The sequence below is a fragment of the Carassius gibelio genome, chromosome A17, assembly GCF_023724105.1.
Source record: "Carassius gibelio isolate Cgi1373 ecotype wild population from Czech Republic chromosome A17, carGib1.2-hapl.c, whole genome shotgun sequence".
In the NCBI taxonomy this organism is placed as follows: Eukaryota; Metazoa; Chordata; class Actinopteri; order Cypriniformes; family Cyprinidae; genus Carassius; species Carassius gibelio.
In genome coordinates, this window is record NC_068387.1 from 19,953,561 (window position 1) to 20,097,739 (window position 144,179).

Genomic DNA, 144,179 nt, shown 5'->3' on the forward strand with positions numbered 1-144,179 from the left:
ACTCTAAATTATTTCCTGCTTAATATTCGGTTTCACTCAGAAATACACTAATCACTTTATGCAAATTAAATGCATTAACAAATGTAGATTCATCTTTAACTCATAATTTGCCACTTTATTCTAGCCATGCATCCCTAACTGCCTTCACACACTAACAAAAAAATTAAAAATAATCATATATCAGTGAGGGAAATTGAAATAAAATAAAAATGACATGGAATTTGAGATATAATCACACATTTTCTAAGAGTTCAGGGTCAGGTCATTTAGCATTTAGTTATTTGGCAGCTTGTTAAAATAAAGGAAATGAATGTTGGGGCCCGTTTAAGCGTTCACCTACATCCCATGACAGTCCCACTAAACTTTGAGAGCAGAAAATAAAGGCAGACTTAAATTTAATCATCTCAGCGGCCACACACGAGGCGCCTCACTCTAGTTCAGCATGTCCTGTCTTTAAAACCACCCAACTCTTGATAAACATCCATATTTGAGGCCGAGACCCAACAGCAAGGCTCTGTTATTAATATACAGTACAGTACTTGTGAATTTGAGAATGAGACTGCCAGACCTGAAAACAGAAAGTCTGAAGAGAGAAGAAAGAAAAAAAAGCAAGAAGCAAGGAGGGAGGGCTCCGCTTTTGGCTGTAAGAGGTATTTGCACAGCCATGAGAGAAGAGGCCCTGAAAGATCTTCTGGTTGATTCTGTCACCTAGATAAACAGCGCGGAGCAGCGGGTCCTCAAACCACAGAGTATGCTGGACAACCTCCGTCCATCTGCCTCCATTTTGAAATTACAGCTTCACCTTTCAGCACGCGGCCACAATCGGCCCTTTGTAGCCCAACGCAGAGTACAAGAGGACTTATATCAAAGACAGTAGAGGCCCTTGACAAAGCCCCCTCGGGACCCCCTGACAGACAGCTCTGTTGATGTTACATTTGACAGCTTATCCTTGCGCCATACTAATCATAAAATCTAGACAAAACACCTCTCTGACTGCCACTTTAAACTCTTCAGCTTCCTGTCACTGCTTTCATGCTCTTTCTACTCAACACGCTGCATGATTTGGGTGAAAACAGGAAAAAAAAAAGAAGAAAAACACTACCATAGCAACACTTAGAGCCACACACTGAGCAGGTGTGGATTTTTGAAGTGCACATAAATCTGGAAGGAGAATGAAGGGAGGAATTCTCAAATTTTCAGAGCCTAAAGGACAAATGTGGGATGTTTTTAAAGAAACAACTACCCTGTTGAACAACCCATGGAAGCACAAATGAAAATTAATTAAAGCTTGGCCTGTGCATTTTACATGCTTTTTATCAATATCAGGTCTAAAAGCCTCTTTGAGAAATGCAATGAGAAGAGGCAGCCGGCGATAGTGACAAAGATGGAGGAACAGACCACACTGCTCACACAACACAGGTAGTCCTGTTTACATCTCCCAGAGGAACCAGCTAACCACTAATTTTCGATGATAAATTACAAGCAGTCTGCACATCCATCTGCAATTTGTCAACGGTCCAAATTATGAATGCAGATTTTTAATGTCAAGCTCAGAATGCAGCTTTGAAAACGAAACCACTAAAACCCCTCTTATCTTTATTTCAGACGATACGTACTACATTAGAGCAACTTTAGATGTGCATCCTGTTAAACAACAGCATCTAAAGACTTTGAAATCACATTGAGAATGCATTTCAATTGAATAAAGCTTTGCAAATAATATATATATATATATATATATATATATATATATATATATATATATATATATATATATATATATATATATATATATATATATATATATATACCCCAACTAAAACATATAGGAGCACACACACCCTTCAGGCAATATAAGGCCATCTGTGCATTAGTCTGAATGTAAATAAAGAGAAAGGCCTGCACAGAGACTCATCAACCTATGCAATACACTGCATAAAAAAGTCTGTGGCTACATTGTAGGTACTTAATATTAATAAATAATTTTGTTATTTACATTTTAATATTTATTTATTTTGAATCACAGACACACACACACACACACACACTTTTTATTTATTTATTTATTTTTATTTTTGAAGTGAGAAGCTTTTGTGAGAAAATGTCATTTTACATAATAATGTTCCTTTATTTTAAATGTTATGCTTAAAATTAAATTATTCTTTAAATAATTTTAAATGTGAGGACTCTGTAAATAATTATCTCTGGGGAACAAAAACTGTTTTACATATATCTGTAACTGTACTTGCACCTGTGAGCACATGCAAAAAAAAATAATCATATGCAATTGGACCAATAAATGAAGATTGCTTGCAGCCGTTTACATGAGCAATATGCGTGCATGTTTTTATGTCACGCATTTGTGCATCCTGGGAAGCTGCACCAGCAGAGACGCGTGCGCGCAAACATGCACAAACACACACACACATACACACACACAAATACACAAACAAACACTACTACAGGAAGATGTATTAAAAAGACAACATGAAACACAGAGCATACTTTGACATTTGTAATAGATAAACAGCTATAATTCAGCAAACAGGTAATAAGTTGTACAATAAAATAAAAAAAAATAAGTTATAAGCCGTTATTAGCTCTTAAACTGCGTAACAGGAGGTAACGGTGAGATTGCAGCCTCTCTATAGCCTGGGAGAGAATTTGAGGTGCGCTAGTGGAAAGCGTTAGTTTAATGTGTCATAGGTCTAGCACAGACCTGAATCAAAGTGACAGCTTGTAGAAAAAAACCCAGAGTGGTAAAAAAAAATGTGCACAGCTGAAATTTTCTCTTTCCCTCTGTCCCCTTCTTTGCTCTGTCTGTGCCAACCACAGGAAACACGCTGCTTGCAAGCAATGCCACTAGTACGCACTTCAAAAGAAGGGACCCCCGTACACACATACACACATACACACACATACACACACAAACCAGGTGTTGTAATCATGTAAACATACGCAGAGTCTTAGACTTTCCCATAAAGTCTTAACTTATCCTTACGTGAGTTAAACATTTTAAGATGTTTATTATTCAATCTCTTGTCATTTAAAACCCTTATGAAGTTTTTCCATTTAAGCATCTTTAAATATATATCTTTTATATATATATATATATATATATATAGAGAGAGAGAGAGAGAGAGAGAGAGAGAGAAAGAGAGAGAGACACACACATAAATACATACATATTTATATATATATATATATATATATATATATATATATATATATATATATATATATATATATATACATAGAGAGAGAGAAAGAGGATACGAGAGAGAGAGAGAGAATACGAGAGAACTGTGATTGTAAAGCAAAATTTCAGTGATTAATGACTTAAATTCAGTAGACGACTGAATACATGGACAACTTTCATGGTGTTTCTATGGAAAATAACAGCTCAGACATTCTTCTAAATGTCTACTTTTTGCTTTCCACAGGAAAAAAGAAAGTCATACAGGTTTGGAAAGACTAGATGATAAATACATGACAGAATTTTCATTTTTAGGAGATCTTTTCATTTAAATAACTCTCTGGAAGGTATGAGATTGAACTACGCAGGCCCGATCCGATGGTGTACGTTTCCTGCTCTAGGCAAACAGGTGAGAGTCTGCAATTCCTCACAGTCACACACACTCACACTCTCACACACACTCTCATCCACCAGCGATAACAATGCTGTCACCAAGGTAACATTACAGCTCATGATTTCCTCTGATCCCTCAACAAATACTCCATATAATTCTATCAGGGCCACCGAAATGTCAAATGTTATTTGTCTTTATCAAGCACTCTCTGGCAGCCAGAGAGAAAGACAGTGAGGGACAGGGGAAGTAAGAAAGCCTGAATAATATTTATAGCTTGCTAAAAAATGATTATATGAAATGAAATCTCGACTGAAATGCTACATTGAAAAAAGTGCAAAAAATAGATGTTATTTTTCATGCACATGCTACCATAACATCCTGAAATCAGTAAAACATGGTAATGTTCAAAATAAGCCTCATTAACCTAAGAAATCTACATGTATATGACTCAGAGTGAAGTCTAAATGGGACTTCAGTAAAACATAAAACTAAAAAAAGACTTGGCTTCCAAAAACGAATGCACCACAAGGCATGTCTTAACACAGTTTTGGATTTATCCTTTTCCATTCTGGATTTACGCACCATTGTTCAGGGGCCCTCTGACTCATTCTTAACAGAGTCTTTTTGTTTGTGAGGAACCAAATTGCTGTTGACAGGTATTTGGCTGATCATGGTACAGTCTGTCTTTCCCTCCAAAAACACACAAAGGTCTGCGAGTGATGTAACAGCGCTTCAGCAGCCCCGCGTTAACAAACCTTTCATCCTCGGACTGTCACCCTGCAAACCCCACCATTAACGCTCAACGCTATTTGGCTCAAAGGTGAACGGTTGAGATTTTCCGTAGTGATACCAGAAAGAAAAGTCAGAGTCAAAAAGGTTTTGGAGGGTCTTTTAGCCATTGCAACTGTTAGGGCCTATAATTAGACAACACACCATTTGACGGATTTATTTTTTTATTTTATTTTTTTACTGGGTCCATAAATTTTCCTATTTAAATCTTGAAAGACTTTATAATGCTGTCCAGATATAAAGATTTACCAAGCGCCAATTAAAGCCATTCATATAACTGTGTGTGCGGAGGGGAGAGCGTGCTGAAAATGAAAGCCGGTCTAATCAAACAATAAAAGCTCTGCTTTACTGTTTGTGCGTTATTTTCCTGTTTCCCATCAAACCGAGCCGCACAAGAGCAGAAGCAGTGGGTGGGGGCTTCGCTAGTCACGCTGCTACGTACACAAATCTCACCACCCCACAAACTCCGATTCTGAAATACCCACCCTGAGCCGCCCGCTACCCAAGTACAAAACACAGATGCAGGCTAGCTGAGTAGCACAGGCTGGATTTGGGTTGAGCTTTCCACTCAGACGGCATGCAAACAAACAAACAAACAAACACACAAACAGGTTGGCAAAGAGGTAGCAAGTTAACAACAGCCGTCTTTTTAGTCATTTCACATTCGCAAAAGGCCTGTGTAACTCATGCACATGTAGCAACAGCACTTACAGGAATCTATCAGGAATTAATTAGTCTGTCATTAATCTGTAACCCACAGTCAAACGCATTGACCCTCAAAACGGAAACCTCTGCCTTGTGCTAAGCCTCTAGTTTTTTCCTGTTTTCTCTTAGTTAAAAACTTATCTGTGACCTGTTTGTTTAGCTAAAAATATGACATAAAACAATCTTCCACAAGGGACACCATCATGTTTGAGCTCTGTTAGCCTGCAGGCCTTTGCAAATAGTGTGAAATAAAAACCAAAGCGCTGTGTTGTATTTAGCTGAGCACTTCTGTGCAGATGCAAAGGTTTTAAAACCCACTACTAAATGCGTGCTCAGTGGCAGCGGTGTGCATGTGTGAGCGTAAAGCATGGCGCTTGTGCAAATGAAGCTGTTAACAAGAAGAGAACAGGGATCATCGTGGCACACAGCAGCGGCGGCGGAGCTTTAAAAGCGTGATCCTCGGCCACTGTGGTGGCGCTAGGCCATTGTTTAATTAAAAAAGGGAGGGAAATAGAAAATGAGTCGTCTTGCAGGTAAAAAGAGATTAACATGATGATGTCCACTGGGAGCCCATCTTAGCATCACTAACCATTTATCTCATCAGGGAGATATTACCTAATATTTTCACAAGGAAAGGAATTATGGGTAGCTGAAATGACTAAATATCACCGGAAGCTTAGCATCTTTTTTTTTTTTTTTTTTTACCCTGCAAAGGTTTTGTTTCTAATGAAATAGCACCAAAAAGACATGTATATCACAATCATGGAGCTAGTAACACACTCCCACACAACACGCTCATCTGACGCACAGGAAGCAGAGCGTTTCAATGCTCAGAGCCGGTCAGAACTCAGCCAGCTGTGGGACGTCAAACACTCAAGCCGCTATTATGAGTGTCTTTGCCTCATAAATCAAGCCATGGAAAACTATGCCCACTTTTGATGCCGTCCAAAGGATTCAGCCGCCTTGATGCATTCATACTGACAGACAGGCACAGACTTCTGTACATTTAATCAGAGACAGCTTTCTGTAGCTCTGTTACTCTCCCGCTCGTGGCGCAAACAAAAGCCACCTGAAACTGAAAGGAAGAGAGAATATGCAAGCATATTAATCAAACGTGCCAGGCAGACATTTTGCCCATTGTTATGGGGAGAGTGTAAGCTCTGTAGAGCCCACCATTTTTTTTATATCACAGACTCAAATTTATTTATTTAGATGGCAAAAACAATAGGTCCTCAGTCAGAAGGGCCCACAAGTTCCAGAGCCACTTCATCATTCACTTTTTAAGCATACTTGGCAAAACGAACAAGGTGACGTTCAACCTAAATTTGTTTGTTTTGGTGTCACACTTGATGTCCTATCTATATTTAAAGCTACACCTATCAAATACTTATTGCACATCTAAATGAGCACCATGAAGCAATCCAGCTCTCACAGGAAATAATTTAATAAGTTCTTGAGTGCTAAAGACAAAGTAAAAAAAAAAAGAAAAAAAAAGGAGAGAGAATGACAGAGCCTTCATGTTGTAAAACCAGCTGCTGCTGTGAGGCGTTGACAGTTTGCATCTGAGCATGTGTGTTAATGGCAGTATCGCTTGAAACATCTATGCAGAGTCGCCGGAAGCCACAGTCCCCTATTTCACTCAACTTACCCATTTAAGTACATTTATGAAATATGTTTTTACACATTTCAGAACTGCCTTCCACCCCCTCTGGCAGCCTTAGAGCTCCCCCTAGCAGGTCATGGCCAGCACACTCTGCACTCAAATGTAACATGGCCCAATTCAGCACACAGAGAAAATGTAATAAGAACAAGGACATCTGATTCCCCGAACTGTAACAGAAATAAATAAAATAAGCATTTTAATAGCAGGCTTAAATATATTTTCAGTTTAGTTTGACTTAAAATATGCCTTGTGTAATTCTAAATAATGCCCTGCCTATTTCATACATAAATAAGCAAACCTTCTACTAAAATAGAAATAAATTAAATTAATAAATCAAAGAATAAAAATGGGAAAGACATTGACTCTGGATTTCTGCAGCTGCACAGCTCCCTTGTATTAACACCTGTGTCTGTATCCAAACTCACAGTGCTATCTTGAATTAATATTTTTTTTCAAATATGTTATTGTTTATATCAAAACAAGTATAATTGTGTTTTAATGCAAGCTATTATCATAAAAGTAAAATCTTTCATTCGTAATGACATTGATAAAAACGTGTTTCCTAAATGCATTCAAAGCAAAGTTCCGATAAAAACTGTTTCCTGTGCTGGCAGGTCTAATGTGAAACATGCATCTTAAGCAAGAGCTGAAAATGTATGCTACAACTTTATAATTCCGCAGCTCACCAAAGAAAAATTGCCTTCTCGCTGTAATCTGATTTCCTTCATTTGACGACGACATCTGTTACCTCACTTTCAGGTTTATTTGAAAGCGCTACATTATAAAACAGTCTGTGCAGTGACATGAAAACTGAACAGGTGTCAAAAATCACATTTAAATTCGGACAATATAATGACACATTCACATGGACACTTAGATGAATGCAAACATTTAGAAATATGTCTGCAAATTATAGTAACATAAAGAATGTTAAGGGTTTGGAAGGCATGTGATATTCATAATTAAAATACACTTCAGTCAATAGCATATAACGAAAATCCCAACATGTAATGAAAATGCAAAAATGCGCTAAACACTGCAACTGGTTGCATTTCACACAGAACTAATAAACCACTGGGTTTATAGAATATGCGTTTGAGTGGCATAATGTAGCACACAACCACAGCCTGCCAAACCATTAAAACTACTGATGTACAGCACTGCAAAGTTCGCAGATCGCTCACGCAGAGAACACATAAATTACTGTGGACATAAACTACACACACTTGAGCAGACAAAAATTGCTCACTAACTTGAGGCTAATCCAGCTAAGACACGGTGGTAAACAAAAGCTAAATACCACAGAAAGACATGCTGACGAGCAGACATGCACACACACACACCCTTGTTTACAGCTCCAAATATGCCGTCAAAAATTTAACTCTGAGGTTGGGACCACACTGCTTTTGACCTTAACATTTAAAGCAAAATTTGGCAATTTAACTATTACAGAGAAAAAAAAAAAGATATGTCAACTGTCATCCACATTTTCCTGTTCTACAAAGAAGCTATTTCACATAATCAGCCACATATCAAATGGAATAATAGTGAACAAGGGTCTTTGAGCTTGCACATTTGCACACACACACACACACACACACACACACACATACATAACACCAGCATGCATTAAGAGTTCATCCGCTGCCTACCACAAACAAAAACACTCGTTACATCAAAATCATAGCCACAATCAGCATGTGAGGAGAATTCTAAACTACGAGGAAAGATGCACCCCTAAGCTCAGATGATTATCTGCTAGCACCTGGCCTACATGGCCTCTGCATAAAACCCACTAAATTATCATTCGTTTGAGGAACCTCTCTGAAGCGCTATATATTCAGTCACCGGTGATGCAATGAACACCTTTCAATCTCTAGTTTCTAAGAAGGAGAAAGTCGGCCACCACCACCCCCCCCCCCCCCTCTCTCTCTCTTACTGTGTGCATGTAAAAAAATATATACAAAAGCTTGATGCCTAAACCGGCGTCTACTTTACTCTCTGCACGTCTGCATTTGTGTCCGTATGTGTGTGTGTGTGTGAGAGAGAGAGTGTGTGTGTGTGAGAGAGAGAGAGACAGAGAGGGAGACCGAGAGAGAGAGAGAGACAGAGAGAGAGAGAGCACACTCAGGGAAAGTTCCTTGGTGTAACTGGAGCATTCTGAAATTTAAAGCCCAAATTAATAACCTCAGCCATTGTACATGCAATGACTGATGGGACATGTGATAACTATAGCGACAGAAATTCAGAAAGGGACATTTTCTACAAAACCAGAATGATTGTTTTACACACATACTGAATGAATGGTATTTCGCAGTAAACAAAATCAGTTTGCATACATGCACATGCTAGTGCACAATTAAATTGGAAAAATATATATATATATATAAATTACTGACATAATCGCATATGCAGACGACATACAAAAAGAACCGTGCATGCCCTACGGCAAAGCTAGCTACATGCAATGCAAGCCAGATAATGTGCATTAAAAGCATTTCCATTCTAATTTGGTCATGAGTCATAGTTATAATTGTAAGTTGTAAGTCATATTTGTAAACTCAACAGCAAATTCAAACACACAATGCAAAGGCATGCTAAATGTTTACAATGCAACCGCATATCTATGTGTATGTACAGTAACAGATTAAGCTATTAACAAAAGAATGGTGAGTGTGTAAATGTATATACTGTATGCACAACATTCATGGCCCTAACCCTGCAACACAAAACAGATTTGGGTGGTATTACATCACAAGGCTCTGCTATGAATTATCTAGTTTCTGTAGACTACACTTAAGCATGAATATGAAACTAAACTCTGGACAGATTTCATTTTCTTTTAAGAGATTAGATTTTTTTTAACTGTAAAAGGAAAAATGCACTCTAGGAAAAATACAATGTTTTAAAATAAATTGCAGGACTTTTTTACCGCAAATGATGTAAAATTCTCTCAAGGAAAAATCTAAAAGGGAAATTATATCAAGCAATAGAATATAACTTTGTCAGGAAAAGTCTCTCGATATCAGTGTCTGCCTCACATTACCTACGCTTTACAGTCACAACCTTGACTCGGGGGCAAAGCTAAGTGTGAGAAACAGTATCAGACCTATGCCTGCTTTGTTTCTTTGTACACACATACTGATATAGCAAAGTTAAGTTTTCTCAACAAAAATAAAGGCATAGTATAAAAAGATGAGTAGTGTAAGAAGCCAAAAAGTTTTCTTATTTAGTTTTACAGTGAAGTAAACCTACTAAAGTAAAACATGCTTGACCTTTGTATCAACTAATTTGACATTAAGATGTCAAATGAATTTAATTTAAATATTTTTTTTCCTTGCACTAGCACCTCATTTCATTAATGTGCACATCTTAGATTGAAAAAAGGATAATTACAATCAATTTAACAAAATCCAAAAAAAAAAAAAAAAAAACTCCATCCGTGCAGCATGTGCTGCAAAAGTAAAAACCTTAAACCATTCCTGTGCTGGGTGGTTACAGGTAGCTGCTTACCTTCAGAACTACTACAAATATATTGTAAAAATGTGCAAAAGACTGGTTTACATGATACATGAAACATGATTCATAAAGGTGCATTGCATTAGGATTTGAAAAGACAGGCCTACAACTCAAGCTTGCCACTTTTTGAAAGTAACAAAATAATTATAAAAATAAATGAATTAATAAATTAAAGAGCTAAAAAAATATGTATTGAAATATTATTTGAATAACCAACTATAGCCTAATACAGGTCCAAATCTTTTATGGGTTAAAGTAGAGAAAGCAGAAGAAAAACAATTCACTCTAAATTAGCATTATTGTTAAAATTATGCTTTTAAAATGTTAAAATAACATACACCTCACTTACCTTACACTTTAATTTAACCTAACTAAACGTAACTTTACACAAACCTCGCGAGAGCTTGATTAAACACTGCAATTTGAAGTTTTTAATCTGATCTCCTGGCCTGCTAACTATGCTTATTAACCAAACTATCTGATATTAAAATTGAACAACAGAACTTAAACAATACAGACTAAATGAAACATTTGATTTTTAAGAACGTCCAGGATATTGTTGTTTGTTTTATTTTATTTTTTAATTCAGTTTCAGCCAAATCACTTTTTTAATTCTTTGAAGTCACAATAACCTTAACATAACTGTTTTCTTAAAGCTGAAGCAATAAATATCTTAGCAATTAATTTAATGAATTTAACCGTTCTGTTTTATTGCATTTGTAAAGATAAAAAAATATATATATGTATAGCATTTTAATGAAATCAGTTCATCACTAACACCACAGAAATTCTCACACACAGATCGTCACACCTATTGCTGAAAAATGGCGATACTTGACCGAACAACCTCTTAAACACAAATAAGCAAAATAAAAGATGCACTTACGTGTTATAATTTCTCTCTGCGACAAGTGCTGAGGGTTTCCCTGCTTGCGACGGGACATTGCCCTGGCATTTACACTGGCATCGCCCAGAGACCCGCACAAGGAATAGTCGGCTCGCGCCTTCTGTCCTCCGTGTCCGTGGCGTGGGGTTTTCCCCCCTTGGTAACTAACTTTTCCTGGGACTTCCAAAGAAGTGCCACAACTCCGGGCCGTGGATACAGATAGGGGTCCCGTGAATGTGAGAGAAGCGAAAGTGTCTTTGCGCTCCGGCTCTCCAGATGACCAGAGACGCGCAGACGCTCAGTATCTCAGCGACACACACATGGACTTCAGCTGTATGCCGTGCGCGATCTGTCCGAAAATATCCTTGACGATTGACAGTTGTGAAGAAACCACTGGAAATGTCTCAGAACGTGATGCCAGGTGCGTTTGGATAGGTTGGACCCTCTGGTGGCTCTCTTATCGTCCGGTCTGCGCCTTGTGGATTTGTCAGAGGCAATTAGATTTTTTTTTTTTTTTTCTGTGAGTCAAAATAATTCTAAAAAATAAAAGTGGTCATTACTTATTTGACTGGATGGAACGAATCCAATTTCTCCTTGAGTTGGCACTTGCGTGTGGCAAGCACTGGACAGTTCTTCTTCTCTCCTGGGCTCTAAGTGCATGTGATGTCCGGTTACTATGCACTCTCTTCAACTCTTTGCACTTGCTCCCCAATTCTGCTTTGCGCACTTGAGACCAGGGACATGGACTTGCCACCTCCTTTCCAAATGTATGGAGCTTTTTTCCTCCCTTTTCTCCCTCTGTGAAGATGGCGGAGTCCTGCTTCTCCGGGAGCTCTCTGTGTCTCTGTGGCGAGGGCTGCCTCCGTACAATGGGATAAAATTCAAGTTCAAGTGCGGACGTGACGTTAAGTCTACAGTGGGAAAGAAAATTGGAGACTGCAAGAGCACTGGGGGCGACTAGTGGTGGCTTTTCACAACTATCGGATCACCAGAATAGTGGTGGAGAGCGTGGACATCGCGAGCCGCTGTCACACACACACACACACACACACACATACACGCGCACAAACACAGCGCCTGATAGACTGGTACGCTGCTTGCTTGTCTGTACCGCTTTAATGCAAATAAAACAATGCAATATTGCATGCACTATTTCTTTCAAAAATAAGCTTTTGCAATGAATTTAAAGGGGAAAAGGTTGCTAATAGCTTTGGAATTATTATTATTATTATTATTATATAAACGATGTTAGCGTGCATATGTAAATGCTCATTAAATATGCATATTTTATGCATTCAAATAAATAAATGTATAGGGAATCAGTTATATTAATAGTCCGTAAATATTCAAATAAGAAAATCTCAAATCATTTGATGGAAAAGATTAAAGTACGGACGGATGCACAAAGAATATACTTCAGTGAGACATAAGTGTGCTGTTTACCTCATATGCAACAAATTACATGAGACAAGACAGGCGTTGATATACTCACACATCACACTTCTTCTTGGTTTATGTCTTACAGAACTGACATTATTAAATTAAACCCACAGTTGCAGAGGAAAAGAACATCAGAAGGAAGAAAAATATTGTAAAGTGTTCAATGTAAATTTCTTAATCCTTTTGCTAGACAATCTAATGTATATCTTTTAATCCACATATTGCAGTAATTTTATCATATCTGTTTGAACAAATTAATGAACACTACATTAAACAGTTGCATGAGTGGAAATGCAAGACTGAATACTGGAGGAAATGAAAATAAGGAGGTGTGTTGTGCAAATACTTGCATGATTTGAGTTTACCGGGTGAAATGCAAGCCATGTTCCTCTGCTTCTGTTTTATACAGAGTACATCAGTAATCAGTAAAAGCTGGCTATGTGGTTCAGATATTTTGAATAATTTCTTATTGAGATTTGGAAACTGTAATGCAATATATATATATATATATATATATATATATATATATATATATATATATATATAGAGAGAGAGAGAGAGAGAGAGAGAGAGAGAGAGAGAGAAGAAACAAGTAAAAATAAAGGTTCTTGTGTGGTTTTTATGTTCAGCAGAAATGCACTGTCTTTTGAAAAAAATGTTTTGCCTTGATAGGATCTTAGAACAGTTTCTTCAGATCAATGCATGCATTTCTAGGCTCTTTAAAATACTATGTTCTAAAAAAACTAATAAAAAATATTTATCAGACTGTAAATCTTTTTTATTGTTATTACAACGTTTATTTATTAAAATACCAGTTTCACTTAAGTAAAAAATGACTAAATATGGTGACAAATGTTCCACTCTGATATCACTTTTAATTCGAAATAAATTCCCATGATTCATGCTTTCTGGGAAATCTATTTGCAAATGCAAAGAGGGCAGGAAATAACTGGTAATCACCCTTGTTTTGGAGCTTAAGGGTTAAACTGAGGTGCTTAGATGTGAATAACCAGCTAGTATGTTCAAATTGGCAGCTCAATTAAAAAAAAAAAATAAAAATAGAGGTCACACTTTAGTGTTAATACACGTGTTAACACTGAGAAAAGCTAATGCACTAAATATGTAAGTATTTTCTTGAACTGTGTGTAATTAGTCATTCTTTTTTATTATTGCCATGGCACTTAATTACAGTAGCATGTAATATGTGAACATGTTTAGTGTAAATTGAAACCAATTAGATAGACATGCTGTGGAAAAGTAAGCTAATGGTATGAGATTGAGGGGAACAGAACGAGTTATAACCGTTTTAATTCATGGAGACTGTATCTACCTTCAGCTGTTGATTAACTTGTGAGTAATAGAGTCATGGTGCTACCAAAGGCGCACAGAGGGTCTGGCTTGTGCCAGTTCAGAGGCAGGTAGAGCCCAGATGAGAGCATGTCTGCGTCGATCCATCTGCTCATGATCCATCATGAGACGTGACGCTGGGTGGCACAGCCTCGCCAACAATGCCATATATCCTGCCGCTGTCTCTGATATATCCTCCGCCCCTGAACTCTGTTAAACAGCACCACGGCTTTCATGTAAATCCTTTAAGTAAGATAGATAGATAGATAGATAGATAGATAGATAGACTCTGTTTCCTTAAAGTGAGGTAAGAATAGCTGACTGATTTACATTAGAAATTCCAGGTATTGCCAAAATATGACATTTTATGATTTACAATCATTTTTCTGGAACTCAAGATTGGAGGAGGTTGTTGCTGCTGGATTATTCTCCCTAAAAAGCATGAAATGTTCTCTGAAAAGCAGTGGTTGCCCACAGCTGAGAATCCTATTTTATTGCATGAATTCATAGGACACATCCTGTACTTTGCTCGGTCATGTTTTTTATTGAATATTTTCCCCTTATGCCAATAAATCTGTCTCTATAACAATAGTTTTGGCTCAAATTGCAGTCTAAAAACTCTGAGCGCACACTTTCTCCTCTGTGCATTACTAGTGGGGTGTGTATAAATAGTGTTTTTAGTTCTTGGTAACCTCAGGAAATGTATGTACATATACACAGATTCCAAGCATTTAAAATGATTATGTTTAAATGATACAACATACCTAGTCTCAATACATACATTACTGGTGATTGCACTTTTACACACTTTTATGTTTATGTTAATAAAGTATGTATTTTGGACTTCCAATATTTTCTTAGATTTCTTATTTCTTATGGGTAATTGGCCCACAGTGGTCAATCATATCCATAACAGACAATTTCCATATATGAGCCTATAGAGGAGATGACACCGAAATTACATTAAACACATTTTGTGCATCTCAATTAAATATGGTTCTTCAAAAACAAACAAACTTTATAAAAAAAAAAAAAAAAAAAAACAGATATCAGTTTTTAACAAAGAGAAACTGCCTTGCTCTGAAGCGAATCACAAATCAAATATTGGAAGCACAAACTCTGAATTTAGTTTACTTCAGAATTTAGATACAGTACTCTGTATTTTAATATTGCAATGCTCCTGCAATAATTACCTTCATGTGATGCAAAGTCCAGGACAATACATTTTCAACCCAATATATATATATATATATTTTTTCAGTTACAATGACTAAGTGTGTCCACCACACTTGACAAGATATATTTATATCTTGCAATCTATCTCTCCTATGTGTTGAACTTTCAATGCAACAGTACCCTCTATTGGCCAGTTACTACCACAAAGATTCACAAGCATGGATCTCAAACACCCATTTCACGCTTCATAATTGATTTATTATTATTTATTTTTTTTTATTATTAAATAATTCATGGCAAAATTCGAATCATTTACATGTATTGCGTTGGAATTAGTTATCTACATATGTTTTTTTTTTTCTTCTGAAAATGCAAAATGATCTCATTTGTAAAGAGTTCTTGTTTGCCCTTCATCTAGGCTACATTTAGATTATAAGAATATAAAATGAATAAATTAAATGGTTGGCTGAGTGGTCTAACACATTTCTTTAATTACAAATTAGTTTAATTATTAAAAAAAAAAAGTTGTCTCTTCAGCATTTTACAATGAAGAAATGAACAGACATTTTATTTGCTGAATGATGCAATGTTTTCACAGTTAGTTATATTTAAGAGATATTTAAGAAGCATTTAGGAACCTTCTTGGTTTTACTTGACTTCTTGTCATATCTCAAACAATAGCCTACTGTGGAAAACAATACGTAAGTCAATCACAAATGTCTTGGATGTGTGTATGCTTGCAGATAGCAATGTAATAATTTGAAAAGTTATTAAATCTAAAATGTATTGATGAAAACTGACAGATTTACAAATGTGTGTCATGCATTATATTGAACATGATTGTACATTTTTTTTAAATAGCCTGTCAGTGTACAAAAAAATAAATAAAAATATTAATATTAATAATAATTAAAATGTTATTTTGTAGAAATTATGGATTTTAGGACATTTTTCATAGAAACACGAAACAAAAACGGAGAGGGACAAAATCTTTCTAAATTTCTAACCAGTTCTTGAAATTCATGAGCAAAATCTATATATTCCCTTGAAAATCACAGTGAATATGAATACACACCCAGCTTATCCTCATCATAGAGCTCATTAGGACTAGTCTATGAAGATTCATTATATTTCATCTGTCCACAACTCTCTCTCACCCCTTCTATGTCACCAGCAAGAGAGAAACATTAATCTACAGAATCTGAAAGGAATGTCAGCCTTAATTGCTGTTCATTGGGGGAAAAAGAGAGATAAAATGGAAAGACATGGCTTTGTCAAGCAATAAAAGATGTGAGGCGATAAGAATGTCTGATAAATCACATCTCAGCCTCCTGTCATCACTCAGCTCAAAGCCTGGTGGCCATCATGTGGGCGGCTTTAACCTCAGGCCTGCAAGTGAAACCAAACAGGTTTGTTTCTGTCCAGGGGCTTCAAGGACATCTCCTATCACCAAACCCTGTTGGGACAGAGCATCGCCTGCACTTTTCCAGGACCCGGCGAGTGGGTCCGGGGGCTGAAACATGACTGTTTGAAAAGAAAAATGGCAACAGAGTGTGACTAAATCGGTTTGCTTGGCAGCCGGACAAAGGCTTGATTCCACAGCTCCCAAGAGAGAACGCAGGCCTTTGCAAATCCTGGCATCAGATCGGAAAGTTAAGCGCTGCCAAAGGCGCACATTCACAACAATTAGCTACCTTTTCAATCCCAGCCCCCTGGTTATCCATCCCCTAGGTGGTTATCTAATCGCCTGCTTTTGTTTAGAGGAACGTCTCTCTTTCACTCTGGGTTGACATCATTTACGGCTGCCGGCTGCCGATCTCAAAATCTGCAGAGGAGCGCAGGAGTGGAAGCCCATCGAGGAGTCTAAGTAGATAAACAGGGACGTACCCAACCTCTTAATGCAACTTTGTAAGCCTCTAGCGTTCAAAGTGCTCCACAAATGAGCCAATCGTCTATTTTCTAGCTTGCTTTGTGGAGAAACTTTCAACAGAGGTGTAAGAGTGCCGATCTGTTGACTTAAAACCACCATGAGGAGGAAGAGCTGGCATTTGAGGGGACCACAGGGATTAAAGAGAAGAAATATGAAGAAGATCTCATCTTTATCTTTCAGCTTCATGTCAAGCTGACTACAGAGTTTCACTCAGCTGTCCCTTTTCCTGCATATTTCATCACTGAGGTGTTTGTGGCATAAAGCTGTCCATCATCAAATCTAGCATGTAATGGCCCAAATTGTCTCTTTACTGTCACTAGTCAGTGTTGGTCAGGTGACCATGAGGTCTTTGCAATGATGAATAGTGCGGTCGCCATCTACATAGAAGTCACTCCGATAACATCGCTCCAGCCGTAAATATGGGTCTTATTTACATCAGGCGATGACAAATGTGTGTGTGGGATTGCGTACGCACATGTCCTCCCACCGAGAGCTTGCGGGATGGTTCGAGGCTGTACCATATCAAAAGGCCTGACACGCTTTCAACAAGAAGACCAGGCGCTATTGCTGCAAAATACAAAAATGATGCCACAAATGAGTTCTCATAGTTTTCTTGGGGGCATGTTGCAATGATGCAATCATAAGCAACGCTCACGCTGCCATTTTTGAAGTGTCAGGGTACAAGAGAACGATGGCAATCCAGTTGCCCGGCTATCATGCGTGCAGGGATGACTAAGAAACAGCATTGCCACATATCTGCAAGGAGAATTTACAAAGTAGTAAGACACAAGAGGCTTAACCATGTCCTTACGTCAATTTCTTTTATAAAAATGGAAGCAATAGCAAAAGGAAAACAGTACCAAGGTTCAATAAATAAATCAGTGAAGTGTGTATTTTCGGTGCCACTAATGTCAGACTGAATAAAAAAAAAAAATAAAAAAAAAATTGTTTGGAAATCATTTATAAATTAGTAAAATTGATCATCAATCATTTCTGATCTGATTTTTTTTTTTTTTTTAAGTATGACTATCAAATTAAATATATCAGGTATTATCAAGTGACATCAAATATGATGATAAAAAAGTTCCATTAAACATATTTAATAAATGCATTAACTCTGACAGCCCTTAAAATATAATTTTGTACAGTCTTGTTTTTCGCCCTCAAATGATGCGCAGTCACACCCCTTGCAACCTCTTTTTTTTTTTTTTTTTTTTTTTATTTGCTATATAGAATTCGATTAATCTGGTCACATGTGTGCGTATACCAGCTTTGAATATCGCTCATCCAGTCAGATTTTAACTTGAACTTTTATCATGTAAATCATGTTTTGGTCTGCTCATAATGTGAAGAGCAGCGATGCAGATTCTTTCACACCACAACTGTAAGCGATGGACAGAGTTAATCAACATGTCACACACACACACAGTGACCCCACAGGCTGAACCTGCTGTATTTGTTTGTTGCCGTGACTTGTTGTCAGGAATCGGCGTTTCAAGAGGGACACTATACATATTTTACACAAATACTGTAGGTCTTTGCACACACACTATCTCTTAGACACAAACACAGACATACAATCTTCGCAGGCCCTGCACTCTGATGGAGAATAATGGCGTTCCAGCCGTAGTCTTCTTCATCCAGCAGCATCAGCACTTTAGAAGATTAAGTCATACCTTCCCTTATCACGCTATGCTCCCTCCTGCAGGCTTGACACAGGGTCCTCGCAGGCCGTCCATGTCCCCCTCTGCCAGCCCTGCGTCGCGGTCTCGACAGTGCCTTAATTTTGGTCTCTCGCCGACTATCTTCTTGTTTCACATGTCTCTCCTCTGCGCTCTGAGCTCATCTCTTTCCAGTTGTGCGATTCATCACCCCAGGATCAGCAGCAAACGGCCTCTCCGTCATTGAGCGTTATCTACCATCTCAATGTCAGCCCCTTCAGCCAACAGCCAGACTGTGTCACAGTGCACTGGGAAGAATGAGAAAGAAAAAAAGTCATAAAAGCTTGCTTGGAACTAGATCTGGAATAAAAGATGAATGGATATTTATGGTTCCCAATGCTGACTGGTCAATAAAATGTTGCAGCCATCTAGCTAAGATGGTAAAAACAAGAAGTTCTAACTCTAAACACAGGAGTTTTTTAGGAATTAATAAATTGACCAATTTAACCTAATAATATTGGATTGCGACCATAGAGCATGCATCACGCCTGATGCGTTCATTAGAGGAAATGTAGTGCCTTGTATCCGAGTACACTTTAATCCCTTATCAATACAGTGCTTGCCCTTAATTATGCAGAGGTGACTGATAAATTAGTTTAGACAGAATTGTGATTATCAGTTCAATCTGCCTCTATCTGGAATTAAAATCGATGGCTCGTCAGCACACTACATGCTACACTAGCCCAAAGGGTGGAATACACAATATAGTGCAATATTGATTTTCTGTGTGATTATTTATGTAATATGTTAAATGGATGTCACTTTGTTTTAAAAAGTAGTAGGGAGTAAAAAAATTATAATGGCTTGTTGGTCTAGAGGTAAGCCTTCTGCTTTGAGCGTGAGAAAACTAGGCCCGAGGCAAGAGCGAGGAAGTTGATAGCAATGTTATGATTCAACAATCTGCAAATGTTCTTTTGCTGATGCAAACATGTCATCAAGCTAAGATCATCTACCTGGCTGACACAGATGAAGACCTGTTAAAAACTATGAGAGTGATTTGCCTGGGAAACATCAGTAAGAATGGGATGAAAATGATAAACAAAGCCGTAATATTTTTGCATATGAGACATGAATTTGATCTGAAATCTCAAATAAATAAATAAAACTATTTAGGTCTGACAATGTTGACTTACCACAGCAGATAAGCCAATAAACATTAAAAACCTAAAAAGAAACATTAAACATTAAAAGACATCAGTAACTAAATAAATAAATTAAATAAATAAATAATAAAATAAATTGGCCATGGCAATAAATAAATAAATAAATAAATAATAATTTTACAAATGTAATAATAATTATAATATAGCATAAAGCATAAATGATGCTTATGATAAGTTGATAAGTTAAGCAACAGCATAAACAAGATCAATATTCATTGCTATCAAAGCTTTCCTAAAATAATACATTTCAAACCGCTTGGTAAGTGTTTTTGTATTTTCCTACAGCCAAAATCCATGTGTTATTATTATTAACATTTTCATTCTTTAAACCAGAATTGAGCTGGACACCTTCATTAATTACAGGATTTGACTCATTAACTACCCACTACTGCCCTCCTCTGGTTGAATGCTTCCTAATGGTGAAAATGATATGATCTGTTGTATGAGAAGTCAAAGGGGAATAATCATCCTTTAACTAAAATATGCACTCCTGCTTTGTATCATTTAGGTATTACAGAGATATTTGCAAAGGCAACAAGCAATCAGCCCTGTACAGAGCCTTAAAAACCGTCTAATGCCAGCTCTGCTCATAACTCCTGCTGGTGTGTGCGCTTTGCACCACTCTCTATAATTAACAGCAGTTGAGGTAGCACAGTCACATTTAAAAGGTTGCCATTCCACCAATATGAAAGCACAATTAAATATTAATTGCCTACTGAATAATATATGAAGAGTATCTGTGTACAGTTCAGGAGCCTAATTCCTGTTAAAGTACAAGTCTTTAATCAAGCAGTAATGAGCACTGCTATGTCAACAGGCATCGTGCCCTATCAGCAAAGAATAAAGAGAATTACCATCGAAGGCTCATGCTGCCGAGAGCCTGTATCAATTTTAATGCAATTATGCTTTACTAATAACAATTCAACTCATTATAGCAAGTGCTCGCAGAAATTGATTCTGTAAACGGCAGACACGCACATTTCTATTGAGATTATTCTCTAGAGGTTTGCTCCTGCTGTGTGGTACTTACACTATATGCTAGTTCAGAGACAACGTAAACTGCCTTACTCCAAGGCTTTGGTTTTTGCAGATTGCTGAGCTACCTGTCGGCTATCATTTTACCCATTATTATAAATATATTATAAAAAAGAAATGAAAAGAAAGTAGCCTTTAAACCACATCCATTAAACAGTCCCTATGACTTGAGTGCACTTCCATTCTGGAGGAGAGAGGGATTCTCAGAAGGACAAAAGTAGTAATGCAAAAGCTGATGTAACTTTTCATAAAAACTATCAATGTAACATAGCTTGTGGAATTTTTAATGGAGCAATATTTTCCCAACACAAAGTTATCATATTAGGGATGCATTGTATATTGGCACTACCTTACTGTAATGCAAAAATGCTGTAAAAGCAATATTGTGAAATATTACAATAACCATTTTGTATTTGAATTTATTTTAAAATGTACTTTATTCCTATGATGATAAAGCTGAATTTTTAGCATCATTACTCCAGTCTTCAGTGTCACATGATGCTTCAGAAATCCTTGTAATATGGTGAAACATTTCTTATTATTATCAGTGTTGAAAAAGTTGTGCTGCTTAATATTTTTGTGGAAACCGTGATGCATTTTCAGGATTCTTTAATAATTAGGAAAGTTCCAAAGAAAAGTGTTTACATGGAAATGAAATCTTGTGTACAATAACACTGTAAATGTGTTTACTTCCACTTTCAGTATATTTAATGCATCTTTGCTGAACAGAAATATTACATTTCTTCAAAATAAAAAAAAATTATGTAGTCCTACTGCCCCCATGTTTTGTTTTTTAATTGATGTCAGAAGATACATTTGAATACATTACATACAATTGAATACATTAACTGGTATTGTAATGTTGAATATCCATTTTACATATTGTACATTAAAAGTTTGTAATGACTACATTCACTTTTAACATTTAAAATGATTGATTTTTTTCTTTCTTTTTTTCATTTAGACATAATAATATAGAATTTTAACATAGACAATGTATCGGTTATCAGCCATAACATTAAAATAATTGTTGGCCTATTTGTTATTTGAATTTTAATATCAGGCTTTAGACATGAGTTGCATTACATTATTACATTTTTGTCTGGTTTCTGTCTTTTGTGGGGCTCTTTACTGTTCACTTTAGTTGTATGGACATGTGAAGCCAAGACATTCTGCAAAACATCTTCTTTCATTTTCCTCAGAAGAAATAAAGGCATAATATATAATTATGGGTGAACTATACTTTTTATGGCATAAAATGAAAAAGAATGTAAAGTACGGAGAGCTTTTTGATGTGTGACACTCTACAGCCCGGTCAGTCTCTGGTCGTCTTGGGAAAATCCATTAAGAAAGATCTTGTGTCCTGCCCCAATTCTTCTCCTTGAGCTAGAAGAGACAGAGAGGAAGAGAGACGAGGTGATGCTACATTCACCTTCGATCATCTATGATTTTTCACACCGCACCGGTGAACTGTACTTTTCGCAGTCCGCTCATGGAAATGGGAGATGCTTTAGTGTCCGACCATATCTGCATCACAGCCACTTTCCCGCCACCCTGACCTAGAAACAGAGGACCCAGTGAGCCGGCTGACCGGTGAAGGGGGCGAGGGGCCCGGCTGACATGAGCTGGCCGCTCAGGTGGACTTACCAAGGAGAGGAAGACGAGATGGCTTGTGGCACGCTGGCTTTCAGCTGACCAACTCATCCTACTGTCAGGACGAATGTCTGCGGAAGAGGAATTCAGAGAAAGAGGGGAGAGAGTTCAGCATAAAGACAGAGCCAATGAGGAGAGGCCAGTGGAGTTGAAGTCACACCCCATGGACTGGTGCTCTTTGGAGGGTCAGAGTGTTGGACTACAGGGGGTCAGGAAAAGGTGAAAGAGAGTCTGATACTGCAGCCTTGCATTGCCAGACTTATGACCATCAGCATAAAGCCTGGTCCACATTCAAACCTGTTCTATTCAGCAACTGTCCAATTACACTTCATTTAGATAGGAGCTGGTCTTGTTTTTCTTAAATAGCTGCCCGGAGGGCATTGCCAAGATGGCGGCTGAGTGGCACGACTTGTCTGAAAGGACTTTGGTACTGGGCCTGCAATCACCACCATCTTGAAGTGACACTTCTCACTGAATTTAGGGGTTATCTGACCTCAAGTGGTTCCAGTGGTAATTTTTTATATGTATACAACAGTTCTCAGTTGTCTGGAATGCAGTACAAGTATAATACATTTACAAATGCAATTTCATGAACCTCAAAAAATCTGTTATTTTTTCCTGAAGCACTGATTGGAGTAGCCTTATATGACCTGTGAATCTTGAATCTGAAAACTGTATGCATGCCAGTCGCTCAGATTAGACCCTCTGCGTTTCATCTGAGACTGAAAAGCTGCAAAGATCCTCACAATAATCTGAATTTGCGTACTTAGGGTCAGGCATGTGAATGAACCGCTGAAGGATATTGTGGAAGTAAGAATCAGTGATGTCAGGACTGTTTTACAGTTTAACATCTCACCTCTTTGTCTCTACAGTTCCTACAGAGGCCGAGTGATTGGCATCGGTGACTCTGGTCACTTGAGGAGTGCTTTCACCAGGTTGCATGTTGTTAGGTCTCAGAGGGCATGCTGGTCTAGCAGTCATAGTGTCCACCTGAAAGGGAGCATGACTTTTAATGTATATATTCTCTCCAGAGAAAGAGTCCGAGTTTGAAGACAAGTCAAGGTCCTCAAAGACACATGCCAGAACGAAGACATCAATTTTCTTTTTCTCTTCTCCTAAAATGTTTTGTGCACTCACATATTGATCTCACAAAGACCAAATTCGTTTTCCCCAGCTCAGAAAATGTAATTTTTTTATTACAGAAATGTACCGAGTGAAAACAACACAAAATGCTCTCTATCACTCTCAGTACGACACAAGCCAGAATTCTATTATGGGAAAGCTGCACCAGATACAATGAAGTATTTTCAAGGGATCTTGGGGCAACAAAGTATATAAAATGCCATAAATAAATTATGGCAGACAATTTTAAGAGCATTAAAAGTTTGATCTCCTTCAGGGGAGGCTGGGGGGACTTTTTGAAGCAGTAATTATTCATAAAAATGAAATGTCATATTAGTTTGTCCCGGTCTAATTTGATTTCAGGTTGATTAATTTTTTTCCGGTTTGACAGAATTCAGTGGTACAAATGTGATACTCTCCTCGTATCATTTTCATTGAATTTACAGATGAGGAGTTCCGATCAGTGACAGTCATTAAAACTATGAAGCCAATCACTGATGTTTAACGTGTGTTATTGCATCTGATTAAAGTGACAGAATAAAATATATGAACTATGTTTTATTGGATTGGTCCTGAAAAGGTGCTTCAATGGTTCTTAGTGGAACACTTAAAAATAACTCTGATTGGTATTAGTGGTTCTTGGCAATAAAACGGTCTCCTTTATTATAAAAAAAAAAAAAAACGAAACTAATTTGCCATACTTGCTTAGTTATACTGTTGTTGTTGTTAATTTACTTGAATGTTTATAAACACACATTTTATTATAATACAAGAAATATTACGATACAAAAAAAACATCTTTAAAAAATTTGGGGTCAATGCAGTTTTTAATGTTTTTGAAAGAAGTCTCTCATGTTCACCAAGGATGCAAAAACAAAAACAAAAAAACATTTAAAACATGAATATTGTGAAATATTTTAAATTTTAATAGCATTTTATTATTCGTGTGGTGGCAAAACATACAAAAATTATTATAATATGCTGATTCATCAAAGAAACATTTCTTATTATTAATTATCTTCTTTGAGGAATTAATAGTTAAAAAAAACAGCCCTTTTTTTATATAATAAAATAAAATGTTATAACAATGCCTTTACTGTTTAACTTTGATCAATTTAATGCATCCTTGCTGAATAAAAGTATTAATTCCTTTGATCAAAACCCCAAACTCTTAAACAAGTGTAAATAAATAAATGCTGACAGAGCTTAAACAGTGTACTTTATTGTTTAAATTGATACTTGGTTTTCTGGGAACATCACATAGTAATAATAATAAATTCAGTCCTGATTTGTAATATTTCTCAAATTTGTTACCAGAAGTCGGGAGCAAGAGGTGCCCACAAGGTATGTATGGATGAAATGAAGTCTGAATCATCACCTCACTGATCAGCATAAACCACCAGAGGAACCTTGCATGGACAATTTATTTTAGCTTGTAATTCTCCTTCTTGTTTGCCTGTTTTGCAACCACACAGTAAGCCGACTTACTGCCTATTAAATATCTGACATTGCTTGAATATCTTCATGCAAGATCTGGTTTGTTTGTTTCCATGGTGGACCACTTTTACTGTCTAGCACCATCCAAAGCAGATAATGAGGTGGACATGGACCTGCACCCACAGGGTACAACTGAAACTGAGAGAGACACTATAGTGGGCTGACATGTCCTTTGAGTCCCAGACACACCTTGTTAAGGGTATTAGGATCAACACCATGATTGATCTCCATGCCAGATTGGTAAGTGAAGGCATGGAGGCATCATTTTCCACCTGGAGGTCAATTAAGACACAGAGAGGTGATGAAACTGCCAGGACGGGTGCCTTACAGTGGATAGACCCTAACATGAAGATCGCACCACGCACACCGCATGAATATAGATGCACGAACCTAGCCTCATTTGATTGCTCAATGTCACTGCATGGGGGAAGGGTTCTGTCATGATAGACCGAGTGTCTTTTCTATGTAGTTATTCAGAGAAACAAAAGGAGGGGGTGGTGGATGAAAAGACAGATGAATAAAAGGTAGAGCTTCATCTTCGACTGGGCTGAAGACTGTCTGTAGTCATTCAGTACTGCCTCATTTCCCTGTAATGTGCAGGGCTTTTCTTTTTCATTAGCGGAGTTCGGAGCCCACGAGGAGTCAACAGTGTGGATATTCTAACACCCTTACAGCACTCTATTTAGTACCATGGCTCTTCAGTGATGTATCAAGGGGAAAGTCTTCTCTGTATTAAATATAGATGCAGTCGGATTAACTTATCAGGAGAGAGTATGATTAATGTGAGATTAGACTGGATAGCATTGCTGCTTTTTCCATCACTGCTGGAGTAATGGACTTTGATTTGATTCAAATCATCCTTTGCCCATCAACACAAGAAGTCGTGCTTAAGAGAGAGACGGGACATCGCTTGACTGCTTTGACCGCATGTACAAATAATAAATGTAATTTGAGAGTAAACTAGATCTAGATCAGCATTTGTCTGCCTTTAAAAACTCAGTCAAAAATGTGCCCTGTCGTTTGGGCTACAATTGTTTTGTTGAAGACAGGTGTACCAGTGCCTTTCCAAGCCATCTATGACTTTGACATGGCAGGTGATAAAACGAAGAGAGAAAAAAACGAGTCCATAAATTTACTTTAAAGGAGGGCCTCAAATAGGGATACAACGATTCAATTAGTACTTAAATTATTTTCGGAAAATGTAAAAAAAAAATACCTTCATTATCACCCAAAACACACTGACAAAATAGCAACAACGTTGTAATGGACAAGTATTATCTTTGAAAAATGCAAAAACAGGAGGGACTCACGTCAAGAGATGTGCAAGTTAAAGGGATAGTTCACCCAAATAGCAAAATTATGTCATTAATAACTTACCCTCATGTTGTTCCAAACATGTAAGACCTCCGTTTATCTTTGGAACACAGTTTAAGATATTTTAGATTTAGTCTGAGAGCGCTCAGTCCCTCCATTGAAGCTGTGTGTACGGCATACTGTCCATGTCCAGAAAGGTAAGAAAAACATCATCAAAGTAGTCCATGTGACATCAGAGGGTCAGTTCGAAATTTTTGAAGCATCGAAAATAGATTTTGGTCCAAAAATAGCAAAAACTACGACTTTATTCATTGTCTTCTCTTCCGTGTCTGTTGTGAGAGAGAGTTCAAAACAAAGCAGTTTGTGATATCCGGTTTGCGAACGAATCATACACCTATCTGTGTAAATGCAAAAATCTAGTTTGTGCGCACTGAGCAACCAACTAGTATACCTTAGCAACCATTCTCAAGCACATTAACAACACCACAGCAACTACACTAACTACTAGAATCATGTCAACAGTTTTTTTTTCCAGACAAACACTACCCACATTCTTCATAAAAGTGAAGATTTCGTTTATGAGTACTGAACATCCATCTAGCGTACATAACCACCCACTCAGAACACCTTAGCTACCACTCATAATTCTCTAGCATCATCGCAGTGACTCACATTTTCTGATGAACATGTAAATAATCTAGTTTGTGAGAGCTAAACATTTCTGCCAACCACCTTACGAACAACCACATAGCATCATGTTAACCAATTAGAACATCTTACCAATCATGGCGGAGACTTTCGCAAAGTGCCACTCACATTTTTTTTAAAGTAATATAATAATAATAATAATAATAAATAAAATAAAAGCCCAATAACCTGACCAGTCCATGACCACCTCATTTATTTTACTTGCTCTCTGCACCTTAGGAGATACATCACAAGTCTAAGTGTGCAAATCGAATTTCACACCCTCAATAAATTGCCGAACCAACATATTGATATTTTCTGGCCTGGTCTCGTTTTGCCTCCTTTCTCCTTGAGAGAGACACCCGGCAAAGGGTTACACCCTCCCCCCTGTTCTGCCCCGTACCACTGCGTCTCTCTCGCTCCCTCACTGTGTCTCCCTGCATCCATTTGCAAATGATCTCGCTTGTCTGCATATTGTCACTTGCAGCTTGCCCACACATTCATCAACTGTCGGTCGGCTCGCCGCGCACTCCCAGCGCCCTCTACACTTAATTGTTCCCACTCTGACCTGGGAGAATAGAGAATGATGTTTCTCTCATTCGTGCCGGTGCAGGGCGAGGAGAATTAACAACTCTATGGGGATGGGCGAGCTGTGGTACGGTCGGTCAGGCTCTCCCCTCTCCCTTCTCTTTGTTTCTGGGGCACTGTCCTATTACCGGAGGCAGGTGAAGATTCACTAGCCACAGGAAGAAACGAGACAGATGAGATAGGTGGAGACCGTCCATAGGCCGCAAGTCGGAGATCTAGTACAGATATATCTGTGTAGACAAATGGACACTAGCGATCAAGATCTTGGGTGCAACTTTATATGTCTATATAAGAGAAAATGTCATTTTAAACATTAACCATTACTAGTTCATATTAAAAATAATTTAAAACTGTTCTAGACAGGGTTTAGCAATTCAAACAATTGAAATACATAATAGCATACTATTACTATTTCTGCCATAAAAAAAAATAAAATAATAATAATTTTTAGAGCATGCCACAAAATATTTTTTTGATTTCCCAAAGAACATTTAGGCGAACAGATATAAAAATAAAACATTTTCCTTATTGTAAACAACATTTTAATGATCAAAAAAAAAAATATTATATATATATATATATATATATATATATTTTTTTTTTCACTAAAAATAATGTTTTGTGAAATTTCAAGGTTTCACTTGCTTAATGCTTATTAAATCACATTTCAGGACTCCCACTTCATAAAGCATAATCTTTTTTTTTTTTTTATAAGTTAATGTGTCATTTAACGACCAGTCACCTTGACTGATGACAGTCAAGTTGATCCCGAGTAAGTATTTTTAATTCATATTAAAATCTAATTCTAATTACACTAATTAAATAATTTGAAATTGTATTTTTCAGGTCCACACATTTCTGAATTACCTTCACTCACAATGCACAACAGTTCATTACACTGGCACATTTGACTAGATAATTTAATAATTATAGTCTAAGAGTCTAAGAGAATTTAAAAAAAAAAAAAAAAAAAAAAAAAAAAATTCTCTGGCCTTCATTGAGGACAGTAAAATTGCATGTCATGTCAACTGCCTATCCAAATATATAACCATTGTGTCTGGTCGGGCCTCCGCTCCGTTCCAGCGGCAAGAGGTCAGTGCGTGTATGCGTGTCACAGGCGAGTGCTCCAGGAACGCACCGGCACCGGGGACGTCACACACAATGGATTTATAGCTTCTTATCAGCATGCAATTTGCATTTGTGAAGAGATCTGCAGCATGGGCCAATTTTCTCTGTCTGGATAGCGGAGCGGCCTCCACTGGTGCCCAGGGGCTCCTCAATGCATCACTCTCTCCCTCCTTCTGCTGCTAAACATTCCCTCTGCATTAGCTAAGACAAGACATCAATTATACATGCCGTGGTTTCACTGTTGCAAAATACTATTTCCAGTAGGCTTAAAGAAGATTAAAAATTAAATACTGCTCGCTGAAAAGGAATATGAAATCAGCTTGAACTTCTGCTACTTCCAAGCAGGACGTTTGGGGCCAGTGCAGAGCAAAGGGCCTGTTTTGTGCGAGTCACATGCATGTGTTGCCCAAGTGATGGCAAAAAGGGAAGACTTTTAATTAGCTTTAGTTTTTGGTCTAGCAAATATTTTCTCAAGTATCTCACAAACAAGTGCTTTTAAAAGTTTGATTTAAAGCAGCCCTAACAGATGGCGAACCAGGCGCTGGCTCATAACAAAGTTTCAGCGTGACCACGGGGTAGCATTGCGTATGTTAACTCAGAAGAAAAGTCGCTAATACTGGTATCAGTTCAGCCATTCAAATCTTGAACCGCATACTCAGAGCTACTCCAGGAGGAAGCATCGAAACCACCTTCTTCTGAAAAAAAAAAGTGCACACCCACCACTAAATGTTCTTCACACTTCTCTTCACGGACTCAACTGCTCCTCCATCCAAATGCCAGTTCCATAAAGAGCAGAGGTTGAAAGAGGAGTGGGCCGGTCACGCCAGGCCAGGCCTGATGGCTCATCCCCAGACCTTCAGTCCTGCCTCGTCAATTATGAATAACTACTTCCATTACGAGTGCCACATCTGCTTTAAGGGCACACTTGCTCAAAGGAAAAAATGCTATGGCAGTCTTCTTAGACTATATATATTTGCACATTAAAAAAAAAATATATATATATATATATATATATATTTGCACATAAAAAAAAAAAAACTTTTTTTAATGTGCAAAGACACCTATAAGTAAACAATTTCTTTTTGAGTGGTCCAACAAACAACACTGTTTTTGGTGTGGTTTAGAACAGGAAATAACAACCAAACCAATTGCGGACTATTTAGTATAACCTATGGGAAAGAGTGTACAGGTAGTTGCAATTTAATTTGATGGCTCTAGAGAAATAATACTTCAGCTGTAAAGTTGACAGGAAATCAAAATAAACTACTTATTGTAATAAAATCGTTAAGCAATGGAAGATGTGGTCTTGCTTTTGTGATGTTTGTCCCATGTAAAACAGCTTGTCGAACTAAAGAAAACTGTCAGGATTTGATTTGCGAGCAACATGAATAAAAAAAACAATTGACAATATAATAAACATTTTACAGTGACTTTAATATATGTTCCGTTTTAACTTAACTATTAGTGAGCCCATGTCATCTTCCAAAAAAAAAAAAAAAAATAAATAAATGTAAAAACTTCCTTTTTCTGATAAGATCACCCAATCCTATTATTATTCAACAATGTGTCAAAAACTTCCCACAATCCAATACATTTCCAGTAGTAAAATCAAGTCCTTTCCCAGCTACTTTTGCAAACATAGTTTAAAGATTACCTCTGAAATGGCCTGTAATACACAGCATTTAGAGTCTAAACACTTGAAGAAAAAAGCTCTTTACAGTCATACCTCAGAGTAGGTGGATGTCTTTCTGGGAGGCGACAGGCATTAGCCATTTAAATTGAGCCGCATCTATAAAAACGACTAAGACAAAGTAAACTCTGGCCACCTAAAACCATCACATATACTTATTTAACATACAAGGAAGCCACAGCTACTACTTGAAGTTACACATCACATCAAAAGACAATGAAAAAAACATAACAGTGACCACTTTAAAGGGTGGAGAACACGAGACAGTTTCTCTGCGATTGTTCAAGGGCACTTTATAAATATGACCGTTAACACTTTCCAGTCATGTGTTATTTTAACTAAGCCCAAGCTGAGAAACCACAGACCGGAAGTCATGCGCGCTGAAGTATTCTCATACAAGAACAGAATTGCTTTCCATCACCCGCGCGACCTTTGCCTCAACTGGAGTTGGTTTCTGACCGCCTCATGTCTCACATACCAAACTGTTTGCAGAAGCAGCTCAACACTTAAAATACAAATAAGAGGGTCTCCCCAAGGGTAGAGAAGTACCAATAATCCTTTATTCAATGCAGGTGATGTGTGAACTGCAGCTCTTCTCTAGAAAAACACTAGTTCACAAAGTAACAAGGCCACAGACACTGCTTCAGCATTAAAAGACCTGAATATCTTAAAAGACAGATCCCACTGCATGCATGCAGAAAGTTTCCATAAGACGACTTTCCCACTTTACATTAAGTGCCGAGAGGCATCAGAGACATTTTATAAATATAAAGGGAGCACCTTTTACCCACAATCTTAAAAGGTTCAGTGTTTGTTAGAAGACAGTGTTGTAATGGACAGCAAGACCTCTACAGTCCAAGACCTGAGTAGGTTAAGTCAGACAGAGTCAAAATCAAGACAGGACAGACTCAAGACCTTCAACACTACAGTACTGGAACACCGTTAAAAACATCTTCAGGTTAGCAAAGAACCTCCTCCTTTTGGGTTGTGGAGTCGCTATAATTTTGACAGTTACATTTTAGTTATTCTAGGTCTCATTAAATAACAGAAGAAATTAAGCATGCATGGTTATTTGCGGCACTACTGCTTTATCGCCAAGTAAGTTCATTTGTGATTGATCATGTGACTCCTTGTACTTAAAATCAGATCTTCTTGCTTCCGGCAAAGCACAAGGAGCTCTTTGGATCATCTGAAATCAGGGAGAACATGATGGTTTTACACAAACTGCTGGAGTTCATGCACCTCAGGTATTGCTAACATTACAGCAAAAACAGAGACAAACCAAACACATTCGGAAATTTATTTGAATGCAATTCAACTCATTAAACTCATTATTATACAAATGTTATGACATTTTGTGTTAAAGAATGCAAAAGAAACCCTCAGACTCAAGATTTTGGACCTCATTGAAGATGGTTTTCTTAAGACCCATGTAAAACCCTTTAAATAACATTTATTTCTAATAGTGCATTCTCTCTATAGCAACAGTACTGGTTGGGCCTCGACCACTTTAACGTGCATGGAAATGTGACCCTGCAAACTTTGAAGAAAGACCCCTCTCTCAAGCATGGCACATGTATTGGTAAATACTTGCATGACAATGGGTCCTCCGCCTGGGGTCTGACGCCATTCTATATTAATAGAAGCACTGTGTATTATTCATAGGCAGAATTACTTTGGTGGCATGGTCCCAGGCCAAAGGGACCTCCATGTACTCCTGCTCTCAGCCCTGACATGAGGAATACTAACAATACCGGACATGTGCAGGGCTGCCCGAGTTTACCACTGCCCACACTATAGCCCATTATAATAATCTATTCAAAGATTAAAGGGGTTTTATCTTGAAGCCCATGAATAATGAATGTGGAATTTCAAAATTGAATTGCCCCGAATTAAATGATTCAAGATAATGTTTCTTTTATAAATTTCTAATGGGGATTGGGGAGGCAAAGAATGAAAAAAAAAAAATACATTAAATAAAACCTTTCTTACCCCTCCAAATGAAACGAAGAATCAAAGGAAAATGGACGAGTGCCCCTTACGTCTCCTAATGGGATTTTTTTTAAGGCCCTCTTAAAGAAAGATAGACAGGTCAAGGATTTGAAGAAAAGCACTCTACCTTATTTGATTCAGGTGAAAAATGCACAGAACTTTAATCTTGGACTTGTCATTGTAGACAGACTCTAATGGCTCTTACCTGATCAGTGGGAGTCAGTGCAATCCACTGTGGATTTTCTTTATGGCTAGATCACAATAAAGATTTGAGAATAAGTGTATTAAAGCTGTTAGCTTTCCAAAGCTATAAATCTATATACAGAAGCAGCAAAAACAACTGACAGGCTTCCATACACTCAAACATCGGTCAACATAAACCATTCTGAACAGTATATTGAACAGTGCTTTTCAGTTGGGCAGAACACTTGAATTGAAATGTGATTTCTATTTCTATATATGTACACCACTTCAAAAAGATAACAAAACATTGGGGGTATGTTTTGATTAATTTGTCATCGCCTAATACAAGTCACTATTGCCGGATCATGTGACTGGGTAGAGGTACACAGCCCTCAGACTTTATATATAAACGTTTTATGTTATTTATTATTATGCATCTCCTTGACAGTTCGAATTGATCAAAACCTATGCTGAAAAGCTTTTTAAGTCTTCCAAAAGCCATGTGATAGCTTTGTGTGAGAAAAAGATGCAAGATTATCAGTAACTAATTGCTAAGCTTTAGGTAAAGAACAGACCAAAATATATCATATGGCTTTAAAAGACGTAGAATACAGTGCATAACAAATAAATAATACACAGATATAAAAAAAATAAAATAAAAAAAAACATTAACTCTCATTTTCGGTGAAATATTCCTTTATAATAGCCCCCAGTGTTTTGTTATTTATAAGTTGACCGGGACAGGAGTTTTGCTTTAAGTGCACAAGGTCTTCATTCTCGATCAATATTTCTGTATCTGAAATCCAACTAAATGACGTTTGTTAAGGCTTAAAGATTTCCACAACAGTTTCTTGACAAATGCGAGAGATCATTTTGGTGTTGCAGTGAATACTAACATAAAAACAAAGAAAAAGAAAAATAGATTTCCTAAAGGTCACGCATGAAAGAATTAGTCCTAAGAGATCACAAACTTGACGTCCATTAACTGCAACGTGTTTCATAAGAAAAAAAAAAGTATTAAAACAAATATTATATATATATATATATATATATAAAACATAATGAAGAGTGAAGGGCTTTAACACACAAACTTTGAATTACATTCACAGCAAAGAGTAACCAAAAACCAACAACCTCTTACCCTCAGGTTCAGGTTACAACATTCAAAACCGAAACTAATTCTCACTTTGAGACCATTCTCTGAAGTGCATGAAAATACAGACTTTTTTGGGACCAAAGTCTTTCAGTAACCTTACTTTTTATGCAAGTAAAGTAACTAGCATGCAGCGAGGCAGTGTTGATCTCTTTACAGATCGATGTCAGAACACAATGATTGTCAAGCAGCACTAAACATCAAGCATGTTTCTGGCATGATCTACAGCAACCGCTGGTTAGAGAGAAGTCAACTTCCCTAAGCCAGTATTAGAGGACTAAACCGAAACATCCTTGGCACGTTATATTGTTAAAGTCTTTGATATATGTATTTTTCTTTCATTCTGTGAAGTCTGATTAAGCCTTCATCTAGACAGGAGTTCAATGTGATTGGTTACTTCCTCACCTTTACCAGGAACCTTTCTGGCAGCACTAGAGAAGCTACTACAAAAGAAACCAAATGTGGCACTGATAAAAACTCCAACAAAACAAAATAAAACAACAGGCTTCTTATCGCTTGAGCTAGCTCATACTTAAGCTGAATTTAATCAAATAAAAAAAACTTTTAAACTGAAATCCACTGCTTTTTTTTTATTATTAATTTTTATTAAACTTTTTTTTTAGAAAGCTTTTACTCCTAATTGTGAGTCACTTAAATGAAAATAAATAAATAGCAGGAACTAAGATTGCCGCCGTGCTCTGGTTATGACTATTTGCTGCCATCTTTTGGTTCACCTTCAGTTCGTTTGGTACTCGTGTCGTGCTTCTCAACCTCACTCTCTTTCACCACCTCATCACTTCCTGGAGGATCTTCTTCAGTTCCATTGAGATCTTTACACTGTCCATTAAGAACGGGCATCTGGGAGGAGTCCAGACCAGCAGGGTCCGGCTTGATTTGGGCCAGGTTCATCTCCTCCTGAACACACTCATCCTCTTCTTCCAGTTTGCGCAGGATTATGGGGAGTTTAGCATCTGCATTCTCCAAAAGGGCGATGTCGCTTTCTTCGTACAGTGGCAGCGGGGTCCCTTCGTCCAGCTGCTTCTGGAAGTGCAGGCGCTTGGCCTGACCACAGGACACAGCGCGCTCCAGAATCTCTTTCTCCCCCAGCCGGAGCTTTATTGCGATGCGGGAGTGCAGGGACAGGTCGGGCTTCTCCAGCATGGAGCGGTCCTCCTGAACACCACAACAACAGAGATCTTAAACGAATGACGACTGGTTAAAATGATCATTATTTGAAACCAATCAGAAACAAAAAGGCTCGATTGAACAAAACCAGCTGATGACAGAACTTTCTACCCTGTTCTAAGAAACCTATGCAATTCAACTTTTTATTGAGGATTCGTGTGTGAAAAGTTTAGAGATTGTTTGCCATTGCTCCAGCACCTCTGAGGTCGTCTTGTAGGTTTTGAGAAGCAGTGCAGCCCGTGTTTCCAGGAACGTCCACAGCTTAATTTCGTTCTCCCAGCTGACAGGGAATTCAGTGTTGCCCAGGGTGAAGATCTTGTTGATGGCGTGATCGCCCACCAGGTAGTCCTTGAGTTCCTCTGCAATCAGAAACACACACCTCTCTGGTTAAGTGCTAGTGAGCCGGCAGGTCTGATCTGCAGCGATTATGTAAGGTATGATTACACGGCTGCTAACGAGATGAAAGGGCTTGCTGAATGTCTGCATTCCCCATGCTGAATTCTTTCACACCAGTAAAACAGAAGCCCCCACCACAGGAGCTTCGCTTCATTTAAAAATTAACAAAAAAATCTGAATAATGTATCAGCTCAGACTTAAGAGGTCTTGCCAGAGGACATGCCCTTGCTTTATGGGATTTATGACAAAAACCTTTACACAGATGTTTATAAATATTTCACAGACTCTGGATCAGTCCTTCCACACATCTTCCACTTGATCAATCAAACACCTGAGGGACACTTGTTTAGGCTTTGTTGTCCCGACTACTTTAGTGTAAGGATGTGATATGGAATAAGGCACCTCACTTCCTGTTTTGTGGCTCACAGATGGTGTATCTTAGTGCCATGCTTGAAGGTCTCTGGACAAACAAAACAAATTTACCTTCAGTCATGCAGAAGACACGGAGGAAAGCCAGGAGCTGAGCGGATATGGGAGGCTCGCTGCAGTGCAGAGCAAAGATACTGGACCTGAGGAGGAGAAGAACCAGAGAGGGTTCAAAGCAGGGTGTTACTCCGACTGACTCCACCCCCCTCCCCCTATTAAATCAAACCCCAATTAACTCCAGCAGAATGGGCAGGTAGTAATGGAAGCCACCTGCCTGCACAAGACCACAGCGCTGCGCCGTCACATGACAACTGATTGATCTGAAGCGATGAGAGACCACTGAACTTGATGCATTTTTAAAAACATGCTCAATCATTTATAATTTACCATTTAATTACTGGAGCATATCTCTGGCCTTTTCCTGTCTGACTTGCAGTGAGATGAAAAGGAGCACCTCGACTCTGACCAGAATCAAAAGGCAATTTCATATGGGCCTGTGTGGATTTTGTTTTGGAGACTAAGCATATTGATCTCCATGACAGAAAATTCACTGATAGTATTATGCCACAACAGAAGAGGTTTTGCAGCACTGTAATTGTTACACCTAAATGTGTGTGTTAACGATCACTTAATATAATTATTTTTTTTTATTATTATTAAAGCTACTTTCATTAAGTTATTAGCCATTTTTTGTCTTTACATTGTTATTCAAACTTCCTATTCACTTGATGATAATCACATGATGGCAAAATTTAAAAAAGCATGGCCAACAGCGACAGTTTTTCATGACTAATCTAAAGTAAATAATTATTGTAGTAGTAGCTATTTTTCAGAATGTATAAGCAAAATATAAAAAATAAAGAGGATGAGGTCTGATGGGTTTATATGGAATTAAAACTAGACTGAACACTACAATAATCATGAATAAAAAGATGATGTCTCTACATGGATCATGTGGATTGGAGCTAAAGGACTTTGTTTCTGAACCGGATACTCACGCAGGAATCCCAGCACGAGCCAGAACCTCGGCCTTCATGGCATACAAACGTTCACTCTTGCTCACACCCAGCTTAATCTTCACGCGGTCGTGTGCGTTGTCTTCAAAGAAGAAACCATTGTGGATCACAAACTCTGCATTGGATCTTGTACCATAGAATATGTAGATCTAAGGGGGAGAGCAACCGGAAAACATTTGTCATTTTGGCATAACTATATCACATTACTACAGTAACGCATAATTAGTATAAGCACTCCCTTTTCATTTCATGACAGAAACAGACATGGATGAACAGGTCCACTGCACAGGTCTATGGGAACGGATCTGATATTAACCAGTGGCAATTTAGCCCTGAAAACTTCCTTCCCATACTACTGTCCTTTAAACAATGCTCAAGTCTTCTGCTCAACAGTAAATCCACAACATTTACAGATAGTGCTGTGCAGAGATAGTGTGAAAGAGAGAGATAAAACAGTGCTGAGAGAAAGAGAGGGGGCGGGAAAAGCACAGTTCAATTTTGTTCTCAGTCTCTCCACATTGAGTTCTGGCCCAGTGTGAAATCTGCAGCAGGAATCAGGGATCAAACGGCTCTGTATGGAGCAACGCTCCCAAAAACGACGCTCTCTTACTCCCCCCAACGCTTGTCCGAGTCCCACACGCCGGCCCCCGCACTCTCTTTCTTCTTCCACTGGCTGTCTCTGTGAATCTTATCAAATAATTCACATTCTGGAGGGGGGTGGGGGTGTATACCTGTCCTATCACTGTGTGCCCCGCGTATCCGCTCTCCCCATAGCTGGATCTGAATGCATCCACACTCTGACACTTCCCCCGGGCCTCCATAATGCCCACTAGCTGATAAATGCATCACGGAAGCACACGCATAAAGCAACAGCACCAAGGTAAAAGTGTGCCAATGGATATTGAAATGTACATGTGCATTAGGTGAACAGAGCATGGCATGGAATCCACCTGCCGATACTGTCGATCACAGAGGCAGATGTGATTTTGTCTGAGATATCCTGCTGTAAAAGGGTAATGGTCACACTAATCGTTAAGACTCACCTGTTCAGCCTCTTTGTAATCTCTAAGAGCCACACATTCGCATCGGTCATCCTCTAGATTGTAGCCAGTTGTAATCTAGAACAGGACAGAAAAAGTTGTTTTTTTTGCTTTTTTTAGAATAATAATAATAGTGCTCCCTGAATGTAATTTGAATGTCTTAAACATTCTTGACCCTGTTTACACCTTAGCACTCTCCATTTGTCATCAGATCTCATGTTAATGTCAAACCAGTTGGCACTGTCAAATTAAATGGTCAGCTAAAACATTGTTACTTTAACATGAATAAATGCTTCAAAATGTTTAGACAAATTCCCTAAACAAAATATAAACAAATCCAACAAATAAATGCCACTTATTAATAGGTACAGAGGCAGCCTATTAAAATAACATACCCTAACAAATACAATCCTTCACTTTTAAAATCTTCACAAATCAAATAAATCAAATAAATGGAGTAAATTATCCACAAAAACACTGCTACGAAACATACAGAATGTTTTATTAAATCTTAAACAGGGGACTGCAGGAAAACCGTTTCATTATACATTTTAATGACTGTGACTTTCCATACACATGATGATTTGAAACAAAACTTTGTTTTAGGATATAAGTGCATTACAGAATCATATGAACAGAGGCGATTTATTGCTCTCTGGCAAGAGCTACAGAGACACATCAAAGACACAATAAATACAAAATATCCCTTGGGATGAAGCCATTATCTACCGAAAAATCCCATCAGATGCTCCTGCATTGCTTAAAATATATATATATTTTTTAATAAAATTATTTCAATAGAAGTGAAAACACTGTAGGAGGAATTTATATAGAAATGGTTAAACTGGATTGGTTGCAAAAGCGTCTTCCTACCCATAAATTATTTTTGATGGGGAGGTCTGTATTCATTTTGAAAGCAGCACTTAATACTCACCAGGCCGTTGGTGTGGTTGCACATGTCCCAGAGAGGGATGAGGGCCAGTGTGACCCGACTTCCGTCTGCTGTAGGAATCTGGTTCTGACGGGTCATCACAGAGGACACTGCCCACCTGACAAACAAACGCCATTGCTTCATTACAGATTCAAAACGGTTTCAATACTTGTTACAGACACAAAACAAATTCCCTTCCCAGTCCACCCACTAACTGCAAAAACAGTATTCGAATCTTCATGGTATTTAACTCACAACCTTCCCAACATTAAAGTCAGCGTTAACTTAAACTGCTGACCAACTTCGGTATTGTGACATTGTGATATTGCTGAGTGAACTGGAATATATTTGGAAAAATAGAATGTTCTGCAGAAAATTACAAAACTTTTTTTATTATTATTAATTATTGACCACAAGACCAGTAATGTGTGCTAACAAAGTAAACATTTAGTTTTGATGCTCATTTCACATGCAAAAAGGTTAACCAAATCAAAACAGGGGTTATTTGGATCTAAAATTCTTAAATATGTAAGAGTAAAAATGGCCTGTTTAATTAAGGTCAAAATGAGGATAGAAAATGGTCATAAAAATAAATTTACACCCACAAAATCTTATATTACAAGTGGACTTCAGACAGAAAAAAAATTCTTAAAAAAAAATTATAGCTGTTTAAATAGCCTGCATATCAGGTAATATGATGACTTCAAAACTGGTATTGTCCTGAAGAAAAATAAAAGGTCTAAATAAATAATCTTGATGTAATTTATTAATAGAAACTTCATGAAGTCCACCGAAGACAACATTAGCTGTGACAAGACACTATTCCATTCTGTTCACACATTACCCAACGGGAGCACAGACTTGCATCATATTCAACAATCTGAAGATGAAAGGGGACCAATGATAAATTATTCCTTCACAGATAATCGGGTGCTAATGAAAGAACAATGAGAACAAACACCTCATTTTTAAAGGCCATCGCGTAGCCCTACAACCAACCTACAGCTCATCTTCCTGTTCTTTTCTTTTTTTGAACCTCAGCAGGGAAGAGAAGTTCCACTTTTTTTTTTCTTTTTTTTTAATACATGGTAGGACATTTCAACCAACCTGTAGTCATCAAAGGTAAAAGCATCCTTCAAGGGCAGTTTGCTGGCGTTCGGATGAGTCTGGGAATTGAACATGAAGAACAGAGTGGAGTGAAGGAAAAAAGAAGAGTAAAGGACAAGAGAGAAGGAGATATGGAGGTAGAGGGGGAAAAGGAGAAAGGAGAGAGCAAGAAAAAAAAAAAAAAAAAACACAAATCAGTCAGTGGAATTTCATTATGTGGCTGCCTAACAGATCCTAACAAGAGTGTAGCCAGGCAGAGAGCGTCCAGTGGTGCTATGCAAGGATCATGGTGGCATTAGCCCCCCATACATCACTGTCAACTTAATTTGTTGTGCCCAGCAGCCGTCATAAATCTGCTTCATCAATTTGTGTGACAGAGAGCCACTGGTGCCACAGAAATCTACATTTAAAGCCACAGTCTCACTCCCTCCAAGGGCTCATTTGCAGCGGGTGTCATGGAGAGAGAGAAAAAAAAGCTACAATCCCGTAGAAGAGAGAAAAAAAAAAAAAAAGAAGTAGGGAGCAAAGAATGCCAGGATCTAATTCAGTCGGCCCGTAGCACCCTCCTGAACATGCAAAATGAGCCATAAAAATAGACGTAGGTATGAAGCTGAGAGTGAAGGATATTCTTCTTTTTCCCCACAGGTGCTCTCACGGCTGTGTGTGTGGCGCTTGTCCTGTGAAATGAAGCACTGTACTCCACAATGAGGTACCGTGCAAACCGTAATGGTGCTGCTGATATGTATATAACACAATATATCAAAAAGCTTGTGCTCGAAGATAATAATCACGACTCAGATGATCAGTCCATCACGCAGTACGAGTGATAAAATTGCCCAACAGACACTGGAACCAAAACAACATAAAAGAAAAAGTGAACCGAAATGTCATAAATTACTTTCTGATGTGAATACAAAATAACTTCCTTAATAAAAACATCTCTTCGACATTAGGGTTTTTCGACTGGAAGACTTTTTTTTTTCTCAAGAGTTCTGCTAATCAACATTGCTATGGCCTAAACAGCTTAACACAATGTAAAATCAACATCCAGCAAATAATAATTCAGTTTTGACACCAAGGCTTGATGAAAATTGTACGTGTATACACACACACACACACACACACACACACACATATATACATACATATACATACATATATATATTGATTTATTTATATATATTTATATATTAGTGGTGGGCCGTTATCGCTGTTAACGTGCTGCGTTAACGCGAGACTCTTATCGGGTGATAAAACAAATATCGCCGTTAATCTATTCTCAAAGTTGGGTCGGGAGCTGGGTCTATACTAAGCAAGCTATGATGACTTTCACCTTGATATTTTATATAACTGACTCGCTGAGGACAGCCTAAAAAGATGCTCAGGACAGTTAACGGGCCACTGCTGCGCATCGTCACGAAAGCTTATCTTTCTCACGTGTTGTTAAGCTTTACCGCTTGTCGATTTAAACATTAAAGCATCCAAAAACTAGACGCGGAAAAGCTGAATAGAGTAACACATGCCGTTAGGTGCGCACGAGAGAGAGAGCCGCGTATCACGGACAGCGACACTGAACCGAGCTCTCTTCTGCGAAGTTCACCTCGAAGTTCCCCCTGCATCCGAACGAACAAGTGCAAATCCCAGTTTGAACAAACAAAAAGATGTAAAAGAGCCCAATTCAACACCACGGTGTTCTGGTGTTCAGGGCTCGCGCAGAGAAAGGCGTCTCAAAACACTAGAACATCAAGTTTGCTTATTTTTGCTCTTGTGCCGAGAAATACATACAAAATATGTCAAAATATCCACCTTGGAAATTATGCTCGAAAAAACTGTCAGTTATTTCTTAACAGTTGAGGAAAAAAATGGGATGTGTATTATATAGGATGCGTTCATGGTCTCTTAAAGGGACCGCGCCGACCGTTAATCCAAGAAAATGAAAGAAAGAAAATCACTCACTGCTCTTGACTGAATTTCTTTGTAGTTTTAACAGTCAAACCAAAAATTATTCAGAAACCAGATATAATTTTTGATATATATAGCAAAACTGTAATAATGTGAGAAATGTTGAAGGTGTCTGAATAAATGTAGGTTTGATTGTATATTTCAATTTTACATCGAAGACTATCCAGTGCTATTATTTGGTTTCTGCACCTTGACACCTACAAACTTGAAAAAAAAACGTCAACATTGGTGTGAAACAGGAGTAATGTTGTTTGCACCTTGTGCAATGTGGAATTAGTTTACAGCTTTTTCAAGCACTTTGTGATACATTTTGGAAACAGGAGTTGAGCCCCTTTTCTAATGCACCACCTAGCTTGATAAACCCCTTCACAAAGACTTACTGTTTGTCAATTTTATTTGGGTAACACATATTCTGAATGCCTTCGGCAGAATTCGAATGAGCCATTTTAATCTTCAAGATCACAGTGAGATTAATCTAGATTAAAAAAAAATTATCTATGCCCACCTCTAATATATATATATCTCAAACCGGGAACGTTAACATTTTATGAAATTCATTAAAACATCTCCGTTTAAGTACCATGGAAGAAAGTCATATAGGTTTGTATGGGTTTGTTGGAATGACAACTTTTTTTTTTTTTTTTTTTTTATGAAAATACAATTTCCTGAAAATACAATTTCCAGGAAATGTGATCCTTCTCAGATGTTGTATGTGTGCTAACTGGAACGGGGGCGCAAACTCCTTCTGTCAACCAAGTTGCACCATTAAGCTCACAAACAGAGGAATAGAAGCATGAAGTACAAGCGCTCCGAAGTAGTGGCTAACTTTTACCTTCGATGTCTCTCCCCATTAATCAATTTCCCTAACACTAATTGAGGCCTGTATTCCCCCTCGCTGCTCTAGAACCCACACACACTTAGCGAAGACGGTGATACTGTGTGGCCACATCATATCTTTGCCAGAGACTCAGTGTGTCAGCAGAGTACAGTCCAGGTTTGGCATTGCACTAGCCCTACAGCAGAGCAAAAGAACTTGTATTTCGACTGCCCCCACTGTGAGTAACCAAGCAAAGGTCTAACAAACTCAGGTGGATGAAGGTCTACAGGTCAGCTGTGAATTCGTAAAGCATGATATAATAACAGAGCAAAGTCTGACCGATTCCTTTCAGTTTAACCCCAATTCTGGGAACAGGCTGACTTGGTAGCAGCGTTCATGTAGTGATGGACAACCATTAAAAGATAAGTGCTGGGTAAAGCCAACAAATTCAGCGTCTTGGGTTTGAACCTCACACTGCGGATGAAGGGAGAGGTTCATGTAAGGATGGGGGGGTGGGGGGGCATAATACAGATTTTGATGGAAGTAATAGGGCAAATCACCAGAGACTCAAGTAGTTCTCCAGACTTCCTGCAGGAAGATGTGCTGAGGCCAGCTAAAAAAAGATGGGGAAAAAACAATCTTTGAGCATCAGTGACCATTATAGGCCACCTGAAAAGGGTTAAAGTATCGTTAATGATATTTTCATCCCTCTGAGAACTGAATACTTGAGTGCCCAAGTAGCTTAATAGATTCAATTAAGGCAATAATTAGTTGAACAGAGTGATAAACCTCAGGGGGAAGGGCGAACCTGTCTGAAGAAAGGCCACGGAGAATGGCTGGATCCCTCAGAGCACTGTGGGTTAGGATAAGTCAAAAAAAATATAGGAAAATAAATATATAGGATGTGCGCAGATAGAGAAGTAGTTTTAGATGAACCAGAGGTAGTTTTAGACGGCACATTTGATGAGGTGTAGTTTTTGGAGATGAAGGGCAGCTGCACCGCTGCAGATTCAGCTTGTGATGCATTAGCATCACCAGAGAGAGGTAATTCATCATGTACCTCAATGGCACTGCGGCTCAGAGAGACGAGGAGGAATGGCCCTGTAAATCAATTAGAAAACAAAAGCTCCCACCACGAGCGCCTGCTCTCCTTAACGAGGACGGCGGGAAATGCTGCTAATTGGCCGGTGGCCTCCAGGAGGTCTTTCTGGAGCCGAGATCCCCAAGCGCCCCATCCGCTTCTCTGGCCGGCATTCATTAGCTCGTCATCCATGCACATGCTGAGGTTCAAACGGGATTGATTTTACTCCTTACTTTCATTACGTCCACTGTTATAACATTCAAATTTGTGCACTTACTAAAAAATTGCTAAAAGTTATGAAATGAAACAAACGCATGCCTGCTTCGTCATTCTATGTTGCAAACTCTGTCATTTTCCGAGCTGCATCAGGAAGGTCAGACATATCTTCCCAGGTGCAGAGAGAGGGGGTGGGATGAGAGCATACCAGAGGGAACCCGTTCATTTCTCAACAACAGCGGCAGATGCAGCACACAAAGGTTACTTTGCATTCGCTGCATATCAGGGTCACCTTATGAGGTTCACCCCCCCACCACACACACACACGCAAGCACAGGCATCCTGCCCCAGTGAGAAAGGAGTGACTCCCTCGTGGACACGGGAGGTGCTAGGATACTCCTTGAAGAGCACCTGGTGTTGACAACAGCCTATCCTTCTTCACGCAGTCAAATATATATATAAAAAGCTCCTCGATTCCAGCAGGTGAAGGGCCTTTCTTTCTCAGTTCTTTCCAAGGAGAAGCAGGGGGGTGGGTGGGGGTACCAGATACAGCAGGCGGCGGGAGGAGGTAGATGAATGGGGGACTGTGGTTGTCAGTCATGTGTGGAAGGTACAATCAGGTCAATTCAATTCAAAGCCAATGCGACAAGCTAATTTTCCAGCCCGGTCATCTGCGGCTGCCTCCGAAGAGAGGCTGACATTGACAGTAGAGTTGTTCCGATTCCGATACTAGTATCGGAAATATCTCCGATACCACAACAAATTCTGGCATCGGCATCGGCGAGTACATGAACCCATATACCGATCCGATACCATTTTCTTAAAAAATACCTAGTTATGACCGCAAGCTTTGCCTAACTGCTGCACGGTTCTTCTTCGCTGCTCAAAATGCATTGAAAACACAGGAAGTTGTGCTGTGTTGCCACAAGCAACCCCTGTTTAGAGCAGCGAAGAAGAAATGAAAACGCGTTAGCAGCCCTGATCTATATATGACTGGATCACTCATCACATTCTAAACTGCCAAAAGACAGTGAAGCCGCTTCTATATTATAGATCAGTGGTTAGCAGTATGTCTCTGTAGTACCGGTAGTTACAGACTCTCAAGTATATTCAGTACCGGCAGCTGCGTTCAGTCGCTTCCGTGTAAGTCAAAGCGCAGGGCTCCAGACAGTAGCCGAATATATACTAGTGTCTGTGAATATTAAACTGCAAAATACTATTTAAATATTACTCCCGCAAAATCTACATCTCTGTGGGTGACTGGCACAGATGCGCGAGAGCTCGCTGTTTTGTAGTCTCTGCTGTGTGTCATGAGGACACGAACGCATAAACCGTCACTTCATGAGAATTTACCGTTTCATTTGAGAATACTGTCATATCATAAACACAGACACTCAAAGATCTTCATGGCAGCCCATTAAAATAAATGTTTGGTTTACATGAGTAAATTGACAATATATAAAGCTACTGTTGTAGCCTACAGTAATAATAATACGTCTCTATAATAATAATAATTATGCCTAGATGGTTGCTTGTTTTTTACTTGTTTTGTTGTAAAGAGATTATCTGATTAATAGATCTTTTTTTATATTCCTAGACTTATTTGTTGCAGTTTTTTTATACAGTTATATTGTAAAACTTAAATACCTTTTTTAGTTTGCGGTGTTAGATTTTTGGCTGCATTTGAAGTTCTTTTTTGCATATGAAAATAAATAATACTGTCAAATTCATGTTAGATAATAAAAATACTGTAATAAATACAGTAGTTCACCATGTATTTGTTCATGTTTTATTGAGGGATCTGTCTGAAGCACACCATAAAAAGAATTCTAGCAATTTACACAGGGCTAGTAGTATATACAGCTGTATATACAGATACACACCCAGGTATCGGATCAGTACTCGGTATCGGCCGATACCCTGAGCCCAGGTATCGGAATCGGTATCGGGAAGAGAAAAAGGGTATCGGAACATCTCTAATTGACAGTAGTCATTACAGTCCCAACCTGAAGAGCCAAGAGGAGAGGAGAAGACAGGACACTCACCAAAGGGCCTGCAAGACAACCCTACCCCTCAACTGAACCTCTCTAGAAAATACATCGGAGCTTTAGATGAGCAAAAAGAAAGTTATATGTTCATTTCACTCCGAATTCCTGCCTGAATGCACACAGAATGAATCGTTCAGTTCATTAAAAGATTTGCACGGTGTGATTATTATGCCAATAGGTCATGAGATCCTCTAGCTTCATTTCTGCAACACAAACTTTAACCAAGTTCAGTGTTTCAGTGGAAACTCACTTCTGCCACCTAATGGACAATAAAACTGCTTAAAGTAGCAGATGCATATATTCCAGTTTATTGTTTCCCGTTATTTGTCTCAGTACCTGTATAGAAAATGGTATAAATGCACTTGATTAAAGTTATAAGAGTATGAGATACAATAATACCGCTCCTAATTACACTCCAACCCCCTTTTATAAACCAGAAAACATTTAATAAAGAAATCATCAGCTGATTTGCAGACAAAATGACAAATACATTAACTATTTGCATGAATATTTGATGCCTTATCTTGACAGTAATGTGAAATATTAGTTTCTTTTCCCTAATTGACAGTCATCTTATGAAAGAAACAAAATGTACCGGCAGAGATTTTGAATAGAAATTGGGGAGAACTGGAAGAGCATTTTATTGCTTCCTTAATAGCCAAGAGGAGGTTCAAGAAACGGGATAAATAATTATTGGACAGATTCAGTCACACTGAACGAACTCCCATCTCAAGGTGTCATTTAATAATCATAAATCTGCATATTCAAAATAATTTTTCACAACAGTTAAAATACATTTGATGGTAATATTATGCACTCTTAGTAACCAAAGTGGAAAGAACATGTTCTAAAACTTAAGAGGTTGAGGCTACCACTGAATATTAAGCACAGATGTTTCACTTTCAGATGTTAGGTCAAAGCAAAACTCAGACATTTCTGATTATAGTTTAGTTTGAATGGTGGAAACAAGCAGATGTCTTTACTTCTGCCGTGACAAAAAGATTTTCTATTTTTAGTCTAGAAGTAAAATTAAATTATATTGTTCCAGATTGAAACAAAAAGTATCACACCATTTGGCATTTCATAGTCTTTCCGAACACCAAAATCTAAAACTTTTGGACGTGAACGTTATTATGTAAATTAATGCTCATTTATATTTTGCTTTCAACACTATATTAAAGGATAAACATCTCCCCCTGCTGGCCAAAATCTGCCACTGCGGCACCATCTCTGAGCCATGTCAATGGCAGCTTATCAGGGGCCCTGAAATTGGGTGCAAGAGGGCATTATAAAGCTCCTTTTACCCATCTCCAATGTGCCTTCAATGGCAGGGATCCTTTTAAAACTGGATTTCCTCACCTCAGCAGACAGCTGTGTAAAGGACAGCTATTCATGTGGCTAGAGTCTGAATAACTTGTAGCGCTGATTGCTTAAAGAGCTCTGCACTCAAATGGCTGGCAGTCCATGTATGAGACACAGATAGGGCTATCACTCACCACACTCATCGAAACTGCCATACGTATGAGCACAACTCTATGAGTTAACTGAAGAAAGTTTGTATTTTTGTGTACTTTCTGTGGTCCATTCAGGGACATCAGTAGCAGTAAAGTGAGTCTAGGTGCTTAGGTTATGCCTATATTAAGCCCTGAAGTTATACTGTCCAGAAAAAAGTAGGTAAATATATATAAAACAGTATGCAGAATGCAACAGTAACTAATTTAAGCTTTAAAACACTTGTCACATGATCACAATACATTGCCTTTATTAAAAAACAGTTTTTAATTAGATTTTTTTAAATTCATTTATAGATGTAAAAATGTTTTGGCAGTAAAATTAATCAATTCAATTAAAGATTGTGTTTGTCACTTTGTCTTAATTTTTCACTCTTTGAATTAAAAGCCTAGCTAAACGAATAAGTATTTACACACACACACACACACACATACATACAGACAAATAAAAGAGAAGTTGCATGACTTACGTGGATGACTTTGTAGAAGTAAGCATACTGCCGCGCTGTGTTTTTGTATTGACTGAGTACGTCCTGTATGGCTTGTGTGGCCAGCAGGTGGCGCACTTCATCCTCTTCAAAGTACAGGGGGGTGTCATAGTCAGCAGGCAGGGTCTTGATGTAGGGAAGCCAAGGTGAGCTGGGATTGGCCCTTTCGCAAAGCAAGTGTAGAGCCAGAGTCACATTGCCCATGGCCTGAAGGATCCGGTCCTGACTGTACAGTGGCCCTGTGAAAAAAAAAAGGCGAATTTAGGGTTCTGTCTGGAAATGTTTTATAGACATTAAAACTCAACTATAGTTCACTAAAGTTTACTTTCACACTAGGTTTTTTGATGTGGACGTGTTTAATTGGGCAGAAAGCTTGGTATGTTTGAAAGCCCAAGGCTGCAACACGAGTCCTAAAGGCAAAAAGGAACCTCTGCATAAGGAAGTTCATATCAGGTAATCGTGATTTATGTTCTAACCAGTGTTGTTATTGTTAACTAAAACTATTCAAACTCATTCAAATAAAACTGAAAACAAACAGAGAAAAATTTATTAGATAAAAAAAGTGAAATGTTGCATTGGCAATTAACTGAAATAGGCTGAAGTACTAAAAACCACACAACAAAAAGACTTAAACTAAACATACATACACACACGGCAACCGTCACAGCCATATTAAATAATATAATAAATAAAAAGAAAACCAACAACAGACAAAGAATAGAGCAAGCTAGTTTTAGAGGTCTTTTTTATAATTTTGTAATAAATGAAAAGAAAATGGATAGAATACAAAAAAATAAGAAAGGTGGTTAGATTTTTTTTTTATTGGATAGTTAACTTAAGAACTGAATAGTTAAGAGTTGAATAGTGAGTGCTAAAGTTATAGGGTCAAATAAAGATGGAAGAGATGTGTTTTAAGCTGATTCATGAAGATGGCTAAGGCTATCAAAAAAAAAAAAAACATTACATTAGTATATAAATAATACTAAAATAACACTGGTTCTAACTTGAGCAAATATTAAGAACACAACACTGTAGCAACATCTTCATGGTAGAATGAGAATTAAGAATATAAAATAGTAAGCTACTAATATACAATTATTTAGAAAAGAAATGTACCGGTAATAAAAAAAATTGCTGTATGTTTGTCCCATACACTCAGATTGCACTAGCATGTTTTGTGTGAAGAGTTCAGCTGTCGAACAAGTCAAATACATTTTCTGTGGTAATCAACAGGTTAAAAGTTGTATTTAACCTGGAACAAAAAGGTAACATTTATATAATTTTGGTCTCCATTTTCACTGTAGGGAGAGAAACATTTGCATTTCAAATGTGACATGTCATTGTCTGAATTTGAGGTCAGAGATTGACATTGCTTCAACTATGCAAACTCACCAAGGACAGAGTTCTTTGCAGATTCCACAGTCATCAGCATTTTTCTAGGGACCCACAGGAACAGCTCCTCTGCCTGAATTGGACAGAAAGCCCACAGAACAATTTAAATGGTCACTATCAAAAACGCACATGCAAAATCGACAACTGTTCTTATGTACTGTTGCGCACAAATTGAGTTTAAGGGCTAGTTCTTTCTTGACACATTCAAATTTCATTATTTTAAATAGAAACCTTAAAAACATTGTGTAAAACTGTTGCAAAAGCAATTGAAAACGTCAATAAGGCATCATTGACTCAATCAAGCCAGGAGTTAAAATATGACCAGCAGTGATCAATAACCTCTATATATTCCCTCCAAAAGTATTAACAAGGATGATGGTAAAAACAGCTCTGATCAATACATACACAGCTGTAATTACCACTTGGTCACTGACCATAAAGAAGGAACATACAAATCATTATAATTTCTGTATCTGTAACCAATATATAAGATGCATTATTTATTTCAGCCTTTAACACTCAAGATATGACGCTCTGCAAGTGGCAGAAAAAAAAAAAAAACCAGCACATCGCACGCATACAATTTTGCAATTTTGTGAGAAAGAAACCAACCTTAATATCTCTGGTGGCCTTCAGACCATATCCTTCATCTGCAAAGTTGGAGATCTCAAAACAGTCACAAGAAGCCCCGCATTCTGCGGCCCAGGCCATCAGCTCGGAGAAAAAGTCCTCTCTGGTTCCCTCGAATGATACGGACAACCCTGAGAAAATACAGTCCTATCACAAGCTGATTTAGCTATTGTATGTATACTGAACATCAGCATGAGAAGTTTTCTCTGTAATGATTTCCATTATTCTTCAGCACTCTGTATTATGTTTTGTAACACCGCACAATTGGACCTAAACGGTGCTATCTATAACTCTTGTGTATCCTGCTGCATAATGTGCTGTCTAACATTTATTCTAATGGATATTTGTGTGTTCTAATGCACATCTCTGAGACTCCCACGGAGTATTTTATTAAGTAATGTGATAGGATCTTACTCAAGCCATCACATCACTGTAACTGAATATATTTCTATGTTTGACACATACATCAACTTACTGCATATGTGCATATTGTTATAGAAGTCATTCTATGATAATAAGACTTCTCATACTCTCTTAAATGAATCCAAAAAGCCATTATTTTCTCACCCTCTTCTTGTTCCAAGACATTTTTATAGCAAAAAGTAAGAAAAAGGGTCAAAAACTAACAGCCAAGCTATCCAAGTCCAAAAATAGTGCATGAGCCATATGGACAACATTTATTCTATTCTATTTTATATATTTTTGGCCAGTTTTGAAGCTTTACAGGATCCACCTCATTTGCATTGTGTGGGTAAAGATCATTACATTTCTCATTCACCCAGAAAAAAGAAAGTAATAAGCCCAAGTAAAAATGACAGAATTAATTTAATATCTGGGTGAACTATTCCTTTAAGTTCCACGCCATCAGTTTTTTTCCAACCTCTTTTTTTCTAGCAACTAGACCAGTTTAATACTTTACTCCTTAAGAGTGGTCAATGGCAAACCACAAGGAAAACTATGCTATGTAAAAGATACAGAACTGCTAAATCATATAAATTTTGAACAAACTGTGTACCTTTCTGTTTCTTACGGATCTTCTCCACCAGAGCTCGGACCTGAATATATTCCTCCCACTCTTTCCCAGGAGAAGGAGCAGCGCTGCTACACTCTGAGGGGGGAAAGAAAATAAAAACATTCCAATCAGTTTATATTTAACAATCACTTATGTTATGATCTACAAAACCCAATGGGTGACTTTAACCATGTTAAAGAAATAGTTCACCAAAAAAAAAAAAAAGCTACTCAACCTCAGGCCATCCAAGATAATAATAATAATAATAATTCCTTACATTTATATAAATATGTACAGTAGATTAGTATATTTATACATAAGAACAGATTTTTTTAAAGAAATTTAGCATCACATCACTTTGGTCACCCATGAATCCTGTGTATTAAATAGGTGCCGTCAGAATGAGAGCCAACAACTTAAGCTCTCAACAATTTATTTTTCTTAACATGTTGTACGGCACTTTGGCCGACTAAGGTTGATTATAAATGTGCTTTACAAATAAAACCAAACTGAACTAATTTGAGAGTCCACATGATCCCAACCTTTAAAGGGTTAGTTCACCCAAAAATTTAAATTAGCCCATAAATCACTCACCATCAAGTCATCTTAGGTGTATATAACTTTTCTTTTTGGACGAATCCAGTCAGAGTTATATAAAAAAAATTGTCTGTGATCTTTCAAGCTGTTTCACGGCACTCAGCGGGTGTTGCTTGCATCAGTCCAAAAGAAGTTAGATAAAAATCGCTGATCCATTAAAAAAACAAAATGTCTCACATGGTTTCGGGGGTGAACAAAGTATTTCTGTAGTAAATCGATGCATTTTGTAAGAAAAATATTCATATTCAAAACTTAATATTCACTTATTACACCACCTAGAAGAAATTCATATATACATAGGATGACTTAAGGGTGAGTAATTTATGGGCCGATTTTCATTTTTGGGTGAACTAACCCTTTAAATTAATGTCTTGTGAAACAAAAAGCTGTGCTCTCCGCTGGAGAAAACAATATTATAGATAGAGGACTCGTATTTTAGCTAGAAGCAATGATTTGAAGTTAAAAACATCTTGATGGATTTATTTCTTAGAAAAGCTTTACGCTTTGATGTTAATTAATGGACTGGAGTTTTTATCAGCTGTTTGGACCTTGATTCTGACGGCACCCATTCACTGCAAAGGATCCTTAGGTGAGAAAGTTACGTAATGCTAAATTTCTCCACATCTGATGCACAAAACAACTCTTGAATGGCCTGAGGCGGAGAATATTTTCAGGAACATTTCATTTGTGGGTGAACTATTCCTTTAAGTATAGATCCAGGGGTAACCTAAATGCTGGCTGATCTGTGTCTTCTACTAGCTGTTTTTGTGAAAATTGTGGCATTCACTGGCTTGGTTACAGTACAGCCTGCAACCTGCCTGTAATCTAAACAAATTCATGTCCTCCCCAAAATGAGACATTGTGAAGACCTGTTTGACATTGTTGTCAAAAATTTGGACTGGTAACCAAATGACTCTATGAAATGAGCACTTAAACTCAGGTGGCACCATTTGGATAAAAGCTTTAGATGATTAAATAAAGAAACCATTCTAAATAGAGGCTCAACTTTCAGCATCCAGCTACATCTTTTTTGGCCATAAATATTATAACAATAATTTAATGAGATTATGCAATAATCAAAAAAAAATTGCGTACCATATGGCCTGTTGCTCCTCATGAAAGTAATTCAACACAACAGTATGTCAAGAACAGGAATGCAGCCATAAAGAATACTTTATACTCACTCTGCAGCAGTTCAGAGATTAAATTCATCATCTCTTTCGGAGAAACCACAGCTGTGGCCCCAGTCCCCGATTTCTGGGTCTTCACTCTGCTCTTTTTACCCATCTTGCTCGTCTGGGAGAAAGGATCGCTGTTATAATTGCAAGTTGAAAGCAACAGAATAAATGTTAAAAATGTAAGTAAAAATAAAGCTGAATGCTTTAAAGCTAATGACCAGGTTTCATATCTCCTCCATGCAACCTAGAAGCCTGTATAATAAATGATCCTACACCTCTTATAAATGTTTAGATCTAGTGGACTAGGTGCAGTATATTCATAACTAAATGGTAGAAACATGTGAATGTTTCACACCCAAATACTCTCGGAGCCTAAAATTACTGCCAAGAAAGGTTAATGGTCTCTATGAGGGATTATACAGATGGATACAGTGAGCCAAAGGGCACTACATCAGTCAGGTACTTCATTGTAAACACTGAACATGTGGCTTGCATGAACCTCATCAAATACAACAAACTTGTGTCATTTACATAAAACGTCCATGTAGGTAAACTGAATGAATGACTCCTATGGCAGCTGCTCCCATATTTCAGAAACTGGCTGGCTGCTTTACCAAATTTGGGCAAAACACAAAAAGACCACTGAAAGACCTTTTCTGTAATACTTCTATATAATTCTATTTCTATAGTAATTCTATATCATTTATTATTGTGATAGCAATCACTCATGCAGAAATCAAAAAATATATTAGAAACATGATATGCACCGCTTTATGAAATTAAAATTAAAATAAGATGCTTCAGCCATAGATATGTCCATCAAATACCCCAAGCCACCTGTTTACTAAAAAAATGACAGACCCAATTGTATTACTATACTGCAAATTGGATTGAAACACTTAAAAGTAAGCTACTTAAGAGTGAAACCAACAAAGGGAGCCAGCAGCAGCACTGCAGCTATACTGGGTGACAGACAACAAACTCTACATATTAAAATTCAAAAAACAAGATAAGTGTATTAGCTAATGATCTTAGCAGATTGATGCCTTAAAATAACTCAGCCTGGCCCAATGCATCCATTCAAACCTACCAGTAACTTCGATGATCACCTGCTTCACATTACACGCTATTGCACTGCACAGTCTTCACTTCAAACACTGGGTGGTCCAGTGATCATGACTTATACAAATTCATGAATCAAAACCTCGATATACATACAATGCATCTATTCATTCATTCATATTTACATCCATCCATCCATCCATCTATCTATCTATCTGTCTGCCAATGGCCCAAGTGTCTCAAAACCTGGTTAGTTGCCTACATACATCATTTTAGGGCATCACAGGCACGTTTGAAACGTTCAACAACATATTGGGGAGCATACTGAACGCTTTAAGCACGCCTACGACGCCCAGATATACTGCCTGAGTAACGTTAGCTTGCTCACAAGATTTTGAGAATCATTAAAAGTGTTAATAATAAGAATGCTTGTATTTCGCAATTTGCCACCATTTACAGCGTACATTTACGACGCATTTGCAGGCGTGTGGCTTACTATATCTTGCTTAACCATCGTAAACACCTCGTGCCCATTTGCAAACATAATTTAATCAGACTGAACACCAAAACTACCTTCCAATTGACTGCAGTGATCCTCCTGTCAACCTGGAATTCAATCCTCTTCTATCTACACGGTCTGCTGATAAAACCTAACTTTCTTCAGAGGCAAAGCCACGCCCTGATAAGATTTTCAAAAAGCGGATTGGCCCACTGACTCGTTTGTCCCGCCCTACAATTGTACAGAAGTGTATTGTAATTGGCTAATGTTTCATACGCAACTGCGTACGCGTGTGATAATTGGTTAAAGCATAATTATTTTTCACACAGCTAAACTGTACGCACGTATTGGTTCGTGTTAAGGCGGTAGCCGTTTGCAGTGACTTTACTGGTCGTGAAGAGGAGTCGATCTGTGCGGTCAGATTTACAAGGTTGGTTTGACTACACTAACAGAAAAGGCTTGTGTGTCTTGTGATTGGAAGTTTACTTTGGGTTCGTAAAGTGACCATAAAAGGATAAAGTTTGCGCAACGTGATTCGTGGAGGAAACCGTCAATCACAGCCGGAACATAGAAAACGTAAGACATAGCTATAACATATTGTTGTAAATCTAACATCACTTGTATACAAACCATTTAAAATATTCAAGTAAAAATCATAATTAATTATAATGTGTTTCCAATAGCATTTAAATTAAAACTAGATCATATTTTTTATTTTTATACCACTTTATAATGTATAATTTATTTTATTTTTTACTTTCTACATTTATATTTTTATATAATATTCACAAATTGTAAGCATGTAGGATAACACATTTGTATAACTTAACATTTATAAATAACAGCGTTGCAAAATAGGCAACCTCGCATAAACGAATAAACAGCTCGTGTAATGAGATTATCTTTTTTTGAGATATTTTTTGCAAAATAACATATTCTGACGGCTAAACACCTAATTTATTGATCATCTGTTGGAAACGACGAAAAAAAATCAATCTGTTAACATTACTGCAACTCCAGCAAATCTCCAGTAGATGGCAGACTCTGCCTTTCTCTGCTGTTCATTTTATACAGTTCAAAAAGGAGACGAGACATTACGCAAAGAGGATTCTGTTTTATTTCAAATCTACAAGAGGGTTATATGCAATTTATTTACATTTTTTTATTAGCTAAAATACAGGTCCATTCTCAGCTACATACAGCTTATTAAAAATATATAAATGCATGCTAGTTACAGGTATTCTATTTACATTGTGCTGAATTGTATGTCCTGGCTAGAATACAACTTCATGTGTGTTTTACATACAGATGAGCTACACAGAACATTGAATTTCAGGAAAGATTCAAACATCAAATCCCCATCCACAAAAGAAGCAGTGCATTTGAAAAGAAAATAGGAAAATATCAGCATTTCAGATTCTTTTGAGCCTTAAACTTAACAAATAATAAAAAAAAAGTCAGTAGTTGTGCAATCTAGATCTGTTTCTAAAGGACACTTTTAATTGGATTTCAAAATTAGTTTTAATGTATGCATGTACTTCTTCAACAGCAATGATTTAGGTATTGTGTTCACATGAAACACTTCACAGCATAGCAGAGACCATATTTACACTGTTTTAGTGACCCAAATCCACAACGTATCCTTTTCATAAAAATATGCAATCATTTTCTTTTCTTGTTCAAATGTTTCCTGCTCATATTTTTCTCATAAACTTCGGACACACAAAAAGTAACACTCTGCCAAAAGCAACCTGCTGCATCCAGTCAAAAAAGAAGAAGAAAACATCCAATACGAATGTGATTTCAGTCCAGCACTGTAAAAGTGCTGTCATAAATATACAAATGCAATGAAATATCCACAACTTTAATACAAAAAAAAATAAGTAGATCGCCAGTGGGATTTTGCCAATGCTCAAAAAAGTTTCGATCTAAACAAACAATAAAAAAATATGGCTTATCGCGTTTTTAAAAAAAAAAGAGCTTTGTGTGAATGCAGCAAGCATCTTTTGAGACAGTTCTTGTGTACACAGATAATAGACCCGAATTGTAACACAAAACTCTACTTTCATTCATAAGACTTTGCTATGTACAGTACGCGCATAAAAAATGTTGCCTGCATGGGAGTCTCATGAACTTGGCTAATGGAACAGAATTAGAAGTTTTACACAAAATTCAGCTAAATAAGCTTATTGTTAATAATGGAAACCTTCCAATTTATCCAGGTTTTATCAACACATACGTTATGGTCTGATTCAATTCAGTATTCACTGAAATGTTAAGCTTTGTAAAAAAAAAAAAAAAAAAGGAATAATGGAAGGAGGTACTTTATAAACTCCAATAGCAGATTATGCCATTAACATGTTAGTTTCTCACCTCACACTGCTAACTGGAATCAGGCTGAACAGAAAACATGCATCACTTCCATACTTGCATTCAGCATATTAAGTATTTAAAACCTGAAATTGTTCTCATATAGTTCTTTTCATATAGGACTCAATCTGTAGACCTAAAACAGATTAAAAGGAATAGTTTACTCTAAATCTGTTCCAATGAAGAAACAAATTCATCTACGTCTCAAATGGCTTGAGGGTGAGTACATTTTCAACAAATTTTCAGTTTTGGGTGAATTATTCCTTTAACAGTACTTTCAATTATATTATGAGCCCACAAAGCCATAAGGTCTTGTATGCAATCAAAAGCACTGCAAAAGATACTGATATTAAATTTTGACTCCATCTGCTCAAAGACACAAATGAAGCGACATTAATCACGATTGTCTATTTGGAACTTAAAAGTAATATGCTTTGAGTTGAGCTGGCATTTATAAGTACTGTTTGGAAAAAACTATATACTTTAATTAAATGCTTAACTCATGAGCTGGCCTGCATATGCCATCTAAATATTTTTAGGTTATTTTAGACTATGTATTTCTGGGAACCTGAGCAAATGTGTTATTTGCATTTATGAACTACCTGGAAAAAGCTTTTCAGCTATGTAAATTAACACTGATTAATAAATATAAATTGTTAATCGTTAATGGCTGCTAACTTGATAAGTAACATGAGGTTTAAGTTTAATTGTAATGATAATAGTCTGTGACATTCTGATGTGATGGGTGTGGCTCAAGTCAAAAATATATACAGTATGCAACAAGTATAAAGTTTGGGGTCAGTAAGATTTAAAAAAAGACATTAAAGATTTGTATTTTAAATAAATACTGTTCTTGTGAACTTTCTTTTTAAGAATCCTGAAAAAAAACTGTTACAGTTTCCACGATATTATTAAGCAGCACAACTAATAATAAGAAATGTGTCTTGAGCATCATATTAGCATATTACAATGATTTCTGAAAGATCCTGTGACAATGAAAATTCAGCTTTACCATCACATTATTTTAAATTGTAATAATATATAGCTAGTATTTTTGATCAAATAAATGCAGCCTTGCTGATCATAACAGACTTCTTTCAAAAACATGAAAAAAATCTTACAACCCAAACTTTTGAACGTAAAAGTTTTTTTTTTTATTTTTTTTTTTTTATCCTTGAATAATATGGTATGGTCTTATGCCAATATCAAAAAGCTTTTAGGAGTGGAAAGGATCTTGTAGGAGTATCTCTGTGGGGTAAGAGCGGTGTGCTTTCATTCCCTATCTGGAATGAGAAATGAATCCATAAAGCTGCCTTGTATGAATACTTGGATGGTGTGCACATAAATAGAGCTATGATTTAGCTCGTGCTAATTGTGAGTCCATTATATATTAAACTACCACCTGGTGTTGTAAGTAATAGGTTTGAAATGTCTCAACTGAATGGCATCGGCTGAAAGAAGCTGGCAGTAGAAGCAAAGCTCTTTGTGTCGTTTCACAAAGTTGCTGAGTTCTGAGAATGACTGTTCCACCCGTCATATTCACAGATTTGTTTGTTTGTTCAAGGCCCTGCTGGTCATTGACACAGGAGCTACATAGGGCCTTTGAACTGGTTCCCAGAGAGATGTTGGCGGATGGAGGGTTTGGATCCTGCCGCATCACCGAGCTTACGCCACACAACCTGAACACAAAGCAAACACACAGTTGGGTGAATCTTATGGCTCTATGAAATCTTGAAAAATGAAAAATATCTTCAAATGATATCTTCAATGTTACCATACATAAGTCCTAGGATGGAGATCTGGTCATATTATAATGTGTGATGGTGTGGATTTTTGATATTGTGTATGATAGTAATGATGATGTGATTGTCTTCATTACAAAACACATTAGCTAGCAGTTCATTAACATATATAAATGAAAAATGTATGTATTTTCCATTTATTAAGTATTATTAAGTATTACGTTTTTTATATTCTACAATTTTGTCTACATTTAATTTTTTAATTGTTTTAATGTAATGTTTTAATGTGAATACATGTTTCATTTAAATTAAAAAAAATATAAAAACAAAAATATTTTGTTGTAAATGACAAAAACGACTTCTTACAGAAAAGTGCAAAGTATACATTTCCTGATTTTAAGTTGAAACAAGCTAAAAAAAGAACAATTCCGATATGACAGATATCTTTTGAGTATATATATATATATATATATATATATATATATATATATATATATATATATTATATACTGTGTATATATATTTTTTTTATTTATTATTATTATTTTTTTTATTCTTGAATAATGGCCTGTTAAGTAATGACACCTCATAAACCAACTCATATTATATGAAAAAGAAAATCTATCTCTTTTGATTTGAGTCTTTGTCTTTTTAAAATGTAAAATAAATTTCAGGTTTAACAAAAAAATGTTGTATTAGATCAAATGCCTTTTGTAAGTTCAATAGAGCTTGATTAATAAGAGAATAAAAAAAACTGTATCATCGGCATACAGAGTCCACACCAAAGCCTACAAAACACCAAAAAATAATAATACAAAAAAGACTAAGCAAAAAGTGCAAAGTATAATTTTCTTGATTTGAACACGTTTGATGAATTTGCTAGAGGGGAATTTGAGACAAGCCGAAAAAATTTAAATTCTAGCAGAACTTTTTGAGATTTAGTAAAAGTCACAAGAGGCACAAATATATATGAATATATTCTTGATTAATCTCTTATATTATAAAGTGAAGAGTTCCCAAGTTAAGCAATGACTCATCATGCAGAATGAGCTTCTAAACGGGCGAATGGATGGGTGGGTGAGTCTAGGGACTAATTATGATCAGAAAAGAAAGAAACCCTTATGCTATCTGAGATTTAGCTTTTGACAAGCTGAGGTTCTCCGTGCAAGAACAGAGCACAGGCCCCAGATTCCAGGGGCCCTTCAGGGAGCAGATAAACCTGCATTGTTTCAGTGATCAAGTTATTTTAATTGCACAGACAACTGTGCGGTAAACACGCCGAGGACTTTTGCCAAGGCCTCTCATTAAAATGGTCTGAAAGTGGGTGTCTGTTGTGCAACATAGAAACAGTGTCCTCAATCAAAGCCGATGTAATTATACAAAGTGACAGCACAGCAAACACATGGGAAAGGGAGCACAAACTTACAGCCCCTTTCTGTTCAACAGGGTTTTATTAATGGACAAGAGGGAAGTAAGCTGGGGTTCAGGGTTGGGGGAGGCAGATAAGAGGTGTTTCTAGGCAGACTCACATTACACATCTCTCTGACAATGGCTTTCTCTTTTTCACTAAGGTCCTCCTCGTAGTCCTCTGGGAGCTTCCTGTCCAGGTTTTCGTGGACTTCTAATACCTACAAAGCAAAGGAACAGAGGGTTAAACAATTAATGGTGCTTGCTGCACACACACACACGCACGCACACAGAAATATATATAACAACAATATATATTGTGCAACAATACATTTGTTAAAATTTTGCCTTTGCAACTAATCTGAAATAAGTTATAGTAAAGTAAACTGAATTACTAAAATCAAATCAAAAAAGACTAAAACTGAAGTTGAAAATTGGACTCAAGCTAAATAGAAATATATTTAAAACTAATATATAAAAAAAAAAAGTATAAAAATTTAAATAAAATGCTTCAAAATTCTAAATATTAATATTATAATAAATACTACATATAAGCACTGTGGCAATGAGAATGATTTTAGTTCTATCTGGTTCCTTCTACCAGAATGTTATGTCGTCCTTCAAACAACAGAGATCCAACAAATCATAGAAATCCTGGAGGTGGCAGTATTGCTATAATAAGTAAGACTTTAAACGTTTTGATGATGTGTCCCACTTTTTACTGATAGACATTGAGGGATAACAAAGAGAGGACTACAAACTATTAAAAAGTGTAACACAATTGAGAAATGACCGCAAGCCTAAAAAAATAGCATAATATAACTGGACATGATATTTTACAGCAATCGTTAGTTCTGAAATACAAACAACTTGTAAGTACGGCTTCATTTTGCAATATGTGCATTAGAATCTCACTTTCATGGCATGTACAACAGCTTCTGGTTTCTGTGCTGCCGGCAGGTATCCGGTGACGGGGGACAGCAGATCACCTCCTGGCATCCACGTAGATCCCTGTAGACAGATGGACACACATTCGTCACAATCAAAAATCACTCATACTGTTCTCTCAGTTTACCAGAGGAGATCCGAGCACTGGAAAAGCCCATGGCTGTTCCTCCGAGTCAACTCAGGCTTGAAATGGGTTAAAGCATCTCATTATAACTCATCTCTGCTTGGACCCCCTTCATGGGTACGCATCAACAAAGAGTTCTTTCAGTGCACAGGGTCTGGTGAGCCCCTGTTTAGACAAAGCCCTTTGAGTCCTATTCTAGCGTTAAATCCACAACAATTGAGCTGGCATTTCAACAACAGGGTCGGGAGAGGACCCCTGGATGGAAACTGTGGCTCGCTTTTGGCCTGGGAGAACAGGACTGTGATGTTCACTCGCAGTTGCCAGCAGGTTTATAAAGGGCTAGAGCCATGGGGATTTTACCCTGGACTGACCCGAGTACATCCTGAAACGATGGCCGCTGTCATGCATCGCCCCGGCAGTCTGATTAGAGAAGCACACAATTCATTCTGCATGGATTCATTTGCCATGCAGCGCTCGAATTACCTGGATTATTTTAATAGCTAATGCCACTATCTATTCAGGACCTTAAAATTCTCATATGATAAAGTTGTATGAACTATATTGCAACATGACATTAAATGTAAGCGATTTAATTCCCATAAAATGTAACTGTATAAAATATAATGCAAATTAATACTATTAAATAGTAAGAAAAAATTGTGATGAGTGGGGCAGGACCGAGAGCCGTGGGAACGGAGCGAGGCTGGTGGAGTGATTGAAGATGAGCGACACCTGCACCACTCACCGGTCTCGAGTCCCACGGTGGAGCTCCGGAAGCATAAAGGGAGGAGTAACGACAGTGAAGAACGAGAGAGGACCAGGCCTGGGTTTTATTTTGTGTTTTGGTTTTGTTTGTGCTGTTTGGTGTCTTTTTTATTATTAAAGTTATTATTAAAGTTGAATGTTCGCCGGTTCCCACCTCCTTCTTCTCTACCTACAAAAGTTTCCATTGTTACAGAAATATATTCAGAAATACTTCATACCACTTGGATTAGATTGTATGAATATATGACAACACAACTATTTTCAGCATTGATAATAATAAGAAATGCTTCTAGAGCACCAAATCTGAATGATCATTTGACACTGAAAACTGCTGGCTGCTGAAATAAAGCTTTACCATCGTAGGAATAAAATCACATTAAAATAGAATAAATCTAACATTATCATTAAGAATCAAACATTACTGTTTCAATGTATTTTTGATCAGGTACTGACCCAGCACTTTTAAATGGTATTGTATACTGTGTATACATTAATGTAAAAAATCATAGTATTTGCATGCTACATCTTAGTCAAGCAATCCTAAATCTAAATCTAAATCAAAGCCATGCTAATGAAGCCATAAGCTCGTAGACAGTGCTGAGACACGCTGGGATAAAATAAACCCAGCAGCCTCTGAAGACGAGACCCACGCCACTCTCCAATTGATTTCTCTTTCCTGTGGAAGCTGTCCCTCATTTTAAAGTGGAGCAGCTGTGCTGTTTTGGCCTGTCATAGCTAATGAGTGTATTAATTAGCTAAAGCAACAGGTTTGCAGATGACCTTTTTTGAGGATACGAGTGGAGGGGAATGATGATGATGATGATGATGATGATGATGAAAATTATACTCAGGAGAAGAGAGAGACAGGGAGGAGAAAAGAGGGATAATAAAAAAAAACTTTTCAGGACAGAACATATTCAACAGCATTCACTAAAATCCCATAGAGCACTGTGGGTTTTGTTTCAGATGTTTCTCCTAAAAAATAAAGACTTTGGTATCTTGTTAATCCTGAGAACAGATTCTGAAAAAACACACACACAAAAAAACACACAGATGCACTGGATATATTAAAACAGGGTTAGGTACACAGTTCCTATCAGGTCATTTTGGGGTTAGAAAGGATATCTAAAACAAGGAACGGATCAGCACTGAGACAGTCTCCAGCTGAGATCAGAGCACAACAAACCTCCTGCTGTCCACAGGAAATGACCTATAAGCACAGCATATTTCATTTGTCTTCTGTGCTACATATTAAAATACAAACGGTTCCCATCACACTACAAGAAAAAAAAAAAAAACCTGAACCTGCCTAATGAATAAAATACTCTCTTGTTTAGAAGTTTGGGGTCAGTAAGACATTTAATTAAATTAATACTTTTATTCAGCAAGGATGTATTAAGTTGATCAAATGTAAAGACTTTTTCCACTATTGCAAAAGATTTCTATTTTAAATAAATACTTTTTATATACGTTTGAGCTTTTTATTCATCAAAAAGTCCTGAAAGAATATATCACAGTTTCTACTGAAATATTATAAATAAGCAGCACAAACTGTTGATAATAATAATACAAATAATATAAAATAAATTTAATTAATAACAATGTTTCTTGCGCACAAAATCATTAAAATGATTTCTGAGCAATGGCTACTGAAATTTCAGCTTATGTATGTTTGCAGAACAATACATTTTCATCATGAAAACTGATGAAAGCATCTTCTGTAATTATTCTCAAACTCTAGCCAGCAATAAATACAACTTTGGACTGAAATAATTTAAATAATTGATTGAGTTATTTGACTGATAAATCAACTAATAATAATAATGAACAGGTTCTGCTAATGTTTATTTGTGACAAAGTGTTTTTGTTGTCTCATTTCAATAATCCAACTGTCTGTTATGCAACAGTTGTTTCATTTAGTTTATTAGCAAATGGTGTGGTTTATTTCAATGAAAAGAAAAAGGCAAAACTATTTCAAGATAGACTATTATACTAAATTATTGTATGACGACTTGTACTCAATAAACTGTAAATAATTGTTCTATGTAGGTGATCGACACATTTTATACTGAATCGTCCAGTACCTCCTTATTATTGGAATTATGGAATTATGGAATTGTTAGCGCAGTGGATAAGATACACGTCTGTGGTGTGGGAGATCCGGGTTCGAATCCACTGTGAGACACCTATGTGTCTCTGAGCAAGACACTTAACCTTTAGTTGCTCCAGAGGCGTGCAATTGTAAGTCGCTTTGGATAAAAGCGTCAGCTAAATGAATTAATGTAAATGTAAATATCTTTATAAACTCAACTGTGATTGAGGTATTGGCTCTGATGCAGAATAATGGGGTCACTTAAGATTTAATAGGATACGTACATTCTGTAAGGTGTCCTGAAACTGGGATAGTGAGGAGAGCTGGGACTCTGAGTGATACAGGGACAGCCCTTTCCGAAGTGTCTTCAAATCTCCCATGCTCCCTTGCTGTGGAGAAAAGCAGAAATGTGTCAAACACAGATAATTAGAGATAATTAGAACAATAAAAAAAAAAGATTCCCTAGATAATTCAAAGATAAAAAAAAAAATGTTTTTCAAAGATAATGAATGTGAATGATTGCCAAAGGAAATGTCATTAAATATCAGTTTGTGTGCTGTTCTAAAATGTCATAAAACCTAGAATTTCTATGTGCACAGCAAACAGAAATGTGTATGATATATAAAATCATAAATAATACAAGCACTGATTATCTACCCAATGTGTTCATCTAAGACATGATTTTATATCATCACTGGATGTGTAAGAAGAATCCTGTACAACTAAAAAGATCCAAGAGTGGGTGTGTGATTACAATATAGTAAAGTATCAAACCCTTTAACCCTATAATTTCTCTGACTACAACTTGGTTGCTGTCTACTGGTTAACCAGTATGTGCCAGTATACCGATTCAGTAATTCTAGGGGTAGATTTTAGTAGTTTCAAACATCATCCAATTAATATAAGCCTCTAAGTTGTTAATAAAAGCCTTTGAGTTGTTAATATGACTTAATTTGTAATAATGAATGGTCATATACTATCAACAAAGAAACTGTCCAGACAGATTTACTTCCACTTGCTTTACTCCAGATTTTTGGCATGGGCCGGAAGGTCGCTGTGGGAACCAGAGAGCATTAACATAGCCACAGTTTATAAATACAGCTGTTGCCTAACCTCAGCTTACCATCTTTTCAATACCTTAGTGTTGATCAATACAATGTTTAAATATTTAAAAGTGACATTATTGTTTTTTATCCGAAGAACATAAACCAAAACAATAATTGAGCTAATCTAGATGCTTGTGCTTTTGTAAAATGCAATCAGAATGACTTGACGATAAAAGATCTAGCAATCCAAGAACAAAGACACCACAAGAACACCTCCACATCTTCTATCATTAAAGGCATAACCTGAAAAAAAAAAAAAAACATTTACGATTCGTAATGGAGCAGAATGTGCTGTCTTCAACATATCTAAATTCAGGATGATAACAAAACCCCTGCAATAATGTTTGCGAATGAAAAATGGATAGCGGATGGCGCATTAGATTATTTCCTGAGTGGTGACCTGAGAAGAGGGTAAAAGGTCAAAGAAAGCAAAGCATAAAGCTCTGGAGCTGAGAGGTAATGTCAGTCACGCGTCATAAATAATGGCCTAAGAAATTTAGCCAAAAGGCACCTGTCGGAAAACTCCTACCACGGCATATTTGAGTGTCACACCCATGAAATATCTTCTAAACAAGAGAAACCTTGTAACAGGTCATGGCCTTTCCTACTTTCATACCAAAAAATGAAAATCTCTCTACACAGTGAAGAACGAATGAATTTCCTCCATAGTAAAAGCATCTGTGTGTGATTATCCACATTTTGGCTTTCTTGTCCCGTATATTGATGGCTGTTGTGTGCAAACAGCTCACAAAGGGATTACTGGAGCTTAATCGAGGTTATGAACTTCTTGCTGTTTCAAAAGTTTTCTGCTATGTCTACGTGTCTACTTTGCGTAATTTGTACTGCATGTTACTAGTTCTGCGAAACATACAGTAACTCCACGCTATTCACGTTTGTACTGAAAGGGTCTCATATGATGAAATTAACATTGTGTAACTTGTTGCAGCTTTCAGTAGTCAAAACCCAGTCGATACACTCAACAGGCCTGCATTAATTATTCAACAAGGGTGCATTAAATTGATATAAAGTGTCAAGACATTTATAATGTAACAAAGATTCCTATTTCAAATAAATGTTTTTATTTTGAACCATCTATTCATCAGAATATCTTGAATTTATCACAGTTTCCACGAAAATAACTGCTGTACTTCAATTGGTTTTAACATTTCTTGAGCATCAAATTAGAATATCAGAATGCTTTCTGAAGGATCAGGTGACACATAATTAAAAAAAAATGTATTCAATTAATATTGAATTGTTAATTATTATAAAAATATTTAAAACTTTATCTTTGATTAAATAAATGCAGTCTTGCCTAGCATAAGAATAAAAAAAAAACAATCCAATCTTTTGACCGCAAGTGTATATAAACACACTGGCTGCTTTAAAAATAAAAGGCATCTTCTCGGTCTTCTCAACAACTTAACCAAAAGATCACCCGTTCTTAAAAAGTTATCATGCACAATATAATACACAGAACAAAGTATACAATACTTGCATATTCTGAGATATCTTTCCTCAAAGAATTGAGTTATTGACGGAGGCAATAAAAGGAAAACGAGGCTTCATCCATCATCAGAGAATGAAAAATATAAAGTGGTAGCATTAGAATATCCGAGATGAGCATATGCAATTAAACTGACATCAACTAGTCATCCATGCCGTTTCAACATATTGAGATGGATGTGCTATTTTGGATTATAAATCAGGGCTAAGAAAATGGGAGATGAAGACCATCTAAAAGAGAAAATTGTTAGTGACGGATCTTTATCTTTGTCTCATGTAACTGTCGGAGATCTGGGGCCTTTTCTTCAAAGCTGTGACAGTGTCATAATATGAAATCAGAGTCCCATTTCAGCATCAAAGCTTTGAGATTCAGTTAGAGTTACAGTATACATGTAAGTCTAGATGCAATGACATGCATTAAAGGAACATATCACCCACAAATGAACATTTCCTGAAATTGTACTCAAGCCATTCATTTTTCATCAGAAGTCTTCATGGAGAAATTTGTTATTACATCACTTGCTCACCAGTGAATCCTCTGCAGTGAATGGGTGACGTGAGAATGAAAGTCCTAACAGCTGATAAAAACATCATGATTGATTAACCCTTTGGAATCTGAACTGGGAAGGAAGCTTTGTGTTTCCATGGCATGTGCCTTGCTCTCACATTACCAGCAGAGATTAAAGTCTAGACTCTTACCTGGGATAACAATTGCTTGTTGTCTTCCTCTAAAATCTGGACTTTAGACTCAAGTTGGCGGATGTAGTTTGAAGATGAATCTGTACAAAAAATAGAGGAAGAAAAAATATAAATGGATTAGAAATTTGAAAACTGACAATTTAGTTTTTTGAACATAGCCTACATTATATTTATGAACTTAAAGTTTGGGTCAGTAATATACTTTTTTAATGTTTTTGGGAAAAAAAAAGTCACCAATGCTGTATTTATTTGATCAAAATATAGTAAACTATTAATATTGTGAATTTACACTACAATTTAAAATTTAATCATTCTAATTTAGTGTTCAAGAAACATTTCATATTTTTATTAATGCTGCTTAATGTTTTTGTGTAGTTTTAGAAGGGTTTGATGAATAGATTGTTCAAAATAACATTTATCTGAAGGATATGTTTTTATAAAAATGTGATAGTCTTATAGATACTTTGGCTTTTAATTGATTTCATGCATCCTTGAAACATAAAAGTATTCATTACTTAAAAAAAAAAAACATTAAAAAAAAATTGGACGGCATCTTATATATACACATTTATGCATTCCTAATATATGCAATTCAATCCTTTGAGATCAAGACAGTTAATAGGGTCAAGATGATCAGCAGTTCTGTGTGGCCCGTGAGTTTTCAGCCTGTGTGATGTTTTTGGCCCTACTCAAGTTTCTCCAAACACAATTTCGTATGTTATGAAAACCGTTTTACTGTGAAAACTCCTTAGAAGTGATTTAGTCATCCCGGAAACTGAGTCATTTTGAAATAGTGCTGCTTTCTATTAAGCACTGACATACAATACCATATCCCAGAATGCACTACGGCTACATAAGTTAAATAGAAGACATCTGTCAAGGCAAAAGAAAGATGCTGAAAAACGAAAGTTTTGCACAGTTCACATCCTACATGATCACATAAAGACTTATACTTTAAAGAGCTAATTTAGAAAACAAAGAAGTCTCAAATCAGGAACTTTATACTGCCTTTTGCACACGCAAGCTGCCACGCAAGTTTGTCTCGAACAAAATCTGATGTCAATAAAATAGAAGCACAGGTAAAGAAACATAAAGATTTCATTTATGTGAAGTGAAAGCCAGTGAACGAGGATTAAAAAAAAAAAATGTTATTTAGTAGTGGTAGAGGAGGACCTTTAAGTGTTTGGTCTTGTGTGTATGCTGCATTCCCAGAATGCCTTTCATGACCTTTTGGTGATGGAGGGCCTGTCGGCCTGAGTAGATGCAAAAAGGAGCATGTCTGTCTCATAATTTTATGTTGAACATCCTTATGAGTACTCAAAACCCTCCTGAAAGCGACCAAGAGGTGCTTAGTTATCTAAACATACTAAAATATCTAAATCCAATGATGTATACAAAGTCATCTGGCAAATATCACAAAATAAACCCAGACTGGGTGATCAAGACCCAGACATAAAACAGAAATGTCTTTTTATCAACTACAAATAAAATAAAATATTTTTTTATGTGAGAAAAACAAGATGAAACAAGTCTATAATACCAAGGGACTCTTTGATAACAGAATACCTCCCGTTTAATTCTGTATTCAAATGAGTTTTTTAGGCCTGGCCTAAATTAAATTGTTTACATTGTACAACAATTAAAATTGTGCAATTATTCTTTAACATTTTATTTATTAAACATTTATTGGTTAAAGTTCCTTACATTTTTATTTTATTTTATACACTATATATTAAAAATGTGGAGTCTTAAAATTAAAATAAAAGAAATCAACAAGGATCCACTGTATTGATCAAAAGTGAAGACATTTATAATTTCACAGAAACAGCTTCTTTTTTTTTCTTTTTAAATAAATGCTGTTTTGAATCACGTTTACACAAAAAAATATGAAGTTGTTTTTTTTTACATCAAGAAAGTTTCTTGAGCAGCAAAAATGTATAAGAACAAGCTATTTACATTGTTTGTTTTTTTTTACAAATATTTCACAATATTACTATTTTGCTGTATTTTGATCAAATTAATACAGCCTTGGTGAGACCACAATGGATCTTACTGGCACCAAACTTCTGAACAGTACTATATTTTCACAAAAGATGAGTTTGAGATTTGTCACACTTTTTTTCCTCACACAATCACTCTGACCCCCTTCAGAAAGATGTTAACAGCATCAGTCGAGGATGGGCCACCTGACCCTTTGAAATGAGATTCAAGAGTTTAGCTCATCTTCCCTTTGAATCCAGAACTAATAAACCATGGCCAATTCTCATCCTCCTATCAATCATCTTAGGCTGCCTGTCCCTCACCATTCTGTTTGTTTCATCACAGTGAAATCAATGATCAAGACCGTTATCACCACAAGGTGTCACTGATGCATCTTACATCCTTACAATATCTGATGAACCCTTAATGAGGAGAACCAAACAAATCAACCCATCTCTTATTTCTGACAACAGCACATGCATGAAGATGCCGATTTGAAAGCTAATTTAATTTAAATCACTCTGGGATGAGCGCATGTTTATGGGGCCACCAGAACCATAGTGTTAATGCTATTTGCCAATCCTTGTGACCCTATAATCTAACTACAGTACATCTGATCACCTGACACACAGCCAAGCTGATTAGTGAGGCTGTCTACAAAGCCCTGACTGGTTCTGCCTCATACATAACCCCCACCTCGACCCACCTCTGGCGTTCCCCACCGCTGACCGGAGAAAGACGGAGCGGGACGCTACACTCCCTCCCACACCATTCACCACTCACCACCAAATAAACATCCCCCGGTTATCAGACAGCATTTTATGGACGATACAATACGGCTCAGATGAAGTTATAAGGATTGGTGTGAGAGCGTCGGCCACTTCTAGGAGACCGCTGATCAATTAGACATTTTCTCCTGCGCAGTGCTGTAGGCTCTCCTACAGAGCACGCAACTTAACATTCGACTCCAACAAGCTGTCCTACTGTGTTTTTACAGAAATCAAGAGAAACGCGGTAATGCTAGATTATCTGCTATCGTGCTGGCAACATCTCAGGGTGAGCTTGATTTAACTGGAGAGACACGGTGATGTGAAATAGCCTGAGAGAAAGTGTCCCTCTGTCTTATCTGATCCTGTCACAGCAAAGAGTGACCCACTTGTAGTGCCATGTTTTTACTCTTTCTGTCGAGTCTGTCCAATTGACATGTTGTCAGTGTTTTTAGCATAACCGGAAATTTTATTACAATTTGTTAACGGAAAAGAAAAAGAAAACCCAGCATAACTGGGAAAAATCTAAACTAAAACACACTTTCTTAACTCTCTAACTTTCTTACCTGAAAAATTAGACCCACTGGTGCACTTTGGTCATTTTTGACCACAAATTTGAATTTGGCTTGAAATATATCTGTACCCCTAATTTTTATCCATAACTTCCTGTTCTCTGACAAAATCCGTCACAGCTGTGGCTCAGGACAAGTCCATGCTAGGTTACACTCCTGTATACACTCCACCTTCCTATCAAAATAAGTCTAAAAGTGGAGGAATTTTTTACTTGTTTTTTATAACAATAATAATAAATTCCATTGTCCAAAAACTATTTTCTGCAGGTTGGCCCAAACTCTCACCCTGTCCATTTGGTACCAGCATATACATTCTCACAAGAGTTTCCACAGAATGAATGTTACTATAAAGCCATTACTGACAATAAGGCCAAGAAACAGAAACGAAAAAACAAAGCAAAAGCAGCATATGTTCTTTACAGGTTGCACAAACATTAGCATGCAATGACCGACTGGGCCTCAGAGGTGAATTATTCTGATGACTTTGATCTCCTCTACACATTGGTTTCATAACTTACGCAATCTCAGTCTTGTGATGTCTGGAAACATTGAAGATATTAAAGTATGGGTGTGGACGAGACATTTTCAGTGCCGACTTCTGCAGTTCTTGATTTGCACACAGCCACCCAGGCAAGTGGACTGCTGGAATCAATAAAAAGCTCATTAGCTTTTCCAGTTAACCCCACATTTGATTCATACATAAAGTAACACTCTACAAAAACAACTCTACACCCCTCCCACCTTGAACGGGTGTACAAGTCCCAGAGCAGGATCCAGGAATGATTTCAATTACTGCAAGATGTGGAAGTGGGGCTAGCCAAACAGTGAGGCATTGTTCCACACCGCTGTGGTCCGTCTCGCTGGTGTTAAGCATTTCCCCATGAAACCTGAAGTGGGTTGATATTCAAAGGGGCCTGGGTACAGTTCACCCCTCAACCAGAACATCCCCTCTAGCAAGAGTTACCAAGAACTAAATGCATTTCTCAGGTAACAATTACTACAAGTTTCTTATAATGTTAAGCATAAAAAATATGATTTGTCATTATTATGAAGATGAAAATCATCAAATTTTAATTATTTTGTAGCACAAAAGGTGTAAATGACATGCTAAATATTTAGACACTAATGTCGCAAATGTAATTTGTAAATTAAATCGCATTGTATAAAATTTGAAAGAAAAAAGGTCTAGACACTTTTTGTCTTTATTTTAATGAGTAAGAATTTATATAAATGTAAAAAATATATAATAAAATTAAAATTAATTCATAAATGATAAAAATTTCACAAATTAACTAATTGAATGGGCAAAAAAAAAAATGACATGAAAATGCCAATAACGCTAGACAGCGCTGAGAAAATCAATGCTGTTGAAATAATTTATAAAAATCAAAAATAAAATAATATCAAATATAAAAATAAATATAAAAAACTATATATATTACATATTTTATAATGTCTGAATTTGAGTGCATATGCAATGATGTACAGCTAAGTACAAATAGTTTTGGTAGCTGCTGTGTGTGTTCCCTAAAATGACAATCTGACAGTTTACAGACATCTTAGAATAGAACAAAAATCTTGCTATCTTATGTTCCCTACAGTGACTAGATAAGAGTTCAGCATTATTCAGGTATACGGTGTCACTGCAGGTCCAACAAACTACTCATGACTCATGTCCAGTCCTTCAGAAGTTATCCAACAATAATTGTCACAAGATTCTGCAAAAACACTGTTCAAAGAGCTTATAATAGAAACTGTAACCTTCCCCTCATCAATAAGGCCGACCAAATTACAGCAAAGTCAAGACCGACTTCCTCTTCAATGCAACTGCCAATGACAAGTATAGAATTAAACAGTCTGCTTCCTGTAAAACAACCTTGGCACGAGAAGTAGAAGCAGGAAGCTCTGGCGCAGGTATCCAGTTCAGCTTACGCAAGCTCAGCACAGCAGGGAGTGCAGCTCACACATTAACAATCATGAGATGTGCTGATTTCACTCATTAACTGTGTTATGAAACACTGCTGTCAGAGCAAATACAGAGACTCTTTTGACATGAGCTGCAATGACAGCGGTGAAAATACAGGGCATTAAATGCACAGTGGAGGCACGTCCAGACTAATACTAATGCCAAAGCACATTATCAATCACTCACGAAAAATATTATGTAAGTTTTCTGGTTGCTCTGTTCCAAAGCTGCCTTCAGAGGCATTACATATATCCTTTCCACAGAATCCCAGAATGCATTGAAACAAGTTAGGAAGAAAAAAAATGATGGCAGATTCCAGACAAACTGGGAAAATTGTTACATTTGCAGGTAATTATACTGTCAAAGATTTTGGATTGATAATATTATATATATATATATATATATATATGTGTGTGTGTGTGTGTGTGTGTGTGTTTTTTATTATTCAGCAAGGATAAATTTTATTTACAGACATGGTTTACATTTCTAATTAAATAAAAACAGAAAGCAGTTATTTTAAATAATATTTTACATTTTGTTTAGTTTTAATCAAATAAATTCCCTTGATGAACATAAAAACATTTAAAGAAATCAGACCAGCCCCACATTTTTGAACGGTAGTATGTTCTGTAGTTTATTTATAAAATAATACAGTATTTTTCAACATCAAAAACATTAATAAAAAATAATATTTTACTCATTATTTTGGTGTGTATTTTTACACTTAAGCTTAAAAATCTCATAACATCTGCTTAGAAACATCTTAACTTACATTAGCTTACTAGATCTAGTTTTTCTTGTAGCGTTTCATTTTGGTTAGCGAGCAGCTTTGCTCTCTATGACCTATCTGCTTACTAGGTTTTGGAATTGTGCCGAAGTTTTATTTCTTGTACAATTCCCAAAGAGTAGATTTTAAATATTTGAGATGTCACTGAAGATTTTAGGTTGCATATCATTATCAAAACAATTCCCGGAATAATTAAATAATAGATGGGAAACTAAAAAACTGTCTCATTCATCTAAAACCATTGTGATTAATTCATACTGTTTTCATTCACTTAAACCGTCTTCAGAACAATAGCTCTATGTCAGCCGTAAATATAAAAATGGCATTTTGACAATGACATATCATGCTGAATGAAACACCAGAAGGCTTCATGTGCTCCAGAGTGCAGCATGTGTCAGTGACGAGGCATGTGCTTATATGACGCAGCCCATGGGTGAATCTGAATGTCAGCAAATGCTTTTCCTGTATCCTCAATGGGATCCGCAGCCTAAACAACCAGAGGCAGAGAGATGACAGGTGGAGGAAAAGAAGGAGACAGACTGAAGAAGAACAGCGAAAGAGAGGAAGAGTTATGCATGGAGCCTTGTGCAGAAACGCCACTGTCACTATCAATCTCTGTCTGCGGCGCTGAGAACAGGGGTGTAATAAGACAACAAGGACGTGAGTCAGTCTTGCATCCCCCACCCCACGTACACAAACATCATGCACGCTGTCTGTAGGGGTGTAACGGTACGCAAAAATCACGGTTCGGTACGTTCCTCGATTTTAAAGTCACGGTTCGGTTCATTTTCGGTACAGTAAGGGAAAGAAATACAAACATTAGACTGCAGGTTGTTTATTACTATAAACTTTTTTTAACAATTTGTTTACACTTTTTTAAAATACTTTTTAATAAAATATATTTTATTATAATACTGCTGCAAAGTTCTCCGCTAAATAATATACTCTCAGTCTCAAACCAATATCATATAATAAAATATAGTGAAAAATATAAATAAATAACTATGATTGCAGTGCAGCATTACCAATCCCAGCTTCTAGGCCTGCTCATATTTAAAAAATATATATAACTTTTCCAAAGTGTAAAGTGCAGCATGAACAGTTTCAGTTTAGACCTGCTCAGATTTCGTTATTGCATTGGACCGAACAGAATTAAGAGCAAAGGTCTGTGTAAATGCCGACGGGAGCTGCGTTTGAATTTTTTCCTAGTTGTAGTGATGTTCACACTCGCGTGATGCCTTTTGAAAACATTAGGCCGGTGACACACTGGCATATTGCACCTGTCAAACATAGTCTAGTTTGCTGTCAATACTGTTGACGGTGTCCTTTATCAGTAGGCTTTATATTTATGCTCAACATGAAGAATAGATATTGTTGTCATGAAGACAAGATCCTGGTCTGTCGGCGTTCTCCCTCTATGTCACCTACAGTAGCAGCAGCGCGCCAGCGCCAAGTCAGGCACCATTCTGGTGTGTAAAGACACAGAAAATGCGAAGCAGGTGTCATGCAACTGACACGCAGCAGAAATGCACGCTCACGCCACGCAGCCAGTGTGTCGCCGGCCTTAGAATCAGCTGCAGGGCGGGATTTGCGCTGAACGCAGAGACTTCCGCCACTTAATATGTTCGTTTGGAAACACGAAAATGTACCTATGTTCTGCAAACAAAATATTGCATTCGGTCATTCGGTACACACGTGCACCGTACCGAAAGCCCTGTACCGAAACGGTCCGGTACGAATACACGTACCATTACACCCCTAGCTGTCTGGCAACCACACCACGACCCTCGTGAGCAAGACACATCCCTCAATGCTCAGCTGAGATCCAGAATGCAGCAGTGCCACACGACTCAAGTTCAAGCAGCCTACAAAAAGGTACAAAAAGGTACACAATCTGTCACTGGGACGGTACCCTGTCAAACAGTATACCTTTCTGCCACATTCACTCCTAAAAGGTGCATTTTAGTACCCTGAAAGTACATATTTGTTCCTTAAATTCACATATAAGTACCTAAACCAGGGGTCTCCAAACTTGGTACTGGGTCCAACCCTAATTAAACACACCTGAACCAGCTAATCAAGGTCTAAATAGATATTCTAGAAACTTTGGCAAGTTGGAGCTAAACTCTGCAGGACACCGGCCCTCCAGGACCGAGTTTGGAGACGCCTGACCTAAATTATTCATATTAGTATCTTCTGAAATTGTACCGCCCCAGTGACTTCTTGTGTACGTTACCTCAAATCATGCAGCTTGTTGAGAAAAACAGGGAATAGGAATTATGCATTTTTACTCATCTCATGTTGTTTTACAACTGAAAGCTGTTTATTTTTTTCTGTAAAACACATAAAAAGTAATCATATCTATTTCATACAACAACCGTTCTCAATCTATTTAAGCTACAAAAAGGACCAAAAAAATCATACATCATAAAAGTCTAAATAAAATTAGTCCATATGTCATTTTCAAAGACTTCGGAAGCCATTTGTTTGTTTGAAACAGACTACACAAAACACAGAATGACTACACAAGTCATTCCTTCTAAATGTCTTTATGATGCATTTTATTATTATTAATAATATTATTTGGGAAAAACTGTATAAAATATTTTGAATATTCTCCTTTGGCATTCCAAGGAAAAAACAACAGCATATGGGTGAGTAAATAATGACCATCTTTTCATATTTGAATGTATTATTTGATACACCCCACTGTTAGACAATGCAAATCAGTTTGCACAGTCCATTAAGAAAGCAGCTGAACAACAGCAAGCAACACAATTAAGGCAAGAAACAATAATAAAAAACAGCTTTTTAAAATCTGTTTGGCCCTGTACTGCGGAACAACCCACTGCTGAGTGTCTAATTAATGAGTTTCATTCTGCCGGGGTGTAGAATTCACTTTAAATGCAGTTACTAAGTCGTTTTTGGATGGCCTATTGCCATTTTGCCGACTGTATTTTTTCAAGCAGGCTCTAAAAGCTATAATCATCTTACAGCAGAAATCTGTAGATTAGCAGAGGAGCATATGCTCGGTCCCACTACATTTCCCCCTGTCTGCTCTATTGCCCTCTATCCATTCTGAACTCAGTGTTTGCCTTTTTAAAGAGGTGTAAATTGCCCAGGGGTCATCTGTTTGCTTTACTGAACTCATAGGAGTGAATCACACTGTGTGCTCTCTTAGTGAAGAATGATTGCACAGTGTGCATTTACTGCCAGGTAATTGTCACCACGAGTTTTGCGAGTGACTTTGGAAAATACACAGCAATAAATGTGCCCACAGCAATGCCACATTACAGGTTTATCTGGTCATATGGTTATTTTATCGCTTTTCTGCAGTCTTTAAAATGACACCAGGGAGTAAAGCACTTAATGGCGGTGAAGGAAAAGCAGAGCATGTCTCCAGACAGAACACATGGGAGGAGCCATCAGAGGATCTGCTGACACCTCACTTACCGTGACTGTGAATGGAGAAGATCACAACTGCCATGCTCGGTATGCATTCCTAATGCATTGCTTACTGCCTACCACTGGTTTTAAAAATAGAATGTGAAACAGTATGTAGTATGCAACAAAAACAAATGTGTGTTTGTGTGTGTGTGTGTGTGTGTGTGTGTACTTTTAACTCTTCAGTCAATGAAAGACTGATAACACTTCCAGATCATTCGCCTCTATAAAAATTCAAGGTCAAATTTAACACAGTGCACTATGGGATTATACATTCTGAGATGCACATTTTGGCATGTGCACTTTGTCATGCAGGTATGCATACAGAAATTTTGCAGGCTCTCATATACAGTACTGCATTCCTAAAGGAATTTGTAAGGTAGTACGTCATCCAATTTCTGCTTACAGTAACTAATGCATTGTTCTCATTTGTCTTGTCCAACATCACACAAAGGGAAAGGTACACAAAGGTAAAGATAAAGGAATGCATTTGTATTCAGCTATGCAATAAAGAAGCTGTGCATTCAAGGAACTATGAAATCTTTTTGTATGTATAACTTCAAATGTGCTTTCAAATGACCTAACGACAAATAACTTTCTTTTATCCACTACATCTGTCTGGATATAAAGTACATAACAAAAGAACAATCTTAATATAGACAGAAATGACTGAACACATGCCCTCTGTAAATACGCAGGCATGAGCAAAGTTAAGCCCAACTAACAGTGATTCGAAGAATCTAAATTTGTCTTTTGCTCTACAGTGAAAATAAAAGAAACACAAATTAGCGAGGATAAGATCTTGCAAACACTAGAAAAATCTGGAATAACAACACATTCTAGAATGAAAAAATAAAATAAATTGACATTAAAATTAACCGAGTATAGTTCTTCAGAATGCACAGGGCGTATCATCAGCACTGAAAGTCAACACAGGGGTTTTGGGGTCTCCCAGCTTGCTGCAGACTTGGCTTGATTCAAAAATAGAGCAGTGAATAAGCGGACGGCAGAGCACAGCTCCGAGAAACGTGTTGGGAAGATAGACGGCATACCAAGGTATTGATAAGAATGTATCCTAGCAACAAGCCCCAGTGTTTGACTAAAGGGCCTGCCAGTGCTTTAGTATTACACCTCCAGCCTGTGCCAAATGAGCTTTCTCTTTCCTCTCTGCTTCTTTCACCCCCTCTCTGCTTTTTTCAGCACACACATTTATTCAGCATGCACAGACTGCAGTGCAACTGATACCAGAAGAGGAAACAGCATTTTTCCAGTATATTCTACTTCAAATATTATTTAACTTGGAAACCAGTTTGCGTGTGATCTATATGCTGTGCGCATGACTCACTGTTTGACTGCACATCTTATCTTGAGAAATCACATGATTATTAGGCAAACAGATCACACCCGTAATAAAGGAGGAATCTCAAAACACTATTACAGATGGCATGATATGGATTTTTATGAAGCGTTTCATGTATTGGATGATGGGTGTGTTTTAAACACTCTTGAACTCTTCCCTCCATAATAAATAGGTAAAGGAATAAATTGAGAGGAGATGTTTAAAGGAATAGGTCCTAAAAAATGAAATTTGCTGAAAATGTCAATGTATCATTCACACCATCGTGATGGCATATTGTGAAGAATCAAGCAGCACTCAAACTTCCTTCAAAAGAAGTTCAAATGTAGTTTCTGGAATAATGTTTACACTATGAAGTGTTAGTAGTACCACAAATGCAGTGCTAATGACAAGCGCATTACTCACAAAAACCAGGAAATCAAGTAGTGAGTACTGATTCGCTTCACTTGTTGCACAACAATGGCACAGTAAACCCATTTGACTATTTTGAAGACCATTGACATATCTTCTGAAAGCAAATTTCACGAGTTCACATCTACGTATATTAATACCGTAAGTTTATGCGTATTTGGCGTGCTGTCCGGGTGGAGGGCTCCGAGCTCGGGAAGTGGCCCGAACCCAGAGTACTCCCCCCGGTTGTGGTAAGAGTAGATGGATCTATAAGTGAGGAGAAATGGGGTGGAGGAGGGATGCTGAAAACGGTCAATGAACAGAGATAGGTTCTGCTGTCATTTATACCTTGTCATGAGTTGATTACTGATTGGTCTCCACTTGTGTTAATCAGGTTAATGAACTGCGACTGTTCCTCCCGAACTTTGTTATAAAACAGCATACAGTGAAAACACTGATGTCACCCGACTTCATGTTCTTACAAGTTTGTCTTTACAGAAGAGCGGAAGGAAAGACTAGACTTTGTCTCTAAGATCTTCCATCAGAGAGGGTTGAGAATCAGTTTAGATAGTTGACCGCAAGCATGTCAATGGAACAAAAAAATAAACCAGTAAAGGGATAGGAAGTAAGGATCAGGAAACAGAGATGAGCTAGAACTAGAAGACACTCTCATGCCTGAGCAGAATGACGTTATGGCTCTATTCACTGGTGTTCTTTGAAGGACTCTTTTCCCTTTGTGCACTACACAATACTGTTGGACAGATGGCTCAAGCGAACCGAGGGCGCACATACTCCCACCTCCTCTTGACAGTAGCAGGGGTCCACCAGACCCACTCCCGCTGTCTAAAGTGGAAGGACAATAGTGAGAAAGATCCATCCAAACAACTCCAGAGTGGTTCAAAACTGAAACGAAAGATGTCAAAACTAATATGTTATTGAATGTCAAAAATGTATAAAGCACAACCATATATTCTACAATGAGACGCAATATAGGTGGGTGGGTGCTGGAAGAAACTCAACATAAGTCACTGGAATTTCTAATTATTGGGAGACCATTATCCCAAGAAAAATAATTCAGCGGAAAAAAGAAATACTCATTCATGCTTGGCTAGTTTCCTCCTGAGGTGGCATGCCAAGACAAGGATCCTGAGTCAACAAGATCTGTGCAACGGAGCTGAAATCTGACCTTCCCTTTGACATCAACGAGTACTTTAGGACCCGGGCTGCACTCTGGAAAACACTGATCCATTTCTGAATTGGCATGGAAAGTGGTCCCATTGCAGAGTTTACAGAGCTTGACAGCTTACGGGCCAAAATCCAATATCGTTGGATGGAAAAGATCATCCTGTATATGAAGACAAGATGATTGCCAAAATTTCATCAACCATCCTTCCTCTCTAAATCAAATAAATAACGGAAAATAGCCCTAAAATCCTCCACAAACATCACATGCTGATTGCATTCCCTTCATGTGGTCCAGAAACCCAAACACACCTCATTTCAGTCATCTCACCCCAGGTGCCTCCAGTCTCCTGACCACTATCTCTGGATACAAACAGTGGTGCCCCCATCCAGCTCCACATGATCAATCAACCAGCTTAAAATTACTGTTGCTATGGAACTCACCACCTACTCCGTTCTGCCACCCGCCCCTTGACCCCCTTTCCATCTACTGACTTCATATTTTCCACAGGGTAAAAAAAGAGGAGGGGATACAAAAGCTAGGGAGAGCAGAAGAGAAGGAACAGAGGTGGAGTGTTATACAAAACAAACCCTAGTTTTTTTATTTTTTATTATTCCATATTACTGGTTAATTAATTCAATCTAGACGTTCTTCGGCTTCGGTGGGCAGATATTGCAGGCTCGTGAAGGCATGTGTAAATTTATTTATTCAGTGGTGACTTCATTACCTTACATCTGTTCAATTCTCTGACAGGGTTAACCAGTTCACCGACCACAGCTGACGGCATTTCTTCTTTACATGCATCCAGAGTACAACAGAATTCAACATTTAAACACTGATCCCCCACCCCTTCGACAGTATTCAATAAGTAACAATGTGAAACTTCCACTATTGTTGTCATGGAATGTAGGAACTCTGGACAGACAACTTTTTAAATACACACAAGGGGCAGAAAAGAAAACTCTTGAGAATTTGGGATACTTCATTTTAAAACTTAAAATCATCTATAGGATGGGCACAACAGCAAAACATTCAAAAGCATTATGGGAAAAGAACATTAAACATTTAGTTCACTCAGATTTACATATTTTAAACCATAGAATACAAAATTGGACATTTTACAGGATGTCAGGTTTACACATATTTATATTTTATATATATTAATGTAAGAAAATAAGGACACCAAGCTATAAAAAATGGTTAAAGTAATTCATAAGCTATATTTTAATTCTTTTGAAGCCATATTATAGCTTTGTTTGAGAAAAAGAATGAAATGTAAATGGATATTCAACGCAGTATTATGTTTATACTATTATTAGTATAAACAACTCAAACCTGGTATAAAGGCGCAATATTTTTCCTTTTTATTTAACCCTTGTGCATCAATTAAAAAAAGTTACACATAGGTTCATAGGGGACAAAAATGTCCATGTCCAAAAAGTGTCATAAAAATATTATAGATTAATATTTTTTTCCACTTTCACTGATGCCATTTTTTTAACCAGAATAAGCTCTAATCATAATAGCCAAACATTCATTAATTTTCAGAATTTTAACCCTTTAAATGCTGGTTTGTTTACACAATGCCACTGTTGTTTTTTTATGAAAAAAATAAAAATTTTAATTATTTTCAATTTACTAAATTCTAAGCAGATCATTTTTTCTTTGATTATTACAGCCTTGGATATGTCAATGATTAACAACAACATACATTTTTATGCATTCATATTTTTTATGCAGTATCAGGAAACAAATAAAAGTACCTCTCAGGTCCATAAAGGACAAAAATGTCCATGTCAAAAAAGTGTCATAAAAATATTATAGATTAATATTTGTCTCCACTTTCACTGACTTAGATTTTTTACTAGCGCCAGTTCTATTCATAATTACCAAACATTCATTAATTTTCAGAATTTTAACCCTTTAAATGCTGGTTTCTCTACATAATGCCACTTTTGTTTTAAATAAAAATAATAATAATTATTATTAATTTCCATATAGTGAATGCTAAGCAGATTTTTTTTCTTTGACTATTACAGTCTTTGATGTGTTAATTATTAACAACAATATTAATTTGGATGCATTTATATTATTTTTGCAGTGTCAGCTTAAAAATAAAACTACCACTCAGGCCCATAAAGGACAAAAATGTCCTTTTCAAAAAAGTGTCATAAAAATATTATTGATTAATATTTTTTTCCACTTTCACTGACTTAGATTTTTTTCCAGCATCAGTTCTAATCATAATAACCAAACATTCATTAGTTTTCAGAAATTTAACACCTTAAACGTTGGTTTCTTTACATAATGCCACTGTTGATTTTTATAAAAAATATAATAATAATAAAACATTTCCATATACTAAATGCTAAGCAGTTTTTTTTCCTTTAAATATTACATCCTTGGATATGTAAATGGTTAACTACGACATTCACTTTTATGCTTTCATATTTTTATGCAGTATCAGATTTAAAATAAAAACTACCACTCAGGTCCAAAAGGACAAAAACGTGGGTATGTAAGACACAGCTGTGTGCGTTTTAGTAAAAGCAAAGAGGGAGGACAGAAGTGCTCCATGCTTTATTTGCAGCAGCTTTGGGGGAAGCTCTGGCTTGTTCCTGCGAATTGTGCCAACTAGGGCCATCTTCCTCTTTAGAAGCTCCTCCCCCAGTCCATAGGAGGTGAAAAAATCGTCACCGGTCACAGTGTTCCCCTGGAGCCCCTCGGTCATTTCCAGAATGACCCTTTTTCCTTTGTTCACCTCCGCAGGACTTCCAGGAGACTTCCCCGTGTAAATTTGCAACTTCCATGCATAGGATGTGGTGACATCACAGGTGACCCAAATTTTTATGCCATACTTGGCAGGCTTGCTGAGCATGTACTGGGAAATCTGCATCGGCCTTTGAAATCGAACCTCAGGGTGGAGCTCAGGAGCTTGAATTTATGGTGGGACATGGTGGCTCGGAAAATGGAACGTCCGTTTTCCACATCCCACAGGCTTCTTGTTGATTCATATCGGGACTTGTACATGCCGGCCAGAATCAGCAGCCCGATGTATGCCTGAATGTCATTGGAATCTAAATCAATCCAATCCATCACAAAACGCATCCCGTGTAAATTAGTGTTCTCCAGAAGAAGCTGAATGATTTCTTCGGTAATGAAGAGGTCGAAGCAGGACTGCAAAGTTGTGATGCGGGCAGTTCCATAGTGTGTGGGACCCGGGGTCATACCCTTGGCAGGATTGTAGCGCAGCGTCTCAGTGTGAGTGGAAGACCAGAGAATCTGCCCATTTTTTGAATTCCACTGAAGATCTGCAGTCTCTTCTGTGTCCTCACTCTCAGTGCTGTCATCAGAGGAACAAGAGCTATCAGAGTCAGACTCTAATGCAAACTCGACTTCATCCTCTGAAGTCAATTCTTCATCCTCACTTGTACCCGGGTGCTCACTGTTGGTGGCCACAACTAGATCCAGAGCTTCCCTTGCTGTGAAACGTCTCTTCATCTTGCAAACTATGAAATGACAAGGCACTCAAGCCACTGATATTTATAGGTTTGGCTGTGAAAGCACCCGTCTCAACTAAAATCTACCAGACAAAACAATCGCCATTTTCTCAAGGTGAAAACAAAAACAAGGTTTTGAGGGGCTTCTGAACTACTACATCAAAATCAAGCTCACATTTTTTCTTTGAACAAAAACAATAACAAATGAAAAAGTGCAAACAAGTAATAAGAAATGTGTTTGAATGAAAAAAATCTTCAAAGCTCAGTAACTTTTTGACCTTATTCAGTTTCCACATGACAGGGTCTGTAACTCTATATGACTAATTTACATGGGGTGGGATTTGTGATTTCCAGTACAATATATATATTTTTCATTCAAACTGTTCACACACACACAAACATAACATTTTCAGTACACACAAACCACACTCTGACATCCATACCAACAGACCCACACAATTATAGCTTCATAATATATCTAATTGGCTCTATAATATGCATAATCCGAAAACAGCAGAAAACAACAATAAAGCGATAATTTGCTTTATATGCCAAACCTGAAAAAATGGCACCATCTGGTAAAATATAGTAAAAATGTAAATTTTGAAGCCTTGCCAACAGAATGAAAGCCTGTTAACAAAGATTGCATCATTTTATAGTTGAATGTAGACGGGATTAAAAATTGCAGTTTTAATGGGTTTCAATGGGGACATTTTTGTCCAAAAGGTCCTGAGAGGAAGTATTTTGTGTACCTAGTAGAAAATAGATTTTTTAAAGGAAATGAAGGTGAAATATTAAAATTCCAATAAAAATACACACCTGTGGCAAATTTTATGCAGTTAGCATTAACACAGGCAAAGTTATCAAAAAAACAAAACTGAAAAAGCCAAAAATGTCCTCAAGGATGCACAAGGGTTAAAGAGTGTGTTAGTAATATGCCCCTATTGGCGGGTCCACAACACATGAACCCGCCATGGCGCGAACACAACTGGCTTTTAAAGGGGATGGGAGAGACTATGATTGGTATATTGCACGTTAGGCCTAAAAAAACCCACATTCAGACCATTTAATCCTCTACCAAAAATGGATTCGGACATGCCCTGAGTGCACTAGTCTCAGCTTCAGACGTCACACCTATGGTCATGGACTGTTGGCTGAACATCTAATGGGACACAAAAGTGGAAACACTTCAGGAGTGTCGAAGTCGTCATAGGATTGGATGAATTAGGGGTCGTTCACATATCGCGCCTAAAAACGCGTGGAAAAAGCTAGGCGCGCCGCTTTCTCTTTCTTTTCCAAAGCGCCCCTGAGGCGTCTTCCTTTGCTAAGCAAGCATGATGTGCTCTCTCCATGAAGACGCTGACATTTCAGCAAAGGATAAATGGATTTGCGCAACTAAAAATCGCTTGCAGTAGCTCTGCTACTAAATTTATTTCAAAATGGCAATCCATATACAACTATGAACAGCTGCTCCTTCATCTTGGCTGAGTTTTCAATGTTGTTACGTGAAAGCATGAAGCTGATTGGTTAGTTCTTGTCACATGACCCGCGGTGCGCTTGCGGCTCTCTGAAAAGTTGAGATGTTTATAACTTGATGCGGTGCGGACGTGCCTGGAAAAAACGGGCGCGTCGCACCGCATGCGCGTCGCTTCCATTATGAGCGCACATGCCGCGCGCCTACATTGGAAATAACGAACTTGCGCACGCAAAAGACGCGATATGTGAACGGCCCCTTATACAGGATTTCCGGGAGACGTGTGTGTCGTGTTCTTTAACGATCTGCCTGGAAATAAAAATGCTGTTGCACCAAAGCCCCTCACAAAAGAAAAAAGCTTACAATAGTGATGAAAAGCACTTATCAGGATCAACTAAACGTTGGATATTCAAAAGTATGTGAAATATATAAAGGTTGCGGCATAAACTCTTTAAACTCGTCCGGGAGTTTTACACACCGGTCTGGTATTGTGGTGACATTTCCACGCCCCGAAGCGTGACGCTGAACGAAACAAACTGTGATTGGTTGTTTGACATGTCTGTCAAACGGCCTCAAGGACCCCTCCTCCTTGGTCAATGAAAGTTGCCTTGAATTCCAGACCTTCAGTCTGAAAGTCTGGCTACCCAAGACTAAGAGTGCACCTATGTCGTGTGCTTTAGACCATGCTCTTAGATCGTCAAAATAGGACCCAAAATATTATACATTCTCAGGTGTCTCATGACCTCAATGATGTCAAGCCTATCACAATGCACCTTTGAATGAAGCCTATGTTTCTATTGAGGGCAAATACTCCACACATTCAAAACTTATGAAATTTCCCTACTGAAATTCTCTAAAAGATTTTCCAAAAACTACTCAGTAATCTCTAACGCTTTCAGTTTTTACATTTCCACTATCCTTCAAATTCACACTTAAGATGATGGACGCAAATCACACCACATCAGTGACCACAAAACCACAACATTGTACACAAAACTGAGAGACCGGGTTATTAAAAAATATATTTTAACTGCATAAAGTCTTGGTGTATACGTAAATCGTAATATTTCTTTCAAGCACAGCACTAAACATCATCCTCCCCTCAGCCATAATCATCACTAGCACTTCAGAGTTGCTGGTCCCAGGAGACCATTTTGTAAATGTCAGCAGACTGAAGTGGGACAGCCCAATTACAAGCACATTTACAGCTTGCTTTGGCAAAACCGCCTCACAGGGACTTGCATGCTTCGTAAGATTATTATTATCTTTATGAGGCAAAGGCAAGCTGCAGGGAACAAGCAATAACATGGTAAATTCGGATTCAGCAGAACCAAAGACCCCCTCTGACAAGTCTGAGCTGTTGGGGAGGTGCTCTCCATCGCTGTTTGTTTTTAAAAGAACAATGGTTTGCACCAACAGTGAAAAGACGTCCTCAGCCAGGAGGCACACTGAATTGAGTCACTGGACTTGCTTGGTCTGATGCAAAAACAGCTTTTTTATTTTAGTATTGCTTTGATCTTTACTGGTTGGTTACCACCTGAAAGCATGACTAAACATGAACTGACATGGGAAATTAAAAGGTGCAGCCGTGTCATCCAGTATTTAGCATTCCCAGGGGAACAATTCAATTATCTCACAGATTACTTGAGGGAATTCATGAGTTCCCATCATTGGTAAAAGACTGTGAGCTATCCACAACACTATATTTATATGTATTGTCAGAGTAGATAATAAGAAAATAGTTGCAAATGCAATTCAACTTCAGTCAAACAAAAGAAAACCAGGGGCTTTTTTTCAAAAGGGTGACCTCCAAACTGAAAGCTTCACTCGTAAAATCGGATCTGTTTTATGACAAACCAGACATCTGTAACTTTGAGTGGCACAGAAGGGCTTTAAAAGCTTGATGAAGGGTCTTGAATGGGGGCAACTGAAGGCCTTTTCACCCCAGCCGTGGGAAGAGTCAGGGAGAACTGTTATCTGAACTCTGAAACAGAATCTCAACTCCAGCCACTAAACCTTTAGTCCATTGGTGGCTTGCTAGGGGGCCAGAGTCTTTTCAAAGCAGGAAAGAACCACTTTTACCCTTCAAAGGGACAGATACATGACCTCAAAGTCAATGATTCTGAACAAAATAAAGTAATATAGTGGATTACACTTAAACGAGATGGTCCACCCAATATAGTGCTTTCAAAACAACTCCTGCTTTTGCAAATTCACGTTCGAAAGAATAGGAAATTTTCACGTTCTGTCTATTTGGCCTCTCTCTAACAGTATATGAAAGTCTGAAATGAATAAATAGAAGCAATGAACCCATTGTTCTGTAACACTGAATAATCAAAATATCCCACTGATAAACGTTTAAAAATCATTTTGAATGTCGACTCATATCAAAAACACGTTTGAGAATGTCTAAAACACCTACCCGTTAGCCAAAAAAGAATTGAAAAAATAAAAACATTCTTATCAATGCCAGGCGCTTCCAGCTGGCATTATCAGCAGTAAATAACAGACATTTTTTCTGCTACACTAGAGGTAAGCTTGTCATCAATCTCCAGTCATGTGGCGGGAACACTACTGTTAGTCTTGACTTTTGAGTGAATCTTGCTGATGGAATAGGCCTGGACTGCTGAGTAATGTGTTCTTTTATTACAATAGAACAATTCCTGTTTTTATCAGATGCATGTCACGTATTATGCACATGACACATTGCTTGCACCTCTCAGAGAGTTTTTGAAATTCTGCACTCAATTTCATGGTAGCATTCCACATTAGTAAGTCATTTAAGATATAAGCATCTGCTGAAATTGAAAAGTGCAATGCAAATAACAATTGTAAAGATCCAATTTCCTCTATGTACCACTCACTGAGTGTCAGGATCTTGGTAAGGGAGGAACTCAGGTGCAGACAGGGACTCTCAAACAAAGGGTTTATTACAAAAAGGGGAAACAAAAACCCACGAGGGGGAAAACACGGAGCAAGGTAAAGACTAAATAACTAAAACAGGACTGGACTGACAAGATAAACAAGGACTCTAAATACTAACTATAAACAAACACTCACGGTAATACAAACACTTCTTAAGGAACAATCACAGAGTGGAACAATCACAATCACAGGTACAAATCTCAATGACAATGAACCGACGCAAGACAGAGCACACTAGGAGATCTAAATAGGGGTACTAATCAAGACACGACAGGTGTTACAGATAGGACAATCAAGACACGACTAGTTTAACAAGGGGGGCGGGGCAAGGGAACGAGACAACACAAGCACATGGCCCAAAGACAAGGCCATGCGCTTGTACACAAAACACGGGTCTGTCATGATCCTGCCTCAAGACTAGGAAAAAAAATCAAGGACACGAGGGCAGAATCATGACACTGAGAGGCTGAACAGGGGAAAGCAATGTACAAGTAGCCATGAAACAAAAGGAACAAAACAAACTGCAATAAAAAATAGAAATGGGGGTAGGGGGTTTTATTAAGCAACGATACTAAAAATAAATGTATACTGATTTACAGTACATTTCAAATTAATGTTGTTCTTTTGAACTTTCTATTTATCAAACTATCCTGTTGTGAATGTAGGCCTATCACAGTTTCCACAAAAATACCAAGCAGTGCTGTTTTCAACAATGAATAGTAAGGAATTATAAATGTTTCTTGCCAAAAAAGCATATTAAAATGACTTCTGAAGGACACTGATGACTGGAGATGGAACTACTCCTACTATTGATCATTTGTGTACATCATTTTCAACTAGAAATGAGTTTCTCGGCCATTTGTTAGAATGAAACGCCTGTGTTGTTTGAATGACGTAGCTGATGTTTAATTGACAGAACCGACAGTGTGCACCAACGTCACAATGCCAAGAGAGTATTAAATCCTCATTAGACCTGACTTCTCAGGAAGAAGGAATTAACGCAATAGCATCTGTAGCTCCAGCCTGTTCAATTTAAGTTGTTGTTAATACTGTCACAATTGCCTGTGTAATCTGTTTCCCTGGAAACCAATGGAAGTCTCAATCCCTGCATGTAACTTCCTGGCATGAAATGAAAATAAAAAGCATCCTTTTCTATATTTGAATGCCAATGCACACAACATCATAAAACTTTCAAAGTTAAAAAGGCACCAGAAAGGTGTTTTAAGCATGTTTTGCGTAAACTCTTTCAAAATCTGTTAAAGAAAGTACTTTGTTTTTCTAACTTCTGCTGTTTAAACGCTTTAAATTAGTCAAATACTATGAATTACTAACACTATTTCTAATTCTTGATTTACAGAGTGATTTTTGTTTGTTTTCAGGAAACACTTCTACATGCCTGAGACTATTTCAGGTTTGTGATACTAATACTCTATCAATTCACAACCCATATTCCTACACCATATTCGACTGAATATAACTGCATGCACATGATCTGCTAAAACACATTTGCTTTCCAAAAAACCATTGATCCAAAAGCCCACACTCACCGTTGAGGCCATTCGGTATGCTTCTGATAAAATGGTTGGTTGAAAGATCATCCATAGACCTCCTGATAGACATGATCTTTCCCTCTGAAGGTTTGTGAATATGGCTGTGGTGGTGATCAGGGCTTCCAGCACTACCCGTGCTAGAGGTACTGCTCCCATCTCCAACATCCCTCACAGTAGCAGAACCTCCGTTCAGATTGGTCAGACTGGATTGGCTGTCTATGGAGCTCCTGGATCCGGCTCCATTCCTCTCATCATCCAACATGAGGATGATTTCCTTCAGCTCCACATTCTCTCTCATCATACTCTCTTGGTTGGCTTCTAGGTCTTTCAGTTTTTGTTGGAATATACCAACCTCCTTCCACATAACACTGGCAGTGTGCCTGCCAAATCTCTGCCATTCCCTGGACAGCTTCTTTCCTTTCTGCCGATCATCATCCAAGAAACAGCACAGTTCTCTAAGCTCCTGGTTGTCTTCTTGCAGTTTCTGGTTGACCTCCTTCAAACTCCGTATTTCGTGAAGATGCACTTGTAATCTCCGGTTGACGTCCTTCATCATGTTCCCGTGTTCCACCATCAAGTGGATCTTTTCACCATCCACTTTCCGGAGTCTCCTAAGCAGCTCCTCTTTGCTACATTTAAGCAGTTCTTCATCCGATAACTTACTTAAATCATCCCTTGGGACGTCTACAATATTTTTTGCCATATTCCAGTCGTTAAAAGTGGTCTGACAAGAGAGATCTGGTCACGATTTTCTAATAATTCCTTCGCGAAAACGTAGCAAGCAATATTAAACTCATCATTAAAATGCACCCAGTTTTTCGAGGGATACAAGCAGAACTCAGCAACGAAAAAACTGTAACTGACCCAGATAAGAAAACAATACGCCGCGTTTGATATAAATTCCTCTTCTGTCGTTATTTCATGTTTATTACAGCTGGAATCTCCTCTTTCTGACACTGTGCCCAGTGATGTGACTCTCCCGCCGCGCATCCAACCGCTGAGGAAGATGAATGGTGAGAAAATGAGCCTGCACTCGCGCTTCAGTTACGAGACGCTTTCGCCGCATTGCCTGCTAAAGTTACTAGCTCTTCCTATAGGGGGCGCTTGACGAGTCAAAAGCCCACTTCACCTTTCAGCTGCATTCAAATATCACGTTTTTGTCCTGCTAGACATGTATACGAAAATATTTATATATAAAATACTTAAAAAGCTACACTGAGGGAAATATATTGTAAATAAAAAGGAAACATTGGGATAAAATGCACTAAAATAGTATTTGACACAGATTGAGAAACTAGCTGGGTGTTTCTGAAAACAAACATACATAGAAAGAAAGAAATATTTAAATAAAAAAAATGTGCTATCCAGTAATCTCTAATTACAGTGATTGATCCAATCCCGACCCAATTTCAGGCACAACCTCAACAATAAATTACACCAAAATAATGACACAAAGTCAATGGCAATTAATTTATGTACTTAGATGTATATTTATGTAAATGAACATTAATATATAAGATTCACAATTTCATTTCATTAGGGCCACTTTACCTCGCAGAGACCACAATCTGTCCATAGGGGCCCATGGACCCTTGATGCATAAAATGCAAGCTACACTCTAAAAACCCAAAAGTTTGACCCAAAGTTGGGTTTTTTCACTGTAAAAAATGAGTGTAATTTTAACTGTAAAATATTTTAAAGACGTTCTGTGCTACGGAAGAAAAAATAACTGTCAAACGTGCACAAACTGACAGTCACCACCATAAGCTATTACTAAAAATTGTAGAAACATTATTTTCTGTAAAGTTGCTTTGTAACGATTCGTATTGTAAAAGGTTAAAAGTAAGAATTTTTAAAGGCAGATCCCACTTAATCTGCGTAGGTGCTGAATTTGGAGTCTTCTAAGGTTGTGGTGTGAACACATCTCCATCTAGTGGCTAAAATTACTCGACTCACATCTGTCATTGTTTTACATAACATTACGGTCATTAATTAATCACCTGAAATAGCTGAAGAACTGATGAGAGAACCATAAAAAAATAAAAAACAAAAAATTCCTTATTGGCTGGAACTGAACCAGACACTGCAAAGAGCTTGCAGAAAGCATCAAAAAAAAAAAAAAAATAGAAAAGAAAATAAACTGCAGACACCAACATAATATCAATAATATCCATGGGAATTCTAGCTTAACCTGATTCTATTATTTCATCAGGAAAATAAACTAGAAACAGACAAATTGCACAATAACAGCCATTAACCAGTATTCAGCTACTTGACAGCTACTTTACTTTCTAAAATGTTTCCAATAGCCTACAGGGGTTGAAAAGTCAACCAGAGACCCCAAACTCCTTAAACATTACAAGAACTGATTAAAAAACAAGATTGTAGCATCATGTCTGCATGCTCATTCAGATATATAAAAAATATTAAATACAATTAACATTCATATCTGATTTGCATACAATACTATGCACAACCGGTTGTCTTATTTGCTCTACATATTTTCATACCTGGGGTCACACTGAGTCAACAACAAAAATGTTGCAATCCTGGATAATAATCACATTTCTGAAAGGGTTTTAATTAGGTCAGAAGGGGAAAAATAATTAAAACTGCAGGTATACAATTTAATTTAATAGTAATTATTTTGGAATTACTATTTTATTTTTACACATACAACAGCCCAAACAGTAAGGAAGTAAAGCTTATTTCAACAGAACATGAGTACAAACTAAGGGTATCCAAGTGTTTGAAATATTACTGGGAAACTGATTACATAACAGAAAGATAAGATGGAACAGAGATTACTGTTTTGTTTCCGCGCATTCAAAGCTAGTGCTCTAAGCCTCATTTTCTGTTGAGGGGACTTTACTTTCTTTTTGGTTTCTGTAATAACAACTGTTACTTTAATCCACTATTTTCTCTTCAAATTATGTCAGTGTGTTAATCTGACCTCACCTGAAATGAAAACTCGATATACAGATATGATTATTTTCTGCATAGGTGCACTTTTCCGAAAGTTGATTTGTACATTTCACTCTAGCAAATGCTAAGATTTGGGCTAAAGTTGGGCTTTAAAGGGTTAAACTACACATTGAAGCTGTGGAAATTAGCCAATTTTGTGGTTTCTATGGTAAACTCCAACATAACACACGTGGTAAACTCCAACTTACATTTACTGGTAGACATGAGCTACATTCGGAGAATTGCGGTTTGGACCTGTGTGTGTGTGTCACATCTTCTCAGGATGTCAGACACGCCTCGTAACTCAAACATGGAGGAGATGGTTTACTATGATAGAGGTCAAACCGATCTGTGATTCGTGTTTATCCGCTATGGTAAATGAGACGTGAATTTGTTTGGAAATGGTTGATAATTAAAGTCAGAGCATATCACGACTACATAAGTCAGAAAGGACACACGCAGAGTAGGCTATCCTCGATCGATGTTGCATAACTTCTACTTCCATGTATCTGAAGTTGAACGCCAGGATTTGAGCGCTATGTGGTTCTTTCGCGATATTTTTGGCCATATATGGCAAACACCGTTTATTTTGTTGGCGTTCTGGACGGCACCTGCGTTCTTGCATCCGCAGTGTTTGGATTTTAAACCTCCATTTCAGCCCCAACAAGAACTTCAGTTCTGTCAAATGTATAAAAACTTCGGCTGCTGTGACTATGCCAGAGACCAAGAGCTGATGGCAAAATACTATAGGATAATGGATAACTTCGATTATTATGGATTCTCGAAATGTGCAGCATATGTTCAAAATCTGCTCTGTCAGGTAAGTTCCTGCAATCTAAAACTTCTTCGAAACAAATTAGAATTTATCTTCTGCTTGTTGCTTGTAAATGTATTCGAACCATTATATGCTCGCCTCTCAAGTCTCAACTCGTAGCCTACTGCAATTTACTGCAGCCATAAATTGTCAACGTTGGTTCTTCCCAGCAGTTGCAATTGAGTTGAAATACTGTTGTTTGGTGAAAGGCCAAATGAGGTCACTAATAGTCACGAGGAATCTCTTTTGGCCAATATGAACAAAACCGAACCAGCAAATAATTATAAGCAAATGCTTGCATAGGCATGTAAATGAATACAAAAATAGCATAATAGAAAAAGCAAAATACATATTTTCATTATTTCCTTTATGAAAAGAATGTTTAAAAACGACATTTATTTGAATGCTGTTTTATAATGTCTTTACTGTCTTTGACTAATTAAATGCATCCTTGACCAATAAAAGTATTCCTTTCTTATTAAAAACATGTAGTATATATACAAATGTATCTCTATAAATTATATTGTCGTGGAAAAGTTAATTTATTTCAGTAATTCAACTCAAATTGTAAAACTCATGTACTAAATACATTCATGGACTTCAAGCAACTTGGGCTATGAGCTTTTCCACCCTTCCTCCAGACTCTAGGACCTTGGTTTCCAAATGAAAAAAAAACTTGTTCTCATCTGAAAAGAGGACTCTGGACCACTGGGCAACAGGGTCCAGTTTTTCTTCTCCTTAGCCCAGGTAAGATGCCTCTGATGTTGTCTGTGGTTCAGGAGTGGCTTAACAAGAGGAATACAACAACTGACAACTGCCAGTTGTGTGGTGTCTCTTGATGCCTTGACCCCAGTCTCAAGCCAATCCTTGTGAAGTTAAGTCAAATTCTTGAATCAATTTAGCTTGATTATCCTCATAAGGCAGTTGTTCCCTCGGTTGGTTGTGCATCTTTTTCTTCCACACTTTTTCCTTCTACTCAACTTTCTGTTAACATGCTTGGATACAGCATTCTGTGAACAGCCAGCTTCTTTGGCAATGAATGTTTGTGGCTTACCCTCCTTGTGAAGGGTGTCAATGATTGTCTTCTGGACAACTCAGATCAGCAGTCTTCCCCATGATTGTGTAGCCTAGTGAACCAAACTGAAAAACCATTTTGCAGGTGTTTTGAGTTCATTAGCTGATTGGCATGTCACGATATTCTAATTTGTTGAGGGTTTTTGTTAAATGTGAGCCAAAATCATCGCAATCAAAAGAACCTAGGATTTATTTAATACAAGAGTTCCACAATTTGAGTTAAATTACTGAAATTAACTTTTCCATGCATGCGTGACGAACATAAATAATGCGCTGGGTAAATAAGTCCAGACTGCTCATTTGCATACAGACATGGTGTAATGCCCAATTATAGATCAACTAACTGTAATACTGTATACTGATGATAAACTATATATAATATAAATTTTATTAATATAAATATATATGTGTACATGTACATGTAAATACCTGTAAATATTTTGTTGTATGTGTATATGTGTGTTTGTTACGAAGGAGAGTCAGAGGCGTTCGGATCCAATTGCAGCATTTATTCAACAGATGGTCAGACAAGCAGAAATCGCATCAGGTGTGTCAGGGATATCCAGAATCATGAACAGTAACGAGCAGAGATCGGGGCAGGCAGCAGAGAATCAGAGATGAAATACACAATCCAAAGGTCAGACTCAGAAATGTAAGACGGGGCTAAACAAGACTTCGCAAAGTGTATAGCTGTGTCCAAATTCAGGATCTGCATCCTCCTTAGGATCCTTCCTACCCGGTTGAAGGAGGATGGGTCCTCCGACGACCGCAAAAACCGGAAGTCGGTGTTTGTGAATTTGGACAGCCTACCCTACTTTCAGTTCCCTCCCTTACCCGTTGCTCATATCATGTCGCCTAGCAACCGTGACAGCGCTAAGCAAGACGTGGGTGAAGAGCTCATCGTTCTCTCCCCGGAGCTTTATAAACACTTCTGTCTGCTCTTTCGTCCTTAGAAGCGTTGAAAAAAGCTTCAATCACTAACAAATAAGCTGTGTGTAAGGGGATATTCACACAGTCAGTAAGGAAGAAGCTAGTTTACGAAAGTAAACTTTTTTTTTTTTTTACATATACACGTACAAATGTAAAAAAAAAAAAAATGCTTAACGCTAAAACAAAATGCCTAACTAGAAAACCACTGAAAATATATATTTTTGAAAATAATATATATTTTTCACCAAAAATAATACTCCTCCCCCACTCTGCTACCGCTCGCTTCGTCCTGCCGAAAAGAATTATGGGATAGGTAGGACGCGAAAGGATCCACCACACCCATCCTTCCAATTCGGGGAAAAGGAGGACGCATTTGTGGGCCACATTTGAAGGATCCTACGAATTTGGACAGCCTTCGTCGTGGCGCTGTGACGTAACATCCTTCAAATGAGTCCTCCGAAGGATGTAGACCCTGAATTTGGACACAGCCATAATAAGTGCTGCTTATATGTGTGTGAAAATGAGGTGCAGGTGTGGCAAGGAGATTAGCTGATGAATGTGGTGCATGTGTGGCAAGGTGATAGTGATGCAGTGACTCATGGGAGATGTAGTTCGGGTGTGGTGCAACAGGATGAGAGGTGCTAGTGTCTAAATGATGATATGGTGACATCTGGTGGTTGATGGGTGGAATGGTCCTGAGTGGAGTGCCCTCTACTGAAGATCATGGGCACTCCAGCTAATGATCGTGACATATACATGCACAGTACATACACAAATATTATGTAAACAAAAATGTATATTTTGGATGTGATTTATTGTGATTTATCGTTTGGCAGCGCTAGATTTTAGGTTTGAAAATTGTGAAAATTCATATAAAAACAAATAAGTAAAAGTAAAAATTTTAAAGTGTATCATAAAATATATATTTTTTTTATTTAATATTTTTTTTTATTTTAAAATATATAAATAATGATCACACTCTATTTATTATTTTAGTATTGAATTTAAAAATAAATTATTAAAAAAATTATCACTATTATTGATTTTCATTTTTATAGTTATATTTAATGAGTGCACTGCACTATGTGCAGTGTGAGAACTAATCCAGATTCTCTGAAACAGACAGAAAAATTGATGTGCACCCACACACATGCATACAGTACACATAACACCATAGCAATTGCTAGCAAACAGGGGTCACAAGGGACTTCTGAAGTGGTTATAGTGGTTGTGGTTTCTCAGACTGTTGAATGTGGGAAAGCAGACATGACTTGTCAAATCTATTGCTTAAGGCCTTCGCAATTCAGCTACATCCCCCTCTTTCTCTGTTTCTCTTCTTCAGGAATGCTCTCCATACGCTGCTCACCTTTTTGATGCTGAAGACCCCAGCACGCCGTTACGGACCATACCTGGACTCTGCCCGGACTACTGCTCTCAATTCCATTCCAAGTGCAGATCCTTTCTTACCTTGTTGTCTGATGATCCACATCTTCCAGAATTTGAGCATGACCAGCGCAGACTTTGTCAGTACCTCGAGCTGGATGACCCAGACTACTGCTATCCTCATCTGCTGAACAATGAACAGTTGACTAAAAATCTGGGCCGCACCACTACAGACTCCGACGGCTGCTTGCAGCTGTGTTTGGAGGAGGTTGCCAATGGACTCAGAAATCCTCTTGCCATGGTTCATGCCAATGATGGCACCCACAGGTTTTTCATTGCTGAACAAGTTGGACAGGTCTGGGTTTATCTTCCAGATCGATCAAAGCTTGAAAAGCCATTTCTAAACATAACAAAGGCTGTGTTGACATCTCCATGGGAAGGTGATGAAAGAGGCTTTTTGGGACTCACCTTTCACCCTGACTTTAAAAACAATGGGAAGCTGTATGTTTACTACTCTGTTGAGGTGGGCGTTGATGAGAGAATCCGTATCAGTGAGTTCCGTATCTCTTCTGCAGATATGAACGAGGTTGACCATGGTTCAGAAAGGTGAGGTTGACATAGGTTCTTTGACCCTATGCTTTCATATTGAGTTCAGAGCGTCAAAATGTCCCTGTGTCTTCATATCCCCCTCAGAATAATTTTGGAGATCGATGAACCTGCTTCTAATCACAATGGTGGACAGCTTCTCTTCGCTGATGATGGATACTTATATATCTTTACTGGGGATGGTGGAATGGCAGGAGATCCATTTGGGAAATTCGGAAATGCACAGAACAAGTAAGTTAAGGTGATTAGTCTGGAACTCAACTCTGATATTGTACAAGATGCTAAATTCAGTTTGGTACAAGACTGATAGATTGTCTATAGTAATTATTAATGTGAATGTTACTGCTAGATCTGCCCTTTTGGGAAAGGTTCTACGCATTGATGTAGATGACAATGAAAGGGGGCCACTGTATAGAATACCACCGGACAATCCGTTTGTGGATGAACCCAATGCTCGCCCGGAGGTGTTTGCCTATGGAGTGAGGAACATGTGGAGGTGCTCAGTAGACAGAGGAGATCCGATAACCAAGGAAGGAAAAGGACGAATCTTTTGTGGGGACGTGGGCCAGAATAAGTATGAAGAAGTAGACATTGTGGAGAAGGGACGGAATTATGGCTGGAGAGCAAAAGAGGGCTTCTCTTGTTACGACAAAAAACTCTGTGCCAACAGCTCCTTAGGTGAGAATACAGTTAGTCCCAAAACCAGTCCTTCAAATTCTTAATGTTTGGAATAAATGTAATTGTAATCAGATGGACGGATATGTAAGTGTCTTTTTCATCCTGTGATGTCTTTTACACTGTATGTGCTTTTGTACTTCTAGATGATGTTCTTCCAATCTACGCATATCCACACAAAATGGGTAAATCTGTCACAGGTGGATATGTTTACAGAGGCTGTGAAAATCCAAATTTAAATGGCATGTACATATTTGGAGACTTCATAAGCGGGTACATAAGGACATATGATATGCACACACACTACCATTTAAAAGTCTTACATATATATATATATATATATATATATATATATATATATATATATATATATATATATATATATATATATGTATGTGTGTGTGTGTGTGTGTGTGTGTGTTTGTGTATATCTAAGTGCCATCTGAAATTTTTATCTAAAATTAGGATTTTTATCAAGCTCCTATGCTTAGGTTGAGTCATTTTACTTTAATGGCAATGTGCAGGTCCTTTTCCAGGCTATTAAAGTGAAATAACTGAACATTAATATAGGAGCCTGATAAAAATCCTAATTTTAGATGAAAATTTCAGATGGCACTTAGAGGCTTTTGCATCTGAACTCTTCATATATATATATATATATATATATATATATATATATATATATATATATATATACACACATACACACACACACACACACACACACATATATATATATATATATATATATATATATATATATATGTATATGTATACGTATATTTGTATGTATGTAAATATTAATGCTGTGAAGTCACTTATAATTTTCAAAGAAGTTTTAATTTTAAATATAAACTGTTCATTTGAACTCTTTCTATACATCAGACATAACAAATATATATATTTTTTTTAATCACAGTTTTAGCAGGGCAGCTGTTTTTAACATTGAAATTAATAAGAAATGTTTCTTGAGCGTCAAATCAGCTTATATGAATGATTTTTGAAAGGATCATATGACAATGAAGACTAATAATGACTGTTGAAGATTAAGCTTTGCCATCACAGGAATAATTGTATATTAAATAAAAAATAATAATATAAAGAGTTATTTTGTATTGTTATAATATTTAACAATATTATAGTTTTTTTTTATCGAATAAGTGCAGCCTTGGTGAGCATAACATATTTCATTAACTAATACTTTTTCAAAATTCAAAAAAACATTATTTTAAATGTGAACTGTATGAATTTCCACAGACGCCTGATGAGTTTAAAGGAAAACAGAAACTCACGCAGTTGGGACTACAGTGAGATTTGCATGGGGGTGGGTCTCACTTGTTCATTTCCAAGGCTCATCAACAATTACTATCCATCCATCATTTCGTTTGCAGAGGATGAAGCAGGTGTGTACCCAGAAAGGCTAAATGTTCCTTTTTCACACTTTATATACTGCATAAAAGAGTTATTATCAATTCATAGTGTACAAAATTATATTTAGCGCTTTATAATAATTTGATAAATAGGATAAATATGTAACCTAACTTGTTTTGTTTTTTGTGACCAGGTGAACTCTATTTCATGTCTACTGAAATACCTAGTGCGGAATCTCCTACAGGTGTTGTGTACAAGATTGTTGATCCCTCAAGGTATTCATTTTTAATCATTCATGATGCATTCTCATGGTGTGCAAAGATCAGCTTGTGTTGCCTCTTTACAGACTTTACTCTCAAAAGATGAAAAGGGGGTGTTGGCAGCAATACGGGCTGGTGCTGTTATCTATCCCTCTCTCTCACTGACAATGTTTTGACTTTTTCCAATCTTTTCTTAAAGAAAAAAAAACACAGCTGGAATAAGGGTTTCAGTGAAACCCTTACAATGGAAATGAACGGGACCAATGTTAAAATACTCACTGTTTTAATATAGTAAACAATATGAATAATAACATGTAAAATGTACTTACTGTACTAACCTTTTCTGTGTAAAGCAACTTCCATTTTTACAACTACATTGTGACAACGTAAAACCTAAAACCATAAAACAGTTGTAAAAATTGAGAACTATTTTACATCTTAAAAAATGATTTATGGATTAAAAATAAGCTTCACATTTTTTTTATTTTATAAATGCTTTAAAAACTGGCACCCGTTTAATTCATTTGTAAGAGTCTCACCATAACCTGGATTTTTACTTCTGTTAAAGAAAACAAGAGACAAGCTGAAATAAATCTGTGGTAATCAACATTATTAGGCCACAAATTATGTCAACTGAACCCAAAATATTCATTTTAAAAACTATTAAAACGCTCTCCCTGCTTTATTACAGACGTGCATCCCCAGGAAAATGTCATTATGAGCCACTTTCAGTTCGTGTAAGGAGCAATCTCATACAATTCAAGCCAAAGGAAAGTAAGTTGGCTGCTTTTTTAAAAGATATAAGTACACCCAAAAGTACACCCTAGTAAATCTGTACACCCAAAACGGTGTGCCTATGTGTTCAAAATATATAATTTTTTTGCCAAATTTGTAATAGATTGCCATAGGGAAGATCTATTTTTCTAGCCCATGCCAGAAATTAGCGTCACCATGGAACCATGATGGAACCCGAAGTTCAAAAATACCAACTCTTTTCCGAGTTTTCGACTCATTCCTGCAGCTCTCTATAACAACCTGATTGAATCATTGATTTTTGTGTAAATCCTTCTTTTCACAGCACTAATAGGAGTCCATCCCAGACTCTCAAATCCAGAGGTACGTTCTGATAACCCCCAAATAACCCCCACACCATTCACCCCAACTACACCCAAGCCCCTCAGGACATCCAGGCGGAGGAAAGGTAGACGCAGGAAGAGCAAGCACAAGAATGGAGCAGTGAGGTTGGTTGGGGATGCAGAGGGTCGGAGGGATCGGGGAAGGGTGGAAGTATATGTCAATGGGGAATGGGGGACCATTTGTGATGATCTCTGGAATACCAAGAATGCCATAGTGGTTTGCCGGCAGCTCGGGTTCCACCATGCACTTAAGGCTGCCAAGCAGGCTGAATTTGGAGAGGGAACGAGCCTGAAGATTATTCTGGATGATGTGCAGTGTAAGGGGACAGAGGAAACTCTCTTGGACTGTCAGCACGCTGGGATTGGTACACACAACTGTGCTCACTACGAAGATGCTGGAGTGATATGTGGAAATTCAGTTTAAGGCCTGGAATAATCTGAAAAGTTCTCAAACAACCTTTTTGTTATTAGTTGTAGCACATAGGTATACCTTATCTTTACAATACAGAAGACATATGGCCTATAAAATAAAAAAAAAGTGATATTTGAGTTTCATTTTTATCGTAAATACGCATTCATGTTCATGGTTTGGTGCTCAAATTCATAGACCTATGTGGATGTTTTAATTTGTCTGAATCAATGAAGTTATGTTATCCAATATAAAACTTTTGTAACAGTTAATTTACCACCATTCGTTCACAAATAAATTCAGAATGAAAACGTTTTTGTGATTATCTAAAACCAACACAAAATGTTAGAAGGAAAACAGCATGTGGCACTTAAAACTTCAAGGAAAAAAAAATACTGCAAGTCAGTGACTTCCATAAACTGTTTTGTTATCCACATTGCTCCAAATATCATATTTTGTATTCAAACTGAAGAAAGAAACTCCTACTGTTTTGGAACAACTTGAGTAGACTGAATGATGAAAATGTTCATTTGTGCGTAAATCCCCTTTAATATGTCTTGGATAGGTTGCTTTGTATATTTTGAAGTACTTTGGAGTACAATATAAATAACATTGTATAAAAACATGGTATTGGGGTTAAGGTATTGTGCATAAATGATCTGTCAAAGTACCATGGTATGACAATCTTGTACAATCACTTTAAAACTAGCTATTTCCGTGTTGTGACTAGGGCTAACACAACAACTGGCCATTACTTGTTTTGTTATTTTTCTTTTTTATATTTTCTCTAAACAATAACCTTTTCTTTGAAGTTGTTAGTCAGTTTTTTTAGTAGCAAATTCGTTTTGTTGAGTCGCTGAGTAAGTTAGCCTAAAGTGAGCGGGTTCGTTTGCTTTGGTAAACATTTGTGGCTAAATACGCCAATAAATTAGATATATAGAAATGAAAATTAAATATCTTTGAGCAATGTTTCGTGGTATTTTTGTAGTTTATATGTCGTTAGCTAGAAAATAATAATGCTTTGGCTCCATAGCTCAGTGGTTAGAGCACTGGTCTTGTAAACCAGGGGTCGCGAGTTCGATCCTCGCTGGGGCCTCATCTTATTCTTAAAATCACCCAAAGATTATTTTTATATTTTAGCAATGTGGCACTGACAATTATTGGAATAACACAGCTGATCAACGTGGAATATTAACGAAGTATAAATGTGTGTTTTAAAGGAGCCTGCATGGAATCTGCAGTGTGTAGAAGAGATTTTTCTCGTTATCTAAATGTGGGTAGATGACATTGTTCTCACTGGAATAATGGTGTATTTGTGTGCTGAATACTAGCTCTGTTTTGAAAAAGGTCATTGATATGCTGAGCATTCAATCACGTAGGTAGTGCCAGCCTATCTCTGCTAACTTCCTTTACAAAGCTGGCATCCCTCTGAAAAGTAATTTAGCTCTTTTCTTACTGAAAAGTAATTTAGCTCTCTCGCCGGAAACACATAATTTACAGAACAGGTCTCCCTGTTAAACAAAGCAGCAATGGAGAGATGAATGTCATTTTAGTAGACTTCTCAGGACGTGCAAGTGTCTAAAGTAGTCACTATATAATTATGTTTATTATGACAAATGTGTATATGTGTAACCATATATATATATATATAGAGAGAGAGAGAGAGAGAGAGAGAGAGATAGAGAGAGAGAGAGAAAGCTTTAAAAAGAGTTAAAGCTTTTTTTATAAAAAAACGTGGACAAGACCTGCTGTTTATCACAAATTATTTATAAATGGTGTTATATTGACACCTACTGGCATTATTAGTGAATTTATTTAAAAATAATAATTTATGTAGTGAATGTAACTATGTAATACCAATAGATGGCAGTGTTGCACTACAATAAATATTTATTGATTATACAAACTTAACTGTATATTGTTCAATGTTTCAAAATGAACAAATATATAATAATGCTAATGTTCCTTGAATAATAATATATTTAACACAGACAGACACACACACACACATAAGAAATGACCTGCTTTTGTGGATTTAATAAGAAAGGTCCAGTAATGCACGGTTTTAATAAAAATAGCTTTAAAAAAAATTAATTGCCATGTTTTTAAATTAATTAAAATAATTTACATAATCTCAATTGAATATATTTCATGGTTAGTAACTATGTGCATTAGACTGCAGTATATTTATTTATTTATTTTTACAGATGAATGATCTGCACCTTACTAAAGAAACTGATTGGTCTCTTGTCTTGCATATAAGCCATTTAAGGGGGGGAGAAATGCTCGTTTTCACTCAATATCCTGTTAATCTTGAGTACCTATAGAGTAGTCCTGCATCCTTCATAACTCCAAAAAGTCATTCGTTTTATTATATTCATAAGAGAAAGATAGTCTGTACCGATTTTTCCCGGAAAAACCATGGGAAAAACACGACCGGCTGGAGGCGTGACGTGTGGGCGGAGCTAAAGAATCACGAGTGCGAGTAAGCTTTTGCGCTGAGAGCGTTTGGAAGCTGTGACATTACCGTGAGGAAAAACACATCCAAAACAAACCATGGCTAACAGTCAGATTCAGCGTATATTTATGATCCAGAATCAGATCCAGAGGCTGAAATTTAACAAGAGCAGCATCAGTAACAGCGTCTCTATGTGGTACGTACTGAAACTGTATATATTTGCTTAGCGGTTTTGGAAAATGACTAAGTTCCACTTTATGTCTTCTTTTTATTATTATTATTATTTTTTAAGTTGTACATGTGGAAAGTGCAGTTTGATGACAACATCGCATGTTGTTTACTTGATGTGCTTATGCACCCATAGCTAAGTTAACAACACAGAGATATTTGAAGCAGTTTTACTCACCGCATGTGGTTGCAACACACGATCGTGACCCTTTTTCGTTGGGACTGCATTATCCTTAAGAAATAAACGATGTGCAAATCCGGCATCAAACTGGGCCTTGTTTGTAAAACAAGCATCTTCGAAATGCAGGGAACAAACAAAAACATTTCCTCCGTTGATGCTCTGTAAAAATAAACTCCATCCACTGGTCCCTTAATGCTGTTTTTTTTTTTGGTAATCTGTGCAGGGTTGCCTTGCCCTGGCAACCAAAGACACACTTCTTTTGTGACATTTCGCAACGCTCTCGCACTGATCAGTGAAGTCTGTTGTGCTCTCAGTGCTCTGCTATACGGGAGCGCGCGCTCTTCCGGCAGAAGTGCCCTCAGGACCCATATAAGGAAATTCCGCTCCATTTAACGTCACACAGAGCCATACTCGAAAAAAACCAGGGGGCAAGGAACTCGACCGGAAGTTGAAGTCAGGTGGGGGCTGCCATCTTTTAGCAGAACTTCACTTGCGTTAGCATTCCCATTGACTCCCATTAATTTTGGCGTCACTTTGACAGCGAATAACTTTACATCTGAGGTGTTTAAAGACTCCGTTTGTCCATTATTTATTTCTAAAGATACACGACAATGTATAAAGGGCTCCATTACCTTCTATGTTACGTTATGGCCCCGTATAAACAGTTTTTGTAAAAAATAGGCTAACGATTGCGTCATAACCACTCGTCTCTCTGTCGCATTACCATACAGACAGGAGGAGAAGCTCGCAGGCAATTAACTTAATATGGCGTACTGGCGTTACATTTTAAAATACTATACAAAATAATTAATCAGAATACTTACTCCTGCTCACTCACGACAAAGAACTCCCCGCTCAAGCTCGCCGTCTCTGCAAGATTAACGATGGCAGTTTGCACGCACAGCTACTAGAAGATTTACATCTGCCAGACAGGTTGCTGACGTCGTCAAGCTTCATTTGAGTCTGCGCGTCAGAAATGGAAATGCTAAAAAACGCTAAAAATGGGCTTCACTTGTCTCAATTGAGTCCCAATGGGGTCGCTGTGTCCATTTCTTTTACTGTCTATGAAAAAAACTTTCCGAAACTTGTGACAAACCAGGAGGAGTACAACTTAATTTTTGAAACTTTGTCCATGTTTAGCATGGGAATCCAACTCTTTAACAGTTGAAAAAAACTCAGTATGCATGAAATAGCATTTCACCCCCCCTTTAATAGTCATGGGAATTAAATATTAATAATATTCTGCCACCCATATGGTGCTTCTGATCATCCTTCCCTTTGTCAAGAAGATTTAGTGTACATAAAAAATAAATAAATAAATAAATCCTGTCATTACATTTAAAAATGGCATTTATTTTCTGCAGGAAAACTAAGCCGCCTTCTGTGTGTAATACATTTTCCAGACAATGACACAGTGATTATTACATATGATGTAAAATCAGCAAATGTTGAATGGTTGATGACTACTGCCCCCCTTATAAAGGATGGACCATGTGGCTGTAGGATGCACGGTGGGTTGTTTCGAGCCATTTCAAATCAGAACAACCATGTCACCCCAACATGAACCCATTTCATATCTCACATTAGTCACTCTGTCTTCCTGGTAATTACGGTCAATTAATGGGACACTAGTGAGTGCTCTCCTCTAGCAAAGCTTTAAGTGAAGCGCTGAACCTGAACAACTCCCATTTCCTGTCACGTTTCTCTGTCCTCTTATCAAAAGGTCGATCACCACAGACCCAGATCCTGCCGTTCTCGAGAGGCACTGGAGCATTTCTCTCTGCCATGTGTCACTGCTCACCACAGCAGAAACATCGCTTTCTACATTCATCCATTCATCAGGCCATGTCTTTATTGTCACCTTCGATGCATCCTTGCTGAATAAAATGATTAATTTCTTGAAAAAATTAAATTAAATCTTACTGCCCCCAGTCTTTTGAACAGTAGTGTGGTCTTCCAGACCATGAAACACAAATCTGATGAAGGTCCATTGTTGTCATGCCTGTTATTCCATTCAGATGTGTGTATGGCTGTAGTCTTGTCTGTTAATAGGACTGGGGTGACTGACACAAACGGGTCAGTGAGTGGAAGTAAGGGTCTGTGGCTGGCTCCAGTCCACCAGGAAATCCTACATACAGCTGTTTACTCACAGCTTGGGGCCTTCCTGAGGACCTGCCCCCTCTAGAGACCTGGAGCGCAACATGGCTACTGCCCCAACAATCAGGTTTGGACCCAACTCTTCCCCCAAGTTAACAGCAGGTTAGAACGGCATAGTTGGCAAAGATAAAGGCTGACCATAATAGTTATAAATTGTGACAAACACATCTGCCATAAACCATTATAGGCTTTAATGTGTTATAACCAAATTTTTACCTTAAGGAAAACATTATTATTAAAAAGACCTCTTCCCAAGAGCTACACACACTTTTTTGATTGGTCAGATTCATGTCTGAAGCACCATGGGTTGCCCTTTGGAGACTGTAAAAGCTCACTAAACAGAGGACTAGAAAGCATCCGTAAAGAAAACAAACAGTCATAAGGACCTTGGAGCTCAGCAGATGTGGTGCTGTGCGTAGAGAGCAGCAAACATCTGGTTAACTCTCCTATTGAACAATAAAAGATCTGGCTTTACGGCCATCCGTAGCAATAAAAGCATTGCATTATCAGGTGAATTATCTCCTGCTATTGTGCTCTGTGAATGGGAAGAGCTGAGATACCCTCCCCAGGTGAGTGATAACATCTCCTGGTAGAGGTTTTCTGAAGAACCAAATATGTGCAGCAGACAGGAGACTGACCCCGAGAGGTTGAGTTCCAGCCGCTCCGATGGTTCACTCTGGGATTTTGTGAATTCTCTCTAAGACCTCAGAATCTGGTCTGGAAACAAGAGGTTCTAACAGAAGTCTGGGTAACCAGCCATTACTGTTGGTTTAGAAGAGAAAGCCCTGCAGTTTAAGGTTGTTTTACAAATTGGAAATATTGGTCATTTTGGTCAGTTGGTGAGTTGTGTAATGTGCAGGTTGTGGAAGGACAATCTTTTAACCCTATTACTCTTAGAAAATGATACATAAAAAAGAAAAAAATGTCTTTGTTCGAAATTTGTTATTATTATTATTATTATTATAAATAAATACTACTAATTTTCTATAATTTCTGGCACTTTATGGTTTTGGATTTGAGTTCCGAACTTCAGAATGTTGCTCTTAGAAAATAAGGTATAAAAAAGAAAATAATCAGTCAATCCTATTAAACTGCTGAATTCAAGTAAAACATTTGTTTTACATAATATATATTTAAACAAAAACATTGAGAACTTTGACAAGGCTGCCAGTAGGCCAAAGAATGTTTTTGATTAACTAGTCTGGCCAATATATCAATCTATACTTGAGCTCTTGGAGTCACATCCTGTGTTTTTTATTTGAAAGAATGACGTTAAATAAGGAGTAGGAAATGACAAAAACTAGTGTAAAGGAGCAATTGCAGATTACTAAAGCTGACATCATTGTTCTGTCTGTTTTGCATTTTATTTGTGCCTGTGGAAGAATGAACCTGAGCTGAAATCCCAAACTGATAAAGCCCAAATCAGCCTCAGCTGTGAACAGGCCAGCAGGGTCATGGCTAAAATGTATGTAACATCTTCTTGCTGCAAAAAACTTGTTCTTTAGCATTCATTGATACATATACCATGATAAATGGGAATGCTAAAGCTTTTAACAGGCTTTACAGACATGCTTGGTTTTATGCATACTTTTATCACAGCATTTTTTTTTTTGGCCCTTATAATGTGCATACATAATAATATGATAAATGAAAATGAAACCACATTATCATTATGAATGGGAATGTACTGCTTTCTTAAGGCTTCATAGACATCCTTGGTTTTAATCCAGCAGTCTGGGAGAATGAAGGCTTTTCATATGCACCATATAAGCCTGTTTCTGTGAGGATATTTGGACATAAATCACAAGCACAAATATGCATGTACACTGCTCTTTTTGTAAGGGACAGAGACCTGGGGGCTATATAGACTGCTCACAGGCACTTGTAGCTCTCCTGCAGGAAGCATTTAGGAAATCTGGGATTCCTGTTGGTCTAGAAGAGTAAACATGGCGTTAACCACCAGGCACTGGCAGCAGACCTGTGCCTCTGCTGTCTGTACACATACAGTAGCTCCTCATTCATGAGCTGCTAATGCACCACTAAGCTAACGGCTCTGAAAACAAAAAATTGTCGTACAAACAGGTGGGAGGCCAAATTAAGGAAGACCTCATTTTGAATAATCTAATTCTTAGTTATCATTATTTAATATAACTCTAAAGTGAATTTAACACAGAAAGCCTATTTAAGCAATATCTAAACATTAGATTGCTAAACATTACAAGTTTCTTGAATCGGACGTTCATCATGACATATGACAAATAACTAATCTTGATGCAATTAGCCCCACTGTTTTTCCTTTATTCACTTTCCCTCAACGGTCTACACATCTGCTGATGATTCCTCGTCTTTTCCAAGGACGCCAATGTGGTCTACATATGTTTGGCTGCATTTCCTTTTCCATTTAGCCCAGGTTCCCTCTGAATTAGTAATGTGTTGAATTAGTAATGTGCTTTATGCCATCATACAGATGTCCACCGGCAGGCAGTTCTCTTAAATTATATTTGGATAGACCCTTTTCAAAGCGAATTGGTGATGAATTAGCAATGACGCACCATTGCTCAGGCTCTCTTCACATCAGATGTTAAATGTAGCTTGAGTTCCTGTTTCTCTAATTCTCCGTGTCACAAATCTGGTGATCTGTTTTCACAGACTTTTCATGCAGCGACATTCGGTGGATGTAACAGAGCAAAGCTTTCAGGCAAATGTCATTCATATTATCTAAAGTTTCAGACTCGGGACGCTCCGGAAACCGACCCAGCATGGCACAGGGAATAAATTATATCAGTTCTGGGAAGTGGCTGTAATGCAAACAAACGTGCAAAATGTGCTAATGGAAGGAACTTTTCACACCCAGCAAACCAGTGTAATGTACAAAAGTTGATTAATTGTGGTTGGTCGTTTTCTGCTCAGCAGATGTGTACTTTGTCTAGTTTTGTGTGAATTATGTGTCAGATTAATATTCATTAAAAAAGCATTGGGGTTTTAAGTAGGGTTCCTTGCTCTCTTCTTAACAGCTTCTCAGGTTGGGCTGCCTCCAGTGTATTTTCCGTGGCCCACCTGTAACATAATCAAAGCTGATGACTGTCTGAGGACAGTTCCCTTTGACTAGCTGCCCAGAGGAAAGAGAGATGTCCCTTACGAGAGTATGTGGATATCGAAACAGGGTACCTTGCTCCTTTGTTCAGTTTGCATGTACAGGTTCCTTGAAAATTATTCGCCCACACTGATTTCGCAACTAGTTCAAGGTGGTCACATGGATTTGCTGCATTGAACAACATAAAGCTGATTTGAAAATGACTTAGATGCTCCATAAATACATTACTGGCAATAGACAGTCAACATGTTTCCCGAACATTTGCTGTTATATATTATATACAGTATTCCTGTTTTCCTGTTGGATGAAAGCGTCTGCTAAATGATTAAAGGTGAAAGGATTTGGAGTCTGTTTAAATAATAAATTAGCAATAGTCATAGTGGTGCATGCATATTTTAAGACCACTAATCTGATGCAATGTAACAATAATACTCTTGACTATCCTTTATTGAATGTGTTTACTAATGACACACTCTAATAACACATTAAGTTTTAGAAGCTAGAAATAGGAATTCAACTGATTCCTTTAAAATAAAGTGGGGTAGGATTAAGCAATAGCAGAACACAGACTTCTCTATTATATTGAATCTGATGCAGTACAGGGTTTGTGCTGCGAGCTGTACTCAGTCAGAGCAAGAGGCTTTGATGTTGGCTCATCATGGTCCATTCCACTAGCACCCATATGGACTCACTTTTCTCTGGTCTGTTTTGGATCTCTCGCTCTCCCTTATTTATAGCCCCAGCAGTGGTTGTAAAACAAGCCCCTCTCAAAAGTTGCTCTCATTCATCAATGCTTGCAGTGATGCTTTTGCCCTGAAATTCATGCAGCATGTACTACAGAATGTCATCATGAACCAGAAAACATCACCCTAATTTTGCTACATTCACACAAACAATATTTAAAGGGGGGGGGGGGGGGGTGAAATGCTATTTCATGCTTACTGAGTTTTTTACACTGTTAAAGAGTTGGATTCCCATGCTAAACATGGACAAAGTTTCAAAAATTAAGTTGTACGTTTGAAGGAGTATTTTTGTTCCCAAAATACTCCTTCCGGTTTGTCACAAGTTTCGGAAAGTTTTTTTCGAGTATGGCTCTGTGTGACATTAGATGGAGCGGAATTTCCTTATATGGGTCCTGAGGCACTTCTGCTGGAAGAGCGCGCGCTCCCGTATAGCAAGGCTGAGCAGCACAGACATTTCACTGATCAGAGCGAGAGCGTCGCGAAAAGTCACAAAAGAAGTGTGTTTTTGGTTGCCAGGGCAAGACAACCCTGCACAGATTAGCAAAAAAAAAAAACAGCATTAAGTGACCAGTGGATGGAGTTTATTTTTACAGAGCATCAACGGAGTTGTGCAAGTGTTTTTGTTTGTTCCCTGCATTTCGAAGATGCTTGTTCACAAGGCCCAGTTTGACGACGGATTTGCATATCGTTTATTTCTTAAGGATGATGCAATCCCAAGGAAAAAGGGTCATGATCGTGTGTTGGAACCGCAGGCGGTGAGTAAAACTGCTTCAAATATCTCTGCCTCCTTGTTAGTGCGTCCCCTCCCATGCCAAGACCCAGGTTCGAGCCCCGCTCGGAGCGAGTCGTTGCTGCTGCTGCTCTCGTTCAGTTTCAGCCTCTGGATCTGATTCTGGATCATAAATAAACGGCTGAATCTGACTGTAAGCCATGGTTTGTTTTGGATGTGTTTTCCCTCACGGTAATGTCACAACTTCCACATGCTCTCAACGCAAAAGCCTATTCGCGCTCGTGATTCTTTAGCTCCGCCCACACGTCACGCCTCCAGCCGGTCGTGTTTTTCCGGGAAAAATCGGTACAGACTATCTTTCTCTTATGAATATAATAAAACTAAAGACTTTTTGGATTTATGAAGGATGCAGTACTACTCCATATGTACTCAAGATTAACAGGATATTGAGTGAAAACGAGCATTTCTCCCCCCCTTTAAGGTCCAGTGCATGCCAGCTGCTTACATGTTTGTGGGAACTTTCAGGATTCTTTGATTTCAAGTTTAAAAGAACCACATTCCTTTGAAATATAACTCTTGTGTAACATTATGAACTTAATTTTGAACTTAAAATCTGTAAGCTTAAGTAAACTTCAACGGATCCGTTTCATGAGCCCCAAAACCATTTCCACATTATGTGTTCACTGGTAATTATGCTTGCTAATGCATTAATGGTGTGCAGTCCATTGAGAAGATATATGCTTGGAAATAGACTTCCTAATTATTCTTAATGTATGGGCAAGAGCAAAGGCCACAGTCGTATATGAAATAACCCAATTTGGTTGTCTGTCTTTAGAGCATGGTCTTTATGTTTGAGCAATGTCCTGTGACCATTCACTCCTCTATTTATTTTTGTTTCCTCTCGTTGTGAGGGACAAAGAGCAGGCATCCCTCTGACCTCCTGGGGTTCTCCGGGAGGAGGGTGTTTTCTATGCAAACAACCCCGAATACAGGTAGAGTTATCTTTGCCTGACTCCCTGCACCCAGTTCCCAGCAGCCAAGCTTTGAGCTCACTGTGGGAGCCATGGAGGGCTGACCTCTAATAAATATTCTGTTTGAACTCTGTAGCGAGTGTAATTTCTGCCTGTTATTTCCACTGATAGAAAAGAAACATTGATGAGAGCTGTGGGAGATCCACGGGTTGCCATGTTCACTTCCAAGGGCTTCAAACGCCTTTTTAGTATTTAATTGAAAATATCACACCTATAATAAAACACTGTTTCCACTTACTCCGATGGTTTATTGCTTTTTGTAAATGGTTTAAAGCAATTCTGACTTATTTACCTGACTTATATTTAAAGATGCCGCAAACCCTGCGACTGAATTCAGTGACGAATGAGCTCTTACAATGACTCACATCATGTTATGAATAAATTGAGTTTTGTGTGACTTAAAAACATTCAGCTCAACCAGTGTTGTCTGACTCCAGAACAAAAGATTTCAATGAGTCGGTTCATTTTTGTGAATTCAAAACAGAACATGACAAGTGAAGTCTGATTCCTGAGGTAACAGTATTTTGAAGGGGTCCCATAGCAAATTCTGTGCACAGGGCTCAGAATTTCTAGCAATGCCCATGCTAAGGTGCCACAGGACACACGCTCTGTCCATAACGGATTAAAAGAGGGCAATAAAATATAAGGTGGCAAATAAGTTAAATAAGTGTAGTTGACAAACCAGACAAAAATGTTTAGAAAATCCACTAAACAGGCTCTCGAAGAACAGAAGGGGATTGATTGATTCTCTTGAGGAGAAAGGTTAATGACCCCCACTGCAGCACCTGACTTAGACTTGGTTCAGGTTGTGTCCTGGTTGAGGTATTCAAGTGATGCTTCACTTGAAAGCATCAGATTATTAGTGCAACAGATGGCAGTTACATAGCAAGACTGCTATTTAGTGATAATCACTGCAATCTTTTCTCAGCTTTGTTACCTAATATGTAACATTAAGCGTAGTTCTAATAAAGACATCACACTAAGCCAGTTGTCCAATTCATTTTGCATTAGCTTGATTTAAAGCTAATGCTTCTTTTCATCCAAAAACAAAATGTTCTTCCTCTTAATTGGTAATTGAGAAAAGCTGGCAGTTAAAGGCAACCTAATATCTAGTGGAAAATGAGAACACAAATCTACTGTTAACTCCATCATCATGCTCAGATTGAAAACGAATGGTGCTGGTGTCAGTTTGCTGTGGCAGCTGTCCACACTTCATGTTTTTGTGCAATGTAAAACCTTTTGAGATGTGCAATCATTTTACACTTCATTTTTTTAGGTTATTAATAAAAATAAAATGGGTGTGGGTTGACCAAAATCAAGAAGATAGTTCTGTATTTTAAATTAACATTATGCTCAGTATAAAAAATTTTAAACAGTACAATGAAGTATTTTTCAAACATATTTTACTCATAAAATTTGCTCATATATTGGGACTATTCAGAGATTATGAATTCACCTGGTATTCATTTCAACAAATTTATTTACTCAAAAGAAATCTCTTCAACTAAACACCATGTTTATACCCAGGACACTGCAATTCAAGCACACATGACATAATCAAAGTTAGATTTATTATATCTGGACACAGAGTGTTTAATACAAAGAAAGGTCTAGAAGTAGAACGGTGTGTGGTATGGCACTTTCCTTTTCACAGACCAGAATTACCCTATAAGACAAATAACTCAGTCATATAGTGCATAGAATTATTTGATTATCCACTTAGCAATGAGTTACCAAATCAAAATTAATAAATACTGTACAATGATAAATCAGCAGTAAAAAATGACATGCCAAAATTTTACATTACATAAAATATCCTTAAAAAACAGCATTTGTTTTTCAAACCTTTACAATAACATTTGTATAAAGTCACTAAATTGTACAAGTATAATTCAATATATGATTATATACACAGACACACACACACACACACACACACACACATATATATTCCAATATCAATAATTAAATAAAGTGCCTTTCTTATTGAAGTTCTGAAAGGTGAAATCTTACCATCAAATTAGAAAAGAGTGTATTTTATCTAAACTTCAACCACCAGTATTAGAAAAAAGTACTACATTTTCCATTTTAGTTAAACCTAGTTATACAAATACCCACATTCATCAGTTTATTCACAAAAGTATTGACACAAAAAGCCAAAGTCAAAACTCGGGTAGGTAGACACTGCGATTTACTTGTGACAGAACCAACCCAGGCTCACTGGACATACCTGCCTGTGGTGACATTTCTGCAAAATATTGTGTTGCTTCTTACATGTTTCACAACACCTTCAAAGTGAAATGTCCTACACTAAACCTTACCCTTAAACCTAGCCAATAGTGTAAAAAAGATCAACTGTAAGATAAAAACATGTATTCTGAAGCAACCATGCAATTTTAGTTTGCTTGGAACTTGTACCAAGGCACTCCACATTGCAAGTTCAATGAAGTACCAGGTGAGCAAACAAGCAAGTTTACTATATTAGAAAAGCCAAACATAAGGAGCGGATTAAGTTATGCAAACATAACAATTTATTTATTTACTATTTATTCGCTATGGTAAAAATGTTTTTAGGTCATGCAAGGAATCAAGCTGAAATAAGTCATGACTAATTGATAATCTACCCCATAATCATAATTTGTGTAAAAAAAGTAATAAAAATTGTTGCGGTTTTACTGCCACCAGTAGCTGGGTTTCCATCACTCTGCTTTAATGTACTTTTTGAAGAATCGCTTCAGAATCGAGTGATGGAAACACTGAATTTCAAATAAAAATTCCTTAATTTCGCGAAAAAGTTTTTACGCTCACTTTAAGTGACTGCGGAAAAGGGTAAATGCGAACAATGGGAGACGGAAATGCATTTTGCGGATGAATTCCTCCAATGTTGGTATGGTGTGTTTTCAGAGTTCTGAAACATATTTAGAAAGAGGCACATATTTCTAATGAGCCTAGTTTGGATAGAACCCATGTACACACTACAAAGATCATAAAATCTATGCCTGTAATATTAAAATATACTATCACTAAGATCAGGATATTTGAATGCTTCCAGCGTTCTCACAGCTGGACTGAATGACAATGTCATGGCTGGCATTTATTGTTATCTCAGTGAAAACTTCTTCACGGTTTTGCTCAGGTCTTACAGGGATCATAAGCGATGCTAACATGTACTTGGCTCATTCCTACATTTGGAGATCTCCTGCAGAGTTTAGTGTTACTTGCAACCTGTCTGTATTTTTCAAGCGAATGTAAATACCTTGATTATCTTTCTTTAAGTTCAGAAGTTTATTTACAGTTAGAACTTAACTGTAGAAGAATGTAGATCTTAAGACCCTACCAAGCAGATGAACCATGAAGCATAATTCTGAGTACCTTGTTCAGAATCACAGCTGCATTGAAGACCCTCAGAAGTCTTTACCTTGCAGTAACTAACCTGGGATTTAAATCAAGAACCTTTTAGTCACAGGTTCAACATCACTCAATGCGCATCTGCAGCAGCTTTCATAGGACTATACTGTGCTTAAAATCACAATGTAAGATAGTATCAAAGGTGGATGTTTATTGCTACATGGAACAGTCATCTGTCAGCAGGAATTTACAAATCAAATCACCAGCATTCCAAGTCAACATCTCACAAAGAGATCATGACAACACCTGTGCTGAAAAGGGTGGTTTAGGTCCTTCAAACTACATCCAATGGAAGCCTCTAGGCTTTGTTTGGGACTCAAGGATGAACTGAGACATTGAAAGAGCCATTGTATTTAAAGAGATGTTCGTTTACAACAAGTGTCACCTTCACCTCACCTTTACAGGAAGACTTCAATCCATCAGCCAAGCTCTGACAGCCCCCTGCACTGGTGTCAGGTGGCTGTCTCATATTGCATTCAGCACAAAGCTGAGTCGTGTTGAAAACAGAATGGGATCCAATTATACTTTAGATTAAAAAAAACAAAACAAGCATTGCAATGATGAGGGGCGTCTTCTCAAAGATAAGTTAAAAAAAGGTTCCCTATCACTTCTCAGATTCCCTAATTTTGTTCTGCTACAGTTCTATGCAAAAAGTAAGTCAAAGGTCAAATGATCCTGCATAAATATATATCCAATGACACAAAGTCTGTGTATATTTGGAGTAACAATATACAAACTCTAAAGAGAAGAACTATTCTCAGAGATTTGTTGAATTGTTTGATTTGTTTGGACTGACCTCGCACAGATTGGAGCAAGGCCAGGATTGAGCTTCAGGTCTAAAGACAACAAAATAGGCATTCTGTTGCATTTTTGAATATCTCACAATTTCTAGCAGCTTTATTGGAATTCCTTTAATGGTGGAGCAGAGTCTTTGAGGACACTTGAGGACAACAAATGTGTATCCAATGAAAATACAGCGAACTTGTTCTAGTGAATGCCATTGAAGAACTCTCGCTGAACTTTGTTTGGAGCACGTATGTAACATCACAGAAGAAAGAAGACAGAACATTGCATCATGATCTTCCAATCTGGGCTTTGGACCAACATGTTAAACCAGTATTGTTGCAATTGAGCTGTACAAAACAGTTTGTTACAGTATCTAAGCTTTAGTTTCCAGAAGAATTTCTCTAGAGGACTCTCCAGAATTAAGCAAACACTGGTTGATTTGATGTGAAATCCATGATCTGGATCAGTACTCCCTGGCCTCCTCTAGCTCATTCATGTAGATATCTTCCTGCGGGTTCTCGACACAAAGTAGACCATTATTGGGAGGCCGAACCAAATGAAAGCGGCTCCAGTCTCCTTTACACAGGATCCATGGAAGAACGTCCACTTTGTAATGAAGTTCTGGCGAGAACTCCATACTGATGAGGTTGGGGGCTCCAGCCCCTTTGCCTCGAGTGATGAGCTTCATGTGATCATCGTAGCAGCAGTGCTGTGCAGCCAACGTGGGGCTGTCAAAGGAGAGCATCGAGCGAACACAGAACTTTGCAGAGGGCTTATAAATGTCCAGCCTCTCCTTTGGGCCGCTGGCGTCTTGCCAGCGAAAGGTCTTTTGTAACTTCCTATCAAAGATGTTGACAGTACTGTAGACCACCTCGGATGGGTAGATGCAAGGGCAGTTGGGTAATTCGGTCAGGACCTGGTGTAGGTATTTCTCGAGGAAGTCGTTCTTGCAATTCAGCCACTTCTCACAGCTGTCAACATCTACAGGGTAATCAGATCAATTTATTAACGTTGGCAAAAATGGTTAATATATAAAATATAATATACTTCATATTATGCCAGAATAAATTATTGAGAATAATGGCCTAACACGCAATAGGGGTTGTCTCAGTCTGCTGCCAAAACATAAAGATACAAAAGAATATGTGCTGCGGTCATGCTGAAACATAGCTGTTATGTAGATTTATGTTCCATTGTAAAGAGATTAAAAAAAAAAAAAATTTTATCCTGTTATGTTTTTAAACTACATTCATTTTTATTGCGGTTAAAAGAAAAGAGCTATTACATTCAATGTTCAATGCCAAAAGTAAGACCAACAACAAAAAAACTCCAAAGCAAATACTGGGGTTTCTGGAAGAGGACTCTTTATTTTGTGGTCTCAGTAACACTCTCTGTGGAGCATTTGTGAAAAATTTGAATGTCATATCTTTTACAGTCTTACAGGGCTCCCACAGAGTTCCTCCTGCTGCAGTCTCAGAGGAGAAGTTTCTACAAAGATGCGGATTATACAGGTTTTGAACTATACATTAAGTTAAATGTACGCTAAGACAACAAATCCATAAACATTTCAAACAATAAAAGAACACACTAGAAGCTTGAAAGGCAATTAACTGAAGCCTCCATTAAGAGATTCAGTAATGCAGTGTTGCAGATAGCAATGGCAATATAAATATGTAAATGGCAATATAAATATGTAAATAGCAATATAAATATGTAAATGGCAATAGTTTCACTAACAAGTCGGTGAAGTCATGGCCTAGTGGATAGAGCGTTTAAATCCTAACCCTAGGGTTGTGGGTTTGAGACTTGGGCTGGCAATCCCTCTACTTAGGTGCCCTTGAGCAAGACACTGAACCCCCAACTGGGTGCCACAGCATAAATGGCTGCCCACTGCTCCGGGTGTGTGTTCACTTTGGATGGGATAAATGCAGAGCATGAATTTTGAGTATGGGTCACCATACTTGGCTGTATGTCACTTTCAAAAAAGTATCAAAAATTACATTGCTACTAACAGTTTTTGAACAGTGTAACCTGGCACTGAAAGGGGTTTTTGGACATGTGTTATGAAATACCTTCTTCTTTTTTTCTGAAATACCAAAAATGTTCACCCTAAACACATTTAAAAACTACTATGGCATCATCAGAATACTGAATTGCTGAATGACAATACCACATAAATACACAAACAAAACCAACCAACCTGTGCCAAAAAGCTCTGTGCTGTTTCCAACTTCATGAGGAGTAGGTTCTGTCACAGGAATTATGTCATCTGTAGATATAATAGAGAAAATTTTAAAATCAACATGAAATATTAAATAAAAACAAAACATGATCTTAAAAACCCTCCTGAAAATAAAAATCTCAGTAAAAAACAAACCAAAAATCAAGACTAGTTCAGCTAGCACAATTAAGCACAATTCACTTAAATGTACAGACTTTCCTCCATGCATAGTGTGTATGGCTAGGCCAGGCTTAGTCTTCCCCTGGCCACAGGTCTGAAATTAAAGGGCTGTCGTGAAGGAAATGAAAATAAAATGGAAAATGTTGATTAAGGCGTTAAATTTAGATCTTTTCATTCTGGATATTTATTTTTACATGTTTACAGCATTGTGCATAATACCCAATCAAACACGATTCTGTTGAGCTTATGAACACAATGGCCAATCAGAGGCATCCGGGTGAAACGTTTTATTTAGTGCACGTGCGCTCACTGACAGAATCCTGCACTTTTGTAAATTCTCATCATAAACAACAAAGTACAGATATGCATACAGCATAAAAGATTCATTATACAGTGTCAATAACTTCACTGATCATAATGTGATTGTTTAAGTGTTTTTAGTGCTTAAACTCGAGCTAGACTTAACAGACATAATGTGATGTTCTTTGATAATGTGCATGTTTTTTGCTCACTTTCTGTATATAATTGATTCACTGTTTGAATAACTGTGGAAATTAAAGCGTTCTAAATAGCAACTTGTTTTTTTTTTAAACTGTGATCACGTTAAATACAAATGCAGTCATATTAAAATATTTTATGGCGTGACACTTATATCTGGTACTTGCCTAAAAAGAAGGGTTTATGATGTGCAAACAGTTTACATAGATTACACAAACATTAGGCTAATTTTAGTCTTAGCCTGGAGTTGGTTCACATTACACCTATGCCACCATGGTTAAAATAGTTAAACTGGTCTGCCAGCAACAATGAGTTTAACCTGTTCCACATCCAGGGGTCTAAAGTCTGATTTTTCATCCCCTTCTCAAAACTACACCATCTATCTGAAAAAAAGCATCATTTTTCTTTTGGTATTCAAAAATAGCAGTGTATCTTACATCGAACATACTTCATTATGGCAAGGTCGCCGTGATTTTGCCAAGTAAGCATGGTTTAACATCTTCTGATGATCCTGGATCAACATTATTGTCCAAAAATATAGACTTAACCCAATCCCTACCCCTAAACCTAACCCTACCCATAATTTATTCCCAAAATCAGTGGGAAATTATAGCTGATTAACAAGGCTGTAGAAGCACCTAACTCTGGTTGTAAGCCCTAAAACAGATATTTTCTGAAAAGTTATATCTCAGTTCTGATTGGTTGATTGGAATGTTGTTCCAGGATCAACAAGGATGTTGATCCAGGAACATGTTGTACTTGGTGAAATCACACTCGCCTTATACCAAATAAATGTTTTTGTGTGTGTGTGTGTGTGTAATGCACGTTTTTGTGGCAGGTTGTGGACCGCCCTGTATCAGGGGCTTTTAAACTGAAAGCCCTCATTGAGCTGCGATACTGAAGCCAAGTAAACGCCTGCTGCTCTCAAAGAGCGGTTTTATAGTGTATACAGTAAACACACAGAAGGCCAGACTTCTTCTTTTCTAACACGAGCCTGGTGTCCCTGGTGTTTGTTCAACTTCTGCATGCCTGACAGAGATGAATGAGAGGCATTAGTGAAGTTTTCCATCACTATCAGCATAATTAGGAGTCGGATGGAATTAAGATCAAGATCAGTAGTGGGTAGTGAAGTGCATTGTTGGGTTGCAAAGGCCTGAGTATAAGTGACAGCACTGACAGTCTCACCGGGACAACGCTCTAAATCACATGTCCGTGATTCTGTGGCAGTGCAGGCGTAGCCACATGAACGAATCCTCTTTTGATTCCCGTGTCCACAGGTGACACTGCAAGGTGACCAGTCGCTCCATTCTTCCTCCTCATATTCTGTAGATAAAAACAAAATAATGAGTGTAGGAAATCTTTGAGAAAAAAGGATGACCTTTTCTACAGTATAAATTGAATCTAACGAATTCCTCTCACAGCATGTGGGAATGTTATGCAATGCAGGTCAAACCACAAATGAGCTGGGATTAATGGTAAAGGAATTTCTTTACTCTACACAAGCTTCTTCAAGTGAAATCTTCAACTAAGATACCTTAACTCAGTTCTAGTACTGAGGTTACGCTTTTAACTTCAATCAGCATGCATCTGAACTCCAACATACTGGGACTGACATAGAAGGAAGTCCTTAAACAACCAAGATGGTAAGTGCATCTCTCTGTTGTTTGCGTAAGAAATCTAATGATACGCAACTAAATTAATATTGCGTATTTCTCTGTAAAATATAATCTCTCTAATGAACAAAATGTGGGCCTTTCTGGCAGGCCAGGCTTGCTTTTTTTGGTAATAAATATGTCAGAGGCAAAGTCGGCCGATTACAGCTGTGAGAACTGAGCCAATACAAACACTTCAGCAGGAAGGCAAGGCCTAATAGCTTAGACGCTTTCCAACAATGCTCTCTTTCCACCACCATGCTAAAGAGATTAAAGTTTCAGAGCACTCCATGGCGGTAGTGATGGAGAGAAATAAGTGCACGGTTTCCTCTGTGATGTATTTTGGCTGCATTGTTGTTGGTTACCAGGTGTTTTTGCTAATTCAGGGTCCACATTCGGATGATGAAGACGCCCACTCATACTATCACAGCAAAGAAGACACTAACTTCAAACTCAAATAAGAAATACCGACTTTATTTGGTGTAGCGTAATTGAGCTTGGTAGCCCCCAACAGGATAAAATCTGCACAAAATTGTATATTAAACCTCATATAATGTTTTGATACTGTGTTGTGTCTCACAATGTCACTGTTTTGCAGTGACAACATGACCAGACATCCATTATTCATTTCCAATTAGAGATACACAAGCGATCAAGACCACCCAAACTGAATCGCTTTATATTTGCTGTCAAAGAACCTTGTTTATACCAACTAAAATCTCATAGGCGCTGTAATAATTTACTATGGTAAATAATTTCATAAGGGCAGTTGAGAGCAAAAAATGACTAAAGCTATAACATTCTACCAAGCTGTTGCTGAACATGGCCCGCCTGTAATTCTGTGGCTCACCATAATTGCAGAAAAGCGCTTCATTACTGTACGCCTCTAGAGCAGACCACATCATTAATAATGTTGCTCATTTGCCCTTCTCCGTTCCCCATTCAGGCTTGTTTGTACACAACACATCCTACTCTAAGTACACTCATTAGGACTATTTTAGAGCAGGTGATCCATTGGGGCAGCAGAGAGAAGCGGGTTTGGTTTCGTACCCACATCCTCAGAGGCTCTCCTGCTCACACAGACACAGCGAGCATGCTGCAATTGCTTCTTTTTTGGCTGGTTGTTGGATTTAACCGCACACCACCAATGCACTTTCTCTCTAATGAAGCTGACAGAACATGGTGGAACACAACCTCAATGGAGGATCACCCTGAAAGTCAGTGACAGATGGAGATGAAAAATGCCCTTGTGAAATAAAGCTGGTTAAAGGATAAATGTAAATTCTGGTTTTAAAGCCACTGCAGCATCTGTTTTTTTTTTTGCTTTTATGTGCTGTTCAAACTTTCTGCTAGTCCTGCTTACTTTGCAGACACTAGTGTTAGTATACTAAGCAGGGCTGATAGATCTAAAAAAAAAAAAATGTTAAAAAGTCCAGTTACAAATAATCAAGACAGGTTTATCACAGGTTTTGCACTAAATAAACACATTAATGAAGAAGGACATTATTCATTTACTCGCATATGCACCAATATAAAAACAAAATGAACACAACACAGTTTTTGCCAATTAAGTTTAAAGAGCCACTTTTAACACCACAGTTGTGCTTGATACCATCACTAAATTTTAAACATTTAGAAAATAAATAAATAAATATACATATTACAATATATTGTAATACACATTACCAAGCTGTTTGTGGAAACTATGACACATTATTCTGTTCAAAACGAGTTCAAAACAACCTAATTTATTTAAAACTGAAAAAAGACTGACATTTTTGACCAGTTTAATATTAAAATTAATTTAATATTAATATTAAAATACAATTTAAATTTACTATTATTATTATTATTATTAATCTTTCTTCAAGTGAACAATAGTCTGAACAGTAATCTCATGAGATAGGATTAAACTCTACATGTTTGGAAACAGTCATTGGAAACAGAAATAAACAGTCATTATTTAATTCATTAATTGGCAGAAAAATTACCCAAAACCGCTTTGAGTACACTATTATACTTCTTAGCACTTTGATGTTGTTTGCCAATTTTTTTTAAATGTCTTACACATAAAAGAGTGACTGAATGCTTTAACAACATCCTCAGGCATGCAGTGTATATAACTTCGGTGTGAAAAAATGGAAACGACAGACAAAACAAAAGCAGAAAAACACTTCCATTCCAAAGCCTGAGAACTGCCATGAATTCCAGAAAGGACTCAAAGGGCTAGGCCGTGTGAATCATACCACAGCCCCAGTCATGGGATGAAAACACAGCAGACGCTTTCTTTGTCAGCCCAAGCATGCCGGCCCTTCTTTCAATCTACTGTCTAATTGAACACAAATATTAGTTGTTTAGCCAGTGAAGAGCCCCATGCTGCTCTTAGCAAGCGCCGGGGCCCAGGTTTCAAACAGCCACGTTGTCCGAGCACTGGTTTCAACTTCAAAGGAAGGACGCACAAAGCTGATGCTCAAGCCCGCTGTCTCTAACATGAACCAGACGTAGCATTGAGTTTCCTGGTGCAATCCCTTATTCAATATTTTTGACTGTGATCTTTTTTTCACCATATACTTTGAGAAGGTTCGGCGCACTTGATGATAGATTGTGGTCAGCTTTTTAAAATGGTATTTCAGCACTACAGTCTGCCCCGTATGTAAACTTTTTGAAGTAATGATCTGCTTAACCGACAAAGAAGCAGTCTAGTGGTGAGATAACATGCGTAACCACAACTAATATTGTGATAATGTGCTAGGACACACATCACTGGGTCACCTTTCACCGTTTACTGTTGATAGGCATCTAGAGAAAGTCTCGGGAATTGGTGACAGAAACGCACGTTTATGTAGCAGTTCTTGAGTGCAACCCTTAAAACATAAATCATAATGTCAAGTCCTAAAGAGGAGGCTGGGGCCCGCATTGCTGAGGAAATCAGCTAGGCATACGTGCTCCGGCGTTCCAAGAAGCCCCAACATGAGCACTGATACTTCTGATAACAAGGCTGAAGAAAAACTAAAACTAAAAACTCAGGGTTTCCAATTACACAGTTGAAAAAAAAAAACCATCAAGGCATTTTAATTCAGGACAATTATTATGATTTTTCCTTCACTTTTGCACAGCAATTGGGATGTGTCCAAACTCTAACCGGCAAAAACTACCCATGCTTACCATAATTGTCCATGGAGTCCCAGTCCTTCCATCGTCTGTTCCAGTCTGCACCCACTCCACTCAACAGGGAATCTTCTCCCTCATAACTGAGGTCCTCCCCATTCTCCTCCAGACTCCCTTGCCCAGGACTTTCTTGACTGGAGTCGTGATATTCCCAGAACAGCGGCCAGAAGAGCTTTTTATGGCCCAGCCACTCTTCTGAGCTCAAGGACCAGTCATTCATGCTCTCCTTGGCAAGGTCCATCTCAATCTCCATCTGTGGGTTGTCCACAACCTCAATGGTAACCTAATAGAGAGATACAAGTTGATATCAGAAAGTCCTACAAAACATTATAACCAGTTTGTTGCGGGTTCAAGATGGACAACCAGCCCAAACAAGCCTGACCAAATTAGATTATATACAGTATATATGCTATATGTAATAATTATAAATATTTACTACATTTAAAAGGTAACTCTACCACCCCTTGGTACTGTGGTTTGTTATAGCTGTGCATTCAAGTTAAGTATGTTCAAAGTTCAAATTTGTTTATTTCAAAGGATGTTTTGAGGTGACAGATTTGTTCTTTGCATGCTTGGACTCGTAGTGCCCGAGTCAGGCAGACCTGAAAACGATAGCAAGTGTTCCAGCAGGCCGAGACAAAGGACTGGTTGTTTATTTCCCCTACAGCATAACAATCTGATGGCTGCTGCAGCTGTTTATAAAGGCACGGAGCAGTTTAGAGCGGGTGATTACGCTACTGTAACTGCACTGTTTACAACAGTCGGCCTCCAGCTCCTCCTTGAACTAATCATGACTGTGTTCTACTTCCAAAGAAGACAAGACGTCATTTTTAAAGACAAAAAAGATCCTAGGTTTAGATGACTGGAGGTCCATTAAATGGCAAATTTAAGTTAAATGGCAAAACGGATGTAAAAGAAAACACTGCTGCATTTCAAATTTGCTGCCACTAGGAATGGTGAGTCATAAAAAAAGAAGATAACATTAGATATACCAGCTCAAAAAATTTAAGTGTTAAGTACAAACTGACGACTTAAAATCATAATGTTTACCACATTACCTGCTAAATGCAGCAACTCATATATTTACATTAGCAGCCACCATATAGGAGACACATAAAAAAATAGCTTTTTCTAAAATGCATGGAAGATGGATCCATCCCAGTTGGAAGACTCTTGAATTTTCCTTATTATAAAAGTCAGTTTGCTTACCAGGGATCTCCTGTGTATTTTTTCCCTGAAGTTTAACTTTGTTTCCTCTCAGGTCCACTTACACACATAAACTTCATAACAGTACTAAAAATATAAAAATTCCTTCTTTACTGGTGTTGTAAAAACATTTAAAGATTGGGATCTGCTCTTGGAGGGAGCATTAAAAGTGCTTGTAAAAATAATACTGTTGCCTTTCACCTTTTGGATTTTCTCGGGATTTCTTTTTGGTACACTGTGCAGAAGTTTGAGCGGCATGGCTGAAATGAGCTACACCAGAAAAAAGGTCGTGCTTGGGGTAATTTAAGAGGCCTCTCCGGTTTAGAAGCAGCTATGCCATGACCAGCAACAACACAGAAACCTGAAGTCCCTACTGCAATCACAGCACCAATAACAGTGAAACAATGAGTGCATAGGTTAATTACATACACCACAAACTGTTGCCAAGTCAAATCAATCCATTACCCTTCTCATTATACAATGATTGATTTCACCCTAAGGAAATAAAGACAAGGTTTTGGGAACAGCGAGATTTTAAACATATCTGGAATAACAAACTACCCTCATAATATTAACAACTGTCTTTAGAAGAACTAATGCCAAGATATACAGACATACAACAAAAGAAACTTAAGACCCACAAAACACGAAATCACACTGTATTACTTCTTCAAAAGCATTTACTGTATATAAAGGAAGAAACTTGATACTGAGGCAATCAAAATGACAATAAGGTGAGACTGGGACTGCTCTTACTTGAATGTTTGGGTTCTGGGAGCCCAGGTCTGCATTGGCAAGGTCAGGGAAGTTCTTCAGGTCTAAAATGAAGGGTTCTTCTTCTTCCTGTGGAGCAGGTTTGGGAAGGTCTCCCTCTGAGTGAATCTGCGACCATCTCCTCTTATGACGGCGGGGCAAAGGTGGCTCACTCCTCAACTGGTTCTGCCGATGAATGTCCAGCAGTGCCTCTCTGACATCTTTGGAGTCACCGTGACCTCTGACCTGGGAAGTGCACACAAAGTATCCTATGGTGATCTAACCAGCTTTATTTAGATGAAAGCATCCTTATGTATAAAGCTCCCAGAAAGGACCAAAGATAAATACCTCTGAGAAATTCCGTCATGCAGATAAAGATGGTTAGAGGATCAGTCTTAGTTTAACACCATATCAAATCTATAAAGCTGTGACCTTATGGTCCATACGAAAAAAGATGTCTGGGTTTCAAATAAACCCATCTGGAGTGAAATGTCTAGCATGTGACAGCATATCAGGTGGATTTTGGAACAGGATTAGTAGAAATCATGGGAATAATTTAAGACCTCTCTTTTGTTTTAATGATCCAGGAAAAGGCTGTTTCCCAGAACTTTGGAAGACTTTGTCAGTCTCTTTTAAGGTTTCGGATACAAAAAGTGCTCTTCGTGTTTTTTGATTTCCATGCTGCATATCTTTCAATGGATGCTTCATTGAGTTACCATTAGCAACATAACAAAACAGACATCAGAGAAACATCAACAAGGAAGAGGAATTGCACGCTTATTTCTGCTGCTCGCTCTTTCTCACTAAGTCTGAGACAGTCATGGCTCACTCTCTTGACAGCTGTTTGACATTACGAGTATTGCTGCATTCAACGGATGGAGGGACTATGAATTCCTGGAGGAAGACTCAGGAGTCAGGACAGTGCATGCAGGTAAATGATTACACATTAAGGGATATTTATCTCTTTCATCTGGTTTACTTTAATATGGAGACATACAGTCTGTGGTGGTACAAAGAAAGGCTTCCTGCTGTCCACAAACCATGACAATACTCTAAAGCTCTTTGTTCCTTGTTACCAATCATGTCAACAAGGCTTAAGCCTCAAAAATGAGGTAGATGACGGTGGTTTTTTATTTTCTTTTTTAAATATCAAGGCATTTTTTAAGTGCTTATTTGATTTATTAAATGTAAAATATTACTGTAATCCTTTAATGTCCTCAGACTAATTATTATTCACAAAATTGACCTTAAATAATATATATATATATATATATATATATGGTAACACTTTATAATAACTGCATGCTATTAATCATTAGTTAAGCATTAGGAAACAGTTAATTCATCATTTATAAAGCATTAATAGACATTTATAAGCAGTTTATAAATACATATATAAATGCTTTATACCTGATTTAAAAGCATATCTATAATATATTTAGGGCCCGAGCACCGATGGTGTGAGGACCCTCTTGGAATTGCTCCGTTTATTATTATTATTATTATTATTATTATTATTAGGGCTCAAGCCCAAAGGGCGAGAGGCCTATTGTTTTCCTTAGGATTATTTTTTATTATTATTATTATTAGGGCTCAAGCCCAAAGGGCGAGAGGCCTATTGTTTTCCTTAGGATTATTTTTTATTATTATTATTATTATTATTATTATTATTATTATTTTTTTCCAACGTCTCGGGGGCTTTTGGGGCCCTTAACGTGCTTAAAAAGTCTTGAAAATTGGCACACAGATTGGAACCTGCGGCCATTAGGGCCGGGCAGAGACTGATACACGGGCGTGGCACAGGGGCTCTACAGCGCCCCCTGGAATATGGAGGGCCATATATCATACATTCTTGCTCGTAGACGTATGAAACTCGGTACATATATAAATCTCATCAATCCAAACAACTTTTGTATTGCATATCATAGGCTCCGCCCAACAGGAAGTTGGCTATTTAGGGTTTAGTATTCAAATTTTTCGTCAAAGTTGTGGGGGCTTTTGGGGTCCTTAACATACTCAAAAACTCTTGAAAATTTGCGCACACTTTGGAATCTGTGGCCTTTAGGAGCCTGCAGAGGCTGGGACCCGGGCGTGGCACAGGGGCTCTACGGCGCCCCCTGGAACACAGTCAGAAATGTTGATGTATAGCTCACACATACTTGCACATATTCATATGAAACTCAGTACACATATAGATCTCATCGTGCCGAACAACTTTCGTATTGCATGTCATAGGCTCCGCCCAACAGGAAGTCAGCTATTTAGAGTTATGTAAAAAGCGCATGCTCTGGAATTTGAAATACTTGTCATAGGTTTTTTTCTCGATTGCCGCCAAACTCGGTCAACGTGATCTCAAGACACTGGGGATGAAAAATTGCCAGGGGATTTTTGATATCTCGAACGGTTTGCTCGTGGCGAGGCGTTGAAATTATGGCGAGAAATGAGAAACAGGAAGTGTCTAATACCATCCACATACATTTCCTGATTTTAATCAAACTTCATCAGATTATTCGTTGTATGATGTCGATCGCATATATGTGACTATTAGGAGTCAAAGTTATAGCGCCACCAACTGGCAGAAGGAAGTGTGTCATTTTCAAAATGATTTGAATTCAGCATCTTATTATTACTCGATTTGCTTCAAACTTCATCAGAATAATGTTAAAACACAGCCGATATAAATCTGCAAGGGGGATATTGATATCTAAAAAATTGTTGGCGTGGCAACATGTCAAACTGGAATACTTCTCAGGTGATTTTGAGGCAAATAACATACTTAGAATTTCACAAAACTCTGAACACACATCAGTATTTCTGATAGGAACTTAAATTGTGAATGGATTTTGGATAGCTTGAATGGTTTTGCCGTGGTGATTTTTTTAAATGACCTTACAAAGGGAATCATTATTGTATTTTTAAATTGCAGCTTCCAAACACGTCAAAGAATTTTTTCATACAGATGAAAAAGTCATTCTGAGGAAATATGCATAGTTTAACGACTTTACAACACTGTATGGATAACAGAAAATTAAAAAACTGTCAGACATCTCATCTCACTCTGTCCCTCTGTTTGAGTATGTGTGCTTCAGACTTCCATTGTCTGAGAGAAATAGCGCCCCTACAGGTTCAATTCCCGAACGTTTACTTTCACTTTTAAATCGGTTAAAAATACAAATAAATACTTAGATTTAATTCACACTGACAAGCTAAACCAACATATCTGATTATTACCGGTTCAGGGCTCATGGATAAATTATTTCTGGCCAGAGATACGTGAGAAATAGGAGAGATGAATCACCGCTGTGACCACGAGCGTCTGGAGTAAAGAGCTCAGAGAAAACGAATTTATTCCTGTTTTAAAGCTTTTAAAAATTAATTATTACAGCGATATCACACAATCAACCAATTAGAACACACCAAGAGCTAAATTCAGATGTTTTTGAACTGTTTGTGTGAAAATGAAATATTTGCAGCTGCCTATCTGAAATCACCGCCTCCGATCAGCGCGTACAGTGTCGAGCTCAAAACAAACGAATTTATTCTTGTTTAAGAGCTTTTTTAAATAAAATATTACCACAAATGCACACAATAAACCCATTGTAACACTACAAGAGCTAAATCCAGGTGTTTGTGACCCGTTTAAGTGTGCAAGACTATTTGAAAGCGCGACTGGCAGAATAACATATCTCTTGAGCTGCAGGTTTCTGTCTTTCGTCGTACGAACGAACACATCACGGACAAGATTATTTCAAAATACATAATAGCTTGGCGAATATAAACGAAAACAGCCACGTGAACATAAACTGGATCTACTGGATTTGAATATTAAAGTGACCACATTTACCACTTGCTTCTGTCTTCAATTTTAATCTATATAAAAAAGGAAACTCATTCGACTTGGCTGCTTTTTTAATGTGTGCGTATTTATTTATTTACCTTTTTATAAATTTTGTATAATTTCATAGTTTGTGTATTACAATTATAAAAACAAAAATAAATTTAGCCACTCACATAGAAATAGCTTAGGCCTTAACCTTTTTCTGACAGTTTTAGGGATTTTTAAAAATCCTAAAAAAAACTTATTTGTGCTGCAAATAATAATTTCAAACTCATTTGATACTGACCTATGACATCCTGTGACATTATATTTATTTGAATTTACATAATCTCATAGATGTAACAGTAAATCTGTTCAGCTCACAGATCAATACTAAGCTGTAATGCAAGCAGAACTTTCACAAATGCTTATGAGTCATTTAAAGATTTGATAACACTGTAAAATAATGTCTAATTTGTTAACATTAGCAAATGCATTGATAACACTTTATAATAACTGCACTCATTAGTAAATAGTCAGTTCATGCTTTATAAAGCCTTGTCCCAATATTAATAGTCAGTAGTAAGCAGTTTATAAATACAGCTATAAATAGCTTGTCCTTGGTTTATAAGCACATTTATTAAAAAGGAGAGTAAAGGGTCAGTTATCTTCCTATGAAAAATAAAAGATAAAAATAAACAAACAACAACACAGATTGATACAGAACTCAGAAATTTTATTGTGGATTTATGATAAAATCAGCCTGTAAATGAATTCATACTCCTCCTCATACTACTCCATACTCCTTTTTCAACATGATGCCAATATACTGAGATATTAAATTGTGAATGGGTTTAGGATAGCTTAAATGGTGTTGCCATAGAGATTTATTAAAGTAACATAAAAAATACAATAGTTATTTTACTATATCTTTAAAATTTTTCATTCTAACTCTTCATAATTTTTTATATAAGTAGAAGTCCTCATTTGAAGGAAGCACAGTAAGTTTCATAGCTTTATCATTTTCAAGAGCCAGCATAAAATTAAAACTATCATAACTTATAAATCAAGCTTGCAATTCTTAGTACCAATAATGGCCACCAGAGGGAGATATAGGATTACTTTTAAATAATTATTGGAGAAACGAGTATGATTTAAATAATTTATAGAAATCTTTCAAATAAAATAATATGTATTTTAGGAATTTTACTGATAAAATGACCCTCACTTAATTAGAATAACAAGCTGAAGTATTGTGAACTGTATATTAAGAATAATTCTTAATAGGCTTTATGGACAGATACGTTTTAAGTGACTCTTGAAGGTTCAGCACCACATCCTCTTTTACCACTGTTTAAAGAATTAATCTTGCAGAACAGGTGTGAATGAATTTTGGATAGCTTGAATGGTTTTGTCGTGGTGATTTTTTGAAATAATAGTAAAAAAGGAACCAGTAAAAAAAAAGTGCAGCTTCTAAACACTTCAAAAAAATGTACACATAGAAGACAAGTCATTCTGAGGAAATATGCATAGTTTCATGACTATACAACATTATATGGATGGCAGAAAATTAAAAAACATACATCTGATGTCACTCTGTCCCTCTGTCACTGTGTGTGTGTGTTTGTGTGTGTTTTAAGTGAATTAGGTGTGAAACTATCAGTGAGCATTTAGTCTCCAGCGCCAACATTTTACAGAACTGCCACTTTCCTGGAGTCTCAGAATTACAATGTGTCAGGTTCTGAGAGATCTAAGATTCCAAAAAAATATTTAATTAGAATACCATGAAGTATTGTGAAATACTATATATTAAGACTTTATATATAGGCTTAATGAACAGATTAGACTGACTCGTGAAGGAACAGCACCACCTCCTCTTGTTTGATGGTTTGAGGAATATATCTTCCAGAATCCGGGATTAAGATTTAAGAGCTCATTTTTATTCCACCTCCTTTCCTGAAAGTCTGTCTTGCAGAATTGACTAAAAATTAATCTTCACATTAATTCCTAATTCTTTTGCAATTCTTTTGTCAGTTCTTCTTGACCTGTTTTTCTCTTCCAGCTTTCCTGGACTATTGTATAGCACTCATAAATGATTAAATAAAAAAAAATGGTAGTTATTAAGATTGATATGGTTTGGAATTGGTAAAATGTGCTTGGAAAAAAATCACAATAAAACAATGTTTTAATGTTTAAGTTTGGAATATTAACTGACATGAATGAATGCTATATACATATTGTTCATGTTAACATAATGTTTATAAATGAAATCTTATTGTAAAGTGTTACTAAAGTTATATATATATATATATATATATATATATTGTTCTGTGAATGTGATTTTAAAGTCTAGATGATTCGGATTAACCCTTTAACTGCCATATCAATTTCAAGTTCAAGTTCAAGTTCAATTTATTTGTATAGCGCATTTACAACAGCCTCCTGGCTGACCAAAGTGCTTTAACATAAGAGCAAGAATATTACACATACATAAAAATAGACCAGACAAAAAATTTAAAACCACCCATTTCAAAATGTAGCATAACACAGTAGTCAGTACACTAAGGAAAATAAAAAAGTTTTTAGCAAAGATTTAAAAATAGACAAGGAAGGGGCCAGTCTGATCTCTAAAGGCAGGGTATTCCAGAGTCGTGGCCCAGCCACTGCAAATGCACGCTCCCCTCTACGCTCCCCTCTATCCTTTAAAACCTCACTGCCAGAGGGATATTGTGAATGCATGTGCCCGCTGGGCACAGTTTACCTGATGCCACCGGGGTGGTGATGGCATTGGTGGCTTGAGCCCGCCATCGCTGCTTGCAGCTATATTTAGGGCTCAAGCCCAAAGGGCGAGAGGCCTATTGTTTTCCTTAGGATTATTTTTTATTATTATTATTATTATTATTTTTTTCCAACGTCTCGGGGGCTTTTGGGGCCCTTAACGTGCTTAAAAAGTCTTGAAAATTGGCACACAGATTGGAACCTGCGGCCATTAGGGCCGGGCAGAGACTGATACACGGGCGTGGCACAGGGGCTCTACAGCGCCCCCTGGAATATGGAGGGCCATATATCATACATTCTTGCTCGTAGACGTATGAAACTCGGTACACATATAAATCTCATCAATCCAAACAACTTTTGTATTGCATATCATAGGCTCCGCCCAACAGGAAGTTGGCTATTTAGGGTTTAGTATTCAAATTTTTCGTCAAAGTTGTGGGGGCTTTAGGGGTCCTTAACATACTCAAAAACTCTTGAAAATTTGCGCACACTTTGGAATCTGTGGCCTTTAGGAGCCTGCAGAGGCTGGGACCCGGGCGTGGCACAGGGGCTCTACGGCGCCCCCTGGAACACAGTCAGAAATGTTGATGTATAGCTCACACATACTTGCACATATTCATATGAAACTCAGTACACATATAGATCTCATCGTGCCGAACAACTTTCGTATTGCATGTCATAGGCTCCACCCAACAGGAAGTCAGCTATTTAGAGTTATGTAAAAAGCGCATGCTCTGGAATTTGAAATACTTGTCATAGGTTTTTTTCTCGATTGCCGCCAAACTCGGTCAACATGATCTCAAGACACTGGGGATGAAAAATTGCCAGGGGATTTTTGATATCTCGAACGGTTTGCTCGTGGCGAGGCGTTGAAATTATGGCGAGAAATGAGAAACAGGAAGTGTCTAATACCGTCCACATACATTTCCTGATTTTAATCAAACTTCATCAGATTATTCGTTGTATGATGTCGATCGCATATATGTGACTATTAGGAGTCAAAGTTATAGCGCCACCAACTGGCAGAAGGAAGTGTGTCATTTTCAAAATGATTTGAATTCAGCATCTTATTATTACTCGATTTGCTTCAAAATTCATCAGAATAATGTTAAAACACAGCCGATATAAATCTGCAAGGGGGATATTGATATCTAAAAAATTGTTGGCGTGGCAACATGTCAAACTGGAATACTTCTCAGGTGATTTTGAGGCAAATAACATACTTAGAATTTCACAAAACTCTGAACACACATCAGTATTTCTGATAGGAACTTAAATTGTGAATGGATTTTGGATAGCTTGAATGGTTTTGCCGTGGTGATTTTTTTAAATGACCTTACAAAGGGAATCATTATTGTATTTTTAAATTGCAGCTTCCAAACACGTCAAAGAATTTTTTCATACAGATGAAAAAGTCATTCTGAGGAAATATGCATAGTTTAACGACTTTACAACACTGTATGGATAACAGAAAATTAAAAAACTGTCAGACATCTCATCTCACTCTGTCCCTCTGTTTGAGTATATGTGCTTAGACTTCCATTGTCTGAGAGAAATTGCGCCCCTACAGGTTCAATTCCCGAACTTTTACTTTCACTTTTAAATCGGTTAAAAATACAAATAAATACTTAGATTTAATTCACACTGACAAGCTAAACCAACATATCTGATTATTACCGGTTCAGGGCTCATGGATAAATTATTTCTGGCCAGAGATACGTGAGAAATAGGAGAGATGAATCACCGCTGTGACCACGAGCGTCTGGAGTAAAGAGCTCAGAAAAAACGAATTTATTCCTGTTTTAAAGCTTTTAAAAATAAATTATTACAGCGATATCACACAATCAACCAATTAGAACACACCAAGAGCTAAATTAATATGTTTTTGAACTGTTTGTGTGAAAATGAAATATTTGCGGCTGCCTATCTGAAATCACGCCTCCGATCAGCGCGTACAGTGTCGAGCTCAAAACAAACGAATTTATTCTTGTTTAAGAGCTTTTTTAAATAAAATATTACCACAAATGCACACAATAAACCCATTGTAACACAACAAGAGCTAAATGCAGGTGTTTGTGACCTGTTTAAGTGTGCAAGACTATTTGAAAGCGCGACTGGCAGAATAACATATCTCTCCAGCTGCAGGATTCTGCCTTTCGACGTACGAACGAACACATCACGGACAAGATTATTTCAAAATACATAATAGCTTGGCGAATATAAACGAAAACAGCCACGTGAACATAAACTGGATCTACTGGATTTGAATATTAAAGTGACCACATTTACCACTTGCTTCTGTCTTCAATTTTAATCTATATAAAAAAGGAAACTCATTCGACTTGGCTGCTTTTTTAATGTGTGCGTATTTATTTATTTACCTTTTTATACATTTTGTATAATTTCATAGTTTGTGTATTACAATTATAAAAACAAAAATAAATTTAGCCACTCACATAGAAATAGCTTAGGCCTTAACCTTTTTCTGTCAGTTTTAGGGATGTTTAAAAATCCTAAAAAAAACTTATTTGTGCTGCAAATAATAATTTCAAACTCATTTGATACTGACCTATGACATCCTGTGACATTATATTTATTTGAATTTACATAATCTCATAGATGTAACAGTAAATCTGTTCAGCTCACAGATCAATACTAAGCTGTAATGCAAGCAGAACTTTCACAAATGCTTATGAGTCATTTAAGGATTTGATAACACTGTAAAATAATGTCTAATTTGTTAACATTAGCAAATTCATTGATAACACTTTATAATAACTGCACTCATTAGTAAATAGTCAGTTCATGCTTTATAAAGCCTTGTCCCAATATTAATAGTCAGTAGTAAGCAGTTTATAAATACAGCTATAAATAGCTTGTCCTTGGTTTATAAGCACATTTATTAAAAAGGAGAGTAAAGGGTCAGTTATCTTCCTATGAAAAATAAAAGATAAAAATAAACAAACAACAACACAGATTGATACAGAACTCAGAAATTTTATTGTGGATTTATGATAAAATCAGCCTGTAAATGAATTCATACTCCTCCTCATACTACTCCATACTCCTTTTTCAACATGATGCCAATATACTGAGATGTTAAATTGTGAATGGGTTTAGGATAGCTTAAATGGTGTTGCCATAGAGATTTATTAAAGTAACATAAAAAATACAATAGTTATTTTACTATATCTTTAAAATTTTTCATTCTAACTCTTCATAATTTTTTATATAAGTAGAAGTCCTCATTTGAAGGAAGCACAGTAAGTTTCATAGCTTTATCATTTTCAAGAGCCAGCATAAAATTAAAACTATCATAACTTATAAATCAAGCTTGCAATTCTTAGTACCTATAATGGCCACCAGAGGGAGCTATAGGATTACTTTTAAATAATTATTGGAGAAACGAGTATGATTTAAATCATTTATAGAAATCTTTCCAAAAAAAATGAATTGTATATATTTTACTGATAAAATGACCCTCACTTAATTAGAATAACAAGCTGAAGTATTTTGAACTGTATATTAAGAATAATTCTTTATAGGCTTTATGGACAGATACGTTTTGAGTGACTCTTGAAGGATCAGCACCACATCCTCTTTTACCACTGTTTAAAGAATTAATCTTACAGAATAGGTGTGAATGAATTTTGGATAGCTTGAATGGTTTTGCCGTGATGTTTTTTGAAATAATAGTAAAAAAGGAACCAGTAAATGACTTTTTATTTTTTTAAAGTGCAGCTTCTAAACACTTTAAAAAAAAAAAATGTACACATAGAAGACCAGTCATTCTGAGGCATATTTCCTCAGAATGACTGGTCTCATGACCATAGTTTCATGACTATACAACACTATATGGATGATAGAAAATTAAAAAAAAAACTATCATACATCTGATGTCACTCAGTCCCACTGTCACTGTGGGTAATGTGTGTGTGTGTGTGTGTGTTAAGTGAATTAGGTGTGAAACTATCAGGGTGCATTTAGTCTCCAGCGCCAACATTTTACAGAACTGCCACTTTCCTGGAGTCTCCAGAATTACTCGGTGTCGGACTCTGAGAGACTTAAGATTCCAAAAAATGATTTAATTAGAATACCATGAAGTATTGTGAAATACTATATATTAACCCTCTGGGGACGGATTGGGCGGTACCGCCCAAAATGGCATACTTTTACAAATGTGTAGTTATCTCAAAAACTATTAATGCTAGAGAGATGCGGTTTTTTTTGCCGTCTTCCTCAGATTCCGCTGAATACAGCGGTGTCCAGTTTGTATATTAAACACTTCCCTTATTGCGCAATACCACTGCGTAAACAGGCCAATGAAAACGATTGTGCTAGGCAGATTCAACAAGCAACAGCCAATGGAAAAATTGCCGCTGGGAGGAGTCTTTTTCTAACCCAATCAGAGGAAGGTTATGTCTTCTAGCGATTCAGAGGACTCTGTAGCTCTGCTGTAGCCTTGTAAAAGCTGGCTGGACGAAAGTAAAAGACATATAATCAATAAACGTTCAGAGAATCAGCATCAGGGTGGAGAAAGCAGAACGCGATCGGAGTATTAGCGAGCACAAAGAGCTAAATTCGAGCGATCGGAGAATCAGCATCACGTGGAGAAAGCAGAAAGCAATCGGAGTGTTAGCGAGCACAAAGAGATAAATTCGAGAGAGATACAGCATTATTACAGAATTGTTTTATCAAAATGGCAAGCAGTAAACGATTTACGGCAGAACAAACTCTGGAACAATTACTGGAAAGGCCTGGAGAGGCCTTGCTTTGCTCACTGGCATGCCTAGGACTGTTTTTTAAAAAAGTTAATTATTGAATTGTTCTTTACACATTTGATTAAACAATAACACATTTCTGTCAAGCAAAGAGTTTGAAAAAATATATTTTCTTTGTTCAAAAACTGTTCTATATTGTGTGTTTTTCAGTAATAAATGACAAAAATCTAATTTTCGTTTTTGAAATTCTCTAGTTTATTGTAAAATTTTTTCACTCATACTTCCTTTATATAAACATATTGCATGCATGCTTATGGTAGCTTAGGGTCTTCTGAATCCATAGATACCAAACACAGGGTGTTTCATCTCCTTTATATATGATTTATAAGCCCAAATATAAAAATAGACAAGACAGACCAAAAAGGGCTTAGTCCCAAAAATAAAAAAAACGCCTAGGACTGTTTGTAAATAAAGTTAATTATTTAATTGTTCTTTACACATTTGATTGAACATTAACCCATTTCTGTCAAGCAAAGAGTTTGAAAAATATATTTTTGGGTCAAAAACTTTTAACTATTGTTGTGTGAGGTAGGATTTTCAGTAATAAATGACAAAAATCTAATTTTCGTCTTTGAAATTCTCTAGTTTATTGTACAATTTTTCACTCATACTTCCTTTATAGACATATTGCATGCATGTTTATGGTAGCTTAGGGTCTTCTGAATCCATTGATACCAAATACATGGTGGTCCATCCTCATTACATATGGTTTATAAGCCGAAATGTAAAAATAGAGAAAACGGACCAAAAAGGGCTTAGTCCCCTAAGGGTTAAGTCTTTATATATAGGCTTTATGCACAGATTAGAGTGACTCGTGAAGGACCAGCACCACCTCCTCTTGTTCGATGGTTTGAGGAATATATCTTCCAGAATCCAGGATTAAGATTTAGGAGCTCATTTTTATTCCACCTCCTTTCCTGAAAAGTCTGTCTTGCAGAATTGACTAAAAATTAATCTTCACATTAATTACTAATTATTTTGCAATTCTTTTTGTCAGTTCTTCTTGACCTGCTTTTTTCTTCTTCTTTTCTGACCTCATGACCCAGTCAGTATTTTTTGTACAATGGTCAAGTCTTAACTTATCCATTTCTGTATTGCATTTGTGTTTGATATTTCTCATGGGTATTTCATAATTTTCGACCTTACAGTTTGAGTTAAAAGTCTATTTTAGCGCATTTCATCTGTAAAAGAAAACATGCCTAATAATTCTGCACACATGAATATAAGGAGTTTTTCTCTTCCAGCTTTCCTGGACTATTGTATAGCACTCATAAATGATTAAATAAAAAATAATGGTAGTTATTAAGATTTATATGGTTTGGAATTGGTAAATGTACTTGGAAAAAAATCACAATAAAACAATGTTTTCATGTTTAAGTTTGGAATATTAACTGACATGAATGAATGCTATATAAATATTGTTCATGTTAACATAATGTTTATAAATGAAATCTTATTGTACAGTGTTACTAATATATATATTGTTCTGTGAATGTGATTTTAAAGTCTAGATGATTCGGATTAACCCTTTAACTGCCGTATCCTTTAAAACCTCACTGCCAGAGGGATATTGTGAATGCATGTGCCCGCTGGGCACAGTTTACCTGATGCCACCGGGGTGGCGATGGCATTGGTGGCTTGAGCCCGCCATCGCTGCTTGCAGCTATATTTATTATTATTATTATTATTATTTTTTTTTTTTTCCAACGTCTCGGGGGCTTTTGGGGCCCTTAACGTGCTTAAAAAGTCTTGAAAATTGGCACACAGATTGGAACCTGCGGCCATTAGGGCCGGGCAGAGACTGATACACGGGCGTGGCACAGGGGCTCTACAGCGCCCCCTGGAATATGGAGGGCCATATATCATACATTCTTGCTCGTAGACGTATGAAACTCGGTACACATATAAATCTCATCAATCCAAACAACTTTTGTATTGCATATCATAGGCTCCGCCCAACAGGAAGTTGGCTATTTAGGGTTTAGTATTCAAATTTTTCGTCAAAGTTGTGGGGGCTTTTGGGGTCCTTAACATACTCAAAAACTCTTGAAAATTTGCGCACACTTTGGAATCTGTGGCCTTTAGGAGCCTGCAGAGGCTGGGACCCGGGTGTGGCACAGGGACTCTACGGCGCCCCCTGGAACACAGTCAGAAATGTTGATGTATAGCTCACACATACTTGCACATATTCATATGAAACTCAGTACACATATAGATCTCATCGTGCCGAACAACTTTCGTATTGCATGTCATAGGCTCCACCCAACAGGAAGTCAGCTATTTAGAGTTATGTAAAAAGCGCATGCTCTGGAATTTGAAATACTTGTCATAGGTTTTTTTCTCGATTGCCGCCAAACTCGGTCAACATGATCTCAAGACACTGGGGATGAAAAATTGCCAGGGGATTTTTGATATCTCGAACGGTTTGCTCGTGGCGAGGCGTTGAAATTATGGCGAGAAATTAGAAACAGGAAGTGTCTAATACCATCCACATACATTTCCTGATTTTAATCAAACTTCATCAGATTATTCGTTGTATGATGTCGATCGCATATATGTGACTATTAGGAGTCAAAGTTATAGCGCCACCAACTGGCAGCAGGAAGTGTGTCATTTTCAAAATGCTTTGAATTCAGCATCTTATTATTACTCGATTTGCTTCAAACTTCATCAGAATAATGTTAAAACACAGCTGATATAAATCTGCAAGGGGGATATTGATATCTAAAAAATTGTTGCCGTGGCAACATGTCAAACTGGAATACTTCTCAGGTGATTTTGAGGCATATAACATGCTTAGAATTTCATCAAACTCAGAACACATATCAGTATTAGTGACAGCTAGACACTGGCAAAAGTTCATAAGAGGGCGTGGAATAGGCACTCTATAGCGCCACCTTTTGTCAAAAGTGGGGGGGTTAGTTTTAGCTACAGACACCAAACTCAGTACAAAAATTGTTCTTATCAAGACGGACAACTTTCTAATTCACAGTCATCAGCTACGACCAACAGGAAGTCGGCTATTTTGATTTGAATGTAGATTATTTTTTACATTTAGCCGTGAATTAATGCATACTGCTCAGAGGAGAGTAACACTATACACACCAAACTTGGTCTACATGTTGAAAAAACATTGAGGAACTTAAATTGTGAATGGGTTTTGGATAGCTTGGATGGTTTTGTCGTGGTGATTTTTTTAAATGACAATAAAGATGGAATTATTAATTTTCCTGCATTTTTAAATTCCAAACACTTCAAAACCTTTTTTCATACAGAAAAAAAAGTTATTCTGAGTAAATATGCATAGTTTCATGACTTTACAACACTGTATGGATAACAGAAAATTAAAAAACTGTCAGACATCTCATATCACTCTGTCCCTCTGTTTAAGTGTGTGTGCTTAGACTTCCATTGTCTGAGAGAAATAGCGCCCCTACAGGTTCAGTTACCGGACCAAAAAAGGGAGGAGACTGTCTTTTGGTTTCGATTTTAAATCGGTTAAAAATACAAATAAATACTTGGATTTAATTCACAGTGACAAGCTAAACCAACATATATGATTATTATCAGGTCAGGGCTCATTAATAATTGATGTGTGGTCAGTGATACGTGAGAAACACGAGAGATAAATCACCGCTCTGAGCAGGAGCGTGTGGAATGATGAGCTCAGAAAAAACGAGTTTATTCTTGTTTTATAGCTATTAAAAATAAAGTATTGCAGCGATATCACACAATTCACCAATTAGAGCACACCAAGAGCTAAATTAAGATGTTTTTGAACTGTTTGTGTGAAAATGAAATATTTGCGGCTGCCTATCTGAAATCACTGCCTCCGATCAGCGCGTACAGTGTCACAAGTTCAAAACAAACAAATTTATTCTTGTTTAAGAGCTTTTTAAAATAAATTATTGCCACAAATGCACACAATACATCCATTATAACACAACACGAGCTAAATGCAGGTGTTTGTGACCCGTTTAAGTGTGCAAGACTATTTGAAAGCGCGACTGGCAGAATAACATGTATCTCTCGAGCTGCAGGATTCTGCCTTTCGTCGTAAGAACGAACACATCACGGACAAGATTATTTCAAAATACATAATAGCTTGGCTAATATAAACGAAAACAGCCACGTGAACATAAACTGTTGAGAATTAAATCTGAAGTGGATCTACTGGATTTTAATATTAAGTGACCGCATATACCAGCTGCTTCTGTCTTCAATTTTAATCTATATAAAAAAATTAAACTCATTCATCTTGGCTGCTTTTTTAATGTGTGTACGTATTTATTTATTATTTTGCTCTAACAAGACTTAATCTATATTTAATTAAATCAATTACATTTTATTTTACATTTGATTTGTCCATTTCTGCATCTAAACGCCTAAAAACCTAAAACATGCTCTATTATACTAGCAATTTCTTTATCGTCCAAGTTATCTGGTGTACACGCTTTTATTTTCATAATAAACTCGTTTGTTAGATTATACACAGTTATAGTGGTCTATAATAAATATTGACAGGTTTTATTCAAGATGTTTAGAATGATCGCCGTAGGCTAATTTTTTAAAATGTAAATCCAAAAAAAAATAAAAAAAAAAAATAAAAAAAAATTAAATAAATTAAAAACATTGGAAAAGAATAACTTGTACTTTTTTATACATTTTGTATAGTTTCATAGTTTATGCATTATAGTTATAAAAACAAACAAATTTAGCCACTCACATAGAAATCTTAGGCCTTATCCTTTTCTTACAGTTTTAGGGATTTTTAAAAATCCTAAAAAACCTTATTTGTGCTGCAAATAATAATTTCAAACTAATTTGATACTGACCTCTGACATCCTGTGACATGATATTTATTTGAATTTACATAATCTCATGGATGTAACAGTAAATCTGTTCAGCTCACAGATCAAGACTAAGCTCTAATGCAAGCAGAACTTTCACAAATGCTTTTAGGTCAATAAAATCATTACAAAACACTTACAAATCATTTAAGGGATTTGATAACACTGTAAAATAATGTCTAATTTGTTAAGATTAGCAAATGCATTGATAACACTTTATAATAACTGCACTCATTAGTAAATAGTCAGTTCATGCTTCATAAAGCCTTGTCCCAATATTAATAGTCAGTAGTAAGCAGTTTATAAATACAGCTATAAATAGCTTGTTCTTGGTTTATAAGCACATTTATTAAAAAGGAGAGTAAAGGGTCAGTTATCTTCCTATGAAAAAAATAAATAAAAAATAAACAAACAACAACACAGATTGATACAGAACTCATAAATGTTATTGTGGATTTATGATAAACTCAGCCTGTAAATGAATTCATTCTCCTCCAAGAAGACACAAGTAGTTCACACCAAACTGTTTTAACATGAAGCCATATACTGAAGATGTTAAATTGCGAATGGGTTTAGGATACCTTAAATGGTGTGGCCATAGCGATTTATTAAAGTAACATAAAAAAAATACAATAGTAATTTTACTATATCTTTAAAATTTTTAATTCCAACTCTTCATAATTTTTTATATACGTAGAAGTCATCATTTGAAGGAAGCACAGTAAGTTTCATAGCTTTATCATTTTCAAGAGCCAGCATAAATTTAAAACTATCATAACATATAAATCAAGCTTGCAATTCTTAGTACCAATAATGGCCACCAGATGGAGCTATAGGATCACTTTTAAATAATTATTGTAGAAACAAGTATGATTTAAATCATTTATAGAAATCTTTCAAAGAAAAATAATATGAATTTTATGTATTTTACTGATAAAATGACCCTCACTTAATTAGAATAACAAGCTGAAGTATTGTGAACTGTATATTAAGAATAATTCTTTATAGGCTTTATGGACAGATACGTTTTGAGTGACTCTTGAAGGATCAGCACCACATCCTCTTTTACCAGTTTAAAGAATGTATCTTACAGTACAGGTGCGGATGAATTTTGAATGGCTTGAATGGTTTTGTCGTGGTGATTTTTTAAAATATTAGTAAAAAAGTAATCAGTAAATGTCTTTTATTTTTTTAAGTGCAGCTTCTAAACACTTAAAAAAAATTTACACATAGAAGACAAGTCATTCTGAGGAAATATGCATAGTTTCATGACTATACAACACTATATGGATGATAGAAAATTAAAAAACTATCATACATCTGATGTCACTCTGTCCCTCTGTCACTGTGGGTAATGTGTGTGTGTGTGTGTGTGTGTGTGTGTGTGTGTGTTAAGTGAATTAGTTGTGAAACTATCAGGGAGCATTTAGTCTCCAGTGCCAACATTTTACAGAACTGCCACTTTCCTGGAGTCTCAGAATTACAATGTGTCAGGTTCTGAGAAATCAAAGATTCCCAAAAATGATTTAATTAGAATACCATGAAGTATTGTGAAATACTACATATTAAGACTTTATATATAGGCTTTATGAACAGATTAGAGTGACTCGTGAAGGACCAGCACCACCTCCTCTTGTCCGATGGTTTGAGGAATATATTTTCCTGAATCCGGGGTTAAGATTTAGGAGCTCATTTTTATTCCACCTCCTTTCCTGAAAGTCTGTCTTGCAGAATTGACTAAAAATTAATCTTCACATTAATTCCTAATTATTTTGCAATTATTTTTGTCAGTTCTTCTTGACCTGTTTTTTTTTTTTCTTCTTCTTTTCTGACCTCATGACCCAGTCAGCATTTTTGTACAATGGTCAAATCTTAACTTATCCATTTCTGTATTGCATTTGTGTTTGATATTTCTCATGGGTATTTCATAATTTTCGACTTTGAGTTAAAAACGTTTGAGTTAAAACTCTTTTTTAGCGCATTTCATCTGTAAAAGAAAACATGCCTAATGATTCTGCACATGAATATAAGGAGTTTTTCTCTTCCAGCTTTCCTGGACTATTGTATAGCACTCATAAATGATTAAATAAAAAATAATGGTAGTTATTAAGATTGATATGGTTTGGAATTGGTAAAATGTGCTTGGAAAAAAAATCACAATAAAACAATGTTTTAATGTTTAAGTTTGGAATATTAAATGACATGAATGAATGCTATATAAATATTGTTCATGTTAACATAATGTTTATAAATGAAATCTTATTGTAAAGTGTTACTAAATATATATATATATATATATATATATATATATATATATATATATATATATATATATTGTTCTGTGAATGTGATTTTAAAGTCTAGATGATTCGGATTAACCCTTTAACCGCCATACCCTTTAAAACCTCACTGCCAGAGGGATATTGTGAATGCATGTGCCCGCTGGGCACAGTTTACCTGATGCCACCGGGGTGGCGATGGCATTGGTGGCTTGAGCCCGCCATCGCTGCTTGCAGCTATATTTAGGGCTCAAGCCCAAAGGGCGAGAGGCCTATTGTTTTCCTTAGGATTATTTTTTATTATTATTATTATTATTATTATTATTATTTTTTTCCAAC

At 37.2% G+C, this 144,179-nt stretch overlaps 5 protein-coding genes, 1 long non-coding RNA gene and 1 other non-coding gene across 10 annotated transcripts in view; 3 read left to right on the plus strand and 4 right to left on the minus strand.

Moving 5' to 3' along the window:
* Positions 1 to 12,991, minus strand: part of LOC127933377 (B-cell lymphoma/leukemia 11B) — a 49,598-nt gene extending 36,607 nt beyond the window's left edge. The window contains exons 1-2 of one of the 2 annotated variants that reach the window (XM_052530355.1): positions 11,713 to 12,991; positions 11,153 to 11,627 (exon numbers count right to left, since the gene is read on the minus strand). In XM_052530355.1, coding sequence (XP_052386315.1) covers positions 11,153 to 11,210 — 58 coding nt within the window. In that variant the 5' untranslated portion in view covers positions 11,211 to 11,627; positions 11,713 to 12,991. Of the gene's footprint in view, positions 1 to 11,152 lie in introns of both variants that reach the window. The other variant, XM_052530357.1, reaches the window with a different exon arrangement.
* An 18,938-nt stretch (positions 12,992 to 31,929) lies between these two features.
* Positions 31,930 to 54,742, minus strand: LOC128031711 (actin-histidine N-methyltransferase-like). 2 transcript variants are annotated; one of them, XM_052620073.1, is made up of 13 exons: positions 54,640 to 54,742; positions 53,011 to 53,138; positions 51,233 to 51,325; positions 50,200 to 50,348; positions 49,588 to 49,660; positions 48,178 to 48,434; positions 40,073 to 40,131; positions 38,969 to 39,083; positions 38,038 to 38,112; positions 36,977 to 37,143; positions 36,036 to 36,121; positions 35,355 to 35,515; positions 31,930 to 35,144 (listed from the first exon to the last, which is right to left on the minus strand). In XM_052620073.1, the coding sequence occupies exons 2-13, from the start codon at positions 53,111 to 53,113 to the stop codon at positions 34,680 to 34,682; spliced, it is 1,803 nt and encodes a 600-aa protein (XP_052476033.1). In that variant the 5' UTR covers positions 53,114 to 53,138; positions 54,640 to 54,742; the 3' UTR covers positions 31,930 to 34,679. The 2 variants fall into 2 exon arrangements, with proteins under 2 accessions (XP_052476033.1, XP_052476034.1); XM_052620074.1 differs by having other exon boundaries at positions 53,011 to 53,122; positions 54,640 to 54,727.
* Positions 54,743 to 54,904: 162 nt separating this feature from the next.
* Positions 54,905 to 62,040, plus strand: LOC128031722 (uncharacterized). 2 transcript variants are annotated; one of them, XR_008188156.1, is made up of 4 exons: positions 54,905 to 54,995; positions 58,500 to 58,636; positions 60,249 to 60,342; positions 60,689 to 62,040. It is a non-coding gene; the product is annotated as an uncharacterized LOC128031722 (long non-coding RNA). The 2 variants fall into 2 exon arrangements; XR_008188157.1 differs by lacking the exon at positions 54,905 to 54,995 and adding an exon at positions 57,054 to 57,154.
* On the minus strand, positions 55,665 to 90,336 carry LOC128031715 (coiled-coil domain-containing protein 85C-A). The gene is made up of 6 exons (XM_052620077.1): positions 89,217 to 90,336; positions 67,325 to 67,404; positions 64,298 to 64,402; positions 61,000 to 61,095; positions 60,207 to 60,305; positions 55,665 to 58,614 (listed from the first exon to the last, which is right to left on the minus strand). The coding sequence occupies exons 1-6, from the start codon at positions 89,920 to 89,922 to the stop codon at positions 58,525 to 58,527; spliced, it is 1,176 nt and encodes a 391-aa protein (XP_052476037.1). The 5' UTR covers positions 89,923 to 90,336; the 3' UTR covers positions 55,665 to 58,524.
* A 2,111-nt stretch (positions 90,337 to 92,447) lies between these two features.
* On the plus strand, positions 92,448 to 101,732 carry LOC128031710 (HHIP-like protein 1). The gene is made up of 9 exons (XM_052620072.1): positions 92,448 to 93,003; positions 96,344 to 96,990; positions 97,078 to 97,221; positions 97,340 to 97,668; positions 97,812 to 97,938; positions 98,923 to 99,068; positions 99,230 to 99,311; positions 99,988 to 100,070; positions 100,375 to 101,732. Exons 1-9 carry the CDS (start codon positions 92,665 to 92,667, stop codon positions 100,854 to 100,856), a joined length of 2,379 nt encoding a protein of 792 aa, XP_052476032.1. The 5' UTR covers positions 92,448 to 92,664; the 3' UTR covers positions 100,857 to 101,732.
* A 132-nt stretch (positions 101,733 to 101,864) lies between these two features.
* trnat-ugu (transfer RNA threonine (anticodon UGU)) lies at positions 101,865 to 101,937 on the plus strand. Its single transcript has one exon. It is a non-coding gene; the product is annotated as a tRNA-Thr (tRNA).
* An 11,578-nt stretch (positions 101,938 to 113,515) lies between these two features.
* Positions 113,516 to 144,179, minus strand: part of LOC128031714 (isthmin-2-like) — a 127,752-nt gene continuing 97,088 nt past the window's right edge. Inside the window, exons 2-6 of the mRNA XM_052620076.1 lie at positions 125,339 to 125,581; positions 123,374 to 123,659; positions 119,742 to 119,879; positions 117,858 to 117,926; positions 113,516 to 116,638 (exon numbers count right to left, since the gene is read on the minus strand). Of these exons, the coding sequence (XP_052476036.1) occupies positions 116,121 to 116,638; positions 117,858 to 117,926; positions 119,742 to 119,879; positions 123,374 to 123,659; positions 125,339 to 125,581 (1,254 nt within the window). The 3' untranslated portion in view covers positions 113,516 to 116,120. The remainder of the gene's footprint in view (positions 116,639 to 117,857; positions 117,927 to 119,741; positions 119,880 to 123,373; positions 123,660 to 125,338; positions 125,582 to 144,179) is intronic.

What these genes read in the sequence shown, in the direction of transcription:
- LOC128031711 (XM_052620073.1), bottom strand. Translation starts at nt 53,113, where the DNA reads ATGGGTAAAAAGAGCAGAGTGAAGACCCAGAAATCGGGGACTGGGGCC. An exon ending in AGGCCACCAGAGATATTAAG is followed by an intron (nt 49,661 to 50,199) that starts GTTGGTTTCTTT and finishes TGTCCAATTCAG; the next exon opens with GCAGAGGAGCTGTTCCTGTG. An exon ending in GCAACCACACCAACGGCCTG is followed by an intron (nt 38,113 to 38,968) that starts GTGAGTATTAAG and finishes GTCCTGTTCTAG; the next exon opens with ATTACAACTGGCTACAATCT.
- LOC128031715 (XM_052620077.1), bottom strand. Translation starts at nt 89,922, where the DNA reads ATGGCAAAAAATATTGTAGACGTCCCAAGGGATGATTTAAGTAAGTTA. An exon ending in ACAAGCAATTGTTATCCCAG is followed by an intron (nt 64,403 to 67,324) that starts GTAAGAGTCTAG and finishes TTTTCTCCACAG; the next exon opens with CAAGGGAGCATGGGAGATTT. An exon ending in TTCAGGACACCTTACAGAAT is followed by an intron (nt 61,096 to 64,297) that starts GTACGTATCCTA and finishes ATCTGTCTACAG; the next exon opens with GGATCTACGTGGATGCCAGG.
- LOC128031710 (XM_052620072.1), top strand. Translation starts at nt 92,665, where the DNA reads ATGTTGCATAACTTCTACTTCCATGTATCTGAAGTTGAACGCCAGGAT. An exon ending in CTGTGCCAACAGCTCCTTAG is followed by an intron (nt 97,669 to 97,811) that starts GTGAGAATACAG and finishes TTGTACTTCTAG; the next exon opens with ATGATGTTCTTCCAATCTAC. An exon ending in ACAATTCAAGCCAAAGGAAA is followed by an intron (nt 100,071 to 100,374) that starts GTAAGTTGGCTG and finishes TTCTTTTCACAG; the next exon opens with CACTAATAGGAGTCCATCCC.